The 136,719-nt window shown below is 45.5% G+C and overlaps 1 protein-coding gene across 1 annotated transcript; it reads left to right on the top strand.

The window, feature by feature from the left end:
* Positions 1-29,730: 29,730 nt before the first annotated feature.
* Positions 29,731-128,737, top strand: LOC143788047 (pancreatic alpha-amylase-like). Its single transcript, XM_077277389.1, has 10 exons — positions 29,731-29,898; positions 96,872-97,018; positions 102,837-103,034; positions 124,176-124,406; positions 126,313-126,446; positions 126,532-126,654; positions 126,740-126,839; positions 127,086-127,207; positions 127,323-127,448; positions 128,343-128,737. The coding sequence occupies exons 1-10, from the start codon at positions 29,731-29,733 to the stop codon at positions 128,530-128,532; spliced, it is 1,539 nt and encodes a 512-aa protein (XP_077133504.1). The 3' UTR covers positions 128,533-128,737.
* Positions 128,738-136,719: the final 7,982 nt, after the last annotated feature.

Genomic DNA, 136,719 nt, shown 5'->3' with positions numbered 1-136,719 from the left:
AAGATCTCCGCCCCTATTGCCTAGGTGGACTTTATCAATGCCCCGCACCCTAAATGTATCAGGGTTACAGTCATGAAAAGTTTTGAAATGTCTCGGAATAGTTCGAAGTTCCGAGACATCTTCTGCGTCCCTGGCTGCCAAGATGTCCCTGACATGTTCTCGGACCCTGACGCGAAGTTCACGAGATGTAAGGCCTACATAGATCAAATTGCACCCACAAGTGGCGTAATACACCACATGAGTGGTGCTACAAGATATATAACTTGTGATCCGGTAGTCCCTACCTCCCCCGGCCGCAGAAAAAGAGGTGGCTCTAATAATATTCCTACAGGCCTTACAGGAGCCGCATGGGAAGCACCCATGTCTCTGTGGTCCTGCACCAAAAATTCTAGTGGGTGCAGGGACATAATGACTCCTCACTAGTGTTGAGCGATACCGTCCGATACTTGAAAGTATCGGTATCGGAAAGTATCGGCCGATACCGGCAAAGTATCGGATCCAATCCGATACCGATACCCGATACCAATACAAGTCAATGGGACTCAGGTATCGGACGGTATTCCTGATGGTTCCCAGGGTCTGAAGGAGAGGAAACTCTCCTTCAGGCCCTGGGAACCATATAAATGTGTAAAAGAAAGAATTAAAATAAAAAATATCGCTATACTCACCTGTCCGACGCAGCCGGGACCTCAGCGAGGGAACCGGCAGCGTTGTTTGTTTAAAATTCGCGCTATTACTTGGTTACGTGAATTCCCGGCTTGTGATTGGTCAGGTCGGCCATGTTGCCGGGACGCGGACCAATCACAGCAAGCCGTGACGAAATTACGTCACGGCTTGCTGTGATTGGTCCGCGTCCCGGCAATATGGCCGCCCTGACCAATCACAAGCCGTGACGTCACGGGAGGCTGGACACGCGCTCATTTTAAAATGGGCGCGTGTCCAGCCTCCCGTGACGTCACGGCTTGTGATTGGTTGCGCCGCGGTCAACCAATCACAAGCCGGGAGGCTGGACGCGCTCATTTTAAAATGGGCGCGTGTCCAGCCTCCCGTGACGTCACGGCTTGTGATTGGTTGCGCCGCGGTCAACCAATCACAAGCCGGGAGGCTGGACGCGCTCATTTTAAAATGGGCGCGTGTCCAGCCTCCCGTGATGTCACGGCTTGTGATTGGTTGCGCCGCGGTCAACCAATCACAAGCCGGGAGGCTGGACGCGCTCATTTTAAAATGGGCGCGTGTCCAGCCTCCCGTGACGTCACGGCTTGTGATTGGTTGCGCCGCGGTCAACCAATCACAAGCCGGGAGGCTGGACGCGCTCATTTTAAAATGGGCGCGTGTCCAGCCTCCCGTGACGTCACGGCTTGTGATTGGTCAGGGCGGCCATATTGCCGGGACGCGGACCAATCACAGCAAGCCGTGACGTAATTTCGTCACGGCTTGCTGTGATTGGTCCGCGTCCCGGCAACGTGGCCGACCTGACCAATCACAAGCCGGGAATTCACGTAACCAAGTAATAGCGCGAATTTTAAACAAACAACGCTGCCGGTTCCCTCGCTGAAGTCCCGGCTGCGTCGGACAGGTGAGTATAGCGATATTTTTTATTTTAATTCTCTCTTTTACACATTTTAACATTAATGTTGTTGCGATACCCGATACCACAAGAGTATCGGAATCCCGGTATCGGAATTCCGATACAGCAAGTATCGGCCGATACCCGATACTTGCAGCATCGGAATGCTCAACACTACTCCTCACCAATTGATCTTTAAGACTCATCCCTCTCCTTGCTGTAAGGAGGGGGCGGTCAGGTAAAATGTCATTTAGAGTGGGCTCGGTTTTCAATACAGACCAGTGTCTCCGCAGAACCTCCCGAATATCATCCCATCTGTTATTAAAAGTAGAGATAAATCTCAATGGCTGATCTTTCCTCAAAGGGGTAGATCTCGGAGGTCTGCAGAGTAGCTGGTCTCTAGAGGAGCTCCTAGCACGCAAGTAGCCCTTTTTAATGACCCTCCTGCTGTAGCCCCGGTCCCGGAACCGTTCGGCAAGGTCCCGAGCCTGCCGCTCAAAGATCCCATCCGCAGAACAGACCCTCTTCATTCGAAGAAACTGGCCCACTGGTATGGCTCGTATAGTTGACCTAGTATGAGCTGAGCTAGAGTGTAAAAGGGCATTAACCGATGTTTCCTTGCGGAATACATCAGTTTGTATAACCCCATCTTCACATCTCATTATTTTAATATCCAAAAAATCTATGTTATCGGTGGCTATTCGATGGGTAAGCCGGATATTACGGCTATTTTGATTCAATTCACGGATAAAGTCAAGGAGGGCCGGCTCAGGACCCTGCCAAATCAATAACACATCATCAATAAAACGGTACCAGCACTGCACATGGGAAGCGGCGCAGGCGCCCTCCCCAAAAACCTCCCTCTCCCAGTAACCGAGAAAGAGGTTAGCGTACGAGGGCGCACATGCCGCGCCCATGGCAGTGCCACGGTTTTGTAGAAAATAACGATCTTTAAATAGAAAAAAATTATGTGTTAAAATGAAATGTAAAAGCTCCAGGACCAGGGCCCACATCAGGGGGTCAAGGTTGCTCATGCTCAGAAAAAACTCTACCGCCTGCAATCCATCATCATGTTTGATGCTAGAGTAGAGGGACTCTACGTCAATTGTCGCAAACACCATGTCCGACTCCAAAGTAAGGCCGTCTAATTTTCTCAGGACGTCCGTGGTATCCCTGACATAGGAGGGGAGCGACTCTACTAAGGGATGCAGATAATGTTCAATAAATTTGCACACAGGGTCGCATAGCCCTCCTATGCCAGAGACAATCGGACGCCCCGGGGGTTCCACCGGATCCTTATGGACCTTAGGTAGCAAATAGAAGGTAGGGACCACCGGATGTTCCACAAGGAGGCCCTCAAACACCTTTTTGGATATTATACCACGCGTCAGGGCCCTATCCAAAATCTCAGTTAAGGTGCTCGAAAAGGCAGATAACGGGTTACATGCCAAAGACATGTATGATTCCCGATCCCTCAGCTGCCGAAAGGCCTCCCTCTCATACTTAACTGTCGGCCAAATGACCACGTTCCCCCCCCTTATCTGCGGGTTTTATAACAATGTCCTGCATAGATTTAAGTTCCTTCAAGGCCCTGCATTGTGCAGAGGTTAGATTGTTACCCCTCTTATCACTTGGGATTTTTTTAAAATCCTCCAAGACCAATTTATTGAAAATATCAATTTGAGGACAAAGTGAAAAGGGGGGGAACGTGGTACATCTACGCACGACAGAAGCAGGAAAGGTACCTGTAACTGCAGCCGGTGGATCCGACTCCCCTGCAAGTTCCTCCAGAGCTGCTAGTGCAAAATTAGTTCTTGGTCGATTGACTCTTGGCTAAGTCACGTCTCCGGACGGCATCCCTCAATAGCGACGCCCAGACGGTTTGACGTCACGGGGACATTTCCCCTCTCTGGGCGCCGCTAGGACAGCCGGAAGGAGCGTGATACCGCCGAAGTTGTCTGTCCGCATGCGCCGCTTTCATTAACGATAACCAACAGCAGCTGGCATAACGATATAAAAACACCTTTTGTTGCGCCACATTTATACAGCCTCCCGAAGAAGCGACATATCGCGAAACGTGCGTCGGGGCTCTTTCTGTGGACACCGCACATAGGACACTGCATATATGGGTGAGTTCAATCAGGGACATATAGCTTTATTATGCAGTCATCTCATTTTCGGGCAGTTGCAATAGGGATAGGATTAGATTGTATGGTATTTCCTCTTCATTGAGGACTCTGGTCATTGACCTTAGATCTAGTACCCCCCCTGCTACCTTACATTATATATATTTTTGCCTTTGCACAAATACTGTTCGTTATTTGTATTTTGCACATTATATGGCTCCATGATTGTACCCCTGTACTTCTATATGTGTGCATTCCTTTGTGTGGTGGACGCAGTTGTCACACACCATATCCTCATATTACTGTGTTTTTAACAATTTTTTGTAGTACACTAATAAAATTTAAGTTTATAAATTATTTGATCATGTTGTTTATTTGCTGGTCCTGGGGCACCATGCTCTTTCTAATTTATTAATACATACTTCTTAAAAGGGCCTGGGAATCTTCTTCGGCCCTAATTAAGACTAACATAGCAGCCACTTCGGTTCCCAGATCTATGTACCTATGGATGGGGCAATTGGAAGAGCATCTGTCCAATAAAACCCCGAGGTCTGACATTTTGAGCTCCCTTCCTATTATGAAATCAGCCATGGCATTTCTATCTGATATGGCAGCAGAGTCAGTTAGATTTTCAGCTAGAAGCGGCTCTTTATCTAACGCGGCTAGAAGGGCGGTTTGGCTAAGATCATGGTCAGGAGATAATGCCTCTAAGACCAAGCTCTGCTCAATCCCCTTTTCAGGGTCAAGAGTATTTGGTCCCTCTCTAGATACTATTCTAGAATCTGCCTCTGATAAAAAGAAGGGGTTCCCAGAGGACAAACCTAAAAAGTCTCAGTCCTTTTGGAAAGGATTCTCCTCCAGGAGACAGTATGATTTCAGAGGGGGTAGATCCAATAGAGGATCATATAAAGGTTCCCGTTGCCAGGGCAATAAGAACAGGAACTTCTTCAGCCCATCCTCTAAGTCCAAAACACAATGATGCCACACATATCGGGGGGGGGGCTCCACCACTTTGCAGAGAATTGGGCCCAGATCACTCAGAATCAGTGGGTCCTCCGGACCGTGGCGGAGGGATACAGCATCGAGCTCTACTCCCCTCCTCCAGAAAGATATACCGCTCCTACGGTGGTCACGCAGGGCTCTGCCATGCTGATAGATTTGCGAGATATGCTCTCTTCAGCAGTCATAATTCCGGTGACGCCACTAGAAGTAGGCCAGGGATACTACTCTTCCCTATTTTCCATCACAAAACCGTCTGGCGACTCCCGCACGATAATAAATCTAAAACCTTTGAATGCCTGGGTCAGGTACAAAAGGTTCCGTATGGAATCCATACGATCAGCGATTGACCTCATAGACCAGGGCGCTGTGATGTGCACTCTCGACCTGAAGAGTGCCTATTATCCGGTCCGCGTCCATCCCTCATCTCAGAGGCTTCTGAGGTTTGCTGTAGCTCTGCTGTCCCGGACCTGTCACTACCAGTTTCAATGCCTTCCCTTTGGGCTTGCCTCAGCAGCTCGTATATTCACAAAGCTGGTTTTGGAGATTGTCGTCTTCCTGAGAAACCAGGGGATCATAATAGTTCCATATCTCGACGACTTTCTCCTTGTAGCAAGATCGCCAGAGACACTATCAGCCCACAGAAGCCGGACGATATCAGTAATGGAACAATTAGGATGGGTCATAAATTGGCAGAAGTCCGACCTGATTCCGGAACACAGGAAGACTGTCTTGGGAGTGTGTCTAGACTCCAGAAGAAGGATATCCCTACTGCCCGAGGACAAGCTGGAGGCAATCCAGATCCAGATCGGGCACCTATTAGAACACAGAGTTTCAATAAGGATGGCCATGAGAGTGCTAGGTCTAATGATGGCTTGCAAAAAAGGGGGAAAGCTAGGGAGCACTACCAATGGGCAAGGAGCCAATCACAACCTATAGGGTAAGTATAGTGAGGGGTGCAACTCAATGCATAGCAGCAGGATATATCAGACAAACAAGAAGAGAGACTATACATATAGGGCGCACTCCCAAAATACAATTAAATACCAAAAATACAAAATTTTTATTAGGGAAGACAGAAAACACAAGTAAAAACATATTAAAATACAACCAACACACCACTGGTCCTATAATAAGTCAATATATAGAGACAGCTTAAGGTACAATAGTATATCGTAAATCACGCCACCAACACACTATTGATACTATCATGAAATATATAGAAGGACAACCTAAGGTACAATGATGTATCACAAATAGCACCACACATATGCACGAATAATGGCTTGTGTACACAATAGCTTATGTACACAGAGCAAGGCAGCAGGTAAACTCTGGGCGTCCCCAGAGTACCATATAGTGCGGGAGTGCCCCTATATAAGTAAAGGGGCTAATGCTAGCTAGGGGCCCCAATAAGCCTACTAAATTGCAGCAAAGGAAAAAAGCATAAATCCCTCAAAAAGGAAAAAAAAATGGAGTTTTATACCGGAAACAGCTCCTATGGAAAGGCAAAGCTACCACTTCGGCAGAGAGATAAGCCTGTTGGAGTAGTGTAGGGAGCGTTTAGGGTTCACCTGCCGACATATGCCATCAAAATGGAAGGAAAAAGGGCAGACCTATGTCAGGAAAGTGGGCCAAAAGGCTAAATGTGAAAAAAGAACATCACCATATCGGGCAGTCCAGTGTGTGGCATCAGCCGTCATAGAGTCAGAAAGGGAATGGTCCCGGGACCCAAGTAGTGTGGGGAGAGCCCCACGCGAATCGCTGCAGGATGCAGCTTCGTCGGGGAGTGACAGGGGAGGGAGTCAAGAAGTCTTAAATAGCAGTCAGATTGGTCAAGATTGATGACAGGTGAATGATGTGAGAAAACGGCAATAGCCCGATTACATACCACAGTAATCCGGAACTGGAGGACGCCAATAGGCGCATGCGCAGAAGCCAGGAAGCTGGAGAAAGATAGAGACACCAGCCGCGTTGGTCTACAGGGATAAGTGAAAGCTCGCGCATGCGCAGAGCACAACTCCCGATACCCTGGAGCAGTGCAGGTGTAGAGGATACAGAGCCGCACAAGCCCGCAGGGAGGAATAGAAGTTTTGCGCATGCGCAGAGCGCAGCACCCGGCTCCACAGTACAGCGCAGGTACAGAAAACACAAGAGCAGCCACTTAGTGTTGCGCGTGCGCAGGGCACAACCCCTGGCACCAAAATATAGCGCAGGCGCGAAGAGCACCAGGGCAACCACTCAGTATCGGTGCCAACATGCTATAATAACAGGGAGATATGGAGGAGGCAAGGGCCCCGAATATATGTACTTATCAGAATGGAACAGATAAAAATATGCACCCCAAGCTTAACCCTCCGTCAGGGGCAATATGTTTCATAACTAGTGTTGAGCGATACCGTCCGATACTTGAAAGTATCGGTATCGGAAAGTATCGGCCGATACCGGCAAAGTATCGGATCTAATCCGATACCAATACCCGATACCAATACAAGTCAATGGGACTCAAGTATCGGACGGTATCCCTGATGGTTCCCAGGGTCTGAAGGAGAGGAAACTCTCCTTCAGGCCCTGGGATCCATATTAATGTGTAAAAGAAAGAATTAAAATAAAAAATATTGCTATACTCACCTCTCCGACGCAGCCCGGACCTTACCGAGGGAACCGGCAGCGTTCTTTGCTTAAAATGCGCGCGTTTACTGCCTTCCGTGATGTCACGGCTTGTGATTGGTCGCGTGCCGCCCATGTGGCCGCGATGCGACCAATCACAGCAAGCCGTGACGTAATTTCAGGTCCTGAATGCCTAATTCTGCATTCAGGACCTGAAAATTACGTCACGGCTTGCTGTGATTGGTCGCGTCGCGGTCACATGGGCGGCACGCAACCAATCACAAGCCGTGACGTAATTTTAAAATGCGCGCGTTTCCTGCCTCCCGTGACGTCACGGCTTGTGATTGGTCGCGTCGCCCATGTGACCGCGACGCGACCAATCACAAGCCGGAACGTAATTTTAAAATCCTGAATGCCTAGAATTAGGCATTCAGGACCTGAAAATTACGTCACGGCTTGCTGTGATTGGTCGCGTCGTGGCCACATGGGCGGCACGCGACCAATCACAAGCCGTGACATCACGGAAGGCAGTAAACGCGCGCATTTTAAGCAAAGAACGCTGCCGGTTCCCTCGGTAAGGTCCAGGCTGCGTCGGAGAGGTGAGTATAGCAATATTTTTTATTTTAATTCTTTCTTTTACACATTAATGTTGTTTCGATACCGATACCCGATACCACAAAAGTATCGGATCTCGGTATCGGAATTCCGATACCCGCAAGTATCGGCCGATACCCGATACTTGCGGTATCGGAATGCTCAACACTATTCATAACGAGTTTAGGGGCATTGCGCCTGTCTGGCACAGGCTAGAAAATTGGCTATATTTTTTTTTTTTTTTTAATTTCAATGCTCTAAAAGTGATCAGTTACCTTAATAGAATGTAATAAATGAGAATACACATAATCAGGTGGGAAAAAAAATGTTTACTAATCAGAAAAGTAATATGTTTCTCTGTCTTGAGCATCCTCCTCACTCTCTCCATCTTGATCTGTATCAGACACATCTTGACATTCTTCCACATCATCTTCTGAATCAATGTCACTTTCTTCCCCTAAATCTTCTATCTGTAAGGAGTCTGTCTCATCGTCAAGCAGTATATTTTGCACTTGCTCAACATGAAGGGCATTTGATAACTCAAATATTCTCCTCGCCATTTCAGAAGAAAAGCTGAAGCAAGAGAGAGAATGTGTTAGGGCGCAATGTGCCTGAGAAGCACACTCTTATTTCTAACAAAACCTTCTATGACAAATCCACAAATTTAGCACTAGCTATTCATAAAACAAGCTAAAAAAAAAAAAATTGGGATGAATAAAAACAGCAAATACTAACCGTCAAAGGTGTGACGCCTTCAGGGGCAATGAGCCGGAGAAGCCAAAACACTGATATCTGATCTCCTGCAGCTCTGCATAACAAGAGGCTTCTCAGGTTCCACACAGCCTTTAAAGTAAAGGTACCATCACATTAAGTGACACTGCAGCGATATAGACAACGATGCCGATCGCTGCAGCGTCGCTGTTTCGTCGTTGTGTGGTCGCTGGAGAGCTGTCACACAGACAGCTCTCCAGCGACCAACGACGCCGAAGTCCCCGGGTAACCAGGGTAAACATCGGGTTACTAAGCGCAGGGCCGCGCTTAGTAACCCGATGTTTACCCTGGTTACCAGTGTAAATGTGAAAAAAAACAAACACTACATACTTACATTCCGGTGTCTGTCGCGTCCCAACCGTGCGTTCGCTTCCCTGCACTGTGTAAGCGCACGTCACTGTGTAAGTGACGTCACCGCTGTGCTCTGCTTTACGGCCGGCCGGCGCTGACACAGTGCAGGGAAGCGGACGCCGGGGGACGTGACAGACACCGGAGTGTAAGTATGTACCCTGGTTACCAGTGAAGACATCGCTGAATCAGGGTCACACACGCCGACTCAGCGATGTCAGCGGGTGAGCCAGCGACGAAATAAGGTGCTGGCCTTCTAGCTCCGACCAACAATGTCACAGCAGGATCCTGATCGCTGCTGCGTGTCAAACACAACGATATCGCTATCCAGGACACTGCAACGTCACGGATCGCTATAGTTATCGTTGTTAAGTTGTTCAGTGTGAAGGTACCTTTAGGAAGGTACTGGGAGGAGGGTGTTTCCCAGACAAACCACTGAAAATAGGGAAATGAAACTAAGTGAGCTGCGCCTGTCAGATCAGTTGCCCCTGACGGAGGGTTAAAAAAAAAAAAAAAACAATTCGGGGGTGGGAAGAAAAAGAAAGAGAAAAAGGAACCATGTAGAGTACTACTCAATGGTTTACTTAACATATTGCAAACATATAATAAGAGGATATTCATACATGGACAGTCCCAGCAGGTGTGAACACATATGTGGGGAAGTTCAGCCATGGCCCACACTTAGACACACTGAGGTGTCAGTACAATAGAAAGACAGGCCACGAGTACATACTCAAATACATTGAACGAAAATCGTCCATTAAGGCGAAAAACAAAACTGTAAATATCCAGAAGGACTTGTGTTCCATCTTCTTTCTTCTCCCCTCTACATTATTATTTCTTCCTTTTTTTTCCTTTCTTTCCATCCAATGGAGTGATCCTAGGAAACTTGTTAATAAGAGTTCTTCATTAAGCCCGGAAGGTGAAAGACTCCGCAGATTGAAGATCCACCGAGATTCGATTTGAAGCAACCGCTTCCTGTGGTTTCCACCTCTAGCATTAAGTTGAATTTTCTGTAGGCCAAAAAAGGAAATGTGAGCAGAGGAGCCACCATGATCAGTCAAAAAATGTAAGGCAATTGGGGACCACGTCTTGCCCTTTTTAATGTCAGAAGCTGCCAGATATATCGTGGACAGATGTTTCTGTGCCCTCTTTCTAAGCTCCTGAGAAGTCTGGCCCACATACACCTTATTGCAGGGGCAGATGATGGCATAGATCACATTAACAGTCTTGTAGTTGATGTAGGATGTCAACCGATATGACTTTGAATCAAGAGGATTGGTGAAGAAATCTCTAGTAGCTGGGATATATTGACAAACACTACGTTCCCCACAAGGGAATGACCCCCTTAATCATATCCCACGATTCAGACTGGTGGAGGGACGTGAAAAGTGGCTCCTGGTCAGAATGTCACCCAGGTTGGGAGCCCTCTTGGCCGTTAGGGCAGGACGGGGAGTGACTAAGGGAGAGGTTTGTGTGTCCGTTGTAAGGATATCCCAATGGGATGCTAGAATGTTCCTTACCCGGTTCCATTGGTCCGTGATAAATCAGACGCTTCTGTCCTGATGGCGATCACTGGGGGAAATTAACAGATCCTGGTTCAGTCCCTTAGCCTTTTGAAAAGCATGGGAAATTGTTTTCTTCGGGAAACCCCGCTGCCTGAATCTTGTAGTAAGGGCCCTAGATTGTGATAATAAGTCCTCATCCAGAGTACAATTACGACGAGCCCTTAAAAATTGGCCGGTTGGGATACCCCTTCTGATGTGGAGGGGATGAAAACTATCATATCTGAGTAGGCTATTAGTCGCTGTGGACTTGCTTTATAGATCTGTAACCAGGCCTTTGTCCCGGACAGAAACTTTCAAATCCAGGAATGTCACTGAATCAGGGGAAAAAGAGTGTGTGAGAATGATGATCAAGTTGTTATGGTTCAGCTTGTCAAGAAAATCAAGGCACTCCTGTTCCGTACCTGTCCATAAGAAGAAAACCTCAATAAAGCAATGCCAATGCCGGACATGTCTTTTGAACGAATCAGAACCGTACACGATAGTTTCCTCCCACCAGCCTAAAAAGATATTCGCTTAGGCCGGTGCACATCGCGCCCCCATAGCCACACCAGATACCTGCCGAAAAAAAGCTTGGTCAAACAAGAAGTAATTGTGATGTAAAATGAAATTAAGTAGGTCAGTCAGAAAAGAATCTTGGAAACAGTTGGGATTGTTTTGTTTGTTGAGAAAGAAGCCCGCTGCCTGTAAGCCATCTGGGTGACTAATATTTCAATACAGCGATTCGACATCGCAAGTCACCAAAAGTGTTTGTTCTGGACAAGTTATATCGCGGCACGTACAGATGAAATGAGCCAAGTCCCTAATATAAGATGGTAAAGAGGTGGCCAGCGGTTGCAGAAAAATATCTACATACACATTGGCCTTTTCGCAGAGGCTTCCTATGCTGGACACTTTAGGGCATCCAGGGGATGTGGTTAAGCACTTGTGCACCTTGGGGAGCAAATAAAAAGTGGGAATGACTGGAAATTCAACCTGGAGATACTGTTTTGTGCTTTTGTTGATGATACCATAGTCAAAAGCTTTACAAACCAAGGACTGATATTTGGTGGAGTAAATTTCAGTGGGGTCAGAAGGAAGACTGGTATAAAATTTACTGTTATTCAACTGTCTATGTACTTCCATTGTATAGAGGTGGATAGGCCAGAGGACCACATTGCCACCTTTGGCCGCTTCCTTAATGACAAAGTCATTGTTGTTTTTGAGAGAGACAAGTGCTCTTCTCTCACTAGGGGTAAGATTGCTGGGCACCCCTGAGGATGGAGATAAGTGCATGATGTCCCTCTTGGCAAGTTCATAGAAAATCTTGATGGCCGGGACCAGGGAAAATGATGGGGAAAACATAGATTTGTTTTTGTAAGGGAATATCCTCATACCTGGTCCGCCCTCATTCTCATGTAGAAGGTCCAGGAGATCCTGAAGAGCCTGTCCTTCCTCGATCTCCAGCTTATTTGCCATTTCCGGTTTGTGGTGGATGACCTGCAAGACTAGTTTTCGACAAAATAAAAATAAATCTTTAACCAAGACAAATTTATCTAAAGCCTTAGAGGGTGAAAAAGTAAGACCTTTCTGCAAGACGGAAGTTTCTGCAATAGACAAGATCTCCAGAGACACTATCAGCCCACAGAAGCCGGACGATATCAGTAATGGAACAATTAGGATGGGTCATAAATTGGCAGAAGTCCGACCTGACTCCAGAACACAGGAAGACCTTCTTGGGAGTGTGTCTAGACTCCAGAAGCAGGATATCCCTACTGCCCGAGGACAAGCTGGAGGCAATCCAGATCGGGCACCTATTAGAACACAGAGTTTCAATAAGGATGGCCATGAGAGTGCTAGGTCTAATGACGGCTTGCATACCATGTGTCAGATGGGCACAGTCACATTCAAGACCTCTGCCGAGACTGATTCTCTCCAAATGGGATCATCGCCAGTCTTCACTGGACAGTACTTTGAAGCTAACAAATCCAGTACAAAGGTCTCTCCTCTGGTGGACACAGCCAGAGAACATAAGAGTCGGCGTGCTATGGTCTACTTCCCCCTACGTAGTAGTCAATACAGATGCTAGTGCGTGGGCCTGGGGATCCCATCTAAAGGGCAAGATCCTACAGGGCAGGTGGCCAGCACATGTCATTCACAGCTCCTCCAACTTCAAGGAGCTGTATGCCGTTTGGGAGGCCTTGAGAAGAAATTGACACACTCTTGCAAATCGTCATGTCAGGATACTATCTGACAATGTGACAACGGTCTCATTCCTGAAACATCAAGGGGGTCCAAGACACCATCTGCTCCAGGATCTAGTGGGAAGAATATTTCACTGGGCAGAAAATTCGGTCCTATCCATTTCTGCAATTCACCTGGAGGGCTCTCAGAATGTGATAGCAGACTATCTGAGCAGAAGGCGGGTGTGCCCAACAGAGTGGGAACTCAACCAGGATATCTTCCAGGATTTATGTCTTCGTTGAGGAACTCCCAGTATAGACCTGTTTGCAAACAGAAGAAACTCGAAGGTCTCAAGATTCTTCTCTCTGAACCCACTGGACCTCCCGGAAGGGGTAGACGCTCTGAGCCAAGACTGGGTGGAACCTCTCTCATATGCATTTCCACCTCTGGCGCTGATCCCAGCCGTTCTTCAGAAGATCAAGGAGGATCGAGCTCAGGTTATTTTGATCATTCCATACTGGCCAAGAAGGAGCCGGTTCCCTCTGCTAGGGGACTTGGCTATCGAGAACCCAATAGAGCTTCCTCTCAGGGAGGATGTAATCCACCAAGGTCCAATTTACCACCCGAATCCAGGGAAACTCCATCACTCAGCATGGATCCTGAAGGGGACATCTTGAAGGCTAGAGTGTTGTGAATTTGGATTCTGGGCTCCCCCGGTGGCTACTGGTGGAATTGAACTGGTGTTTTCATCTTCTCTGTTCACCTGTTCCCATCAAGATGTGGGAGTCGCTATATAACCTTGCTGCTCTGTTAGTTGCTTGCCGGTCAACAATGTTATCAGAAGCCTCTCTGTGCTTGTTCCTGCTCCTAGACAACTACTAGATAAGTTGGACTCTTGTCCATGTTTGTTTTTGCATTTTTGTTCCAGTTCACAGCTGTAGTTTCGTTACTGTGTCTGGAAAGCTCTTGTGAACAGGAATTGCCACTCTGGTGTTATGAGTTAATGCCAGAGTTTTAAAGTAATTTCTGGATGGTGTTTTGATAGGGTTTTCAGCTGACCATGAAAGTGCCCTTTCTGTCTTCTGCTATGTAGTAAGTGGACCTCAAATTTGCTAAACCTATTTTCATACTACGTTTGTTATTTCATCTTGATTCACCGCCAATACATGTGGGGGGCCTCTGTCTCCTTTCGGGGTATTTCTCTAGAGGTGAGCTAGGACTAATATTTCCCTCTGCTAGCATTATTTAGTCCTCCGGCTGGTGCTGGGCATCTAGAATCAACGTAGGCATGCTACCCGGCCACTGCTAGTTGTGTGTTAGGTTTAGTTCATGGTCAGCTCAGTTCCCATCTTCCAAGAGCTAGTTTCTATATATGCTTATGCTATGTTCTCTTGCCATTGAGAACATGACAGTTTGACCGGCCCACTAAAGGGTTAAAATCCTTGGCTGAGAAAGGAGAGAAATAAGAAGTCTGCTGAGAATTTTTTTTTTTTTTTTCTCCTTCTAATCTTTGAATGGCTCTGTGTCCACCTGTTTGTAATGGATCTTCAGAGTGTAACTGCAGGTTTGAATAATCTCGCCACGAAGGTACAAAATTTGCAAGACTTGGTTTGTCATGCACCTATATCTGAGCCGAGAATTCCTTTGCCGGAATTTTTCTCGGGGAATAGATCTGGGTTTCAGAATTTTCGAAATAATTGCAAATTATTTTTGTCCCTGAAATTTCGCTCTGCCGGAGACCCTGCACAGCAGGTCAGGATTGTGATTTCCTTGCTCCGGGGCGACCCTCAAGACTGGGCTTTTTCATTGACACCAGGGGATCCTGCGTTGCTCAATGTGGATGCGTTTTTTCTGGCCTTGGGGTTGCTTTATGACGAACCTCATTTGGAGCTTCAGGCAGAAAAAACTTTGATGTCCCTATCTCAGGGGCAAGATGAAGCGGAAATTTACTGTCAAAGATTCCGTAAATGGTCTGTGCTTACTCAGTGGAATGAGTGCGCCCTGGCGGCGACTTTCAGAGAGGGTCTCTCTGATGCCATTAAGGATGTTATGGTGGGGTTCCCTGTGCCTGCGGGTCTGAATGAGTCCATGACAATGGCTATTCAGATCGATAGGCGTTTGCGGGAGCGCAAACCAGTGCACCATCTGGCGGTGTCCACTGAGAAGTCGCCAGAGAGTATGCAGTGTGATAGAATTCTGTCCCGAAGCGAGCGGCAGAATTTTAGACGGAAAAATGGGTTGTGTTTCTATTGTGGTGATTCTACTCATGTTATATCAGCATGCTCTAAGCGCACTAAAAAGCTTGATAAATCTGTTTCCATTTGCACCTTACCGTCTAAGTTTATTCTATCTGTGACCCTGATTTGCTCTTTGTCATCTATTACCACGGACGCATATGTCGACTCTGGCGCCGCTTTGAGTCTTATGGATTGGTCCTTTGCCAAACGTTGTGGGTATGATTTAGAGCCTTTGGAGACTCTTATTCCTCTGAAGGGGATTGACTCCACCCCATTGGCTAATAATAAACCACAATACTGGACACAAGTAACTATGCGTATTAATCCGGATCACCAGGAGATTATTCGCTTTCTGGTGCTGTATAATCTACATGATGATTTGGTGCTAGGATTGCCTTGGCTGCAATCTCACAACCCAGTCCTCGACTGGAGAGCTATGTCTGTGTTGAGCTGGGGATGTAAGGGGGCTCATGGGGATGTACCTGTGGTTTCCATTTCATCATCTATTCCCTCTGAAATTCCTGAGTTCCTGTCTGACTATCGTGACGTCTTTGAAGAATCCAAGCTTGGTTCATTACCTCCGCACCGAGAGTGCGATTGTGCCATAGATTTAATCCCGGGTAGTAAATACCCAAAGGGTCGTTTATTTAATCTGTCTGTGCCTGAACATGCTGCTATGCGAGAATATATAAAGGAGTCCTTGGAAAAGGGACATATTCGTCCATCGTCATCTCCCTTAGGAGCCGGTTTTTTCTTTGTGTCAAAAAAAGACGGCTCTTTGAGACCATGTATCGATTATCGGCTTTTGAATAAAATCACTGTAAAATATCAATACCCATTGCCGTTGCTGACTGATTTGTTTGCTCGCATAAAGGGGGCCAAGTGGTTCTCTAAGATTGACCTTCGTGGGGCGTATAATTTGGTGCGAATCAGGCAGGGGGATGAGTGGAAAACCGCATTTAATACGCCCGAGGGCCACTTTGAGTATTTAGTGATGCCTTTTGGTCTTTCAAATGCTCCGTCAGTTTTCCAGTCCTTTATGCATGATATTTTTCGCGATTATTTGGATAAATTTATGATTGTGTATCTGGATGATATTCTGATTTTTTCGGATGACTGGGACTCTCATGTCCAGCAAGTCAGGAGGGTTTTCCAGGTTTTGCGGTCTAATTCTTTGTGTGTGAAGGGTTCTAAGTGTGTTTTTGGGGTACAGAGGATTTCCTTTTTGGGATATATTTTTTCTCCCTCTTCCATTGAAATGGATCCTGTCAAGGTTCAAGCTATTTGTGATTGGACGCAGCCTTCTTCTCTTAAGAGTCTTCAGAAATTTTTGGGCTTTGCTAACTTTTATCGTCGATTTATTGCTGGTTTTTCGGATATTGCTAAGCCATTGACCGATTTGACTAAGAAGGGTGCTGATGTTGCTGATTGGTCCCCTGACGCTGTGGAGGCCTTTCGGGAGCTTAAGCGCCGTTTTTCCTCTGCCCCTGTGTTGCGTCAGCCTGATGTTGCTCTACCTTTTCAGGTTGAGGTCGACGCTTCTGAGATCGGAGCTGGGGCAGTGTTGTCGCAGAAAAGTTCTGACTGCTCCGTGATGAGGCCTTGTGCCTTCTTTTCCCGTAAATTTTCGCCCGCTGAGCGGAATTATGATGTTGGGAATCGGGAGCTTTTGGCCATGAAGTGGGCTTTTGAGGAGTGGCGCCATTGGCTTGAGGGGGCCAGACATCAGGTGGTGGTATTGACTGACCACAAAAACTTGATTTATCTTGAGACCGCCAGGCGCCTGAATCCTAGACAGGCGCGCTGGTCATTATTTTTCTCTCGGTTTAATTTTGTGGTGTCATACCTACCGGGTTCTAAGAATGTTAAGGCGGATGCCCTTTCTAGGAGTTTTGAGCCTGACTCGCCTGGTAACTCTGAGCCCACAGGTATCCTTAAGGATGGAGTGGTATTGTCAGCCGTTTCTCCAGACCTGCGGCGGGCCTTGCAGGAGTTTCAGGCGGATAGACCGGATCGTTGCCCACCTGATAAACTGTTTGTTCCTGATGATTGGACCAGTAGAGTCATCTCTGAGGTTCATTCTTCTGCGTTGGCAGGTCATCCTGGCATTTTTGGTACCAGGGATTTGGTGGCAAGGTCCTTCTGGTGGCCTTCCCTGTCACGAGATGTGCGAGGCTTTGTGCAGTCTTGTGACGTTTGTGCTCGGGCCAAGCCTTGTTGCTCTCGGGCTAGTGGATTATTGTTGCCCTTGCCTATTCCTAAGAGGCCTTGGACGCACATCTCGATGGATTTTATTTCAGATCTGCCTGTTTCTCAGAAGATGTCTGTCATCTGGGTGGTGTGTGACCGTTTCTCTAAGATGGTCCATTTGGTTCCTCTGCCCAAGTTGCCTTCTTCTTCCGAGTTGGTTCCTCTGTTTTTTCAAAATGTTGTTCGTTTGCATGGTATTCCTGAGAATATCATTTCTGACAGAGGGACCCAATTCGTGTCTAGATTTTGGCGGGCATTCTGTGCTAGGATGGGCATAGATTTGTCTTTTTCGTCCGCTTTCCATCCTCAGACGAATGGCCAGACCGAGCGGACTAATCAGACCCTGGAGACATATCTGAGGTGTTTTGTGTCTGCTGACCAGGATGATTGGGTTGCTTTTTTGCCATTGGCAGAGTTCGCTCTCAATAATCGGGCCAGCTCTGCCACTTTGGTGTCCCCATTTTTCTGTAATTCGGGGTTTCATCCTCGATTTTCCTCTGGTCAGGTGGAATCTTCGGATTGTCCTGGAGTGGATGCTGTGGTGGAGAGATTGCATCAGATCTGGGGGCAGGTGGTGGACAATTTGAGGTTGTCCCAGGAGAAGACTCAGCTTTTTGCCAACCGCCACCGTCGTGTTGGTCCTCGGCTTTGTGTTGGGGATTTGGTGTGGTTGTCTTCTCGTTTTGTCCCTATGAGGGTCTCTTCTCCTAAGTTTAAGCCTCGGTTCATCGGCCCGTATAAGATATTGGAGATTCTTAACCCTGTTTCCTTCCGTTTGGACCTCCCTGCATCCTTTTCTATTCATAACGTTTTTCATCGGTCATTATTGCGCAGGTATGAGGTACCGGTTGTGCCTTCCGTTGAGCCTCCTGCTCCGGTGTTGGTTGAGGGTGAGTTGGAGTACGTTGTGGAGAAAATCTTAGACTCTCGTGTTTCCAGACGGAGACTCCAGTATCTGGTCAAGTGGAAGGGATACGGCCAGGAGGATAATTCTTGGGTGAATGCATCTGATGTTCATGCCTCTGATCTGGTTCGTGCCTTTCATAGGGCCCATCCTGATCGCCCTGGTGGTTCTGGTGAGGGTTCGGTGCCCCCTCCTTGAGGGGGGGGTACTGTTGTGAATTTGGATTCTGGGCTCCCCCGGTGGCTACTGGTGGAATTGAACTGGTGTTTTCATCTTCTCTGTTCACCTGTTCCCATCAAGATGTGGGAGTCGCTATATAACCTTGCTGCTCTGTTAGTTGCTTGCCGGTCAACAATGTTATCAGAAGCCTCTCTGTGCTTGTTCCTGCTCCTAGACAACTACTAGATAAGTTGGACTCTTGTCCATGTTTGTTTTTGCATTTTTGTTCCAGTTCACAGCTGTAGTTTCGTTACTGTGTCTGGAAAGCTCTTGTGAACAGGAATTGCCACTCTGGTGTTATGAGTTAATGCCAGAGTTTTAAAGTAATTTCTGGATGGTGTTTTGATATGGTTTTCAGCTGACCATGAAAGTGCCCTTTCTGTCTTCTGCTATGTAGTAAGTGGACCTCAAATTTGCTAAACCTATTTTTATACTACGTTTGTTATTTCATCTTGATTCACCGCCAATACATGTGGGGGGCCTCTGTCTCCTTTCGGGGTATTTCTCTAGAGGTGAGCTAGGACTAATATTTCCCTCTGCTAGCATTATTTAGTCCTCCGGCTGGTGCTGGGCATCTAGAATCAACGTAGGCATGCTACCCGGCCACTGCTAGTTGTGTGTTAGGTTTAGTTCATGGTCAGCTCAGTTCCCATCTTCCAAGAGCTAGTTTCTATATATGCTTATGCTATGTTCTCTTGCCATTGAGAACATGACACTAGAGGCTTATCAGATCAGGTGATAGCCACTATTAAGGCCAGCAGGAAGCCAGTCACATCAGCAATCTATTTAAAGATCTGGAAGCGTTTCTGTCTGGAGGGTGGCAGGTCTGAGGTTACGGCAGACACTCCTGATATACCTAGAATCTTAAACTTTCTGCAGGCTGGGTTCAACAAGGGTCTTAGACCAAGCACCTTGAAGGTGCAGATCTCGGCACTTAGCTCCTTCTTTGACTATCCCCTAGCATCACACTCGTGGGTGGTCAGATTTATCCGAGCTACTCAGAGGTTGCGCCCCACCATTAGGCAATTGCCGCCTCCCTGGGACCTCAACTTGGTCCTCAGATTCCTGTGTAAAGACGCATACGCCCTGGCTGATAATATGCCCATATCAATCCTCACATGGAAGACAGCATTTTTAGTGGCAGTCACCACGGCGAAGAGGGTGGGGGAAATCCAGGCCCTATGTACTAGGGATCCGTACCAACAGATTAGAGAGGATAGTTTAATCCTTAAACTCGATCCCTCATTTATTCCGAAAGTAGGCTCAGCAAAGAACAGAAATCAGGAAATTGTATTACCAGCATTTTGTAATAACCCTGCCAACGCATAAGAAAAAGCCCTTCATTCCCTTGATGTCAGACAGGCAGTCTTAGATTACCTAGCAGCCACCAGTTCCTGGCGGATAGATCCAAACTTTTTTGGGGAAAGAATAAGGGAAAGAAGGCCTCTATCGCTCGTTGGATCACGTCTGTGATCTCTGAGGCCTACCAGTCTGAAGGGGTCCCACCTCCTGGGGGTCTTCATGCACACTCTACACGAGGGATATCTGCTTCCTGGGCTGAGAGGGCAGGCGCCTCTCTTGAGCAGATTTACAGGGCAGCAACATGGGCTAGTGCCAATACCTTTTGTAAACACTATAAACTTGATGTCTTGTCTGGTCAACACACTGCATTTGGGAGAAAAGTTCTCCAAGCGGTAATCCCACCCTAAGGAGGTGCTTTGGTACTCTCCATGGTGCTGTCAGGAGGGACATCCTGGAAAATAGGCATTAGACCTACCGGTAATTATGTTTCCAGGAGTCCATCCTGACAGCACTGGTTGTTCCCTCCCTGGTTTGATATTTCGATGCATGATGTAATGTGTTTCTGACATATGACGTAATATGTTCTTTTTGTCATTTAAGTACTATTTGCATTTCCATGAGGCGGTTCTTGTTACAACACTGAGGATTTGGGGGTGGGACATGACCTTTTAAACTCTCGTGTGTTTCCTGTCCCAGCAAGGGGGAGGAGGACGTTCTCCATGGTGCTGTCAGGATGGACTTCTGGAAACATAATTACCGGTAGGTCTAATGACTATTTTTTTTTTTGCAAAGTTGGCAGATTATGTGAGTTGGCTCATCCTTTGCAGTGTCAAAAAAGGGCCAGGTTATGCAACCTTTTCTACACCTGCGAGCTGCAGACCAACGGACGCTGCTGTTCACAGCCACAGTTTTGACTGAGGATGCATTGCTCGTTGTGCCTGCAGCACTACGTGTCCGCAACGTACAGCGCAATGTAACTTCATTGGCTTCCTCCTCAGATGACCTACTCAGCTATGTGCCTCTATGTTCATGCCAACAGGGATCTAACACATCATCATCCTCTGTATTATCATATTCCTCACCTTTAAAGTCACCCTCCCCTTCCTGCCCTGACAGCACTGTATACTCTGCATGAGCCTCATATCTGAGTCTTATCAGGATCACCTCTGACCCCCTCAGGGGTTAACGTCTGATGAAGAGGGTCAGGATGCTGTTCGGACCGTACTTCGTCCTTCCCCAAAATCCAAGCTAAAAAAAATTGGGCATCGGTGCAGATTTCCTCCTCTTGACTCTGTGAAGTTTTTGAGTACACTTCTGATGACCGTGGCATAGAATGTGTGAACAGTTCTTCAGACTCGCCCTTCTGTGGTTCTGTACAGTGTACAGTCAATTGTATGGTTGGAGAGTTGGGACGCGTGAGGAAAAAAGGGTAATTTGGGTACCACCTCTGTGGACTGTACTGGGTGTGATGTTGAAGTGGAGGAAGAGGAGGAGAGGCCACTTGAAGCCGCACTTGCCATCCACTCGAACACATGCTCTTTCAGAGCCTCATCAACAAGGCTTACTGCTGTGCATCTGCAAAAGAAACGTAAAGGAGTACCCTGTCCAGTAACAGAGTTAATATAACCTTATGAAGCCTTGTTATAATTAAACAGCAAACTAAGGCAAAACGAAGAGGACCAAAATTAAAATCCAATATTTATTAATAAATATTTAAAAAAAAAATAAAGGACACAAATCATTTGAACACAAAAAAATACCCAAGAAAGGGGACCAAAATAGACCTACTTAATAATCAAAAGATGCCAATACATAAAAAGCTCCAATAAATACTCTAAAAATGGTATAAATATTATGGTAACCTTATGGCAATGCTGTTGTGAAGTAAGCCAATAAGAGAGGGTACTAATTATTAATAAAGTAACATAGTGCCTGTGGCATCTTATAGTAATGATGATAGCTCTACATAATATTTGTAGCCAATTCCATATTAAAGTCCTTTACAATATACAGGTCCTTCTCAAAAAATTAGCATATAGTGTTAAATTTCATTATTTACCATAATGTAATGATTACAATTAAACTTTCATATATTATAGATTCATTATCCACCAACTGAAATTTGTCAGGTCTTTTATTGTTTTAATACTGATGATTTTGGCCTACAACTCCTGATAACCCAAAAAACCTGTCTCAATAAATTAGCATATCAAGAAAAGGTTCTCTAAACGACCTATTACCCTAATCTTCTGAATCAACTAATTAACTCTAAACACATGCAAAAGATACCTGAGGCTTTTAAAAACTCCCTGCCTGGTTCATTACTCAAAACCCCCATCATGGGTAAGACTAGCGACCTGACAGATGTCAAGAAGGCCATCATTGACACCCTCAAGCAAGAGGGTAAGACCCAGAAAGAAATTTCTCAACAAATAGGCTGTTCCCAGAGTGCTGTATCAAGGCACCTCAATGGTAAGTCTGTTGGAAGGAAACAATGTGGCAGAAAACGCTGTACAACGAGAAGAGGTGACCGGACCCTGAGGAAGATTGTGGAGAAGGACCGATTCCAGACCTTGGGGAACCTGAGGAAGCAGTGGACTGAGTCTGGTGTGGAAACATCCAGAGCCACCGTGCACAGGCGTGTGCAGGAAATGGGCTACAGGTGCCGCATTCCCCAGGTAAAGCCACTTTTGAACCAGAAACAGCGGCAGAAGCGCCTGACCTGGGCTACAGAGAAGCAGCACTGGACTGTTGCTAAGTGGTCCCAAGTACTTTTTTCTGATGAAAGCAAATTTTGCATGTCATTCGGAAATCAAGGTGCCAGAGTCTGGAGGAAGACTGGGGAGAAGGAAATGCCAAAATGCCTGAAGTCCAGTGTCAAGTACCCACAGTCAGTGATGGTGTGGGGTGCCATGTCAGCTGCTGGTGTTGGTTCACTGTGTTTCATCAAGGGCAGGGTCAATGCAGCTAGCTTTCAGGAGATTTTGGAGCACTTCATGCTTCCATCGGCTGAAATGCTTTATGGAGATGAAGATTTCATTTTTCAGCACGACCTGGCACCTGCTCACAGTGCCAAAACCACTGGTAAATGGTTTACTGACCATGGTATTACTGTGCTCAATTGGCCTGCCAACTCTCCTGACCTGAACCCCATAGAGAATCTGTGGTATATTGTGAAGAGAAAGTTGAGAGACGCAAGACCCAACACTCTGGATGAGCTTAAGGCCGCTATTGAAGCATCCTGGGCCTCCATAACATCTCAGCAGTGTCACAGGCTGATTGCCTCCATGCCACGCCGCATTGAAGCAGTCATTTCTGCCAAAGGATTCCCGACCAAGTATTGAGTGCATAACTGAACATTATTATTTGATGGTTTTTTTGTTTGTTATTAAAAAACACTTTTATTTGATTGGACGGGTGAAATATGCTAATTTATTGAGACAGGTTTTTTGGGTTATCAGGAGTTGTAGGCCAAAATCATCAGTATTAAAACAATAAAAGACCTGACAAATTTCAGTTGGTGGATAATGAATCTATAATATATGAAAGTTTAATTGTAATCATTACATTATGGTAAATAATGAAATTTAACACTATATGCTAATTTTTTGAGAAGGACCTGTATATGACCAAATGCAGCGTAATCCCTACAGTGAACACAGTGCCAATGGCATCCTATAGTGATAATATCCAAATCTGCATTATAGTCCCGTGCAATACATATGACCAAAAGCAGTAATATCCATAGAATAAATACATATTATCTAATCTGTGGAGCCTTGAATATAAACACATATAGAAGGCAAAGAGTGGCAGTGGTCCATCTGTTCCCCCATCGCCCCAGCGTGCGTTTCGCCCTTCGCTTCTTCTTTGAAACTGAAAAATTATAATTTTTTGAATGTGCCTTAGGTCTGCAGACAGTTTCATATCACCACAGCACTAAATGACAAGGTGGGATACAGCCGGCTGTTTCACATTTAGCTATTGAAAAAATATTATTTTAGAATGCTATACTCGTGCATGGAGCACAATAGAAGTAGTGCACAACACACTTGTAGGACATGTGACCTGCTGGCTTTGTCTGTGGACCTCAGTGAAAAAAAAATGCTGGAAGGTAAATTTAACAGCCACACTGGACACTAGCTAGCTACACTATCTGACTGATATACAACCGCCTAACTAACTAGCTAAAATCTCACTGCTAACAGTGCCAGTGTCAGGAGCAGCCTGTCAGCGCTGTTAGTGTAAAAATGGAGCTAAAACAAGATGTCCGCCCTTTATATGGAGAGGGACATGTGATTTCAGCAGCCAATGACAAGCCGCTGTGTCAGGACATTGTGGGTGTTTCCTGCGCCCTGATTGGCTAGCCGCTATGTGCACTCATAAAGTTAGGAAAAAAATAAATTACTGTTTACAAACAGCCTCTGAGCTCTGCAAACCCCCTCCCCTCATCAAACGTGCCAAACGCTCATGATACACTACTATTATCGTTGCTAGAGTGCTGAAAATACTTATGTAGCAATGCAAATATTTTCCCGCACTTTTTACTGAATGTCACCGTTTTTGTTTTTTTTTCAATTTCATAAAATTTTGCTCGTGTTTCCGATCACGAATTTTGAATGTGCCATATTCGTGCCGAATTTATGTTTGGCGATCGTTTTCCGAACAAATTCGCTCATTACTAGTTATGTTGCCTTACACTGAAGAGGATATGCCCTTGAAATGGGTGGTTTTTTTTTGTTTTTTTTCAATTCTTTTTATTGAAAGATTCCACAAAATAATATAACAGGCATGTGACATTACAGTGTAGAAACAGAGTAATCCGTCAAATCATCATCCACAATATCAATGATAAAATCATACTTTCAATGACAAAGCAAACAAAATAAGTAAAATAGAACATTATGGGTGTTTGAACAAGGCAACGACCCTAAGCATACAAGTTAACGAGCAAAATATTGGTTCCAGTCCAACAAAATTGGTTATGTGGTGGCCAGCCCAATCCCCAGACCTTAATCTAATAGAACATTTGTGGGGTGACATAAAAAATGCTATTTCTGTGGCAAAACCAGCAAATGCCAAAAAATTGTGGGATGAAGTCCAAGCATCCTGGGCTGGAATAACAGTTGTGCCAGAAGTTGGTTGACTCTGTGCAACATAGATGTGAAGCAATTCAAAAACACTGCGTGTGTACATCTAAATATTAGATTAGTGACTCGCAGGAATTCTAAATCATCATAAAAATAGTACAAATTGTGAGTTTGTAAAGACAAATGCAGGCACTGCTATTTTTTAGAACAGCCCAATGTTCATTTTTTATTTTTGTAAAGTAGTTAAACGTTATATACATTTCTCTTCATGTTTTGAATTAGAAAACAGTGTACACTGTTCCCAAATGTTGGGAATAAAAACTAGTATAAAGATTTTGTGATTAACTCATGTTTTTGATCACACTATTATTTTGAACACTACTGTAGATTTGCTATGCAAAGTAGCTTGAGTAAAGCCTAGCCATCAAAGTCTTTTAAGAGCTGCCAGACTTCCACTTAAAGCTAAACGTATAGTATACTTACAGTTACTAACAGCATCATGGTGGAGTAAGGGATGATATTTTTTTTATCAGCAGTGGCATTATCTATGTATTGCGCACATTTCAGCCACATGGGCCTGTAAGTTCAGTGCGTCTTTTTTCCCTATCTACATCGCACTCACCAATTGATGTTAATATACCTACAGATGCTTCTCACAAAATTTGAATATCATCAAAAGTTAGTTTATTTCAGTTCTTCAATACAAAAAGTGAAACTAATAAATAGTCATTGCAAACAGGGTGATCTATTTCAAGTGTTTATTTCTGTTTATGTTGATGATTATGGCTTACAGCCAATGAAAACCCAAAAGTCATTATCTCAGTAAATTAGAATAATTAACAAAAAACACCTGCAAAGGCTTAGTCTGTTTAAGTAGGCTCCACAATCATGGGGAAGACTGCTGACTTGACAGATGTCCAGAAGGCATTCACTGACACACTCCACAAGGAAGGTAACCCACAAAAAGTCATCGCTAAAGAAGCTGGCTGTTCACAGAGTGCTGTATCCAAGTATATTAATGGAAAGTTGAGTAGAAGGAAAAAGTGTGGTAGAAAAATCTGCACAAGCAACCGGTATAACCACAGCCTTGAAAGGATAGTTAAGAAAAGGTCATTCAAAAATTTGGGGGAGATTCACAAGGAGTGGACTGCTGCTGGAGACATTGCTTCAAGAGCCACCACACAGAGACGTATCCAGGACATGGGCTACAAGTGTCCCATTCTTTGTGCCAAGCCACTCATGACCAATAGACAACACCAGAAGCGTCTTACCTGGGCCAAGGAGAAAAAGAAGTGCAATGTTGCTCAGTGGTCCAAGGTGTTGTTTTCAGATGAAAGTAAATTTTGCATTTCATTTGGAAATCAAGGTCCTAGATTCTGGAGGAAGAGTGGAGAGGTCACAATCCAAGCTGCTTGAGGTCTAGTGTGAAGTTTCCACAATCAGTGATGGTTTGGGGAGCCATGTCATCTGCTGGTGTAGGTTCACTGTGTTTTATCAAGACCAAAGTCAGCGCAGCCGTCTACCTAGAAATTTTAGAGCACTTCATGCTTCCCTCTGCCGACAAGCATATTGGAGATGGAAATGTCATTCTTCAGCAGGACTTGTCACCTGACCACACTGCCAAAAGTACCAATACCTGGTTTAAAAACAGCAGTATCACTATGATTGATTGGCAGCAAACTCACCTGACCTGGAATGTTATTTTCAAGAGGAAGATGAGAGACACCAGACACGACAATACATACGAGCTGAAGGCTGCTATCAAAGCAACCTGGGCTTTCATAACACCTCGCGCAGTGCCTCAGGCTGATCACCTCCATGCCACACTGTATTGATGTAGTAAGTGATGCAAAAAGAGCCCCAACCAAGTATTAAGTGCATTTACTGAACATACATTTCAGTAGGCCAACATTTTGCATTTTAAAATAATTTTTCAAGCTGGTGTTACCACGGATCAGATCTCAATCTGCACATGCCCTGATTCCGATGCCATTTCATTGAAGTTTGAAGATGACATTGTCATGTTAAAAAATGGACCGAGACACATTTTGATGAAATGCCTGCACTACTAATTCCAACCCCAAATTACTGTAAAATTTATTTCTAACTCTTTAGTTGTCTCAGGAAATTAGAAAGAAAATTTTAGACAAACACGTTAAAGGTAAAGGCTATATCACATCTCCAAACAGTTTGATGTTTCCGTTGCTACAAGTTGTACATATTATTCAAAAGTTTACAGGAAATCTGTCATTAGTATCAACTCTCCTAAGCCATCTACATGGCCATGCATATCATAGGAAGCTGAATAAAATGATGTATGCAATCCGGTGCCTTATTCAAGAGCAATTCCTGAAAAATCCATGTTTTTCTGATATGCAAATGAGCTTTTAAGATCTATGAGCCTTACACAGATATGCATGAGAATTTTCCTCCAAAGGATTTTATAAATGAAATGAGAGATCACAACTTTTACAGAGCTAACACAGTATAGAAGTAAACGTTTTCACATAAACATTTGCAGTTGAAGTTGTCCCCCCTCATAGTGCTTCTGACTGCTCCTTCAGTATGTCTTTTGCAGGTTTCTCTTCTCCTTTGTGTTGGGGTTCCTCAAGGATCAGTCCTAGGACCCCTCCTTGTCTTATTATATTCTGCGCCTATTGGACAAACCATCAGTTGATTCAGTTTTCAGTACCGTCTCTATGCTGATGACACCCAATTATACACGTCATCTCCTTACATCACCCCTGCATTACTACAAAATACTAGTGATTGTGTTTTTGCTGTGTCTAACATTTATGTCCTCCCTCTATTAAAAACTGAATGTGTCAAAAACTGAATTCCTTATGTTTAGAGATGGGCATACTCGAACAGTAAAGTTCGGGGTCCATACTAAACACCTACTGTTGGGGCACGGACCCCGAGCACTGACTTCACCAGGAAGTCCATGTTACTGTTTGGGTTCAGCACCCAAAACACTGGTGTCTCCAATCGGCAGTAAGATTAATACCACCGGTCAAATCGCTGTTGTTAATCATGCTGTCAGATGACAGCGTGAGCCCACAGATGTGACTGGAGGTAAAATATTTATCTCTTGTCACAGGTGTTGGCTGATGGGACTACTACTCCCATCAGCCTATGCCTGCTGCCGCTAATAACGGCAAGAGCAGGCAGCAGCTGATGGGAGTATTCATTAGCCGGCGCCTATGCTCTAAATAAATAAGTTAAAAAGAAAAAAATGGGTGGGTTCCCCTTTATTTTTGATAACCAGCCAGACAAAACTGACAGCTGCGGGCTGCAACCCTCAGCTGTCAGCATTAGCAAGTCAGGTTATCAAGAATAATGGTGTCCCCACACTATATTTAAATTATTAAAATAAATAATTAAAACAAACGACGTAGGGTCCTCCCCATTTTTGACAACCAGCTAAGCTAAAACACAGCTGAGGGCTGGCATTCTCAAGTTGGGAATGGGCCATAGATCTTGGCCTCTAGCCAGAAATAGCAGCCCACAGCTGCCCAAGAAAAAGCGTATTTATTAGATGCACCAATTCTAGCTCTTTGCCTGGCTCTTTCTACTTACCCTGTGGCGGTGGCAAGTGCGGTTCATATTTGTAGGGTTGTTGTCACCTTTGTATTGTCCAGTGAGCTCAAAGCCTATGGCTTAGTAATGGAGAGGTGTCTATAAGGCTACTTTCACACATCAGGTTTTTTGCATCAGGCACAATCCGGCGAATTTTTAAAAAAACGGATCCGTTTTTTTTCCGCCTAATCTGTTTTTTTTCTCATAGAGTTGTATTAGTGCCGGACTGCACCTGATGTCCCAACATTTCATCCTTTTTTGCCAGATCCGTCAAAAATTAGTTTTTTGGCGAACGGAGAAAACGTCCAGAGCAACGTTTTTTCTGTCCGGCGGAAAACCACAACGACTGATCCGGCCAAAAACATATGAAACGCAGGTATAAATGGTCGAATCTGGCGACCGGATCCAGTTTTTAACAGAAATCATGCATTTTGCATTCAGGAAAATCTGTCTCAAGCAGGAAGTCACTGTAGGTGAAAAACAGATCCGTCGCATCAGTTTTTCACTATTTGCCTAAGACACTTCTCCATTAATAATCCTTTAGTTGTATTGTAAATAAACACACAACTAGAATAAAGTATTTTATTTGAAATGAAAAAACACACTTTCACTTTTTTTATTTAAAAATAACAAACTCACCTAACACCCATTCCACTGAAGCCAATATCTCCGGTAAAATAAATAAATAAATAAATATAAAAACAACACTAACCCTCACCTGTCCGTTCTGTGCCACGCCGTATTCCACGTCTGGGGATAATTAGTTTTCAACCTGGACGGCGCCAAGATGCAACTGTCCAGGCTGAGAACCACTGAGGAGTCAGCTGATCTGAGAGCAGGGTCAGTGACCAGCAGTACTGTCATCGATGCCATCATAAATGTTACTTAAAAAACATATATAGTATTGTTCTAGTTGTCATGATAATAGATCTACCCCAAATCCGTAAATAAATATATATATATATATATATATATATATAGTTATTTTTATAGTCAAACTGCACAGTGCAATATTTAAAATGTAAAATTAATGACTTTATAGCTGTATTTTTTGCATTCCCCATATAAAGAATTTATAAAAACATTAAGTTATGTGTATCACTATATATTAAAAAATACAACCACGTCTCTAAAAAAAAAAAAATGTAATGTGGTAAAAATAGAAAAATTCCTCTATGCTTTAATTCCATAATTTGTTTCTTATGTAAGAGGTTATTAGATACAAAGATAAACCTCCTCAAGGTGACTTGCTTATGATGTTATATGAATTTACCCTTATATAACGGTGAGAATTTTTTTGTGCTGTCACCTGCAGTCTCCAAGTGCTCGTTGACACGTGGCAAACGTTTTCAACTTTACGGTATAAATAGCAAGAATCTTGTTTGTAGCCTGCAGCAGAACTCAAAATGAAGCTTCTTCTTCTACTTTTGGTTTCTGGGCTCTGCTCTGCCCAGTATAACCCAAACTATAAATCAGGCAGAACTTCTATGGTCCATCTGTTTGAATGGCGTTGGGCTGATATTGCTGAAGAATGTGAGAGGTATCTTGGACCCAATGGGTTTGCAGGAGTTCAGGTATGTGCAGCAAAACCCTCATACTTGTATACACTGGCAATGAAGAATTGTTTTTACTGCCCTCAGGACATTGTTGTAAGGAATATTAACAGTTTAGCGCCATTAGATTTTTACAATACAGCTTATTTCTACAATGGAACAAAGTTGGTCATTCTACTCTCACATATCAAACATGGTTGATGCAATGTTGTTGTAACGGGCTGGCTGGTGGAACCATTGTGCCAGAGCCCAAGGAAGACCTGGAGGGGTGTGACTAGGAGCCTCCCCCAATCTTACCATGGATACGTAGCAGCATATGACAGCAAGACCTGAGGAGAGACAAGGGAGATGTTCCAGGTGCTACTCCAGGACTAACCTTGGGTAGATGGAAGCTGACCCCCTAGGAACGGGTAACTGGGGTGGCCCGAGGGAATGTCCAATAGATGCAGGCAGGCGGAGTAAGAAGACCACGGTTGCAGATGGTTGGATGTTTAGGAATACACAACATTGCACAGGCACCTCTCATCTGGTGGAGGTGCTTTAATTAGTGCTCCATAGCCACTTTAGGATGGCGTACACTGTCCCTTTAAGAGGCTGGGACCGCGTGCGCACCCTAAGTACTGTGCCTGGGAATCTGCAGGTAGTACACAGACCTCGGGCAGCCACACGATGATGGGGGCAGGATGCGGGATCACGGAGGTGAGTTACTCGGAATCTCTACTGGGGGAGAGAGGCCGAGGACAGGGCAGGAGAAGGTGTAGAGGGAGATGCCAGGCTGTGGCAGTGAGAATGTCGGCGCCTCTGCCGGGAAAGGGGATGCAGAGGCTCCGACATTACAGTTGTGTTCTACTACAATGGAAGTATAGCTAAAAACATCATTATTTTTACCTACATGCTGAGTAATTACAAATATATAATTTTCCAGTTGTACTTTTATGATATACTAGATGGTAGCCCGATTCTAACGCATCGGGTATTCTAGAATATGTATGTAGTTTATTTATGAAGATTTTAGAATAATACATTGAATACACAGGATTCAGCCGGCCGTGACCAATTAGCGAAGCGTGGTTCAAATCCCACGCCAATTCGCAGCTGGACTGCGCCTGTCGCTGATTGCTCGCAGCTGGCCATGTAGTATATAACAGCCCACATAGTAAATAGCACAGCCACGTAGTATATAGCACAGCCACGTAGTATATAGCACAGCCACGTAGTATATAGCACAGCCCATGGAGTATATAGCACAGCCCACAGAGTATATAGCACAGCCCACAGAGTATATAGCACAGCCACATAGTATATAACACAGCCCACGGAGTATATAGCACAGCCACATAGTATATAACACAGCCCACGGAGTATATAGCACAGCCACGTAGTATACAGCACAGCAACGTAGTATATAGCACAGCCCACAGAGTACATAGCACAGCCATGTACTATATAACACAACCCATGGAGTACATAGCACAGCCACGTAGTATATAGCACAGCCCACGAAGTGTATAACAGCCCACATAGCATATAACACAGCCACGTAGTTTATAACAGCCCACGTAGCATATAACATAGCTCACGTAGTATATAACAGCTCACGCACGCAGTATATAACACAGCCCATGTAGTGTATAACACAGGCCACATAGTGTATAATACAGGCCACGTAGTGTATTGCACAGCCCACGTAGTATATTGCACAGCCCACGTAGTATATAGCACAGCCCATGCAGCATATTGCACAGCCCACGTAGTACATTGCACAGCCCAAGTAGTATATTGCACAGCCCACGTAGTATATAGCACAGCCCACGTAGTATATTGCACAGCCCACGTAGTATATTGCACAGGCCACGTAGTATATTGCACAGCCCACGCAGTACATTGCACAGCCCATGTAGTACATTGCACAGCCCACGTAGTAAATTGCACAGCCCACATATTATATTGCACAGCTCACATAGTATATTGCACAGCCCACACAGTATACAGCAATGTGGGCATCATATCCCTGTTAAAAAAAAGAATTAAAATAAAAAATAGTTATATACTCACCTTCCTTTGGACCCGCATCCAGGCAAAGCGTTTACCGATGCTCCTCGCGCGCTCCGGTACCAAGATTTCATTGCGGTCTCGCGAGATGATGACGTAGTGGTCTCGCGAGACCGCTACGTAATCATCTCGTGAGACTGCAATGCATGGAGCGGTCACCGGAGCGTCGTGAGGAGCGGGAAAGGCCGTTTCTGGATCCGAGGGGCCGACGGACGGTGAGTAGGGTTGAGCGAAACGGGTCGTTCATTTTCAAAAGTCGCCGACTTTTGGCTAAGTCGGCGTCTCATGAAACCCGATCCGACCCCTGTGCTTGTCGGCCATGCGGTACGCGACTTTTGTGCCAAAGTCGCGTTTCAATGACGCGAAAAGCGCCATTTCTCAGCCAATGAAGGTGAACGCAGAGTGTGGGCAGCGTGATGACATAGGTCCTGGTCCCCACCATCTTAGAGAAGGGCATTGCAGTGATTGGCTTGCTGTCTGCGGCGTCACAGGGGCTATAAAGGGGCGTTCCCGCCGACCGCCATCTTACTGCTGCTGATCTGAGCTTAGGGAGAGGTTGCTGCCGCTTCGTCAGAAGCAGGGATAGCGTTAGGCAGGGTCCACTAACCACCAAACCGCTTGTGCTGTAGCGATTTCCACTGTCCAACACCACCTTCGGTGTGCAGGGACACTGGAAGCTACATTTTTTTTTTCCCTCAGCGCTGTAGCTCATTGGGCTGCCCTAGAAGGCTCCGTGATAGCTGTATTGCTGTGTGTACGCCGCTGTGCAAACCAACTGCTTTTTTCAAAGCACATATCCTCTTGTTCCTTCCTTTCTGCACAGCTATCTTTTTTGTTTGTCCACACTTTTTATTTAATTTGTGCATCAGTCCACTCCTATTGCTGCCTGCCATACCTGGCTTACATTACTGCAGGGAGATAGTAATTGTAGGACAGTCCCTGTTTTTTTTTTGTTTTTTTTTGTGGAAGATTAAGATTGGCATTTCTGCTACAGTGCCATCCCTGTGTGTGCCATCTCTCACTGAGTGGGCCATAGAAAGCCTATTTATTTTTTTCCTTGATTTGTGTTCTAAAATCTACCTCAACACAAAAACACTACATCAATCAGTGGGAGAAAAATATTGGCCTCAGTCAGGGTAATATTGCCCTTTCAGCTTGTGTGCCAGTCTTGACTCCTGGGTGTGCCACCTCTCTCTCTCTAATTGTGGGCCATAGAAAGCCTATTTATTTTTTTGCTTTTTTTAATATTATTTGGTTTCTAAAGTCTCCCTGAAAAAAAAAAAATACATAAAAAAACAGTGGGAGAGTAATATTGCCCTTTCAGCTTGTGTGCCAGTCTTGACTCCTGGGTGTGCCACCTCTCTCTCTCTCTAATTGTGGGCCATAGAAAGCCTATTTATTTTTTTGCTTTTTTTAATATTATTTGGTTTCTAAAGTCTCCCTGAAAAAAAAAAAAAAACATAAAAAAACAGTGGGAGAGTAATATTGCCCTTTCAGCTTGTGTGCCAGTCTTGACTCCTGGGTGTGCCACCTCTCTCTCTCTAATTGTGGGCCATAGAAAGCCTATTTATTTTTTTGCTTTGTTTAATATTATTTGGTTTCTAAAGTCTCCCTGAAAAAAAAAATACATAAAAAAACAGTGGGAGAGTAATATTGCCCTTTCAGCTTGTGTGCCAGTCTTGACTCCTGGGTGTGCCACCTCTCTCTCTCTAATTGTGGGCCATAGAAAGCCTATTTATTTTTTTGCTTTGTTTAATATTATTTGGTTTCTAAAGTCTCCCTGAAAAAAAAAAATACATAAAAAAACAGTGGGAGAGTAATATTGCCCTTTCAGCTTGTGTGCCAGTCTTGACTCCTGGGTGTGCCACCTCTCTCTCTCTAATTGTGGGCCATAGAAAGCCTATTTATTTTTTTGCTTTTTTAATATTATTTGGTTTCTAAAGTCTCCCTGAAAAAAAAAAATACATAAAAAAACAGTGGGAGAGTAATATTGCCCTTTCAGCTTGTGTGCCAGTCTTGACTCCTGGGTGTGCCACCTCTCTCTCTCTAATTGTGGGCCATAGAAAGCCTATTTATTTTTTTGCTTTTTTTAATATTATTTGGTTTCTAAAGTCTCCCTGAAAAAAAAAAATACATAAAAAAACAGTGGGAGAGTAATATTGCCCTTTCAGCTTGTGTGCCAGTCTTGACTCCTGGGTGTGCCACCTCTCTCTCTCTAATTGTGGGCCATAGAAAGCCTATTTATTTTTTTGCTTTGTTTAATATTATTTGGTTTCTAAAGTCTCCCTGAAAAAAAAAAATACATAAAAAAACAGTGGGAGAGTAATATTGCCCTTTCAGCTTGTGTGCCAGTCTTGACTCCTGGGTGTGCCACCTCTCTCTCTCTAATTGTGGGCCATAGAAAGGCTATTTTATTTTTTTATTTTTTTTATTAGTATTTGGTTTCTAAATTGTCCCTGAAAAAAACATTTTATCTTATTTGGTTTCTAAAGTCTCCCTGAGAAAAAAAAATAAAAAATTAGGTGGGAGAATAATATTGACATTAGTGCTTGAGTGACAGTCCTGCGTGGGTGTCATCTCTGTGATTTTGTGCCACAGAAAACAGAGTGTGTAACATTGTGCCTGATTTTCCTTGTGGTCTCACCAACCTGTTAAGGGATATAGAAATCATACTGAAGTTATAGCTCACCGTGTAAGTTGTTTGACAGCAACAAATAAAGTTACTTTGGTTAATTTTTTAAAACAATGAGGAAGTCTGGTGCAAGAGGTCGTGGCCGTGGGCGTTCATTGTCAGCTGGTAATGATGGTAGTGGTAGTGGAGCATCAGGTGGTCGTGGGGATAAAAATATTCCACCTAAGTCTGGAGCTGTGGAGCAAGTTTCGTCGTCTGGCTACACAAGGCCTCGAACGCTCTCTTTTCTGGGAGTAGGAAAAACGCTTTTAAAGCCGGAGCAGCAACAGCAAGTTTTGGCTTACATTGCAGACTCAGCCTCTAGCTCTTTTGCCTCCTCTTCTGAAACTGGTAAATGTAAAAGCAGCGCGTCGCTTGTGGATGTTCACGGTCAGGGACAAGTCGCTTCCTTGTCCTCCTCAGCAAAAACTACAACAAGAGAGAAGGATGCAGCAGGCAACACAACGGGTCACTCCATGGAGCTCTTTACACATACCGTCCCTGGCTTAGAAAGTGAAACACTTAACAGGCCATGCCCATTACAAGTAGATTCTGACATGGAGTGCACTGATGCACAGCCACAGCCAGAGTACTATGCTGCTCCTTTGACTCAGACCACCACATTGCCCTCTCAGGGTACAGATCCACAATCAGACCCTGATGAGACTATGTTGCCCCGCCACGAACGCTATACCACAGACCGACACAGTGACACAGACGAAGTTGCACACGAGCTCGAAGAGGAGGTAATAGATGACCCGGTTGTTGACCCCGATTGGCAGCCATTGGGGGAACAGGGTGCAGGCAGCAGTAGTTCAGAAGCGGAGGTGGAGGAGGGGCCGCAGCAGGCATCAACATCGCAACAGGTTCCATCTGCCGGGCCCCTATCTGGCCCAAAACGCGTGTCAAAGCCAAAACCTGTTGAAGCACAGCGTTGCCATCCGGTTAAAGCTCAGTCTGCAATCCCTTAAAAGGGATCCGATGCTAGGAAGAGTGCAGTCTGGCATTTTTTTAAACAACATCCAATTGATCAGCGCAAAGTCATCTGTCAAAAATGTTCTACTAGCTTAAGCAGAGGTCAGAATCTGAAAAGTCTCAATACTAGTTGCATGCATAGACACTTAACCACCATGCATTTTCAAGCCTGGACTAACTACCAAACGTCCCTTAAGGTTGTAGCACCCTCGGCCAATGAAGCTAGTCATCAACGCAACATCCCTTCCGTCACTGTAAGGCCACCATTTTCCGCACCACCGGCAGTATCTGTGCAGGTTTCTTTGCCAGTCAAAAGCAGTCAGGGTCAGGGAATCACCAGTTTTGTAGGCGGAAATATTGCATCTAGGGCACCGGCGGAAACAATACCGTCTCCAACCGTCTCTCAGTCTGCCATGTCCACCGGCACACCCGCAAGTTCCACGATCTCCATCTCTCCAGTTCAGCTCACACTACATGAGACTCTGGTTAGAAAAAGGAAGTACTTATCCTCGCATCCGCCTACACAGGGTTTTAACGCCCACATAGCTAGACTAATCTCGTTAGAGATGATGCCCTACCGGTTAGTTGAAAGCGAAGCTTTCAAAGCCCTGATGGAGTACGCTGAACCACGATACGAGCTACCCAGTCGACACTTTTTTTCCAGAAAAGCCATCCCAGCCCTGCACCAGCATGTTAAACAGCGCATCGTCCATGCACTCAGGCAATCTGTGAGTACAAAGGTGCACCTGACTACAGATGCATGGACCAGTAGGCATGGCCAGGGACATTATGTGTCCATCACGGCACACTGGGTGAATGTGGTGGATGCAGGGTCCACAGGGGACATCAATTTCGGGACAGTTGTGCCTAGCCCACGGTCTAGGAAACAGTTGGCTGTAGGCGTTCGCACCCCCTCCTCCTCCTCCTCCTCGTCCTCCTGCAGAAGCTACAGCTCTTCCACAGACCGCAGTCGGCCAACCACTCCATCGGCAGATGACACTGTTGCACACCAGTTGTCCCATTATGGGCCAGCTACTGGCAAGCGTCAGCAGGCTGTATTGGCTATGAAGTGTTTGGGCGACAACAGACACACCGCGGAAGTTCTGTCCGAGTTCTTGCAACTGCAAGAAACGCAGTCGTGGCTGGGCACAGTAGATCTTGAGGCAGGCAAGGTAGTTAGTGATAACGGAAGGAATTTCATGGCTGCCATCTCCCTTTCCCAACTGAAACACATTCCTTGCCTGGCTCACACCTTAAACCTGGTGGTGCAGTGCTTATTGAAAACTTATCCTGGGTTCTCCGACCTGCTCCTCAAAGTGCGTGCACTTTGCTCACATATCCGACGTTCGCCTGTACACGCCAGCCGTATGCAGACCTATCAGCGGTCTTTGAACCTTCCCCAGCATCGCCTCATCATAGACGTTGCAACAAGGTGGAACTCAACACTGCACATGCTTCAGAGACTGTGCCAACAGAGGCGTGCTGTTATTTATTTGTGGGAGGATACACGGGCAGGCAGTAGGATGGCAGACATGGAGTTGTCAGGTGTGCAGTGGTCTAAGATACAAGACATGTGTCAAGTCCTTCAGTGTTTTGAGGAATGCACACGGCTGGTTAGTGCAGACAACGCCGTAATAAGCATGAGCATCCCCCTAATGCGTCTGCTGATGCAAAGTTTGACGCACATAAAGGAGCAGGCGTCTGCACCAGAGGAAGAGGAAAGCCTTGATGACAGTCAGCCATTGTCTGGTCAGGGCAGTGTACAGGACGAGGTAGCGGGCGAAGAGGAGGTGGAAGACGAGGAGGATGATGGGGATGAGTATATTTTTAATGCGGAACCTGTTGTGAATTTGCTTTTTGCTCCCTCTAGTGGTTACTAGTTTTTTGACTCTGGTTTTTCTGTCATTCCTTTTATCCGCACCTGGGTCGTTAGTTAGGGGTGTTGCTATATAAGCTCCCTGGACCTTCAGTTCAATGCCTGGCAACGTAGTTATCAGAGCTAGTCTGCTGTGCTCTTGTCTACTGATCCTGGTTCCAGTTATATCAGCTAAGTCTGCCTTTTGCTTTTTGCTATTTGTTTTGGTTTTGTATTTTTGTCCAGCTTGTTCCAAATCTATATCCTGACCTTTGCTGGAAGCTCTAGGGGGCTGGTGTTCTCCCCCCGGACCGTTAGACGGTTCGGGGGTTCTTGAATTTCCAGTGTGGATTTTGATAGGGTTTTTGTTGACCATATAAGTTACCTTTCTTTATTCTGCTATCAGTAAGCGGGCCTCTCTGTGCTAAACCTGGTTCATTTCTGTGTTTGTCATTTCCTCTTACCTCACCGTCATTATTTGTGGGGGGCTTCTATCCAGCTTTGGGGTTCCCTTCTCTGGAGGCAAGAAAGGTCTTTGTTTTCCTCTACTAGGGGTAGCTAGATTCTCCGGCTGGCGCGTGTCATCTAGAATCAACGTAGGAATGATCCCCGGCTACTTCTAGTGTTGGCGTTAGGAGTAGATATATGGTCAACCCAGTTACCACTGCCCTATGAGCTGGATTTTTGTATTCTGCAGACTTCCACGTTCCTCTGAGACCCTCGCCATTGGGGTAACAACAGTTTGCCAGGCCAGTATTAAATGTTTAATGCATTGCAGAAGAGGGATTATAAGAAAGAAGATTCTGAGTTTTTTTTTTTTTTTTTTCTTTTTCCCCTTTACCTCAGAGTGGCTATGCTTGCTGCAGACATGAATAGGGTTGAGCGACTTTCATTTTTTTAAGATCGAGTAGGGTTTTGGGAAACCCGATTTTGTCCAGAGTCGAGTCGAGTGCAGTCGGCCGATTATCGCTAAAAGTCGGGGATCGACCGAAACACGAAACCCAATGCAAGTCAATGGGGAAGCATAGTCGGCAGTGAGTGGAGGCCAGGAAAACACCTACAGTGCCCATTTTAATGCCAAAAACATCCATTCTTGTTTCTGAAGCTTGCCAATCTTAATTAACTGTATAATAATAGTTGGGCATAGGGAATTGGGGGAAAGTTGTGGGGGGAGTAGGGCTGGCTCAAGTTTTTCGTGGGCCCAGGAAATGCGGACTACGTCACGGCGGTGTTGCAGGGAAAGGTAAGTATTTAAAAGTTGCAAGTGCTGTGATCCTGAGCAAGCAGGGGGGGGCCCACTCGTTCGCATTGCCACTGGCACAGGGCCCCTCAAAGTACGGCGGTGTGTTTGCATGGCGGGGGCGCCTCCCACCAGCAGCGACACTTTTGCGTACTCTGAGGGGCCCTGTGCCAGTGACGTCGCCAACGAGTATGCCCCCCCACCTGATGAAGGAACCTGCACTTTCATCTGCACCTTCCTCTTTGTCCCTGTGTAAGGTGGTATAACATGCGGGAAGGGGAACCTTACTTTCAGCAGGGACAGATTCTGGCTGTGTAGAGTACAAGGGGAATGTAGTGGTCTAGGTCAATGTACCAGCAGACTCATTTAGCAGTGGCTGGGCAATGGGCAGGATGAGGAGGAAACAGATATAGGGCCAAAGAATAAAGTAGGCTACATGCAGTTCAAAATTGGTAACAGGACTAAACAGGCGGCATTGCTTTGTTCAGTGGAGTAGCAAACCCAAGAGCAGCAGACACTGTTTCAAGGGCCTAACCACACTAGTAGGCCAAATGCAGTTTAATATCTGATAGTATAGGGCGAAAGCCAGAATGTGGAAGCTCAGCTTTGTTCAGTTGAGGACAACACCAGGGAGGGGCAGACACCTTTAGTAGGCCGGAAAAGCCTATTGCATTTTTTAAAATGGTAATTTGGAGCAGAAGGTTGAAGCTCAGCTTTATTTAGTTGAGGGCAACACCAGGGAGGGGCAGAAGCCGTTAGTAGGCCCTAACCACCATTTTTTTTTTTAAAACCACTTAATGAGAGCCGGAAGGTTGAAGCTCAGCTTTATTTAGTTGAGGACAACACCAGGCAGGGGCACACAGACAGACACCTTTAGTAGGCCGGAAAAGCCTATTGCATTTTTCAAAATGGTAATTTGGAGCAGAAGGTTGAAGCTCAGCTTTATTTAGTTGAGGGCAACACCAGGCAGGGGCACACAGACAGACACCTTTAGTAGGCCGGAAAAGCCTATTGCATTTTTTAAAATGGTAATTTGGAGCAGAAGGTTGAAGCTCAGCTTTATTTAGTTGAGGGCAACACCAGGCAGGGGCACACAGACAGACACCTTTAGTAGGCCGGAAAAGCCTATTGCATTTTTCAAAATGGTAATTTGGAGCAGAAGGTTGAAGCTCAGCTTTATTTAGTTGAGGGCAACACCAGGGAGGGGCAGAAGCCGTTAGTAGGCCCTAACCACCATTTTTTTTTTTTAAAACCACTTAATGAGAGCCGGAAGGTTGAAGCTCAGCTTTATTTAGTTGAGGACAACACCAGGGAGGGGCAGAAGCCGTTAGTAGGCCCTAACCACCATTTTTTTTTTTAAAACCACTTAATGAGAGCCGGAAGGTTGAAGCTCAGCTTTATTTAGTTGAGGACAACACCAGGGAGGGGCAGAAGCCGTTAGTAGGCCCTAACCACCATTTTTTTTTTTAAAACCACTTAATGAGAGCCGGAAGGTTGAAGCTCAGCTTTATTTAGTTGAGGACAACACCAGGGAGGGGCAGAAGCCGTTAGTAGGCCCTAACCACCATTTTTTTTTTTAAAACCACTTAATGAGAGCCGGAAGGTTGAAGCTCAGCTTTATTTAGTTGAGGACAACACCAGGGAGGGGCAGAAGCCGTTAGTAGGCCCTAACCACCATTTTTTTTTTTAAAACCACTTAATGAGAGCCGGAAGGTTGAAGCTCAGCTTTATTTAGTTGAGGACAACACCAGGGAGGGGCAGAAGCCGTTAGTAGGCCCTAACCACCATTTTTTTTTTTAAAACCACTTAATGAGAGCCGGAAGGTTGAAGCTCAGCTTTATTTAGTTGAGGACAACACCAGGGAGGGGCAGAAGCCGTTAGTAGGCCCTAACCACCATTTTTTTTTTTAAAACCACTTAATGAGAGCCGGAAGGTTGAAGCTCAGCTTTATTTAGTTGAGGACAACACCAGGGAGGGGCAGAAGCCGTTAGTAGGCCCTAACCACCATTTTTTTTTTAAAAACCACTTAATGAGAGCCGGAAGGTTGAAGCTCAGCTTTATTTAGTTGAGGACAACACCAGGGAGGGGCAGAAGCCGTTAGTAGGCCCTAACCACCATTTTTTTTTTTAAAACCACTTAATGAGAGCCGGAAGGTTGAAGCTCAGCTTTATTTAGTTGAGGACAACACCAGGGAGGGGCAGAAGCCATTAGTAGGCCCTAACCACCATTTTTTTTTTTTAAAACCACTTAATGAGAGCCGGAAGGTTGAAGCTCAGCTTTATTTAGTTGAGGACAACACCAGGCAGGGGCACACAGACAGACACCTTTAGTAGGCCGGAAAAGCCTATTGCATTTTTCAAAATGGTAATTTGGAGCAGAAGGTTGAAGCTCAGCTTTATTTAGTTGAGGGCAACACCAGGCAGTGGCACACAGACAGACACCTTTAGTAGGCCGGAAAAGCCTATTGCATTTTTTAAAATGGTAATTTGGAGCAGAAGGTTGAAGCTCAGCTTTATTTAGTTGAGGACAACACCAGGCAGGGGCACACAGACAGACACCTTTAGTAGGCCGGAAAAGCCTATTGCATTTTTTAAAATGGTAATTTGGAGCAGAAGGTTGAAGCTCAGCTTTATTTAGTTGAGGACAACACCAGGCAGGGGCACACAGACAGACACCTTTAGTAGGCCGGAAAAGCCTATTGCATTTTTTAAAATGGTAATTTGGAGCAGAAGGTTGAAGCTCAGCTTTATTTAGTTGAGGACAACACCAGGCAGGGGCACACAGACAGACACCTTTAGTAGGCCGGAAAAGCCTATTGCATTTTTCAAAATGGTAATTTGGAGCAGAAGGTTGAAGCTCAGCTTTATTTAGTTGAGGGCAACACCAGGCAGTGGCACACAGACAGACACCTTTAGTAGGCCGGAAAAGCCTATTGCATTTTTTAAAATGGTAATTTGGAGCAGAAGGTTGAAGCTCAGCTTTATTTAGTTGAGGACAACACCAGGCAGGGGCACACAGACAGACACCTTTAGTAGGCCGGAAAAGCCTATTGCATTTTTTAAAATGGTAATTTGGAGCAGAAGGTTGAAGCTCAGCTTTATTTAGTTGAGGACAACACCAGGCAGGGGCACACAGACAGACACCTTTAGTAGGCCGGAAAAGCCTATTGCATTTTTTAAAATGGTAATTTGGAGCAGAAGGTTGAAGCTCAGCTTTATTTAGTTGAGGACAACACCAGGCAGGGGCACACAGACAGACACCTTTAGTAGGCCGGAAAAGCCTATTGCATTTTTCAAAATGGTAATTTGGAGCAGAAGGTTGAAGCTCAGCTTTATTTAGTTGAGGGCAACACCAGGGAGGGGCAGAAGCCGTTAGTAGGCCCTAACCACCATTTTTTTTTTTTAAAACCACTTAATGAGAGCCGGAAGGTTGAAGCTCAGCTTTATTTAGTTGAGGACAACACCAGGGAGGGGCAGAAGCCGTTAGTAGGCCCTAACCACCATTTTTTTTTTTAAAACCACTTAATGAGAGCCGGAAGGTTGAAGCTCAGCTTTATTTAGTTGAGGACAACACCAGGGAGGGGCAGAAGCCGTTAGTAGGCCCTAACCACCATTTTTTTTTTAAAAACCACTTAATGAGAGCCGGAAGGTTGAAGCTCAGCTTTATTTAGTTGAGGACAACACCAGGGAGGGGCAGAAGCCGTTAGTAGGCCCTAACCACCATTTTTTTTTTTTTAAACCACTTAATGAGAGCCGGAAGGTTGAAGCTCAGCTTTATTTAGTTGAGGACAACACCAGGCAGGGGCACACAGACAGACACCTTTAGTAGGCCGGAAAAGCCTATTGCATTTTTCAAAATGGTAATTTGGAGCAGAAGGTTGAAGCTCAGCTTTATTTAGTTGAGGGCAACACCAGGCAGTGGCACACAGACAGACACCTTTAGTAGGCCGGAAAAGCCTATTGCATTTTTTAAAATGGTAATTTGGAGCAGAAGGTTGAAGCTCAGCTTTATTTAGTTGAGGACAACACCAGGCAGGGGCACACAGACAGACACCTTTAGTAGGCCGGAAAAGCCTATTGCATTTTTTAAAATGGTAATTTGGAGCAGAAGGTTGAAGCTCAGCTTTATTTAGTTGAGGACAACACCAGGCAGGGGCACACAGACAGACACCTTTAGTAGGCCGGAAAAGCCTATTGCATTTTTTAAAATGGTAATTTGGAGCAGAAGGTTGAAGCTCAGCTTTATTTAGTTGAGGACAACACCAGGCAGGGGCACACAGACAGACACCTTTAGTAGGCCGGAAAAGCCTATTGCATTTTTCAAAATGGTAATTTGGAGCAGAAGGTTGAAGCTCAGCTTTATTTAGTTGAGGGCAACACCAGGCAGTGGCACACAGACAGACACCTTTAGTAGGCCGGAAAAGCCTATTGCATTTTTTAAAATGGTAATTTGGAGCAGAAGGTTGAAGCTCAGCTTTATTTAGTTGAGGACAACACCAGGCAGGGGCACACAGACAGACACCTTTAGTAGGCCGGAAAAGCCTATTGCATTTTTTAAAATGGTAATTTGGAGCAGAAGGTTGAAGCTCAGCTTTATTTAGTTGAGGACAACACCAGGCAGGGGCACACAGACAGACACCTTTAGTAGGCCGGAAAAGCCTATTGCATTTTTTAAAATGGTAATTTGGAGCAGAAGGTTGAAGCTCAGCTTTATTTAGTTGAGGACAACACCAGGCAGGGGCACACAGACAGACACCTTTAGTAGGCCGGAAAAGCCTATTGCATTTTTCAAAATGGTAATTTGGAGCAGAAGGTTGAAGCTCAGCTTTATTTAGTTGAGGGCAACACCAGGGAGGGGCAGAAGCCGTTAGTAGGCCCTAACCACTTTTTTTTTTTTTTTAAAACCACTTAATGAGAGCCGGAAGGTTGAAGCTCAGCTTTATTTAGTTGAGGACAACACCAGGGAGAGGCAGAAGCCGTTAGTAGGCCCTAACCACCATTTTTTTTTTTAAAACCACTTAATGAGAGCCGGAAGGTTGAAGCTCAGCTTTATTTAGTTGAGGACAACACCAGGGAGGGGCAGAAGCCGTTAGTAGGCCCTAACCACCATGTTTTTTTTTAAAAACCACTTAATGAGAGCCGGAAGGTTGAAGCTCAGCTTTATTTAGTTGAGGACAACACCAGGGAGGGGCAGAAGCCGTTAGTAGGCCCTAACCACCATTTTTTTTTTTTTAAACCACTTAATGAGAGCCGGAAGGTTGAAGCTCAGCTTTATTTAGTTGAGGACAACACCAGGCAGGGGCACACAGACAGACACCTTTAGTAGGCCGGAAAAGCCTATTGCATTTTTCAAAATGGTAATTTGGAGCAGAAGGTTGAAGCTCAGCTTTATTTAGTTGAGGGCAACACCAGGCAGTGGCACACAGACAGACACCTTTAGTAGGCCGGAAAAGCCTATTGCATTTTTCAAAATGGTAATTTGGAGCAGAAGGTTGAAGCTCAGCTTTATTTAGTTGAGGGCAACACCAGGGAGGGGCAGAAGCCGTTAGTAGGCCCTAACCACCATTTTTTTTTTTTAAAACCACTTAATGAGAGCCGGAAGGTTGAAGCTCAGCTTTATTTAGTTGAGGACAACACCAGGGAGGGGCAGAAGCCGTTAGTAGGCCCTAACCACCATTTTTTTTTTTTAAAACCACTTAATGAGAGCCGGAAGGTTGAAGCTCAGCTTTATTTAGTTGAGGACAACACCAGGCAGGGGCACACAGACAGACACCTTTAGTAGGCCGGAAAAGCCTATTGCATTTTTCAAAATGGTAATTTGGAGCAGAAGGTTGAAGCTCAGCTTTATTTAGTTGAGGGCAACACCAGGGAGGGGCAGAAGCCGTTAGTAGGCCCTAACCAAAGTTGAAGGCCAAATGCAGTTTAATTTCTGATACTATAGGCCGAAAGCCAGAAGGTGGAAGCTCCGATTTAGACAGTGGAGGACAATTTGAATTAGGGACTGCAGACAGACTTAGTAGGCTGTCCCCTGTGGACCATGCATCCACCACATTAACCCATTGCGCCGTAATGGACACGTAATCTTCCGTGGCCATGCCTACAGGTCCATGCGTCTGTTGTCAGGTGCACCTTTGTACTCACAGATTGCCAGAGTGCATGGACAATGCGGTCTTCTACATGCTGGTGGAGGGTTGGGATGGCTTTTCTCGCAAAAGAAGTGTCGACTGGTTAGCTTGTAGCGTGGTACAGCGTAGTCCATCATGGCCTTATTAATAGTAAATAAAATATATAACTAGGCTCTATGAACTTTTAAATAGGTTCCAGGGGTACACGGGCAGCATTGGTGTGGTCAGTGGAGGAGTATTGCAAGTAGGGGCTGCAGACAGGCTATCAAAGGCCTAAAATAACAAACAGTAGGCAGTCATGGCAGTTTTACATCGGTTACATGGATACACAGGCAGGCACTCCAGGCAGCATTGTGGTCAGTGGAGGAGTATTGCAAGTAGGGGCCGCAGACAGGCTATCAAAGGCCTAAAATAACAAACAATAGGCTCATTGCAGTTTTACAGCGGTTACATGGATACACAGGCAGCTTGGTGGTGAGTGGAGGAGTATTTAAAGTAGGGACCGCAGACAGGCTATCAAAGGCCTAACATAACAAACAATAGGCTCATGGCAGTTTTACAGCGGTTACATGGATACACGGGCAGGCAACTTGGTGGTGGTGAGTGGAGGAGTATTTAAAGTAGGGACCGCAGACAGGCTATCAAAGGCCTAACATAACAAACAATAGGCTCATGGCAGTTTTACAGCGGTTACATGGATACACGGGCAGGCAACTTGGTGGTGGTGAGTGGAGGAGTATTTAAAGTAGGGACCGCAGACAGGCTATCAAAGGCCTAACATAACAAACAATAGGCTCATGGCAGTTTTACAGCGGTTACATGGATACACGGGCAGGCAACTTGGTGGTGGTGAGTGGAGGAGTATTTAAAGTAGGGACCGCAGACAGGCTATCAAAGGCCTAACATAACAAACAATAGGCTCATGGCAGTTTTACAGCGGTTACATGGATACACGGGCAGGCAGCTTGGTGGTCAGTGGAGGAGTATTTAAAGTAGGGACCGCAGACAGGCTATCAAAGGCCTAACATAACAAACAATAGGCTCATGGCAGTTTTACAGCGGTTACATGGATACACGGGCAGGCAGCTTGGTGGTCAGTGGAGGAGTATTTAAAGTAGGGACCGCAGACAGGCTTCAAAGGCCTAACATAAGAAAATGGGCTGGCTGTAGGCACTTTATAATTGGTTCCAGGGGTACACGGGCAGCAGTGGTCTGGTCAGTGGAGGACTAGTGGAAGGAGGGACCGCAGACAGGCTTCAAAGGCCTAAAATAACAAACAATAGGCTCATGGCAGCTTTACAGCGGTTACATGGATACACAGGCAGCTTGGTGGTGAGTGGAGGAGTATTTAAAGTAGGGACCGCAGACAGGCTATCAAAGGCCTAACATAACAAACAATAGGCTCATGGCAGTTTTACAGCGGTTACATGGATACACGGGCAGGCAACTTGGTGGTGGTGAGTGGAGGAGTATTTAAAGTAGGGACCGCAGACAGGCTATCAAAGGCCTAACATAACAAACAATAGGCTCATGGCAGTTTTACAGCGGTTACATGGATACACGGGCAGGCAACTTGGTGGTGGTGAGTGGAGGAGTATTTAAAGTAGGGACCGCAGACAGGCTATCAAAGGCCTAACATAACAAACAATAGGCTCATGGCAGTTTTACAGCGGTTACATGGATACACGGGCAGGCAACTTGGTGGTGGTGAGTGGAGGAGTATTTAAAGTAGGGACCGCAGACAGGCTATCAAAGGCCTAACATAACAAACAATAGGCTCATGGCAGTTTTACAGCGGTTACATGGATACACGGGCAGGCAGCTTGATGGTCAGTGGAGGAGTATTTAAAGTAGGGACCGCAGACAGGCTATCAAAGGCCTAACATAACAAACAATAGGCTCATGGCAGTTTTACAGCGGTTACATGGATACACGGGCAGGCAGCTTGGTGGTCAGTGGAGGAGTATTTAAAGTAGGGACCGCAGACAGGCTTCAAAGGCCTAACATAAGAAAATGGGCTGGCTGTAGGCACTTTATAATTGGTTCCAGGGGTACACGGGCAGCAGTGGTCTGGTCAGTGGAGGACTAGTGGAAGGAGGGACCGCAGACAGGCTTCAAAGGCCTAAAATAACAAACAATAGGCTCATGGCAGCTTTACAGCGGTTACATGGATACACAGGCAGCTTGGTGGTGAGTGGAGGAGTATTTAAAGTAGGGACCGCAGACAGGCTATCAAAGGCCTAACATAACAAACAATAGGCTCATGGCAGTTTTACAGCGGTTACATGGATACACGGGCAGGCAACTTGGTGGTGGTGAGTGGAGGAGTATTTAAAGTAGGGACCGCAGACAGGCTATCAAAGGCCTAACATAACAAACAATAGGCTCATGGCAGTTTTACAGCGGTTACATGGATACACGGGCAGGCAACTTGGTGGTGGTGAGTGGAGGAGTATTTAAAGTAGGGACCGCAGACAGGCTATCAAAGGCCTAACATAACAAACAATAGGCTCATGGCAGTTTTACAGCGGTTACATGGATACACGGGCAGGCAGCTTGGTGGTCAGTGGAGGAGTATTTAAAGTAGGGACCGCAGACAGGCTATCAAAGGCCTAACATAACAAACAATAGGCTCATGGCAGTTTTACAGCGGTTACATGGATAGACGGGCAGGCAGCTTGGTGGTGAGTGGAGGAGTATTTAAAGTAGGGACCGCAGACAGGCTTCAAAGGCCTAACATAAGAAAATGGGCTGGCTGTAGGCACTTTATAATTGGTTCCAGGGGTACACGGGCAGCAGTGGTCTGGTCAGTGGAGGAGTATTTAAAGTAGGGACCGCAGACAGGCTATCAAAGGCCTAACATAACAAACAATAGGCTCATGGCAGTTTTACAGCGGTTACATGGATACACGGGCAGGCAACTTGGTGGTGGTGAGTGGAGGAGTATTTAAAGTAGGGACCGCAGACAGGCTATCAAAGGCCTAACATAACAAACAATAGGCTCATGGCAGTTTTACAGCGGTTACATGGATACACGGGCAGGCAACTTGGTGGTGGTGAGTGGAGGAGTATTTAAAGTAGGGACCGCAGACAGGCTATCAAAGGCCTAACATAACAAACAATAGGCTCATGGCAGTTTTACAGCGGTTACATGGATACACGGGCAGGCAGCTTGGTGGTCAGTGGAGGAGTATTTAAAGTAGGGACCGCAGACAGGCTATCAAAGGCCTAACATAACAAACAATAGGCTCATGGCAGTTTTACAGCGGTTACATGGATAGACGGGCAGGCAGCTTGGTGGTGGTGAGTGGAGGAGTATTTAAAGTAGGGACCGCAGACAGGCTTCAAAGGCCTAACATAAGAAAATGGGCTGGCTGTAGGCACTTTATAATTGGTTCCAGGGGTACACGGGCAGCAGTGGTCTGGTCAGTGGAGGAGTATTTAAAGTAGGGACCGCAGACAGGCTATCAAAGGCCTAACATAACAAACAATAGGCTCATGGCAGTTTTACAGCGGTTACATGGATACACGGGCAGGCAGCTTGGTGGTCAGTGGAGGAGTATTTAAAGTAGGGACCGCAGACAGGCTTCAAAGGCCTAACATAAGAAAATGGGCTGGCTGTAGGCACTTTATAATTGGTTCCAGGGGTACACGGGCAGCAGTGGTCTGGTCAGTGGAGGACTAGTGGAAGGAGGGACCGCAGACAGGCTTCAAAGGCCTAAAATAACAAACAATAGGCTCATGGCAGCTTTACAGCGGTTACATGGATACACAGGCAGCTTGGTGGTGAGTGGAGGAGTAGTGCAAGGAGTGTCTGTCCCAGTACTCCCAAAATATAAATAGATGTTAATGTCTCGCAAAACAACCACAACAAAAAAAAAGGTGGCATACTTAGGTACAGGGGTGGGCTCATCTACTGAGTTTCTGACATAGTAATTTGGCAGTAACTATTTAATGGTGCCAATATAGGACACAGACACAGACTACTTTAAGTTGCATCATAGATGTCTACAAATTTGTATTGTCAGTGCCAGACATTGAATGATGTCAGCGAATAGACTAAAGATTGGTGGAGCTGTGCGACATAATTTTGGACGTGGTAGAGCACATTTTGAGCTGGGGTAGGGGGGAACTCTCTTGAGGCCGGCGGGACCGCCCCAGGGCCCCTCATGTTACAACGGTGTGTCTGACGTTGGGTGCGCACCACCACCGCCAGAGACACTACATTGTACTATGAGGGACCCAGTAGCAATGCCGTCAACCAAAAGCGAGCACACCCACCTCTTCAGACAAACAGCAGTCTCACGGGTGCTTGCGCCAAGTCGCGATACCACGGCCCCGTGTGGGGAGTTTTGCCATTTAGGGAGGTGTAAACATGTCGTATGCTGTACAATCAGCTGCAGCAAATTAGACATTAGAAAAGTAATTCACAGGCAAGAGCTTTTCATAGGAAAGCTAGGTGTCGGCCGGGCAAGGTGGGGCAAAAGATTTCGAAATCCAGTTGTGGTTCATTTTAATGAATGTTAGATCGTCAACATTTTGGGTAGCCAGACGAGTCCTTTTTTCGGTTAATATTGAACCTGCAGCACTGAATACTCTTTCTGATAGGACACTTGCTGCCGGGCAAGCAAGCTCCTGCAATGCATATTCTGCCAATTCTGGCCAGGTGTCTAATTTGGAGGCCCAGTAATCAAATGGGAATGACGGTTGAGGGAGAACATCGATAAGGGATGAAAAATAGTTAGTAACCATACTGGACAAATGTTGTCTCCTGTCACTTTCAATTGATGCAGCAGTACCTGTCCTGTCTGCGGTCATAGCAAAATCACTCCACAACCTGGTCAGAAAACCCCTCTGTCCAACGCCACTTCTGATGTGTGCACCCCTAACACTCCTAGTCTGCTGCCCCCTGGAGCTCGTGTGAGAACGATCACGTGCGCTGTGTGCTGGGAATGCCTGAAGCAAACGGTCAACAAGAGTTGATTGTTTGGTTGCTAATAGTAGTTCCAAGTTCTCATGTGGCATAATATTTTGCAATTTGCCTTTATAGCGTGGATCAAGGAGGCAGGCCAACCAGTAATCGTCATCGTTCATCATTTTCGTAATGCGTGTGTCCCTTTTTAGGATACGTAAGGCATAATCCGCCATGTGGGCCAAAGTTCCAGTTGTCAAATCTCCGGTTGTGATTGGTTGAGGGGCAGTTGCAGGCAAATCTACGTCACTTGTGTCCCTCAAAAAACCAGAACCCGGCCGTGACACGCAACCAATTTCCTGTGCCCCCGGGAAAGGTTCGGCATTAAAAATATACTCATCCCCATCATCCTCCTCGTCCTCCACCTCCTCTTCGCCCGCTACCTCGTCCTGTACACTGCCCTGACCAGACAATGGCTGACTGTCATCAAGGCTTTCCTCTTCCTCTGGTGCAGACGCCTGCTCCTTTATGTGCGTCAAACTTTGCATCAGCAGACGCATTAGGGGGATGCTCATGCTTATTACGGCGTTGTCTGCACTAACCAGCCGTGTGCATTCCTCAAAACACTGAAGGACTTGACACATGTCTTGTATCTTAGACCACTGCACACCTGACAACTCCATGTCTGCCATCCTACTGCCTGCCCGTGTATCCTCCCACAAATAAATAACAGCACGCCTCTGTTCGCACAGTCTCTGAAGCATGTGCAGTGTTGAGTTCCACCTTGTTGCAACGTCTATGATGAGGCGATGCTGGGGAAGGTTCAAAGACCGCTGATAGGTCTGCACACGGCTGGCGTGTACAGGCGAACGTCGGATATGTGAGCAAAGTGCACGCACTTTGAGGAGCAGGTCGGAGAACCCAGGATAAGTTTTCAATAAGCACTGCACCACCAGGTTTAAGGTGTGAGCCAGGCAAGGAATGTGTTTCAGTTGGGAAAGGGAGATGGCAGCCATGAAATTCCTTCCGTTATCACTCACTACCTTGCCTGCCTCAAGATCTACTGTGCCCAGCCACGACTGCGTTTCTTGTTGCAAGAACTCGGACAGAACTTCCGCGGTGTGTCTGTTGTCGCCCAAACACTTCATAGCCAATACAGCCTGCTGACGCTTGGCAGTAGCTGGCCCATAATGGGACAACTGGTGTGCAACAGTGTCATCTGCCGATGGAGTGGTTGGCAGACTGCGTTCTGTGGAAGAGCTGTAGCTTCTGCAGGAGGACGAGGAGGAGGAGGAGGAGGGGGTGCGAACGCCTACAGCCAACTGTTTCCTAGACCGTGGGCTAGGCACAACTGTCCCTAAATTGATGTCGCCTGTGGACCCTGCATCCACCACATTCACCCAGTGTGCCGTGATGGACACATAACGTCCCTGGCCATGCCTACTGGTCCATGCATCTGTAGTCAGGTGCACCTTTGTACTCACAGATTGCCTGAGTGCATGGACGATGCGCTGTTTAACATGCTGGTGCAGGGCTGGGATGGCTTTTCTGGAAAAAAAGTGTCGACTGGGTAGCTCGTATCGTGGTTCAGCGTACTCCATCAGGGCTTTGAAAGCTTCGCTTTCAACTAACCGGTAGGGCATCATCTCTAACGAGATTAGTCTAGCTATGTGGGCGTTAAAACCCTGTGTACGCGGATGCGAGGATAAGTACTTCCTTTTTCTAACCAGAGTCTCATGTAGGGTGAGCTGGACTGGAGAGCTGGAGATCGTGGAACTTTCGGGTGTGCCGGTGTACATGGCAGACTGAGAGACGGTTGGAGACGGTATTGTTTCCGCCGGTGCCCTAGATGCAATATTTCCTCCTACAAAACTGGTGATTCCCTGACCCTGACTGCTTTTGGCTGGCAAAGAAACCTGCACAGATACTGCCGGTGGTGCGGAAAATGGTGGCCTTACAGTGACGGAAGGGATGTTGCGTTGCTGACTAGCTTCATTGGCCGAGGGTGCTACAACCTTGAGGGACGTTTGGTAGTTAGTCCAGGCTTGAAAATGCATGGTGGTTAAGTGTCTATGCATGCAACTAGTATTTAGACTTTTCAGATTCTGACCTCTGCTTAAGCTAGTTGAACATTTTTGACAGATGACTTTGCGCTGATCAGTTGGATGTTGTTTAAAAAAATGCCAGACTGCACTCTTCCTAGACTCGGATCCCTTTTCAGGGATTGCAGACTGAGCTTTAACCGGATGGCAACGCTGTGCTCCAACAGGTTTTGGCTTTGACACGCGTTTTGGGCCAGATACGGGCCCGGCAGATGGAACCTGTTGCGATGTTGATGCCTGCTGCGGCCCCTCCTCCACCTCCGCTTCTGAACTACTGCCGCCTGCACCCTGTTCCCCCAATGGCTGCCAATCGGGGTCAATAACTGGGTCATCTATTACCTCCTCTTCGAGCTCGTGTGCAACTTCGTCTGTGTCACTGTGTCGGTCGGTGGTATAGCGTTCGTGGCGGGGCAACATAGTCTCATCAGGGTCTGATTGTGGATCTGTACCCTGAGAGGGCAATGTGGTGGTCTGAGTCAAAGGAGCAGCATAGTACTCTGGCTGTGGCTGTGCATCAGTGCACTCCATGTCAGAATATACTTGTAATGGGCATGGCCTGTTAAATGTTTCACTTTCTAAGCCAGGGACGGTATGTGTAAAGAGCTCCATGGAGTGACCCGTTGTGTCGCCTGCTGCATCCTTCTCTCTTGTTGTAGTTTTTGCTGAGGAGGACAAGGAAGCGACTTGTCCCTGACCGTGAACATCCACAAGCGACGCGCTGCTTTTACATTTACCAGTTTCGGAAGAGGAGGCAAAAGAGCTAGAGGCTGAGTCTGCAATGTAAGCCAAAACTTGCTGTTGCTGCTCCGCCTTTAAAAGCGGTTTTCCTACTCCCAGAAAAGAGAGCGTTCGAGGCCTTGTGTAGCCTGACGACGAAACTGGCTCCACAGCTCCAGACTTAGGTGGAATATTTTTATCCCCACGACCACCTGATGCTCCACTACCACTACCATCATTACCAGCTGACAATGAACGCCCACGACGACCTCTTGCACCAGACTTCCTCATTGTTTTAAAATCTTAACCAAAGTAACTTTATTTGTTGCTGTCAAACAACTTACACGGTGAGCTATAACTTCAGTATGATTTCAATATCCCTTAACAGGTTGGTGAGACCACAAGGAAAATCAGGCACAATGTTACACACTCTGTTTTCTGTGGCACAAAATCACAGAGATGACACACACGCAGGACTGTCACTCAAGCACTAATGTCAATATTAATCTCCCACCTAATTTATGTTTTTTTTTTTTTCAGGGAGACTTTAGAAACCAAATAATATTAAAAAAAAAAAAAAAAAAAAAAGGCTTTCTATGGCCCACAATTAGAGAGAGAGAGGTGGCACACCCAGGAGTCAAGACTGGCACACAAGCTGAAAGGGCAATATTACTCTCCCACTGTTTTTTTTTTTTTTTTTTTTTTCAGGGAGACTTTAGAAACCAAATAATATTTAAAAAAAAAAATAAATAGGCTTTCTATGGCCCACTGAATGAAAGGGAGAGAGGTGGCACACCCAGGAGTCAAGACTGGCACACAAGCTGAAAGGGCAATATTACTCTCCCACTGTTTTTTGTATGTTTTTTTTTTTTTTTCAGGGAGACTTTAGAAACCCAATAATATTTAAAAAAAAAAATAAATAGCCTTTCTATGGCCCACTGAATGAAAGGGAGAGAGGTGGCACACCCAGGAGTCAAGACTGGCACACAAGCTGAAAGGGCAATATTACTCTCCCACTGTTTTTTGTATGTTTTTTTTTTTTTTTCAGGGAGACTTTAGAAACCAAATAATATTAAAAAAACCAAAAAAAAAATAGCCTTTCTATGGCCCACTGAATGAGAGAGAGAGGTGGCACACCCAGGAGTCAAGACTGGCACACAAGCTGAAAGGGCAATATTACTCTCCCACTGTTTTTTGTATGTTTTTTTTTTTTTTTTCAGGGAGACTTTAGAAACCAAATAATATTAAAAAAACAAAAAAAAAAATAGCCTTTCTATGGCCCACTGAATGAGAGAGAGAGGTGGCACACCCAGGAGTCAAGACTGGCACACAAGCTGAAAGGGCAATATTACTCTCCCACTGTTTTTTTATGTATTTTTTGTTTTTTAAGGGAGACTTTAGAAACCCAATAATATTTAAAAAAAAAAATAAATAGGCTTTCTATGGCCCACTGAATGAGAGGGAGAGAGGTGGCACACCCAGGAGTCAAGACTGGCACACAAGCTGAAAGGGCAATATTACTCTCCCACTGTTTTTTTAGGTTTTGTTTTTTTTTTCAGGGAGACTTTAGAAACCAAATAATATATAAAAAAAAAAAAAAAAAAATAGGCTTGCTATAGCCCACTGAATGAGAGATAGCACACACAGCAGTGGCACACAAGCCCTGACTGAGGCCAATATTTTTCTCCCACTGATTGATGTCGTGTTTTTGTGTTGAGGTAGAATTTAGAACACAAATCACGGAAAAAATAAATAGGCTTTCTATGGCCCACTGAATGAAAGGGAGAGAGGTGGCACACCCAGGAGTCAAGACTGGCACACAAGCTGAAAGGGCAATATTACTCTCCCACTGTTTTTTGTATGTTTTTTTTTTTTTTTTTCAGGGAGACTTTAGAAACCCAATAATATTTAAAAAAAAAAATAAATAGGCTTTCTATGGCCCACTGAATGAGAGGGAGAGAGGTGGCACACCCAGGAGTCAAGACTGGCACACAAGCTGAAAGGGCAATATTACTCTCCCACTGTTTTTTTAGGTTTTTTTTTTTTTTTTCAGGGAGACTTTAGAAACCAAATAATATTAAAAAAATAAAAATAAAAATAGGCTTGCTATAGCCCACTGAATGAGAGATAGCACACACAGCAGTGGCACACAAGCCCTGACTGAGGCCAATATTTTTCTCCCACTGATTGATGTAGTGTTTTTGTGTTGAGGTAGAATTTAGAACACAAATCACGGAAAAAATAAATAGGCTTTCTATGGCCCACTGAATGAAAGGGAGAGAGGTGGCACACCCAGGAGTCAAGACTGGCACACAAGCTGAAAGGGCAATATTACTCTCCCACTGTTTTTTTATGTATTTTTTGTTTTTTAAGGGAGACTTTAGAAACCCAATAATATTAAAAAAAAAAAAAAAATAGGCTTGCTATAGCCCACTGAATGAGAGATAGCACACACAGCAGTGGCACACAAGCCCTGACTGAGGCCAATATTTTTCTCCCACTGATTGATGTAGTGTTTTTGTGTTGAGGTAGATTTTAGAACACAAATCACGGAAAAAATAAATAGGCTTTCTATGGCCCACTCAGTGAGAGATGGCACACACAGGGATGGCACTGTAGCAGAAATGCCAATCTTAATCTCCCACAAAAAAAAACAAAACAAAAAAAAAAACTGTCCTACAATTACTATCTCCCTGCAGTAATGTAAGCCAGGTATGGCAGGCAGCAATAGGAGTGGACTGATGCACAAATTAAATAAAAAGTGTGGACAAACAAAAAAGATAGCTGTGCAGAAAGGAAGGAACAAGAGGATATGTGCTTTGAAAAAAGCAGTTGGTTTCCACAGTGGCGTACACACAGCAATACAGCTATCACGGAGCCTTCTAGGGCAGCCCAATGAGCTACAGCGCTGAGGGGAAAAAAAAAAAAAATAGCTTCCACAGTCCCTGCACACCGAAGGTGGTGTTGGACAGTGGAAATCGCTGCAGCACAAGCGGTTTGGTGGTTAGTGGACCCTGCCTAACGCTCTCCCTGCTTCTGACGAAGCGGCAGCAACCTGTCCCTAAGCTCAGATCAGCAGCAGTAAGATGGCGGTCGGCGGGAACGCCCCTTTATAGCCCCTGTGACGCCGCAGACAGCAAGCCAATCACTGCAATGCCCTTCTCTAAGATGGTGGGGACCAGGATCTATGTCATCACGCTGCCCACACTCTGCGTTCACCTTCATTGGCTGAGAAATGGCGCTTTTCGCGTCATTGAAACGCGACTTTGGCGCGAAAGTCGCGTACCGCATGGCCGACAAGCACAGGGGTCGGATCGGGTTTCATGAGACGCCGACTTAGCCAAAAGTCGGCGACTTTTGAAAATGATCGACCCGTTTCGCTCAACCCTAGACATGAATGTCCAGACCTTGATTACTAGTGTGGACCAGCTGGCTACTCGTGTGCAGGGCATACAAGACTATGTTATCAGAAATCCTAGGTCAGAACCTAAAATACCGATTCCTGAACTGTTTTCCGGAGACAGGTTTAAGTTTAGGAATTTCGTGAATAATTGTAAATTGTTTTTGTCCCTGAGACCCTGTTCATCTGGAGATTCTGCTCAGCAAGTAAAAATTGTTATTTCGTCCTTACGGGGCGACCCTCAGGATTGGGCTTTTTCGCTGGCGCCAGGAGATCCGGCATTGGCTGATCTTGATGCGTTTTTTCTGGCGCTCGGTTTACTTTATGAGGAACCCAATCTTGAGATTCAGGCAGAAAAGGCCTTGCTGGCTATGTCTCAGGGGCAGGACGAGGCTGAAGTGTATTGCCAAAAATTTCGGAAATGGTCCGTGCTGACACATTGGAACGAGTGTGCACTGGCCGCTAATTTTAGAAATGGCCTTTCTGAAGCCATTAAGAATGTTATGGTGGGTTTTCCCATTCCCACAGGTCTGAATGATACTATGGCATTGGCTATTCAAATTGACCGGCGGTTGCGGGAGCGCAAAACCGCAAATTCCCTCATGGTGTTGTCTGAACAGACACCTGATTTAATGCAATGTGATAGAATCCTGACTAGAAATGAGCGGAAAATTCATAGACGCCAGAATGGCTTGTGCTACTACTGTGGTGATTCTACACATGTTATCTCAGCATGCTCTAAACGTATAGCTAAGGTTGTTAGTCCTGTCACCGTTGGTAATTTGCAACCTAAATTTATTCTGTCTGTAACTTTGATTTGCTCACTGTCATCTTATCCTGTCATGGCGTTTGTAGATTCAGGTGCTGCCCTGAGTCTCATGGATCTCTCATTTGCTAAGCGCTGTGGTTTTACTCTTGAACCATTAGAAAATCCTATTCCTCTTAGGGGTATTGATGCTACACCATTGGCAGCAAATAAACCGCAGTATTGGACACAGGTTACCATGTGCATGACTCCTGAACACCGCGAGGTGATACGTTTCCTGGTTTTGCATAAGATGCATGATTTGGTTGTTTTGGGGCTGCCATGGTTACAGACCCATAATCCAGTCCTGGACTGGAAGGCTATGTCAGTCTCAAGTTGGGGCTGTCGTGGTATTCATGGGGATTCCCTGCCTGTGTCTATTGCTTCTTCTACGCCTTCGGAAGTTCCGGAGTATTTGTCTGATTATCAGGATGTCTTCAGTGAGTCTGAGTCCAGTGCACTGCCTCCTCATAGGGACTGTGACTGTGCTATAGATTTGATCCCGGGCAGTAAATTTCCTAAGGGAAGACTGTTTAATCTGTCGGTACCTGAACATACCGCTATGCGTTCATATATCAAGGAGTCTCTGGAGAAAGGACATATTCGTCCGTCTTCTTCCCCTCTTGGTGCGGGATTCTTTTTTGTGGCAAAAAAGGACGGATCTTTGAGACCTTGTATTGATTATCGGCTTTTGAATAAGATCACTGTCAAATTTCAGTATCCTTTACCGCTGTTGTCTGACTTGTTTGCCCGGATTAAGGGTGCCAAGTGGTTCACCAAGATAGACCTTCGTGGTGCGTACAACCTTGTGCGCATTAAGCAAGGTGATGAATGGAAAACCGCATTCAATACGCCCGAAGGTCATTTTGAGTACTTAGTGATGCCTTTTGGGCTCTCCAATGCGCCTTCAGTTTTTCAGTCCTTTATGCATGACATTTTCCGGAAGTATCTGGATAAATTTTTGATTGTTTATCTGGATGATATTTTGGTTTTTTCTGATAATTGGGATTCGCATGTGGAGCAGGTCAGGTTGGTCTTTAAAATTTTGCGTGAAAATTCTTTGTTTGTCAAGGGCTCAAAGTGTCTCTTTGGTGTACAGAAGGTTCCCTTTTTGGGGTTCATTTTTTCCCCTTCTGCTGTGGAGATGGACCCAGTCAAGGTCCGAGCTATTCTTGATTGGACTCAGCCCTCGTCAGTTAAGAGTCTTCAGAAGTTCTTGGGCTTCGCTAACTTCTACCGTCGTTTTATCGCTAATTTTTCTAGCATTGTGAAACCTTTGACGGATATGACCAAGAAGGGCTCCGATGTAGCTAACTTGGCTCCTGCTGCCGTGGAGGCTTTCCAGGAGTTGAAACTCCGGTTTACTTCGGCGCCTGTTTTGTGCCAGCCTGACGTCTCACTTCCCTTTCAGGTTGAGGTGGATGCTTCGGAGATTGGGGCAGGGGCCGTTTTGTCGCAGAGAGGCCCTGGTTGCTCTGTTATGAAACCTTGTGCCTTTTTCTCTAGGAAGTTTTCGCCTGCCGAGCGAAATTATGATGTGGGCAATCGGGAGTTGTTGGCCATGAAATGGGCATTTGAGGAGTGGCGTCATTGGCTCGAGGGTGCTAAGCATCGTGTGGTGGTCTTGACTGATCACAAAAATCTGATGTATCTCGAGTCTGCTAAACGCCTTAATCCGAGACAGGCCCGCTGGTCATTGTTTTTCTCCCGCTTTGATTTTGTTGTCTCGTATTTACCAGGTTCAAAGAATGTGAAGGCCGATGCTCTTTCTAGGAGCTTTGTGCCTGATGCTCCTGGAGTCACTGATCCTGTTGGTATTCTTAAAGATGGAGTTATCTTGTCAGCTATTTCTCCGGATCTGCGACGTGTGTTGCAGAGATTTCAGGCTGATAGGCCTGAGTCTTGTCCACCTGACAGACTGTTTGTCCCGGATAAGTGGACCAGCAGAGTCATTTCCGAGGTTCATTCCTCGGTGTTGGCAGTTCACCCGGGAATTTTTGGCACCAGAGATCTGGTGGCCAGGTCCTTTTGGTGGCCTTCCTTGTCAAGGGATGTGCGGTCATTTGTGCAGTCCTGTGGGACTTGTGCTCGAGCTAAGCCTTGCTGTTCTCGTGCCAGCGGTTTGCTCTTGCCCTTGCCTGTCCCGAAGAGACCTTGGACACATATCTCCATGGATTTCATTTCTGATCTTCCGCTATCTCAGGGCATGTCCGTTATCTGGGTGATATGTGATCGCTTCTCCAAGATGGTCCATTTGGTTCCTTTGCCTAAGCTGCCTTCCTCTTCCGATCTGGTTCCTGTGTTTTTCCAGAACGTGGTTCGTTTGCACGGCATCCCTGAGAATATTGTGTCAGACAGAGGATCCCAGTTCGTTTCCAGGTTCTGGCGATCCTTTTGTAGTAGGATGGGCATTGATTTGTCGTTTTCGTCTGCTTTCCATCCTCAGACTAATGGACAGACGGAGCGAACCAATCAGACTTTGGAGGCTTATTTGAGGTGTTTTGTCTCTGCGGATCAGGACGATTGGGTGACATTCTTGCCGTTGGCTGAGTTTGCCCTTAATAATCGGGCTAGTTCCGCCACCTTGGTTTCGCCTTTTTTCTGCAACTCTGGTTTCCATCCTCGCTTTTCTTCGGGTCATGTGGAGCCTTCTGACTGTCCTGGGGTGGATTCTGTGGTGGATAGGTTGCAGCAGATCTGGAATCATGTGGTGGACAACTTGAAGTTGTCACAGGAGAAGGCTCAGCGCTTTGCCAACCGCCGTCGCGGTGTGGGTCCCCGACTACGCGTTGGGGATTTGGTATGGCTTTCTTCCCGCTTTGTTCCTATGAAGGTCTCCTCTCCCAAATTTAAACCTCGTTTTATTGGGCCTTACAAGATATTGGAAATCCTTAATCCTGTATCTTTTCGTCTGGATCTTCCTGTGTCGTTTGCTATTCACAATGTATTTCATAGGTCCTTGTTGCGGCGGTACATTGTGCCTGTAGTTCCTTCTGCTGAGCCTCCTGCTCCGGTGTTGGTTGAGGGCGAGTTGGAGTACGTGGTGGAGAAGATCTTGGATTCTCGCCTCTCCAGGCGGAGGCTTCAGTACCTGGTCAAGTGGAAGGGCTATGGTCAGGAGGATAATTCCTGGGTGGTCGCCTCTGATGTTCATGCGGCCGATTTAGTTCGTGCCTTTCATGCCGCTCATCCTGATCGCCCTGGTGGTCGTGGTGAGGGTTCGGTGACCCCTCACTAAGGGGGGGGTACTGTTGTGAATTTGCTTTTTGCTCCCTCTAGTGGTTACTAGTTTTTTGACTCTGGTTTTTCTGTCATTCCTTTTATCCGCACCTGGGTCGTTAGTTAGGGGTGTTGCTATATAAGCTCCCTGGACCTTCAGTTCAATGCCTGGCAACGTAGTTATCAGAGCTAGTCTGCTGTGCTCTTGTCTACTGATCCTGGTTCCAGTTATATCAGCTAAGTCTGCCTTTTGCTTTTTGCTATTTGTTTTGGTTTTGTATTTTTGTCCAGCTTGTTCCAAATCTATATCCTGACCTTTGCTGGAAGCTCTAGGGGGCTGGTGTTCTCCCCCCGGACCGTTAGACGGTTCGGGGGTTCTTGAATTTCCAGTGTGGATTTTGATAGGGTTTTTGTTGACCATATAAGTTACCTTTCTTTATTCTGCTATCAGTAAGCGGGCCTCTCTGTGCTAAACCTGGTTCATTTCTGTGTTTGTCATTTCCTCTTACCTCACCGTCATTATTTGTGGGGGGCTTCTATCCAGCTTTGGGGTTCCCTTCTCTGGAGGCAAGAAAGGTCTTTGTTTTCCTCTACTAGGGGTAGCTAGATTCTCCGGCTGGCGCGTGTCATCTAGAATCAACGTAGGAATGATCCCCGGCTACTTCTAGTGTTGGCGTTAGGAGTAGATATATGGTCAACCCAGTTACCACTGCCCTATGAGCTGGATTTTTGTATTCTGCAGACTTCCACGTTCCTCTGAGACCCTCGCCATTGGGGTCATAACAGGAACCTTTCCCGGGGGCACTGGAAATTGGTTGCGTGTCAAGGCCGGGTTCTGGTTTTTTGAGGGACACAAGTGACGTAGATTTGCCTGCAACTGCCCCTCACCCAATCACAACCGGAGATTTGACAACTGGAACTTTGGCCCACATGGCGGATTATGCCTTACGTATCCTAAAAAGGGACACACGCATAACGAAAATGATGAACGATGACGATTACTGGTTGGCCTGCCTCCTTGATCCACGCTATAAAGGCAAATTGCAAAATATTATGCCACATGAGAACTTGGAACTAATATTAGCAACCAAACAATCAACTCTTGTTGACCGTTTGCTTCAGGCATTCCCAGCACACAGTGCACGTGATCGTTCTCACACGAGCTCAAGGGGGCAACAGACTAGGAGTGTTAGGGGTGCACACATCAGAAGTGGCGTTGGACAGAGGGGTTTTCTGACCAGGTTGTGGAGTGATTTTGCTATGACCGCAGACAGGACAGGTACTGCTGCATCAATTGAAAGTGACAGGAGACAACATTTGTCCAGTATGGTTACTAACTATTTTTCATCCCTTATCGATGTTCTCCCTCAACCGTCATTCCCATTTGATTACTGGGCCTCCAAATTAGACACCTGGCCAGAATTGGCAGAATATGCATTGCAGGAGCTTGCTTGCCCGGCAGCAAGTGTCCTATTAGAAAGAGTATTCAGTGCTGCAGGTTCAATATTAACCGAAAAAAGGACTCGTCTGGCTACCCAAAATGTTGACGATCTAACATTCATTAAAATGAACCACAACTGGATTTCGAAATCTTTTGCCCCACCTTGCCCGGCCGACACCTAGCTTTCCTATGAAAAGCTCTTGCCTGTGGACTACTGTGAATTACTTTTCTAATGTCTAATTTGCTGCAGCTGATTGTCCAGCATACGACATGTTTACACCTCCCTAAATGGCCAAACTCCCCACACGGGGCCGTGGTATCGCGACTTGGCGCAAGCACCCGTGAGACTGCTGTTTGTCTGAAGAGGTGGGTGTACTCGCTTTTGGTCGACGGCATTGCTACTGGGTTCCTCATAGTACAATAAAGTGTCTCTGGCGGTGGTGGTGCGCACCCAACGTCAGACACACTGTTGTAACATGAGGGGCCTTGGGCCTGTAACGCCGGCCACAAGAGAGTTCACCCACCCCCAGGTCAAACATTGCTCTACCACTTCCACAGTTATCTCTCACACTTCCACCAATGTTAAGTCTATGCGCTGACATCCTTCCATACCTGCCACTGACAATACCATTGTGTTGACATGTATGATGGTACTTAACATAGTCAGGGGCAGTGTCCTCTATTTACCACAGTAAATACTTTGCGCAAAATTAGTAGGTCTGAAACAACGCAGAGGATCCCACCCCTGAACCTAATGATTGCACCCTTTAGTGTTTTTGTTTTGTTTTAATGCGAGACATTTACATTTAGTTGTTGTTTTGGACTACTAACTGGCAGACACTCATTACAATCGGCCTCCGTTGACCAGACCACTGCTGCCCGTGTACCCCTGGAACCAATTATAAAGTGCCTACAGCCAGCCCAATTTAATTATGTTAGGCCTTCGAAGCCTGTCTGCGGTCCCTCCTTCCACTAGGCCTCCACTGACCAGACCACTGCTGCCCGTGTACCCCTGGAACCAATTATAAAGTGCCTACAGCCAGCCCAATTTAATTATGTTAGGCCTTCGAAGCCTGTCTGCGTTCCCTCCTTCCACTAGGCCTCCACTGACCAGACCACTGCTGCCCGTGTACCCCTGTAACTAATAATAAAGTGCCTACAGCCAGCCCAATTTAATTATGTTAGGCCTTCGAAGCCTGTCTGCGGTCCCTCCTTCCACTAGGCCTCCACTGACCAGACCACTGCTGCCCGTGTACCCCTGCAACTAATAATAAAGTGCCTACAGCCAGCCCAATTTAATTATGTTAGGCCTTCGAAGCCTGTCTGCGGTCCCTCCTTCCACTAGGCCTCCACTGACCAGACCACTGCTGCCCGTGTACCCCTGTAACTAATAATAAAGTGCCTACAGCCAGCCCAATTTAATTATGTTAGGCCTTCGAAGCCTGTCTGCGGTCCCTCCTTCCACTAGGCCTCCACTGACCAGACCACTGCTGCCCGTGTACCCCTGTAACTAATAATAAAGTGCCTACAGCCAGCCCAATTTAATTATGTTAGGCCTTCGAAGCCTGTCTGCGGTCCCTCCTTCCACTAGGCCTCCACTGACCAGACCACTGCTGCCCGTGTACCCCTGGAACCAATTATAAAGTGCCTACAGCCAGCCCAATTTAATTATGTTAGGCCTTCGAAGCCTGTCTGCGGTCCCTCCTTCCACTAGGCCTCCACTGACCAGACCACTGCTGCCCGTGTACCCCTGGAACCAATTATAAAGTGCCTACAGCCAGCCCAATTTAATTATGTTAGGCCTTCGAAGCCTGTCTGCGGTCCCTCCTTCCACTAGGCCTCCACTGACCAGACCACTGCTGCCCGTGTACCCCTGGAACCAATTATAAAGTGCCTACAGCCAGCCCAATTTAATTATGTTAGGCCTTCGAAGCCTGTCTGCGGTCCCTCCTTCCACTAGGCCTCCACTGACCAGACCACTGCTGCCCGTGTACCCCTTTAACTAATAATAAAGTGCCTACAGCCAGCCCAATTTAATTATGTTAGGCCTTCGAAGCCTGTCTGCGGTCCCTCCTTCCACTAGGCCTCCACTGACCAGACCACTGCTGCCCGTGTACCCCTGTAACTAATAATAAAGTGCCTACAGCCAGCCCAATTTAATTATGTTAGGCCTTCGAAGCCTGTCTGCGGTCCCTCCTTCCACTAGGCCTCCACTGACCAGACCACTGCTGCCCGTGTACCCCTGTAACTAATAATAAAGTGCCTACAGCCAGCCCAATTTAATTATGTTAGGCCTTCGAAGCCTGTCTGCGGTCCCTCCTTCCACTAGGCCTCCACTGACCAGACCACTGCTGCCCGTGTACCCCTGTAACTAATAATAAAGTGCCTACAGCCAGCCCAATTTAATTATGTTAGGCCTTCGAAGCCTGTCTGCGGTCCCTCCTTCCACTAGGCCTCCACTGACCAGACCACTGCTGCCCGTGTACCCCTGTAACTAATAATAAAGTGCCTACAGCCAGCCCAATTTAATTATGTTAGGCCTTCGAAGCCTGTCTGCGGTCCCTCCTTCCACTAGGCCTCCACTGACCAGACCACTGCTGCCCGTGTACCCCTGGAACCAATTATAAAGTGCATAGAGCCTATTTTTAAATTTAATTTAATATTAATAAAGCCAGGATGAACTACGATATACCACGCTATGAGCTACCCAGTTGACAATTCTTTTGCTAGAAAAGCCATCCCACCCCTCCACCTGCATGTTAAAGACCGCATTGTCCTTGCATTCTGTCAATTTGTCAGTCCAAAGGTATACCTGACAACAGACACATGGACCTGTAGGCCTGGCCACGGAAGGTTACGTGTCCTTTGTGGCTCAATGGGTTAATGTATTGGATGCATGGTCCACACAGGGGACAGCCTGCAAAGTCTGTCTACAGTCCCTAATTCAAGTTGGCCTCAACTGAATAAAGCTGAGCTTCTACCTTCTGGCTCAGATTAACTGCTGTTTTTAAAAAAAATTGGCTTTTCCGTCCTTCTAAAGGTGTCTGCCCCTGCCTGGTGTTGTCCTCAACTGAATAAAGCTGAGCTTCAACCTTCAGTTCCAAACATACAACCAAAAACTGGTACAATACAAAAAGTGGCCTCCAGCTACAAAAACTTTCTCCTACAAGTAGTTAAATGACAGTTTTTTTTCCAGTGAAAACACAGATATGGCATCCAACGAGTGTTGTCCTGTCTCGTCTTCTTTATATTATTGCCAAGAAGCTGCAACTGAATAAAGCTGTGCTTCAACCTTCAGTTCCAAATTACCATTTTTAAAAATGCAATTGGCTGTTCCGGCCTACTAAAGGTGTCTGTCTGCCCCTGCCTGGTGTTGTCCTCAACTGAATAAAGCTGAGCTTCAACCTTCAGTTCCAAATTACCATTTTTAAAAATGCAATTGGCTGTTCCGGCCTACTAAAGGTGTCTGTCTGCCCCTGCCTGGTGTTGTCCTCAACTGAATAAAGCTGAGCTTCAACCTTCAGTTCCAAATTACCATTTTTAAAAATGCAATTGGCTGTTCCGGCCTACTAAAGGTGTCTGTCTGCCCCTGCCTGGTGTTGTCCTCAACTGAATAAAGCTGAGCTTCTACCTTCTGCCTCTTACTAACTGCTGTTTTTTAAAAAAAATTGGCTGTTCCGGCCTACTAAAGGTGTCTGTCTGCCCCTGCCTGGTGTTGTCCTCAACTGAACAAAGCTGTGCTTCAACCTTCTGTTCCAAATTACCATTTTTAAAAATGCAATTGGCTGTTCCGGCCTACTAAAGGTGTCTGTCTGCCCCTGCCTGGTGTTGTCCTCAACTGAATAAAGCTGAGCTTCAACCTTCAGTTCCAAATTACCATTTTTAAAAATGCAATTGGCTGTTCCGGCCTACTAAAGGTGTCTGTCTGCCCCTGCCTGGTGTTGTCCTCAACTGAATAAAGCTGAGCTTCAACCTTCAGTTCCAAACATACAACCAAAAACTGGTACAATACAAAAAGTGGCCTCCAGCTACAAAAACTTTCTCCTACAAGTAGTTAAATGACAGTTTTTTTTCCAGTGAAAACACAGATATGGCATCCAACGAGTGTTGTCCTGTCTCGTCTTCTTTATATTATTGCCAAGAAGCTGCAACTGAATAAAGCTGAGCTTCAACCTTCAGTTCCAAATTACCATTTTTAAAAATGCAATTGGCTGTTCCGGCCTACTAAAGGTGTCTGTCTGCCCCTGCCTGGTGTTGTCCTCAACTGAATAAAGCTGAGCTTCAACCTTCAGTTCCAAATTACCATTTTTAAAAATGCAATTGGCTGTTCCGGCCTACTAAAGGTGAATGTCTGCCCCTGCCTGGTGTTGTCCTCAACTGAATAAAGCTGAGCTTCTACCTTCTGCCTCTTACTAACTGCTGTTTTTTAAAAAAAATTGGCTGTTCCGGCCTACTAAAGGTGTCTGTCTGCCCCTGCCTGGTGTTGTCCTCAACTGAACAAAGCTGTGCTTCAACCTTCTGTTCCAAATTACCATTTTTAAAAATGCCATTGGCTGTTCTGGCCTACTAAAGGTGTCTGTCTGCCCCTGCCTGGTGTTGTCCTCAACTGAATAAAGCTGAGCTTCAACCTTCAGTTCCAAAATACCATTTTTAAAAATGCAATTGGCTGTTCCGGCCTACTAAAGGTGTCTGTCTGCCCCTGCCTGGTGTTGTCCTCAACTGAATAAAGCTGAGCTTCAACCTTCAGTTCCAAATTACCATTTTTAAAAATGCAATTGGCTGTTCCGGCCTACTAAAGGGGTCTGCCCCTGCCTGGTGTTGTCCTCAACTGAATAAAGCTGAGCTTCTACCTTCTGCCTCTTACTAACTGCTGTTTTTTAAAAAAATTGGCTGTTCCGGCCTACTAAAGGTGTCTGTCTGCCCCTGCCTGGTGTTGTCCTCAACTGAACAAAGCTGAGCTTCCACATTCTGGCTTTCGCCCTATACTATCAGATATTAAACTGCATTTGGCCTACTAGTGTGGTTAGGCCCTTGAAACAGTGTCTGCTGCTCTTGGGTTTGCTACTCCACTGAACAAAGCAATGCCGCCTGTTTAGTCCTGTTACCAATTTTGAACTGCATTTAGCCTACTTTATTCTTTGGCCCTATATCTGTTTCCTCCTCATCCTGCCCATTGCCCAGCCACTGCTAGATGAGTCTGCTGGTACATTGACCTAGACCACTACATTCCCCTTATACTCTACACAGCCAGAATCTGACCCTGCTGAAAGTAAGGTTCCCCTTCCCGCATGTTATACCACCTTACACAGGGACAGAGAGGAAGGTGCAGATGAAAGTGCAGGATTCTTCATCAGGTGGGGGGGCATACTCGTTGGCGACGTCACTGGCACAGGGCCCCTCAGAGTACGCAAAAGTGTCGCTGCTGGTGGGAGGTGCCCCCGCCATGCAAACACACCGCTGTACTTTGAGGGGCCCTGTGCCAGTGCCAATGCGAACGAGTGGGCCCCCCCTGCTTGCTCAGGATCACAGCACTTGCAACGTTGAAATACTTACCTTTCCCTGCAACACCGCCGTGACGTAGTCCGCATTTCCTGGGCCCACGAAAAACTTGAGCCAGCCCTACTCCCCCCACAACTTTTGCCAAATGACCCCCAATTCCCTATGCCCAACTATTATTATAAAGTTAATTAAGATTGACAAGCTTCAGAAACAAGAATGGATGTTTTTGGCATTAAAATGGGCACTGTAGGTGTTTTCCTGGCCTCCACTCACTGCCGACTATGCTTCCCCATTGACTTGCATTGGGTTTCGTGTTTCGGTCGATCCCCGACTTTTAGCGATAATCGGCCGACTGCACTCGACTCGACTCTGGACAAAATCGGGTTTCACAAAACCCGACTCGATCTTAAAAAAATGAAAGTCGCTCAACTCTAACGGTGAGTATATAACTATTTTTTATTTTTTTATTATTTTTAACATTAGATCTTTTAACTATTGATGCCACATAGGCAGCATCAATAGTAAAAAGTTGGTCACACAATTAATAGCAGCGGTAACGGAGTGGGTTTCCCGTGGCATAACGCGGTCCGTTACCGCTGCCATTAACCCTGTGTGAGCGCTGACTGCAGGGAGTAAGGAGCGGCCATTTTGCCGCCGGACTGTGCCCGTCGCTGATTGGTCGTGGCCGTTTTGCCGCGACCAATCAGCAACTTGGATTTCCATGACAGACAGAGGCCGCGAACAATGAATATCCGTGACAGACAGACAGAAGGACAGACAGATGGAAGTGACCCTTAGACAATTATATAGTAGATCTGTGAGATATAAGATCATGAATAACAACCCTTGGAACTAGGGTTGAGCGACTTTTACTTTTTCAGGATCGAGTCGGGTTTCGCGAAACCCGACTTTGTCAAAAGTCGGGTCGGGTGAAATCGGCCGATTATTGCGAAAAGTCGGGGGTCCGACCGAAACACGAAACCCAATGCAAGTCAATGGAGAATCAAAGTCGGCAGTGAGTGGAGGACAGGAAAACACCAATAGAGCCCGTTTTAATGCCAAAAACATCAATTCTTGTTACTTAAGCTTGTCAATCTTAATTTACCTTATAATAATAGTTAGCCATTGAAAATTTGGGGGTCATTTGGCAACAGTTGTGGGGGGAGTAGGGCTGGCTCAAGTTTTTTGTGGGCCCAGGAAACGCGGACTATGTCACGGCGGTGGAGCAGGGAGAGGTAAGTATTTCAACTTTGCAAGTGCTGTGATCCTGAGCAAGCAGGGGGGGGCACACTCATTCGCATTGCCACTGGCACAGGGCCCCTCAAAGTACAGTGTTGTGATTGACAGCGGGGGCACCTCCCACCGGCAGAGACACTTTTGCGTACTATGAGGGGCCCTGTGCCAGTGACATCGCCAACGAGTATGCCCCCCCCACCTGTTTAAGGAGCCTGCACTTTCATCTGCACCTTCCTCTTTGTCCCCGTGTAAGGTGGTATAGTATGCGGGAAGGGGAACCAGACTTTCTGCAGGGTCAGATACTGGCTATGTAGAGTGCAAGGGGAATGTAGTGGTCTGGGTCAATGTACCGGCAGACTCATCTAGCAGTGGCTGGGCAATGGGCAGGATGAGGAGAAAACACAGATATAGGCCCAAAGAATAAAGTAGGCTAAATGCAGTTCAAAATTGGTAACAGGAGTAAACAGGCAGCACTGCTTTGTTCAGTGGAGGAGAACAGCAAGGAGCGGCAGACACCGTTAGTAAGCCCAACCAAACCAGTAGGCCAAATGCAGTTTTAAAATTCCTATAGGCCGAAAGCCTGAAGATTGAAGCTCAGGAGAAAAACACAGTAGAATACCAAGGAGCGGCAGACACTGTTAGTAGGCCCAACCAAACTAGTAGGTCAAATGCACTTTAATATGTGATATCGGTTGCAAATTGAGGATCTGCTTTGTGCAGTGAAGGACAGCTGTATTGAGTGGCGCAGACAGACACATGTAGTAGGCCTAAATTTAAAAAGTTGGCTCAATGCAGTTTAAAATTGGTTACAGGGGTACACAGGCGGCAGAGTGTTGTTAAGCGGAGGACGATTGTCAGGACTGGAGTGGCCCAGACAGACTTAGTAGGCCTAAAATAAATAAGTTGGCTCAATGCAGTTTAAAATGGGTAACAGGGGTACACAGGCAGCACTGGTTTGGTCAGCGGAGGACGATTGCTAGGAGTGGCGCAGACAGACTTACTAGGCCAAAAATAAAAAAAGTAGGCTCAATGCAGTTCAAAATTGGTAACGGGTACACAGGCAGCATTGTTTTGGTCAGTGGAGGACGATTAGTAGGAGTGGCGCAGACAGACTTACTAGGCCTAAAATAAAAAAGTAGGCTCAATGCAGTTCAAAATGGGTAACGGGAACACAGGCAGCATTGTTTTGGTCAGCGAAGGACGATTAGTAGGAGTGGCGCAGACAGACTTACTAGGCCTAAAATAAAAAAGTTGGTCAATGCAGTTCAAAATTGGTAACGGGTACACAGGCAGCATTGTTTTGGTCAGCGGAGGACGATTAGTAGGAGTGGCGCAGACAGACTTACTAGGCCTAAAATAAAAAAGTTGGCTCAATGCAGTTTAAAATGGGTAACAGGGGTACACAGGCAGCACTGGTTTGGTCAGCGGAGGACGATTGCTAGGAGTGGCGCAGACAGACTTACTAGGCCTAAAATAAAAAAGTAGGCTCAATGCAGTTCAAAATGGGTAACGGGTACACAGGCAGCATTGTTTTGGTCAGCGGAGGACGATTAGTAGGAGTGGTGCAGACAGACTTACTAGGCCTAAAATAAAAAAGTTGGCTCAATGCAGTTCAAAATGGGTAACGGGTACACAGGCAGCATTGTTTTGGTCAGCGGAGGACGATTAGTAGAAGTGGCGCAGACAGACTTACTAGGCCTAAAATAAAAAAGTTGGCTCAATGCAGTTCTAAACTGGTAACAGGAGTAAACTGGTGGCACTGCTTTGTTCGGTGGAGGACAACTGGAATAAGTGGCTGACACAGTACGTTGGCCTAAATAGTAAAGCGGGCTAAATGTTTGCAAAAAAAATGTTCATAAATAAACAGGTGGCAAAGCAACGTACAGGGGTGGGTTCCTCTGCTGAGTACCAGATAGTGGTAGTTCGCGCACAGTATTCACCGGTCAAAATCGAGGGCATGGTCCCTGTATATATTTACTATCATCTCTCAATTTGTATTGGCAGTGCCATTGAAGGATTTAACAGCACCGACTAAACAGCGGTGGAGCACTGTTTGAGCTGGGGGGGGGGAACACTCTCTCGTGGGCGGCGGTACTGGCCCAGGGCCCCTCATATTACGATGGTGTGTCTGACGTTGGGTGTGCACCCCCATCGCCAGAGACACTTAATTGTACGATGAGGGACCCTGTGCCAGTGCCGTCGGCCAAAAGTGGGCACACCCACCTGTCCAGGCAAACGGCACTCGCACGGGTGCTTGCGCCAAGTGGTGACCACGGGCCCGTGGGGGGAGTCAGCCCATTTAGGGAGGTGTTAAAAATGGCCTATGGTGGATATTCAGCAGCAGCAAATGGAGGAATTGGAGCAGTCAAGAAGAGGAGTCCAAAAGCAAGACCTTTTTAAAGGAAAACTACGTGACAGCAGGGGAAGGTGGGGCAAAAGAATGTGAAATCCATGATTGGTTCATTTAAATGAAGGTTAGATCATCAACATTTTGGGTAGCCAGACGTGTCCTTTTTTCGGTCAGTATTGAACAAGCAGCACTGAAGACTCTTTCTGATAGCACACTAGCTGCTGGGCAAGCAAGCTCCTGTAATGCATGTTCTGCCAATTCAGGCCAGGTGTCTAGTTTAGATGCCCAGTAATCAAAGGGGAATGACCTGTGAGGGAGAACATCGATAAGGGAGGAAAAGCAGTTTGTAACCATACAGGACAAATGCTGTCTCCTATCACTTTGAATCGATGCAGCTGTCCCTGTCGTGTCAGCGGTCATTGAAAAATCACTCCACAACCTTGTCATAAAACCCCTCTGTCCAATGCCACTTTGGATTTCTGCACCGCTAGCACCTCTGCCATGTTACCCCCTACGGCTCGTGTGAGAACCATCACCGCCGCTGTGTGCTGGGAATGCCAGAACGGTCTACAAGAGTTGCTTGTTTGGTAGCCAATATTTGCTCTAGGTTCTCATGTGGCATGATATTTTGCAATTTCCCTTTGTAGCGTGGATCCAGTAGGCAGGCCAACCAGTAATCGTCATCGGTCATCATTTTGACAATGCGGGGGTCCCTTTTTAGGATACGCAAGGCATACTCAGCCATGTGGGCCAATGTTCCAGGTGTCAATTCACTGCTTCTGCTGGGTTGAGGAGCACTTTCTTGCAAACCTACATCACAAGTGTCTCGCAAGAAACCTGTACCAGACCTTGCAACGGCACCAGTTTCTATTGCCCCCTGAGAAGCTCCCTCCTCCCATACATATTCAGCCCCATCATCCTCCTCCTCATCCTCTTCATCCGCCACCTCATCCTGGACAGTTCCCTGACCAGACAATGGCTGACTGTCATCAAGGCTTCCCTCCTCCTCGGCTGCAGACGCTTGCTCTTTAATGTGCGTCAAACTTTGCATCAGCAGACGCATAAGTTGGATGCTCATGCTTATGATGGCATCGTCTGCACTTACTAGCCATGTGCATTCCTCAAAACACTGAAGGACTTGACAGAGGTCTTGTAGCTTCGACCACTGCACACCAGACAACTCCATGTCTGCCATCCAACTGCCTGCCCGTGTATGCGTATCCTCCCACAAATAAATGACAGCACGCCTCTGTTCACAAAGCCTCTAAACCATGTGCAGTGTGGAGTTCCACCTTGTTGCAACATCTATAATTAGTAGTGTTGAGCGATACCGTCCGATACTTGAAAGTATCGGTATCGGAAAGTATCGGCCGATACCGTCACAGTATCGGAATCCAATCCGATACCGATACCCGATACCAATACAAGTCAATGGGACTCATGTATCGGACGGTATCCCTGATGGTTCCCAGGGTCTGAAGGAGAGGAAACTCTCCTTCAGGCCCTGGGAACCATATAAATGTGTAAAAGAAAGAATTAAAATAAAAAATATCGCTATACTCACCTGTCCGACGCAGCCGGGACTTCAGCGAGGGAACCGGCAGCGTTGTTTGTTTAAAAATCGCGCTATTACTTGGTTACGTGAATTCCCGGCTTGTGATTGGTCAGGTCGGCCATGTTGCCGGGACGCGGACCAATCACAGCAAGCCGTGACGAAATTACGTCACGGCTTGCTGTGATTGGTCCGCGTCCCGGCAATATGGCCGCCCTGACCAATCACAAGCCGGGACGTCACGGGAGGCTGGACACGCGCTCATTTTAAAATGGGCGCGTGTCCAGCCTCCCGTGACGTCACGGCTTGTGATTGGTTGCGCCGCGATCAACCAATCACAAGCCGGGAGGCTGGACGCGCTCATTTTGAAATGGGCGCGTGTCCAGCCTCCCGTGACGTCACGGCTTGTGATTGGTTGCGCCGCGATCAACCAATCACAAGCCGGGAGGCTGGACGCGCTCATTTTGAAATGGGCGCGTGTCCAGCCTCCCGGCTTGTGATTGGTTGACCGCGACGCAACCAATCACAAGCCGTGACGTCACGGGAGGCTGGACACGCGCCCTTTTTAAAATGAGCGCGTTTCCAGCCTCCCGTGACGTCACGGCTTGTGATTGGTTAATGGCGGCCATGTTGCCGGGACGCGGACCAATCACAGCAAGCCGTGACGTATTTTCGTCACGGCTTGCTGTGATTGGTCCGCGGCCCGGCAACATGGCCGCCCTGACCAATCACAAGCCGGGACTTCGCGTAACCATGTAAAAGCGGGAATTTTAAACAAACAACGCTGCCGGTTCCTGCGCTGAGGTCCCGGCTGCGTCGGACAGGTGAGTATAGCGATATTTTTTATTTTAATTCTCTATTTTACACATTTTAACATTAATGTTGTTCCGATACCCGATACCCGATACCACAAGAGTATCGGAATCCCGGTATCGGAATTCCGATACAGCAAGTATCGGCCGATACCCGATACTTGCAGCATCGGAATGCTCAACACTAATAATTAGGCGTTGATGTGGAAGATTTAGCGATCGCTGATGGTTCAGCATACGGCTGGATTGTACGGGCGACCGGCGGATGTGCGAACAAAGTTTTCGCACCTTCAGGAGCAGGGCTGGTAACTCTGGATAATTTTTCAGGAAGCACTGCACCACCAGGTTCAAAGTGTGAGCCAAGCAAGGTATGTGTTTAAGTTGTGAAAGGGCTATGGCAGCCATAAAATTCCTTCCGTTATCACTACCTTGCCTGCCTCAAGATGTACACTGCCCAGCCATGACTCACTTTCTTGCTGCAAGAACTCGGCCAGTACTTCCGCGGTTTGTCTGTTGTCGTCCAAACACTTCATTTCCAACACAGCCTGCTGACGCTTACCACTAGCTGTTCCATAATGAGACACCTCGTGTGCAACACTGGCAGCTGCGGATGGAGTTGCCAGGCGACTGTGCTCTGTGGACGAGCTGTCACTTCTGGAGGAGGAGGAGGAGGAGGGGGAGGGGTGTCGAACGCCTACTGCCAACTGTTTCCTAGACCGTGGGCTAGGCAGAACTGTCCCACTATGGCTGTCCCCTGTGGACCCTGCATCCACCACATTAACCCAGTGTGCCGTGATGGACACGTAACGTCCCTGGCCATGCCTACTGGTCCATGCATCTGTGGTGAGGTGCACCTTTCCACTGACAGACTGCCTCAGTGCATGGACAATGCGGTCTTTGACATGCTGGTGGAGGGCTGGGATGGCTTTTCTCGCAAAGAAGTGTCGACTGGGTAGGTCATAGCGTGGTACTGCGTAGGCCATCAGGTCTTTGAAAGCTTTGGTTTCAACCAACCGGTTGGGCATCATCTCTAACGAGATTAATCTGGCTATGTGGGCGTTCAAACCCTGTGTAGGCGAATGAGAGGATGAGTACTTTCTTTTCCTCATGAGAGTCTCTTCTAGGGTGAGCTGGACAGGAGACCTGCAGATGGTGGAACTAGCGGTGGCGGTGGTGGACATGGCGGATTGAGAGACAGTTGGTGATGTTGGCCTACATACAGTGCTTTCTACCAATAACCTTCTGATTCCCTGCCTGCTTTGGCCTTGCGACGATCCCTCCACATTTGCTGCTGGTGGTGTCCGAACCGGTGGGCTTACAGTGAGGGAAGCAATGTAGTGTTGCTTACTACCTTCATTCTGACCAGGTGCACCAACAGTACAGGACGTTTGGTAATTAGTCCAGGCTTGCAAGTGCATGCTGGTTAAATGTCTACGCATGCACGTTGTATTTAAATTTTGAAGAATCTTCCCTCTGCTAAAGGTCTTTGAGCATTTCTTACAGATCACTTTAGACTGATCATTGGGATCTTGGTCAAAAAAATGCCACACTGCACTCTTCCTACTATGGAATTCCTTTTCAGGCATTGCACGCTGTGCAACTTTCAGCGGTTGGCCACGCTGTCCTAAAACTGTTTTTGTCACACGTTTTGGGCCTGATACGGGACTGGCTGATGACAGCTGTTGCGATGTAGATTGATGTTGCTGCGGATAACCCTCCTCTGCTTGTGAGCTAGTGCCAGCGACACCCTCTTCCCCCAATGGCTGCCAATCTGGGTCAAGAACTGGGTCATCTATCACCTCCTCCTCCACAATGTCATGTGCACCTTCCTCAGTGTCACCGTGTAAGACGGTGCTATAGCGTTTGGGACAGGGCACCATAGTCTCATCAGGGTCAGATTCTGGCTCAGGAAACTGCGAGGTCAATGTAGTGATCTGAGTCAATGGAACAGCATCATAATCTAGCTGTGGCTGTACATCAGTGCACTCCATGTTCGATTCTTCTTGTAATGGGCAGTGTACAATTTCCCTTTCTAACCCTGGCACGGTATGGGTAAAGAGCTCCATGGAATAACCTGTAGTGTCGCCTGATGCATCCTTCACTTTTGGTTTGGGAGAAGGACACAAGGAAACGTCTTTTTCCGGACCGGAAGCATCCACTGACGACTGGCTTCTCTTAGATTTTGAACTTTGGGAAGAGGAGGCGAAAGAGCTAGAGGCTGAGTCAGCAAGGAAAGACAAAACTTTTTCCTGCTGCTCCGGCTTTAAAAGCTGTTTTCCTACTCCCAGGTAAGGGAGCCTTTGAGGCCTTGTGTAGCCAGACGATGACGCAGGCTCAACACCTCGAGCCTTAGGTGCTACTGTGCTTTTGCCACTACCACCAGATGCAGCACCACCACCACCATCAGTACTAGCTGGCAACCCCCGCCCACGGCCTCTTCCACCAGACTTCCTCATTTTTGGGGGGGAGACACTGAACCACAACTCTGGCCCAGTGGTATAACACAACACTATGAACGTGGCAGAAAGTGGCTGCGTGATATACGACACACTAGCAGTACAGCAGAATATAAACTGTGTGAGAATTACTATCTCACTTTTGGGGGGAGACACTGAACCACAACTCTGTCCCAGTGGTATAACACAACACTATGAACGTGGCAGAAAGTGGCTGCCTGATATACTACACACTAGCAGTACAGCAGAATATAAACTGTGGGAGAATTACTATCTCACTTTTGGGGGGAGAAACTGAACCACAACTCTGGCCCAGTGGTATAACACAACACTATGAACGTGGCAGAAAGTGGCTGCCTGATATATGACACACTAGCAGTACTGCAGAATATAAACTGTGTGAGAAATACTATCTCACTTTTGGGGGGAGACACTGAACCACAACTCTGGCCCAGTGGTATAACACAACACTATGAACGTAAAAAGAAAAAAACACAAGGTGCCCCCAATGTGTCACACTGTATATAGATAAATACAGACTTGGTAGGGAATATGCTCACCTATTGCAGTTGTGAAAATGGGTCACAACTCCCATGCGGGTGTAACCGTAGCAGCAGGTCTCCACAGAAATCCAGGAGGATGTTGGGAGTAGTAGTCTTAGGCAAATTGAAGACCGCGCTCACGGAATATATTTAAAATGGTTTATTTTAGCCTACGCGTTTCAAGAGCGTTCCTGCTCTCTTCCTCAGGGCATGTAATACATAACACAATATGGAGTATATTTATAGAAAAGAAAGGAAGGGGAGGGGCGACAATGCCCCTATATTATAGTACTTGAACTAGTTAAAAACATATATATATGGTAATACAAAGGCAATACACATTAATATCAATAACCTAAAACGAAAATTTATTAAAAAGACAAACAGAAACATGAAAAGATGAAAAAAATTATTAAAATAAATAAAAAATAAACTGGGAGCTGAGTATAAAAGGCAGAGATCTCAGGTAGCACAACAAGTATTCGAACCGGGGACCCTTGTATGGTAATTCTATTATTTAAGCTCCTCAAGTCATTGTGCCACCGGTTCCTGATAGGTTAGAGGATGTCTGCTATTACATTTAGCCCTTCAGGTTCAAGGGAATTCAAGGTGTATATCCAATAAATTTCTTTCCTATTAAGTGACTGTGTACGATTAGAAACATGTGCAGGAACGTGATCAATGGGGTGAACACGAAATAATAAAGGATTACAATTATGTGCGATATTGAAATGTCTAGAAAGACCATGTTTTAGATAACCTGTTTTAATATTGTGTCGGTGTGAGTTCATACGGAGGTGGAGTGGTTGTGTAGTCCTACCAACATATATCTTGTTGCAAGGACAAGTGATAATTAGTGTTGAGCGATACCGTCCAATACTTGAAAGTATCGGTATCGGAAAGTATCGGCCGATACCGGCAAAGTATCGGATCCAATCCGATACCGATACCCGATACCAATACAAGTCAATGGGACTCATGTATCGGACGGTATTCCTGATGGTTCCCAGGGTCTGAAGGAGAGGAAACTCTCCTTCAGGCCCTGGGAACCATATTAATGTGTAAAAGAAAGAATTAAAATAAAAAATATTGCTATACTCACCTCTCCGACGCAGCCTGCACCTTACCGAGGGAAGCGGCAGCGTTCTTTGTTTAAAATTCGCGCTTTTCTTTCCTTTACAAGAAGTCCAGGCTTGTGATTGGTTGCGTGCCGCCCATGTGGCCGGGACGCAACCAATCACAGCAAGCCGTGACGTAATTTCAGGTCCTTCAGGATTTTAAAATTACGTTCCGGCGTTGTGATTGGTTGCGTCGCAGTCACATGGGCGACGCAACCAATCACAGCAAGCCGTGACGTAATTTCAGGTCCTTAAGGATTTTAAAATTACGTCCCGGCTTTGTGATTGGTTGCGTCGCAGTCACATGGGAGACGCAACCAATCACAAGCCGTGACGTCACGGGAGGCTGGACACGCGCGCATTTTAAAATGGGCGCGTGTCCAGCCTCCCGTGACGTCCCGGCTTGTGATTGGTTGCGTCGCGATCAACCAATCACAAGCCGGGAGGCTAGACACGCGCGCATTTTAAAATTTTAAAATGCGCGCGTGTCCAGCCTCCCGGCTTGTGATTGGTTGATCGCGACGCAACCAATCACAAGCCGGGACGTCACGGGAGGCTGGACACGCGCCCATTTTAAAATGCGCGCGTGTCCAGCCTCCCGTGACAACACGGCTTGTGATTGGTTGCGTCTCCCATGTGACTGCGACGCAACCAATCACAAAGCCGGGACGTAATTTTAAAATCCTTAAGGACCTGAAATTACGTCACGGCTTGCTGTGATTGGTTGCGTCGCCCATGTGACTGCGACGCAACCAATCACAACGCCGGAACGTAATTTTAAAATCCTGAAGGACCTGAAATTACGTCACGGCTTGCTGTGATTGGTTGCGTCCCGGCCACATGGGCGGCACGCAACCAATCACAAGCCTGGACTTCTTGTAAAGGAAAGAAAAGCACGAATTTTAAACAAAGAACGCTGCCGCTTCCCTCGGTAAGGTGCAGGCTGCGTCGGAGAGGTGAGTATAGCAATATTTTTTATTTTAATTTTTTCTTTTGCACATTTTTACATTAATGTTGTTTCGATACCGATACCCGATACTACAAAAATATCGGATCTCGGTATCGGAATTCCGATACAGCAAGTATCGGCCGATACCCGATACTTGCAGTATCGGAATGCTCAACACTAGTGATAATGTAAATAACAAAGGAAGTGGTGCAGGTGAAGACATGACTGATTGGAAAAGAATAAGGAAAGGAAGGATGTTTGAATCCTGTACTGGTATGGGCTATAATACCACAACATAGACATTTTTTGTGAAAACATTTAAAAATCCCTGGTTTTTGTGCAACAAATGATTTTTTTCTTTCATCAAGAAGTCTGCTGGGAGCCAATTTGTTTTTCAGGCTTGGTGCTCTCCTAAAAATAATTTTAGGATGTTGTGGCACCAGTTTACCAAGTATTTTATCCTCTCTTATTATATGCCATAATTCATTAATAGATTTTTTAATAAATTTGTGGTCAGTACTGAATGTGGTTAAAAAACTACAGGTGTATTCATCTAAATTAGCTGCAGTGTCACCTTTTTCTTTTTTTAATAACATTTCTTGATTAAAATTCTTAAAAACGTGTTCGATTGCTCTGTTTACCAACTCCCTGGGGTATTTTTGTGCTAAAAACTTATTTTTTAAAACCTCCGATTGATCCTTAAAATCACTATCAGAAGAACAATTTCTCCTAATACGCATGAACTGGCTTTTTGGAATATTACAAAGCCATTTATCAAGATGGTTGCTATTATAATGAACATAGCTATTACTATCTACTTTTTAAAAAAAGTTCTTTGTATGAATTTCGCCATCCACAATAAAGAATATCACATCTAGATAATTGATAGCAGTTTTATTAAAAACGGAAGTAAAATCGAGACCCCAGGGGTTGTTTTTCAGCTCTGATATTAAAAATTCAGGAGGTTTAAAAGTTGTATCCCAAATAAAAACAAGGTCATCAATATAACGTCCATAAAAAACCATACAATCAGTAAAAGCACTATTATAAATAAAGGAATTCTCAAAATGACCCATAAATAAATTAGCATATGTAGGTGCTACCCGAGATCCCATTGCTGCACCACGTGTCTGGTGGTACAGTTCACCCGAGAAAGTAAAATAATTATTTTTTAAAATAAAACTCATTCCCGACATTAAAAATTGTTTTTGTTTGTCCGATAATCTCGGATCTGTATCCATAAATAATTTCATACTTTCAAGTCCAATTTCGTGTTTGATATTTGTATATAATGAGCAAACATCAACTGTAACAAATACATAACTATCTTTCCATTTAATATTTCTGATACATCTGATCACATGTGCAGAATCCTTAATGTAGCTTCTCAATTGGGTAACATGTACCTGCATAATACTGTCTATATAGCTAGATAGGTTTGAAGTCAGGGAACCAATACTAGAAATAATGGGACGACCCGGGGGATTTTTTAGACTCTTGTGAATTTTAGGAATATGGTACATGAAAGGTACGCTTGGGTTTGTTATGGAAAGAAACTTGCTCTCGTTCTCATTTAAGACACCACTATCAAAAGCTTCCTTGATCATGAATTTATAGGCTTTTTGCATTTCTGAAAAAGGATCATTGGTTATTTTAGAATAAAAATCATGGTCAGACAATATATTATGGGCTTCTTTTATATAGTCACCACGGTCTTGCACCACTATACCACCTCCCTTATCCGCAGCTCTGATGACTATCTCTTTATTATTTTTAAGTTTTAAAAGAGACGCTTTCTCATCGGGTGTTAAATTCCCACCTTTTTTAGATTTTAACTTGAAATTTTTTTCAATATTATTAAATTTTTTAAGTAGTAAATTGGAAAATGTTTCCAAATGAGGACCCTTACTTTCTATCGGATAAAATTTGCTTTTTCGTTTGACATCCAAATGTAACCCTGTGAGTTCGGGTGTATTAGATGGTTCTACATTATCATTAATATTAGGCACACATTTTTTGATTTCATGGTGTCTCTTTAAAGTCAGTTTTCTAACAAACCTATGAACATCAAGAAATATATCAAGATTCTTACTGCCTGAATTGGGGCAATAAGATAGACCTCTAGATAAAAGGGTTAAATCTGTTACAGTCAATGCCAAGGAGGAAAGGTTGAAGACTTTATCGGGTGTTATTGAGGATCGTTTTTGCCTTTTTTCTTTTCCTTTTCCTCTCTAGACCCTCTATGTTTCCTTTTCTTTTTACTTGAGCCTTGCAGAAAAAATGAGGGATAGTTTTAGTGTTAGTGGTGTCTAGTATATCAAGAGAGGATTTACTGGTGGACGGAATAGAGCTATCCACCCTTGGAAGAAAAGGGACAGCTGCTGAAAGTCCTGCTGCGGAATTGTCAATAATGACAGATGTAGAATTAGTGGGAGCAGTAGCAGCTGAGGTGGTGTCAGTATTTTTGTGTGTTGGGTTTATACTTATATTATTAATCTTATTGTGAGAGTTAATCGTTATATCATCTAAATAAATCAGAGGTTCATCTGATTGTGAAACTTCATGGATGGAAAGATTTAATAAATCTTCATCAATATCATTTTTATAAACATCATTAGCATCAGTAATACTTATTTTTGGATCAAAAAGTGGTAATGTGAAGGAAGCTGATTCCCTTCTGTTCTTTAATACTAATTCAGCAGATTCAGATAAGGGTTTAGACATTTTTCCTTCAGCAGATTTCTCAAATTTTTCAATATTATTATCAATCAATTTGGTTAGATCTACAGTATGATAGTTCATGCTGCCCACATTTTTATTGTTTTGGCAAGGATTTTTTACATCCCCTGGGTTACTTCTCTTAAGTGCATGTTTGTGACTATTGACAAAAGTACGTGTGTAATTGTTAACTAGTGAAGGGGTTAATGTGGCAGGAATGCCCTCCTTTTTCTCACCCTCAATATGGGTGAATTCACTAGAATTAGAACCAAAATCGGTTCGGTCTCTAGTCAATTTTTTAGACCTCCTGATAATGGTATCGTGTTCAATTTTAGTTACGTTCGTAGATATACTGGAATTTATATTTCTATATAAGGGATGGTTTTTAAACCTAAATAATTCATTGCTGATTTTTTGCACCCTTAAGGCTGCTTGTTCAGCAAGGGTGGTTCTTTTCTTATATAGGCAGCTTAAGATTCTACGCATACAATCTGATAATATAGTGCTCCATTCATTATTTAAATCTTTGTCCGTTGGAAACGGACATCTGAGGTCTATACGTAATCCCCGTGGGCATATATGTTCATCAATATAAATATCAAGAAACCTTGCATCCAGGCTTTGATGAATTTCTTCCTTAACCCCTTCCCGACATTTGACGTACTATCCCGTCGAGGTGGGGTGGGCCCGTATGACCGCCGACGGGATAGTACGTCATAGCCGATCGGCCGCGCTCACGGGGGGAGCGCGGCCGATCGCGGCCGGGTGTCGGCTGCATATCGCAGCTGACATCCGGCACTATGTGCCAGGAGCGGTCACGGACCGCCCCCGGCACATTAACCCCCGGCACACCGCGATCAAACATGATCGCGATGTGCCGGCGATGCAGGGAAGCATCGCGCAGGGAGAGGGCTCCCTGCGGGCTTCCCTGAGCCCCCCGCAGCAACGCGATGTGATCGCGTTGCTGCGAGGGTCTTACCTCCCTCCCTGCCTGCTCCAGACCCGGATCCAAGATGGCCGCGGATCCGGGTCCTGCAGGGAGGGAGGTGGCTTCACAGAAGCCTGCTCAGAGCAGGCACTGTGAAGCAGCCTGCACTTCTCGCAGATCGGTGATCTGTCAGAGTGCTATGAAAACTGGCAGATCACCGATCTGTATTGTCCCCCCCTGGGGCAAAGTAAAAAAGTAAAAAAAAAAATTTCCAAATGTGTAAAAAAAAATAAAAAAAAATATTCCAAAATAATGAAAAAAAAAAAAAAAATATTATTCCCATAAATACATTTCTTTATCTAAATTAAAAAAAAAAACAATAAAAGTACACATATTTAGTATCGCCACGTCCGTAACGACCCAACCTATAAAACTGCCACACTAGTTAACCCCTTCAGTAAACACCGTAAGAAAAAAAAAAAAAAACGAGGCAAAAAACAACGCTTTATTACCATACCGCCGAACAAAAAGTGGAATAACACGCGATCAAAAAGACTGATATAAATATCCATGGTACCGCTGAAAACGTCATCTTGTCCCGCAAAAAACAAGCCGCCATACAGCATCATCAGCAAAAAAATAAAAAAGTTATAGTCCTGAGAATAAAGCGATACCAAAATAATTATTTTTTCTATAAAATAGTTTTTATCGTATAAAAGCGCCAAAACATAAAAAAATGATATAAATGAGATATCGCTGTACTCATACTGACCCGACGAATAAAACTGCTTTATCAATTTTACCAAACCCGGAACGGTATAAACGCCTCTCCCAAAAGAAATTCATGAATAGCTGGTTTTTGGTCATTCTGCCTCACAAAAATCGGAATAAAAAGCGATCAAAAACGGTCACGTGTCCGAAAATGTTACCAATAAAAACGTCAACTCGTCCCGCAAAAAACAAGACCTCACATGACTCTGTGGAGCAAATGTGGAAAAATTATAGGTCTCAAAATGTGGAGACGCAAAAACTTTTTTGCTATAAAAAGCGTCGCTGGTTTCACACTTGCGTTTTTGTCTGCAGCGTTTTTTGCACAAAAAAACGCATGCGTTTTTTCCCTATATTTAACATTGAAAACGCATGCGGTTTTTTTGTACGCGTTTGGTCGCGTTTTCAAACGCATGCGGGTTTTTTCTGCATGCGTTCATTTTCAGAAATACAACCTGCAGTATTTTCTTGCGTTTTTAAGCACATGCGTTTGTTTGCGTTAAAAACGCATGCATTTTTATCGAAAAAAACAGAAAACACACTGAAAAGCCACCCACCACCATCAAGGTGATAAAGGGATCCAAACCCTAACCCTAACTCTACCCCTAACCTCACCCCTAACCGTTTAATGAACATTTTCTGACAGTCATAGTGCCACGTATTTCAGTGCCACGTATTTCAGTGCCACGTATTTCAGTGCCACGTATTTCAGTGCCATGTATTTCAGTGCCACGTATTTCAGTGCCACGTATCACGTATTTCAGTGCCACGTGTTTCAGTGCCACGTATTTCAGTGCCACGTATCACGTATTTCAGTGCCACATATTTTAGTACCACGTATTTCAGTTGCACGTATTTCAGTGCCACGTATTTCAGTGCCACGTATTTCAGTGCCACGTATCACGTATTTCAGTGCCACGTGTTTCAGTGCCACGTATTTAAGTGCCACGTATCACATATTTCAGTGCCACGTATTTCAGTGCCACGTATTTCAGTGCCACGTATTTCAGTGCCACGTATTTCAGTGCCACGTATTTAAGTGCCACATATCACATATTTCAGTGCCACTTATTTAAGTGCCACGTATTTCAGTGCCACATATTTCAGTGCCACGTATTTCAGTGCCACGTATTTCAGTGCCACGTGTTTCAGTGCCACGTATTTAAGTGCCACGTATCACGTATTTCAGTGCCACGTATTTCAGTGCCACGTATTTCAGTGCCACGTATTTCAGTGCCACGTATTTCAGTGCCACGTATTTCAGTCACGTTTAGGGTTAGGGGTAGGGTTAGGGTTAGGGCTAGGGTTGGAGGTAAAGTTAGGGTTGGGGCTAAAGTTAGGGTTGGGGCTAAAGTTAGGGTTAGGGTTTGGATTACATTTACGTTTGGATTAGGGTTGGGATTAGAATTATGGGTGTGTCAGGGCTAGGGGTGTGGTTAGGGTTACCGTTGGGATTAGGGTTAGGGGTGTGTTTGGGTTAGGGTTTCAGGTAGAATTGGGGGGTTTCCACTGTCCAGGCACATCAGGGGCTCTCCAAGCGCGACATGGCGTCCAATCTCAATTCCAGCCAATTCTGCGTTGAAAAAGTAAAACAGTGCTCCTTCCCTTCCGAGCTCTCCCGTGCGCCCAAAAAGGGGTTTACCCCAACATATGTGTTATCAGCGTACTCGGGACAAATTGATCAACAACTTCTGGGGTCCAAGTTCTCTTGTTATCCTTAGGAAAATAAAAATTTGGGGGGCTAAAAATCATTTTTGTGGGAAAAAAAAGATGTTTTATTTTCACGGCTCTGCATTATAAACTGTAGTGAAACACTTGGGGGTTCAAAGTTCTCACAACACATCTAGATAAGTTCCTTGGGAGGTCTAGTTTCCAATATGGGGTCACTTGTGGGGGGTTTGTACTGTTTGGGTACATCAGGGGCTCTGCAAATGCAACGTGACGCCTGCAGACCAATCCATTTAAGGCTGCATTCCAAATGGCGCTCCTTCCCTTCCGAGCTCTGTCATGCGCCCAAACAGTGGTTCCCCCCGACATATGGGGTATCAGCGTACTCAGGACAAATTGGACAACAACTTTTGGGGTCTAATTTATCCTGTTACCCTTGTGAAAATACAAAACTGGGGGCTAAAAAATCATTTTTGTGAAAAAAAAAAAGAATTTTTATTTTCACGGCTTTGCGCTATAAACTTTAGTGAAACACTTGGGGGTTCAAAGTTCTCAAAACACATCTAGATAAGTTCCTTGGGAGGTCTAGTTTCCAATATGGGGTCACTTGTGGGGGGTTTGTGCTGTTTGGGTACATCAGGGGCTCTGCAAATGCAACGTGACGGCTGCTGACCAATCCATTTAAGTCTGTATTCCAAATGGCGCTCCTTCCCTTCCGAGCTCTGTCATGCACCCAAACAGTGGTTCCCCCCCACATATGGGGTATCAGCATACTCAGGACAAATTGGAAAACAAATTTTGGGGTCCAATTTATTCTGTTACCCTTGTAAAAATACAAAGCTGGGGGCTAAAAAATCATTTGTGAGAAAAAAAAAAAAATTATTTTCACGGCTCTGCGTTATAATCTGTAGTGAAACACTTGGGGGTTCAAAGCTCTCAAAACACATCTAGATAAGTTCCTTAGGGGGTCTACTTTCCAAAATGGTGTCACTTGTAGGGAGTTTCAATGTTTAGGCACATCAGGGGCTCTCCAAACGCAACATGGCGTCCCATCTCAATTCCAGTCAATTTTGCATTGAAAAGTCAAATGGCGCTCCTTCCCTTCCAAGCTCTGCCATGCGCCCAAACAATGGTTTACACCCACATATGGGGTATCAGCGTACTCAGGACAAATTGCACAACATTTTTTGGGGTCCAATTTCTTCTCTTACCCTTGGGAAAATAAAAAATTGGGGGCAAAAAGATCATTTTTGTGAATAAATATGATTTTTTATTTTTACGGCTCTGCATTATAAACTTCTGTGAAGCACTTGGTGGGTCAAAGTGCTCACCACACATCTAGATAAGTTCCTTAGGGGGTCTACTTTCCAAAATGGTGTCACTTGTAGGGAGTTTCAATGTTTAGGCACATCAGGGGCTCTCCAAACGCAACATGGCGTCCCATCTCAATTCCAGTCAATTTTGCATTGAAAAGTCAAATGGCGCTCCTTCCCTTCCAAGCTCTGCCATGCGCCCAAACAATGGTTTACACCCACATATGGGGTATCAGCGTACTCAGGACAAATTGCACAACATTTTTTGGGGTCCAATTTCTTCTCTTACCCTTGGGAAAATAAAAAATTGGGGGCAAAAAGATCATTTTTGTGAAAAAATATGATTTTTTATTTTTACGGCTCTGCATTATAAACTTCTGTGAAGCACTTGGTGGGTCAAAGTGCTCACCACACATCTAGATAAGTTCCTTAGGGGGTCTACTTTCCAAAATGGTGTCACTTGTAGGGAGTTTCAATGTTTAGGCACATCAGGGGCTCTCCAAACGCAACATGGCGTCCCATCTCAATTCCAGTCAATTTTGCATTGAAAAGTCAAATGGCGCTCCTTCCCTTCCAAGCTCTGCCATGCGCCTAAACAATGGTTTACACCCACATATGGGGTATCATCGTACTCAGGACAAATTGTACAACAACTTTGGGGGTCCATTTTCTCCTGTTACCCTTGGTAAAATAAAACAAATTGGAGCTGAAATAAATTTTGTGTGAAAAAAAGTTAAATGTTCATTTTTATTTAAACATTCCAAAAATTCCTGTGAAACACCTGAAGGGTTAATAAACTTCTTGAATGTGGTTTTGAGCACCTTGAGGGGTGCAGTTTTTAGAATGGTGTCACACTTGAGTATTTTCTATCATATAGACCCCTCAAAATGACTTCAAATGAGATGTGGTCCCTAAAAAAAAATGGTGTTGTAAAAATGAGAAATTGCTGGTCAACTTTTAACCCTTATAACTCCGTCACAAAAAAAAATTTTGGTTCCAAAATTGTACTGATGTAAAGTAGACATGTGGGAAATGTTACTTATTAAGTATTTTGCATGACATATGTCTGTGATTTAAGGGCACAAAAATTCAAAGTTGGAAAATTGCAAAATTTTCAAAATTTTCGCCAAATTTCCATTTTTTTCACAAATAAACGCAAGTTATATCGAATAAATTTTACCTTTAACATGAAGTACAATATGTCACGAGAAAACAAGGTCAGAATCGCCAAGATCCGTCAAAGCGTTCCAGAGTTATATCCTCATAAAGGGACAGTGGTCAGAATTGTAAAAATTGGCCCGGTCATTAACGTGCAAACCACCCTTGGGGGTGAAGGGGTTAAAGGGAACCTGTCACCACGTTTTTGGAAGATGGGATAAAAATAGCGTTAAATAGGTGCAGAGGTGGGCGTAACATTAGTGTGTTTGTTATGCGTTTATTACCCACCTAAGTTGCCGAAATACCTTTGCAAAGTCTCCGTTTTCGCCTGTCAATCAGGCTGGTCTGGTCAGATGGGTGTGGTGTCTTCACCCAGATTTGGCGTAGTTTTCCGTTGGTGGCGTAGTGGTGTGCGCATGCCCAAGGTCCCGAATCCTCTGCCAGGGGATTTCAAAGAGCGCGGTGTCCGTTATTGCATTGGTGATCGGTGGGCGCGGCCATCTTCCTTTGGCCGCGCGTGCGCAGAAGCGGCGCCCTGCTGGCCGCGGCTTCAGGAAAATGGCCGCGGGATGCCGCGCGTGCGCAGATGGATATCGCGGCGGCCATTTTCCTGAAGCCGCGGCCAGCAGAGCGCCGCTTCTGCGCACGCGCGGCCAAAGGAAGATGGCCGCGCCCACCGATCACCAATGTATAACGGACACCGCGCTCTTTGAAATCCCCTGGCAGAGGATTCGGGACCTTGGGCATGCGCACACCACTACGCCACCAACGGAAAACTACGCCAAATCTGGGTGAAGACACCACACCCATCTGACCAGACCAGCCTGATTGACAGGCGAAAACGGAGACTTTGCAAAGGTATTTCGGCAACTTAGGTGGGTAATAAACGCATAACAAACACACTAATGTAACGCCCACCTCTGCCCCTATTTAACGCTATTTTTATCCCATCTTCCAAAAACGTGGTGACAGGTTCCCTTTAATGTTCTCCTCTAAATTATGAAACAGTTTCTTCATAAGAATAGTATCTTCCTCTGAGAAATCCTGGGTGGTGGTAGTATCTGGCGGTATGGTGGTTTTGGACCCAACTGTTTGCAGGATCAGACGTTCTCTAGACAGGAGACGGTGCTGAAAGTATTCCATTGGTAGGAGTGGATCACAGCAAGAGGCAGCACTTGTGGGCGGTGAAATCACCTTATGCAGGAGGCCCGGCCAGGAGTCTCCAGCTATAACAGAAATAAAAAGAAAAAAAAAAAAAACACAAGGCGCCCCCAATGTGTCACACTGTATATAGATAAATACAGACTTGGTAGGGAATATGCTCACCTATTGCAGTTGTGAAAATGGGTCACAACTCCCATGTGGGTGTAACCGTAGCAGCAGGTCTCCACAGAAATCCAGGAGGATGTTGGGAGTAGTAGTCTTAGGCAAATTGAAGACCACGCTCACGGAATATATTTAAAATGGTTTATTTTAGCCTACGCGTTTCAAGAGCGTTCCTGCTCTCTTCCTCAGGGCATGTAATACATAACACAATATGGAGTATATTTATAGAAAATTCATTTATATTAATGAATTATGGCATATAATAAGAGAGGATAAAATACTTGGTAAACTGGTGCCACAACATCCTAAAATTATTTTTAGGAGAGCACCAAGCCTGAAAAACAAATTGGCTCCCAGCAGACTTCTTGATGAAAGAAAAAAATCATTTGTTGCACAAAAACCAGGGATTTTTAAATGTTTTCACAAAAAATGTCTATGTTGTGGTATTATAGCCCATACCAGTACAGGATTCAAACATCCTTCCTTTCCTTATTCTTTTCCAATCAGTCATGTCTTCACCTGCACCACTTCCTTTGTTATTTACATTATCACTTGTCCTTGCAACAAGATATATGTTGGTAGGACTACACAACCACTCCACCTCCGTATGAACTCACACCGACACAATATTAAAACAGGTTATCTAAAACATGGTCTTTCTAGACATTTCAATATCGCACATAATTGTAATCCTTTATTATTTCGTGTTCACCCCATTGATCACGTTCCTGCACATGTTTCTAATCGTACACAGTCACTTAATAGGAAAGAAATTTATTGGATATACACCTTGAATTCCCTTGAACCTGAAGGGCTAAATGTAATAGCAGACATCCTCTAACCTATCAGGAACCGGTGGCACAATGACTTGAGGAGCTTAAATAATAGAATTACCATACAAGGGTCCCCGGTTCGAATACTTGTTGTGCTACCTGAGATCCCTGCCTTTTATACTCAGCTCCCAGTTTATGTTTTATTTATTTTAATAATTTTTTTCATCTTTTCATGTTTTTGTTTGTCTTTTTAATAAATTTTCGTTTTAGGTTATTGATATTAATGTGTATTGCCTTTGTATTACCATATATATATGTTTTTAACTAGTTCAAGTACTATAATATAGGGGCATTGTCGCCCCTCCCCTTCCTTTCTTTTCTATAAATATACTCCATATTGTGTTATGTATTACATGCCCTGAGGAAGAGAGCAGGAACGCTCTTGAAACGCGTAGGCTAAAATAAACCATTTTAAATATATTCCGTGAGCGCGGTCTTCAATTTGCCTAAGACTAACACTATGAACGTGGCAGAAAGTGGCTGCCTGATATATGACACACTAGCAGTACTGCAGAATATAAACTGTGTGAGAAATACTATCTCACTTTTGGGGAAGACACTGAACCACAACTCTGTCCCAGTGGTATAACACAACACTATGAACGTGGCAGAAAGTGGCTGCCTGATATACTACACACTAACAGTACAGCAGAATATAAACTGTGGGAGAATTACTATCTCACTTTTGGGGGGAGAAACTGAACCACAACTCTGGCCCAGTGGTATAACACAACACTATGAACGTGGCAGAAAGTGGCTGCCTGATATACGACACACTAGCAGTACTGCAGAATATAAACTGTGTGAGAAATACTATCTCATTTTTGGGGGGAGACACTGAACCACAACTCTGTCCCAGTGGTATAACACAACACTATGAACGTGGCAGAAAGTGGCTGCCTGATATATGACACACTAGCAGTACTGCAGAATATAAACTGTGTGAGAAATACTATCTCACTTTTGGGGGGAGAAACTGAACCACAACTCTGGCCCAGTGGTATAACACAACACTATGAACGTGGCAGAAAGTGGCTGCCTGATATAGGACACACTAGCAGTACAGCAGAATATAAACTGTGTGAGAAATACTATCTCACTTTTGGGGGGAGATATTGAACCACAACTCTGGCCCAGTGGTATAACACAACACTATGAACGTGGCAGAAAGTGGCTGCCTGATATATGACACACTAGCAGTACTGCAGAATATAAACTGTGTGAGAAATACTATCTCACTTTTGGGGGGAGACACTGAACCACAACTCTGGCCCAGTGGTATAACACAACACTATGAACGTGGCAGAAAGTGGCTGCCTGATATATGACACACTAGCAGTACTGCAGAATATAAACTGTGTGAGAAATACTATCTCACTTTTGGGGGGAGACACTGAACCACAACTCTGTCCCAGTGGTATAACACAACACTATGAACGTGGCAGAAAGTGGCTGCCTGATATACGACACACTAGCAGTACAGCTGAATATACACTGTGTGAGAATTACTATCTCACTTTTGGGGGGAGAAACTGAACCACAACTCTGTCCCAGTGGTATAACACAACACTATGAATGTGGCAGAAAGTGGCTGTAATTATTATAAAAAAAAATAAAAAATTACTGCAATAACAAGCTTCCTACAATGATCTCAGGACAAGTATGGCAGCAATAAAAAGGACTGCTGAACAAAAAAATTGGTAGACAAATAAACAAGACAGGTAACTGTGCAGAAAGGAGCAACAGGATTTTTGCTTTGAAAAAAGCAGTTGGTTTGCACAGCACCATGCACACAGCTATGCAGCTGCTGCACTAAAATACGACCTACACTGTCCCTGCTCAAAAAGGTGGTGTGGGACAGTGAAAATCGCTCCAGCACAAGCGGTTTGGGGGTTTATATTTCCTCCCTAACTCTGTCCCTGCTTCTGACTAACTGCAGCAAACTCTCCCTATGCTCAGATCGGCAGAAGTAAGATGGCGGTCGGCGTGCACGCCCCTTTATAGCCCCTGTGATGCTGCAGACAGCAAGCCAATCACTGCCATGCCCTTGTCTAAGATGGTGGGGACAGAGACCTATGTCATCACGCTGCCCACACTCTGCGTCCTCCTTCATTGGATGAAAAACGGCGGTAACAGTGTCATACAAAACGCGACTTTGGCGCTCTGATCGTGTACCGCATGGCCGATCCCACACTAGGATCGGTTCGGGTTTCATGAAACCCGACTTTGCCTAAAAATCGGCGATTTCTGAAAATGACCGATCCGTTTCGCTCAACCCTACTTGGGACAGTTTATTTTATGAAATAAATGAATATTTGTTTTCTATCCATAAACTGTACATCATGCATCATAATATACTAGAATCCTAGCAAGTATGTCTTTCACTGTCCCAGGATGGACACAACACCATTGTCATTTGGAAGGGATGTGTGAATTCAGCCTTACTATAGTGCTACACTTGCCTTGTCATTTAAAGGATAGCTTCACTAAAGGTCTCTGGCTGTGATTACATTCCTACTTGTTTAGGGCATGCAAGGGGTTGTCAATATCATTGGTGGCCTAAAGCAGTGGTTTATTGTGTAATTCCTACCTTGGGTAAAGCCTTGGTCATTTTGGTCTAAGAGAGTGAAGAGCATACTCATTAAACTTCTTATGATGCCGGGGTACTGTAATGCTATTACCCATGCCCCTGCAAGGTTGTCCTTCCCCATCCATGCAGGGACGCCAGCAAACTCACTACGTCAGTCATGAGGCTGGGTCCCCAGCGTGCTTCCTGCTTCTTGTTTAGTTCTCAGTACTGGCAGCGCGCCTAGTGAGCATGCTGTCATGTACTTAAAGGGCGAGTGGATGTACCTGAAAGATGGCTCCCAGTCAATAGCTGTGAGGCATCCTGTTTATCAGGCACACTCCCCAATAGGGAGGTGCTGAAGCAACATTAAATTATTAGATAGTGTGGCAGTCTACTAGTGAGTTGTGAGGTCCCCTGGTCCTGGTGTGGTCAGTGCCTGAAACTTGTCCCCCCAGTTCATGTGTTACTAGTCCCTGAATCAGTATCCGTGACCTGCGTATCTGAACATGTGCATATCCGAGTATTCTGTGTATCTGGACTGTCCTATCAGCCTCTGAATTAGCCCCGTCTAAGACTCTGTGTCAGTAACCATTCCATCCGTGGATCCTGAACCTAGTAGTCTGAACGAAGTCAGTAACCATTCTGCAGAGGCTCCAGCACCTAATAGTCTGAATTGAGCCTGATTCCTATCCTTGTCTGGGTACCTGACCCCTGGGGGTCAGCAGCTGCAGTCCTGTGGACTGCCTAGGAGTTGTGCCTGGCACCTATCTGCAGCTCAAGCCTGACTCCACCATCAGGAGCTCCAGAGAACAACAGGTAGCCGCTTAAGCTTCTTTCACACTTCCGTTTTTACAATCTGCCCAGGATCCGTCAAAATGTTGAAATGACGGATCCTGTGCAGATTGTAAAAAACGGGTGCACTGGGCCCATTTTTCTGACGGACCCGTCGAGGCTATGTGCACCTGTTGTGTATGCGTCTACGCATACACAACAAAACCCAGGTTAAAAATAATTTAAAAAATTAAAAATCGCAATATTCTCACCTTGTAGTGTTACCAATGCTCCTGGCAGCTGGCGTTCCCAGTAATGCCTTGCGTGCAATGACCTCTGAAGACGTGCGGTCTCACGAGACCAAGACGTCATCGGGTCATTTCGCAATGCATCCATGGGAACACTAGCTGCTGGGAGCATCGTGAGCATCGGTAACGCTGCGCGGGACGCCGGAAGGAGAGAATATTGCGATTTTTTATTTTTAACATTATATCTTGTTACTGTTGATTCTGCATAGGCAGTAACAATAGCTAAAAGAGAGAGAGCAAGCGAGAGAGAATTTCCCTGACTGGAAATTCTTCCACGCATGCTCAGTTTCAAAAGACGGAACCCGTAAAATGGATTCCTGCTTTTGACAGTGACTGATCCTGCGTCTATAGGCTTCCATTATAGCCAACGACGGGCAGCACAGGACCCGTCACTGAGCGATTTTCCGATGTGCAGAGAAAACGTTCCTCTGTACGTTTTCTCCGCCCAACGGACAGCGATTTTCCGATGGATCCAGTGCACGACGGATGAAACGGATGGCCATCTGTCACAATCCGTCGCTAATACAAGTCTATGGGAAAAAACAGGATCCAGCAGAAAAATTTGCTGGATCCTGTTTTTTCAAAAATCGACTGATTTCGGCTGGAGCTAAAAGACGGAAGTGTGAAAGAGGCCTTAGCTATACCCCTCCTAGGTAAGCCTGGACCTGTGGAACACTGGGTCCACGAACCACTTGCTTGCGTAACAGGTACATACCTTGTGCTTTGCGGGTATTCACCTCTCCATGCACCAAGGGTGCCCTTTTGTATCAGAAAGCTCAAAAAGAACATCATAAAAGATCAGTGAAGAGAATGAAACAAGTAGGACTGTGCAACCCTAGAGGAGCTGTACAGTTCTTTCCATGATAAAAGCAAAGAATTCTTAGTCTGCCTGAATACTAGAATTGACAGTGTAGCAGAATAGCCGGCTCCACATTCAGATTACTTCTGTGTGCCCTATTCTTGGAGCCCCCAATGGAGTTGCTATGTTTGCCTCTTTCTAAGTATAAGTCTGATTTAAAATTTAAAAGAAACTGCAGATATGTAAGCCATGTTACCACCAGACTGTCCTAATATCAATATTACCAGCAATATATGAGACAAAAAATACCGCCTGACCATAAACACACATTGTCAGTATTCAGTAAGGATAATAGCACTTTACTGATTGTTAAAGGGAACCTGTCACCATGAAAATGCAGTCCATTCGGCAAGCATCAGACTATAGAGCAGGGGGAGCGGAGCAGACTGATATATAGTTTTGTGAGAAAAGATTCAGTATAACCTGAGCTTTCATTACTTAATCCTCTGCTCTTTCTCTGATTTTCGGTCCAGCGGGCGGTCTGAAGATGATTGACATTTATCTCTGTATGTACACTTAGGCTGCCGTCACACTAGCAGTATTTGGTCAGTATTTACATCAGTATTTGTAAGCCAAAACCAGGAGTGGGTGATAAATACAGAAGTGATGCATATGTTTCTATTATACTTTTCCTCTAATTGTTCCACTCCTGGTTTTGGCTTACAAATGCTGATGTAAAATCCTGACCAAATACTGATAGTGTGACGACAGCCTTAGGGTATGTGTCCACGTTCAAAAACCAGGAGTGGAACAATTAGATGAAAAGTATAACAGAAACATATGCACCACTTCTGCATTTATCACCCACTCCTGGTTTTGGCTTACAAATACTGATGAAAAATCCTGACCAAATCCTGATGCAATCCTGAACGTGGACACATACCCTAAGGCTGTCACCTTAGTACACCCCCAGGAAGAAGCGACAGCGAAACGTGCGTAGGGGTCCGGAGGTCTGGTCAAACACGTGGGACTATATTCTTAGGTAATATGAGGATAGTGTGACTCTGTGTTTTTACTTCTGTTGTTTTGAAAGGAAAAGGGTGTATGCTGGATGCGAGATAATTCTATCTCAACATCCAGGTGCAATTTGGTGACCGAATTTTTTGGTTTCTTTTTGCTTCCTTTCCCCATATACAAAACTGTGATTCACCTAGAGTCTGACTCTCAATACCTATGTCCCCGCAATTTCAATGATCGTGTATGAAATCAAAAATTATATTGCATTTTACTCACCAACCTCCTGGTATTTTGGTTTGAGGCACCAATTTTATTATATGTTTGTTACATGTTAAATTATTGCATATTCTAAATAAAGAAATTGTTTTATTGAATGTGAATTGTTTTTTGGCACTTCTTGATCCTGTCAAAGGATTGGTATGTTACATAGAATTCTGTCAGTCACTGATAGGACCGCCCGCTGGACCAAAAATCCCAGAAAGAACAGAGGATTAAATGCTGAAAACTCAGCTTCACCTGCTCTATAACATTTTGCCTGAAGATTTGATTGCATTTTCATAGTGACAGGTTCTCTATAATCAAAACAACGGATGTTACCACCGTAAAGTGGCCATGTAATGGTTGATATCAGTTCTATACCAGTGTACTGCAGACCATATATATATGTGTATAGTGTAAAGAATCATTCAGTGACTCACATGTGATGTTGTCGCTGATTGTAGTCATTCACTTTGCCTTTTCTCTTTCCTTCGGCACTGACCGCCACAACTACTTATATTCACAACTCATCTCTGCATAATATAACACACATACATTTTTGGTTTATCACTTTTTGGCTCACCTCTAAACAAACTGCATGCCAACACCCTAAACAGTAATACTATCCCTTCTCTATGCCTTGCACAGTAATAGTACCCTTTTTTGTGCTCCAAAAAGAACCATTGTTTCTTCTGTGCCCCTACGCAGTGATAATGCTCCATCTGTGCTTCCAAATAGTTGTAGTTGCTGACTCTGTGCCTCCTTATAGTTACACAGCCTCCTATAATAACTCCCTCTTTATTGACATTATTCCTCCATTGTAGATTTAATAATGCCCCCATGATGCTTTATAATATTGCCCCCATTGTGCTTTCTTATAATACCCACACTGAATGTTTTTTCTATTGTGTCTCCTTATCTTGATGTTCCTAATTTTACACTCTTATAATAATGCGCCCCGTGCCTCTTTATTGGAACCCCTTTCCGACATCGGGCGTAATAGTACGCCGATGTCGGACTCCCTCCCTTTGATGTAGGCTCCGGCGGTGAGCCCACATCTTTCCCTGGACATGCTAGCTATTTTGAACAGCTGACGTGCCCGGAACAGCCGCGGGTGGAATCTCGATCCACCCGTGGTTATTAACCCGGTAAATGCTGCTGTCAATCGCTGACAGCGGCATTTAACAAGCACTTCCGGCAATAGCACAGGAAATCCACCCACCGGTGACCTCCTGGTCATGTGATCGCGGGTCACCAGTGGGTTGGCAGGACAACCTGAGGACTCCTGGAGACCTCTATGGTTGTCACTGCTGACTTGCTGTGAGCTCTGCTCAGTGGTCAAAGCTCATAGCAAGTAAGTAATTCAGCTGCATATGGGCAAACTGATCATCGCCTATATGTAGCTGAGCCGATCGGGTTGTGGCAGCTTCTAGTTTCCCATGGAGACTATTGAAGCATACCAAAAGTAAATAAAAAAATGTTTTAAAAAAATAAAAAATAAATAAAAGTTCAAATCACCCCCCTTATCACCCCGTTCAAAGTAAAACAATACAAAAAATCAAACCTACACATATTTGGTATTGCCGAGTTCAGAAATTCCCGATCTATCAATAAAAAAAGGATTAAAATGCAATAACAGGCGATCAAAAGAACGTATCTGCACCAAAATGGTATAATTAAAAACATGAGGTCGGCACGCCAAAAATAAGCCCTCACCCAACCCCAGATCACAAAAAATGGAGACGCTACGGGTATCGGAATATGGCACAATTTTTATTTTTTTTTAACAAAGTTTGGAATTTTTTTTCACCCCTTAGATAAAAAAGAATCTAGCCATGTTTGATGTCTATGAACTCGTAATGACCTGGAGAATCATAATGACAGGTCAATTTTAGCATTTAGTGAGCATAGTAAAAAAGCCAAACAAAAAACAAGAACTGAGGTGACTTCGGTGAGATTCCTGCTAGCACCATTTTTCTCAGGGTGCAGGACTGGTAAAAAGGTGAAAATGCTGGAGGGTGGCTATAAGACCTGGGACATGGACCATAGGTTTAAAGCACCACTCAAGCGCTGTAAAAACAAACTATGGAGTGCTACTTTAAATACAACATAAGAATATAAAGGAGAGGAAACATCAAGGTTACGGGACAGCTTACATCTCCTACATAACATAATTCATTTTGAATGTAACATTTAAACCATAAGGCCTAAGAGTGTTTAGTGCATGAATCCACATTAAATCTCTTTTCTTTAATATTATAACTCTGTAACCTCCCCTTCTGAGCGGAGGAATGTGGTCAATTTTATGAAAGCTCAGCTGTCTTTCAGTATGTCCATATTAAAAAAATGTTTAGAGAGTAATATCACTTGATACAGTTTCCAATTTTTTAATTCACTTAGTCCTTCCTATAATTTGCTTCTGTTTATAAATCTCATTATTTTTGATTATTCAGAAATTTCAGAATTATGTAAATGCTTTCTTCAGCTTTGTTTACGTATGCTTAAAATTCTTGTTTCATCATTTTTATTCCAGGTCTCCCCTCCCAATGAGAACCTGATTATTAAAAGCCCCAACAGACCATGGTGGGAGAGATACCAACCGATCAGCTACAAGATCTGTACTCGCTCTGGTAATGAGCAGCAATTCAGGGACATGGTGACCAGATGTAACAATGTTGGGGTATGAGCATTTGAACACCTTCTCAGTTTATTATTTAGACAATAAATAATAAAGGGAAATTATTAACATTGAAATTTTAAGCCAGCAATAATTTTACAAAATCTTTAACATCAAGTAACCCAAGATGCATTCAATATTACACCTTCCCAACATCAGATATAAATTTACAGCGGAAGTTGGAAGGAGCGGCGTAGAGAGGGCTTAAGACATTGCTATAAAACACAATCGGGCTCATGCTTTAACAGCCAGGATCAGAGGTGACTCCAATCCTGGATGCTTAGAGCCTTAGATGCTGCAGGCAATAGCAGCTGTGGAATACATAGTGCTCAGCATAATTGAGTAAACCTCTTTGAAAAGTAAGATTTTAATTAATATTTCATTGAATACTTAACCACTTTCATTCTGATCTTCATGAATGCAACAGATGTGTGTTTTGGATCATGGTCTTTTTGGAAAATTGAATGTCTACCAAAGGGCTTGGCGTGATGGTAGCATATTTTTTTTCAATACAGAGTAGGACATTTATGAATCCATGATGCCACGAATGAAATGTAGCTTCCTGATAACAGGAGCCCTTATGTATCCCCACATAAGGACACTGTCACCACCATTTGTCACTCTAGGCACAATGCCGTTGCAAAGAATAATTTATAAAAAATAATTTTTGCATCAACTAATTTGAGCAAGACTGAATATTTTGTAATGAGTCTTATATTATTCATCCTACTTTCATGTTATGGGTTAAAAAATGGAGTATGATACACAATCTCATCAAAAGTTTTGAAATCGCTCGTGTTTAGTGAGATATTGATTAAAGTCTGCCTTACAAAGGGCGTGTACTCATTTATGCTGAGCACTGTAAATGGTTCGAAAGAGTGAGGAGCCACTATTTGTCAACCTACCTATCACCTTCCCTCTTTCATTCGTGAATAGTCATTTCCAAAGGGTTGTCATGGCAGCCAGGGACCTAATGAAATCCTAAAATCTGCCATTTTTCAACTCCTATTATAAAGTAGAGCCAGGGCCTAATAGGACAATGCTGACGTAACAATAAATTGCAAAATACAAGATCACATTTTCAAGTCCCCAGTGGGAGCCTGCATTTTTCCCTGCACTTGATGGCTGACTTAGTCAGCTATCAAATGCCTTTAACAGCTGCGAGTGGCTAGCACATTGTCCTTGTATGTTGTATGTGGTAATTCCTGAAGAAGGGGCCATAAGAGCCCTGAAACGCGTTGAATAAACCACTGTTTTAAGTCTACTACCAACTGAAACCTCATCATCATTGCGGCAGCGTGGATTTAATCCACACTTCCTATATTATACTGCTTCATATGGTCGGTGACCGGCTTGTGGATCTGCGGCAGCCGAAATCTTTACATGCCTGCTCTTAGCTTCACCAGGTGAGCGATTTTCTTGGTGATTCCTCCTTTCTTTTGTGAGATAAGACGCTATTTGCGCTTTGTGTCTCCCTTTTTCCTTTCAAATAGTAATGGATAAGTATAACATTTGTGTATAGTACTGAAAAAAGGAAAACAATTTTATTTTTTTTATTTTTTTTAGGTTGGGGTTAGAGAAGAGTTCACGCACTACAGTTTGTTTCTCAAGTTTATGAATGCATTCAGGGCCAGATTAAAGCAAAATGGGGTCCTGGACAAAAGTTTGAAGCGGGGCCCTAAATGCTAAAAAATTACACCATCACATGCAAACATTTAGGTTGCATTTATGTGCACTGAGTTAAGAGCGCGATCAACAATATTGATAATATAAGTTTGGTGCTTGTTTACCAGCCGCTTTACACAGGTTGACAGGTTAATTCAATGTCAGCACAAAGCAGCAGATGTAGTGTGACATGGACTGTTTTACACAAGCTTGCAACAACTTCAGTCTTGTTATCAGTATTAGAGAGTCTGAAGTTATTTACCAACCTGCCTCAGGAAAACCACACCAGGAGCAACACATTACGGTAACCTCAAAGCAGTCGACAACTTCACGGATGAAACTTTCACCGATGAAACGTGTGGCCAACAGGCGCAATCTGGCGCTAATACAACTCTATGAGAAAAAAACGGATCCTGCAAATGTGCTCGCAGGATGCGTTTTTTACCCATAGACTTCTATTAGCTACAGATTGTGACGGATGGCCACACGTCCATCGTGCAATGGATCCGTCATGTTTTGGCGGACCGTCGGCACGAAAAAACGTTCAAGTTAACTTTTTTGTCCGTCGCGTCCACCATTTTCTACTGCGTATGCGCGGCCGAAACTCAGCGCCCTCCTCCCTGGACTTCAGAATGGGCAGCGGATGCGTTGAAAAACTGCATCCGCTGCCCACGTCGTGCACAAATTTCACAATGTGCGTCGGTAATTCGGTCCGACGCATAGCGACGGACCCGGACCGACGCAAGTGTGAAAGAAGCCTTAATGAGCGTTTAATTAAAAAAATAAACGTAAAAAAACGGCGTGGGCTCCCGCGCAATTTTCTGTGCCAGAGGGGGAAAGCCGACAGCCAGGGGCCAATATTTGTAGCCTGCTATGAATATCAGCCCCCAGCTGTCTGCGTAGCCTTTACTGGCTATTAAAATAGGGGGACCCCCAAAAAAATGACGTGGGGTCCCTCTATATTTTATAGCCAGAAAGACTACGCAGACAGCTGCGGGCTGATATTCATAGCGTAGAGAGGGGCCATGGATATTGCCCCCCCCCCCCGGCTACGAATATCAGTCCGCAGCCACCCCAAAAATGGCACATCTGTTAGCCACTCTCTTCCCACTCCCGTGTAGCGGTGGGATATGGGGTAATAAGGGGTTAATGTCACCTTGCTATTGTAAGGTGACATTAAGCCGGGTTAATAATGGAGAGGCGTCAATAAGGCGCCTAACCATTATTAATCCAATACTAGCAAATGGTTAATAAAATACACACACATTAGGAAAAAAGTATTTTAATATTCTTCATTTAACCATACTTAGCATACTTCAGCACCTGCAAAAAACGTAAAATAATAAACCGTATACTACCTGTCCGCCGTAGTCCAATTAATAACGAGTGTCCCATGATGATCTCCCCTATAAAACAGTGACATTGGGTGATGTCACTGCTCTATAGGACCCTCAGTGACACACTGACAGGAGACAATGGCTCCTGCAGTGCATCACTGAGAGGTTACTAGAGTTCAAAGTATCACTTTATGGCAATTGCTGCTTGGGAAATTTCTCACACAGCAATGCCAAAAGTGAGACTAGGGACTATTTTTTTTACAGCGGCGGAGGAATACAGTGCAGAAGGATACCTTCCTCCCGTCATTGGATTCCTGGAGCCCCTAGAGAGTGGTCGCATCAGCTGATGCTGCCGTTCTCCATGAAAGATCGTCGTGGGACACTCGTGGACTTCTGCGGATCAGGGAGTATATTGGTTGTTTGTTATTTTAATTTTTTTACAGATGACACTGGCTTCGGGGAACAAAGTGACAAGTGATGGTGAGTATGTAATCTATGTTATCTGTACTGTATTTTGGAATATTGGAAGGTAATAATAATAATTTTTATATATATAGCGCCAACATATTCCGCAGCACTTTACAATTAAGCGGGGACATGTACAAACAATAAATTCGGTACGAGTTAAGACAATTTAAACACTGACATTAGGAGTGAAGTCCCTGCTCGCAAGCTTACAATCTACAAGGAGGTATCACTTAACACTAGTCTTCACTAATATATACCTACCAGGAGCCCATACCTTCTGATGTCTTCACTAATATATATGACCAGGAGCCTAAGCATTGTGATGTTTTCACTAATATGTACCACCAGGAGCTTATACAGTACATTGTGATGTTTTCACCAATATATACCACCAGGAGCTCTGACATTCTGATATCTGCACTAATATACACAACCAGGAGCCTATACATTCTGATGTCATCACTAATATATACCACTAGATGCCCATACAGTATTATATCATCAGTAATATATACCTAGCAGGAGCCCATACATTCTGATGTCTTCACTTAGATATACCACCAGGAGCCTAAACATTCTGATGTCTTAACTAATATATACTAATATATACCTAGCAGGAACCCATACATTCTAATGTCTTCACTAATATTTACATAACAGAAGCCTATACGTTCTGATGTCTTTACTGATATATACCTAACAGAAGCCCATACATTCTGATATGTTCTCTAATATCTACCGTAAAGAGCCCATACATTCTAGGCTTAATCACACATGCAATAAGACACATACACGCAAAAAGGCACACACCACCCACACTGAGACACATTCACAAAAACACAGACACACATACACAGTCACACACACACACACACAGAAAACGCACACACAGAGGCATACACATGTACACACAAGGACACATACACACAGAGAAACACACACTCAGACACACAAACATGAACAAACACACAGAGACACACAGACCCACATACACAGAGAGACACACACAGACAATAGATGACTTACTTCAAGTCTTATCTTCAGTTCTTCTGACTCCTGCAAAGCGCAGGATCTGTGGTGACATCCTGGTCACATGACCAATCACATGATCGTGAGGTCACCAAATGTCCTGAAGTCCCACAGAGTTGAAGACCTGTTGTGACATCATGCTCACGTGACTTGTCACATGATCATGATGTCACCAAAGGTGCAAAAGCTGTCTCCACATTTAAAGTTACACTGATAACTGTCATTATCAGTGTAGCTCCTACTGCAGATGCTGGGCGCCCCCAAGACAGTAGGTGCCCTGGATAATTGCCCATAGGCCCTAAGGGTGGCCCTCAATGCCTGTTATCTGATCACAAAATGGTTAATCATTTCTCGCAAGCTAAAATTAAATGTTCATTTCCATCTTCACAAATGATTATTGTAGGATATGCAAATTGCCTCTTCAGAGAAAAAGAGGACTTGAACTCTATAGCGCCACCTAAGTAATAAGACTTAGAATAAAATGCCAAATCAGTATCTCAATTTGCCGACACGGTATTTCGGGCTGTTGGCCCTCATCAGTGCAAAGCATGAGAACACTTTTGTTTTTAGCACCATACCTCGAAGACCAACCACTGCACTTCCATAATAGATAACAGCAGTATCCGGTCTCTTAGGCAAAAATATGAAAATAATAGAAGTGTTAACATCTCAAGAAAAGCTGTGGTCTGTCGCCTGGTATTCGCATAACGAGGTCTGTGCTGTAATATCAGTCACAACCCATGGACAAGAGAAGCTCTGATTTTGGATGAAAAACAGATTCTCTTTTCCTGATGCTAAATAAATATTTCTATATATGTTAATGAAAAATAGTTTTTTGGTTTTTTTTAGAAAAATACTGATTTTGCTGACTCTTTTTGATTTCACTTTTTTTGTACTATTAAAAGGGTTATCTGGCCTTAGTGTCACTTTATGTGACTGAAGATTTGTGAATCCTCACATTGTGCGCTGTGCGAATCCTCCGCAATAATGCGATTTTTATACTTCTGGCGAATTTCCGACTAGACGTGCCCAGTCTCACTCAAAACACTATATTCAATAAACTGTATGCAAATCACATGCCTGCAGTCACACACCCACTGCCAGCACCACTAAATCCTCACAGTGTTCCGTGTGAGCGATGTGAGGATTCACAAGTCTGCAGTCACATAAATGACTGCAGACTTGTACAATAATGCCGGACAGCCTCTTTAATCTCCTTATTGTTAAATAATTTATATTTAAATATTGTACATGTAAGGGATTTTTACATTAAAAAAATTAACAATGTTATAGGCTCTTTAACCTGATTTGACACTTTTTAGGTGTTCATCTATGTGGATGCTATCATCAACCATATGTGTGGAGCTGGTGGAGGCTCCGGCACCGGTTCTACATGTGGAAGCTCCTACAATGCTGGAAGCAGAGATTTCCCAGCTGTACCATATTCTAACCTCGATTTTAATGATGGCAAGTGTAGGTCTTCAAGTGGTGACATTGAGAACTATGGAGATGCTTACCAGGTAATATGATCATTTTTATTTAATAGGACAACAAATAATAAATGTACAGATTAAAGCAGAATTTTGCCACCTAATCTGACAGCATCAAGATACAGTACAGACCAAAAGTTTGGACACACCTTCTCATTTAAAAATTTTTCTGTATTTTCATGACTATGAAAATTGTACATTCACACTGAAGGCATCAAAACTATGAATTAACACATGTAGAATTATATACTTAACAAAAAAGTGTGAAACAATTGAAATTATATATTATATTCTAGGTTCTTCAAAGTAGCCACCTTTTGCTTTGATGACTGCTTTGCACACTCTTGGCCTTCTCTTGATGAGCTTCAAGAGGTAGTCACCGGGAATGGTCTTCCAACAATCTTGAAGGAGTTCCCAGAGATGCTTAGCACTTGTTGGCTATTTTGCCTTCACTCTGCGGTCCAGCTCACCCCAAACCATCTCGATTGGGTTCAGGTCTGGTGACTATGGAGGCCAGGTCATCTGGCGTAGCACCCCATTACTCTCCTTCTTGGTCAAATAGCCCTTATGTAGGGGACAGGGACCTGGTGAGCTGTGCAGACGGGTGGAACCATTGTTGCCGGGAGTCGGGGTTCCGGGGGACGGATTTGAGGGGCGCATGGTAAGCCAGGCTCATGTGACAGGAGGCAGAGTGACGCAGGGAGAGGAGAGGATAAAAAGCAAAACGCGCGAAAGCAGGGACAGAGAAGCGCGGGAAATCTCTGAGGAGAGGAAACTGCAGCGCAGTTGTTGTGTGTGTGCAGGCCGCAGTGAGACTTGCTGGAAGCAGGGGGAGAACGTGCAACAGACACTGCGGGCAATTACCAGAGCCCTCAAAAAGAGGCGCACTCGTCGTCAGCGACCCCCCAGGCAGAGGGGTAGCGCTGATCAGCTCAGGGACAATATTACCGTGCTCCCCGGGAGCATCTTGCCACAGGGTGCTCCGGGCCCTCCTGGGTTTTTCTTAGCTGTGACTGATACCGATTATTCTGCTAATTCTTCTCAAAAAGACCCCTCTCTGGACGTGGAAACTGTTACCCCGGATCAACGTCCGCCTGTGGGAGGTAACGCAGCACCGCAAAAGACATTCTGGACTCGAATCTACACCTGGGCCCGTCAACGGAGGACACCTCCTTCCCCCGCCATCAGGACTACGTCGCTGACGGAGCTTCACCATCAGGACTACGCCGCTGACGGAGCTTCACCATCAGGACTGCATCGTTGAAACAACGCTGATAAGTGAACTTGGTTGACTTGTTCTTGTTAGTGGGTCACTAGTGAGGCGCTGTCGTGTTTCGCGGGTGTAGTTCAGGGCGCCTATATAGTAGATAGGATTTACTGTGAAATTGTGATCGTGTACCTAAGTTCCCTGCGTGGAAAACTGTTGTTATTTCTTTGTTGGGTTGGAAGTTAAAGGAAAGTTAAAAAAACGTTATTTGCTTTCTGACTCCTCTTTGTCCCTGCATCCTTCTTTATCTGCGGTCTCTACATTTGGCGTAGTCGGCAGGATGCAGGATCCAAAGAGGGAGCCAGAAGATACGGAGGATGGGGCTGGCCCGAGAGCGTCTCTCTCATTGGGGGCCATGTTGAATAACCTGCCCAAGTTTAATGGGAGCAACATGTTGTTGTGGAGTTGGACTGAAAGGATGCGGGGGCTGCTGAGGATGCATCCTATGACCCCGGCCCTGGAAGCAGAGGTGGCCATTATGGCCTTAGACGGAAAGGCCCGAGATTCAGTGATGTTGAGACCCCCCACAGAGCGGAATACTTTTACCGGGGTGTTAAATGTGTTAGAGGGGACGCACGGGGATCCCACCGACGTGGGAGAGCTGCGGGCCCGGTTGTTTGGACGGCGACAAAAAGAAGGCGAGACTGTCACTCAGTACATGAATGCTCTGCAAGAGCTAAACATTGCAATCGTGCGGAAAGATGGTATGGGGATGGGACATGTTGACGTGACCCTGCGCGACCAACTGGTGACGGGACTGCGAGATGAGTTGACCAAACAGGCTCTACGTGAACGAGTGCGGGTCGACCCGCTCCTGACTTTCTCCGACATAGGCAATGAGGCCCGCACCCGGGAGCAAGAGAGGGGGGTGACGGTCCTGACAGGAGAGACTCGGGTTCTCCAGACCGCTGCACCAGGAGGGGGTGAGCCGTCGTGGGTTCAGGAGATGCGGCAGGAGCTCAAACAAATCAGGGACGAACTGGCTGAAGTTAAAAAGAATGCGCGAAGCCCAAGGGAGCTACCCCGGGGGCAAGGGTCTGGGAGTCCAGCTCGTGGCGCTCGTCCAGGATATTATCCGGTCCCCGGTGCTTGCTATGGTTGCGGGGAGGCAGGACATTTCGCACGGGAGTGCCCCCGGAGAGGGAGGGCCTCGTCCCGTCAGGCGTTAAACTAGAGGGCTCCGAGCTAAGGGGACGACGCTCGGAGCCAGAGTCCCCGCGGATGGGTGGTGAAAGTCCCGGAAATTTGGTTGCCAGCTGCCCCCTAGTTTGGGCAGAGTTTGAAGGGCGGGCTGTCCGTTGTCTGGTGGACACCGGGTCCCAAGTCACGCCCGAGGCTTATTTTAGAAAACACTTTCCTTTGACAGTCAGACCCCAATGGGGTCCCGTAATTCGGTTACAGGCCGCCAATCAGCTGCCCATCCCAGTGGAAGGGGTCACCTGGATGCAAATATCTTTATGTGGGAAGGACCTGGGCCGCCGGGGGGTTGTGTTAACACGGGGAGATCCCGGCCCACAACATACTGTGACCTTGGGGATGAACGTATTGAAAGATTTTGGCAGTTTTCTGTTAGGGGAGACTACGCAAGAGACACTCAATCAGTGGGGGACCAGTACACCTCAGGGCTCCGTGTTCAGACAGTTAGTGAGGGAAGTCCGAGTACAAGAGACCTGTCAGGAGGGAGACATACTAGGGAGAGTAATTACTTCCCCGACAGCAAAGGTGACGTTCCCCCCAGGACAGACTGTTATATCCCTGCCCATATGAGCTCGCATCCCTCTAGAAGGAGTACAAGTACAGATTGAGCCCACCTTTACATCCCCTTTGCCCACAGGACTGCTGGTGGCCCGATCCCTGGCTACTGTTAAAAATGGGGCCGTACCAGTGCGATGTGTGAATGTGGACGAACACGATGTCGTGCTACGGGTCCGAAGTGAGATGGCCAAAGTGTTACGACCTTTAGAAGTGATGCCCCCTCCAGATACTTTGCAGTTAACGGTGGATTCCCCTGATCCCTGGATGGTCAGTGTCCGGTCTACGCAGGATCCTGAGCCAATAGCGTTTCGAAAGGGTCAAACTATTCTGGAGCACATGCGGACGGAATTGTCGGGTCTGGATCCATCACAGATCTCACAAGTGCAGCGACTCCTTGGACATTATGCTAAAGTGTTCGCACAACATGAAGATGATTTTGGCTGTACCACGGCCATCGAACATGGAATTCCGACCGGAGATACAGTGCCCATCAGGGAGCGGTACAGACAGATTCCCCCGCAGATGTACCAGGAAGTAAAGACGTTGTTAGGCCAGATGCTACAAAAGGGAGTGATCCGCGAGAGTCAGAGCCCGTGGGCTGCCCCGATCGTGCTGGTGCGGAAAAAGGACGGCACGCTCCGGTTCTGTGTGGACTATCGTAAGCTAAATGCATGCACCGTCCGAGACTCTTATCCACTTCCCCGTATCGAGGAGTCTCTCTCCGTGCTGGGTCGGGCCAAATATTTTTCCACCTTAGACCTAGCCAGCGGATACTGGCAGGTCCCGATGACAGAAGCAGATCGTCCTAAGACAGCGTTTATCCTTCCCATGGGACTATTCGAGTTCAATCGAATGCCGTTTGGGCTGGCCAACGCTCCAGGCACCTTCCAACGATTAATGGAGCGGTGTCTGGGGGATTTGAACTTCGAGGCCACTCTCATTTATCTGGATGACATCATCATCTATGCTCCAACATTCGAGGAACATCTGTGCCGACTGGAGCAGGTACTAGACCGGTTGCTGAAATACGGGCTTAAGGTGAAGCCCCAGAAGTGTCACTTGTTCCGGGAACAGATCGAGTACCTGGGGCAAGTGGTGTCCGCCGAAGGAGTCCGGCCATCGCAGGAGAAGATTGCCGCAATCCAGGAGTGGCCCACACCGGAGACCGCCAAGGATGTACGGGCGTTCTTGGGCCTCGCTGGGTACTACCGGCGCTTCGTGAAGAACTTTGCTCGCCGTTCTCACAATCTACAAGTCCTGCTGAAAGGAAGCTCCCCCAAGGAACGGGGAAAGAAGATACAATGGCAGGAGCCACAAGAAGCAGCGTTCCGGGACTTGAAGACAGCTCTCATGGAGCCGCCGGTGTTGGCTTATGCGGACTTTTCGCAACCGTTCATCCTACACACCGACGGCAGCTCTCAGGGATTGGGGGCTGTGTTGTCTCAGGTTCAGGATGGGCGGGAGAGAGTGATCGCCTATGCGAGTCGGTCTCTTCATGACTCTGAGTTGAACCCGGACAATTATAGTTCTTTCAAGGTGGAGCTGCTGGCCGTGGTGTGGGCTATGACGGAGCGGTTCGCTGAGTACCTGGCCGGTTCCGAGGTGCTGATACGCACGGATAGCAACCCATTGGCACATCTGGAAAATGCGAAATTGGGTGCCCTGGAACAGCGCTGGGTAGCCCGGATGGCCAAGTACAGATACCGTATCCTCTACAAGCGAGGAGCGGAGAATGTTCATGCTGACGCGTTATCTTGTCTGCGGAAGAACCCCCCAAGAACTAACCGAGATGAGGAGCTGGAGGGAGAAGAAATCCCCTACGCCATCGGGGGCGCTGCTCGGACGGCTGTGAGCCGGGAACAGACCGGGAACGGAACGGCTACAGGACTGTTGGTTCAGAGTCGGGACGAATGGATACGGCTGCAACAGGAAGACCAGGAACTAGCTCCATTGCGACAGTGGATAACGAATGGTCTATTGCCCGTGAGAACCCCTGGACAAACTCTCCCGTCAGACCTGAACCTTCTTCTGCGGCAATGGGAGCGCCTAACTCTTCAGGACGGGCTCTTATGCCACTTAACCATGGCTCAGGCAGATTCCGAGCCGACCTGGCAGATGGTCTTACCAGGGCCCGTGGTGGCCGCAGTTGCTAAAGAAGCTCATGAGTCCGGGGCACACTTCGGAGTGAAGAGGACGTTTAAGTGGCTGCAAACTCGGTTCTATCATCCTCGGCTGCTTGCGGAAGTACAAACTGCCTGTAGACAATGTCGACAATGTGAGCTAACCAAGTCACCGGAGGAAAGGGCGCCTGTGCAGAGCATCACGACGTCTGCCCCTTTTGAAGTATTAATGATAGACTACATTACCATTGGAGCAGCGCATCAAGGCTACGAACACTGCCTCGTTATGGTAGATCATTTTTCAAAATTCGCGGTAGTCACCCCTACCCGTGATCAGACAGCTGAGTCGGCGGCGAGCGCTATCTGTAAGAACTTTATTCAAGTTTACGGCTGTCCGAGGCGAATACATTCGGATCAAGGCGCCTGTTTCTTGGGCAAAGTCATGGAAGAGCTGCATCGCCTCTACGGCATTGATAAGTCACGCACCACACCGTATCACCCCCAGGGAAATGGGGCTTGTGAGCGGTTTAACCGGACTTTGCTTCAAATGCTGCGTGCGCTAGAACAAGATCAGAAGGCCCGCTGGCCGGAGTATGTGTCTGACCTAGTGTGGGTCTACAACAATAGAGTTCATCAAGTCACAGGACGCACCCCATATGAAGTGGTCTTTGGGCGCCCAGGAAAAGGCATGACAGATCTGGAACTGTCTTCGGAGGAGGAAGGCCCCCGAACAGGGATGGCTTCGTGGGTGCGTGATCATCGGCATCGGCTGCAGACCTTACACCGACTGGTACACACTCGAATTCGGGAAGTGGAGCATCGGAGCACCCCTACAGCAAAACCCCCAGAGTTCCGGCCAGGTGATCGAGTACTCGTTCGAGAGCAAAGACCACAAAACAAGTTAGACCATCGTTGGGAAAAAACACCCTATCGGGTGCTTCGCCGTATAGACCCGCATGGACCTGTATATGAAGTGCAGTCTGAGGCCCCCGGAAGTACAGGTACTCGCATTCTTCATCGCAACATGCTCCGGTTGTGTCGCTCTGTTGACTCAGACACCCCGGAATCCGCAATCAGGGAAGAGCCACCTACGACTGAGTCCCCCAACAACCATTGGTGGGATGAAGAAGATGATGAAGAAGAAGAACGGCGTCAAAATACTCCCCCTATCTCGACTACTACACTACCCCTGACCAAAATACAGATACCACTGATGCATATCAAAATAGAACCTCATACAGGGATATACCCTATATATGGACATAGGTCACTATGTCTACCCCTGACCAGTCAACCTTCCGCTGACGACATTCCCCCAACACCCCCTACACAAGGACCCGAGCCACGACGTTCTGAACGTTCTACTGCCGGTAGACCCCCAACTCGCTACAGTCCTGACTTACACACTAGACAGACCCAAGTGTGGAACAACCTATCAGATGGGCGACCTGTCAGTGCGAAGGCCTCGCCCGGGGACTGGCGAGCATACAGGGTGGGGGAATGTAGGGTGTTGTGAATTTGGATTCTGGGCTCCCCCGGTGGCTACTGGTGGAATTGAACTGGTGTCTTCATCTTCTCTGTTCACCTGTTCCCATCAAGATGTGGGAGTCGCTATATAACCTTGCTGCTTTGTTAGTTGCTTGCCGGTCAACAATGTTATCAGAAGCCTCTCTGTGCTTGTTCCTGCTCCTAGACAACTACTAGATAAGTTGGACTCTTGTCCATGTTTGTTTTTGCATTTTTGTTCCAGTTCACAGCTGTAGTTTCGTTACTGTGTCTGGAAAGCTCTTGTGAACAGGAATTGCCACTCTGGTGTTATGAGTTAATGCCAGAGTTTTAAAGTAATTTCTGGATGGTGTTTTGATAGGGTTTTTAGCTGACCATGAAAGTGTTCTTTCTGTCTTCTGCTATGTAGTAAGTGGACCTCAAATTTGCTAAACCTATTTTCATACTACGTTTTGTTATTTCATCTTTATTCACCGCCAATACATGTGGGGGGCCTCTGTCTTCTTTCGGGGTATTTCTCTAGAGGTGAGCTAGGACTAATATTTTCCTCTGCTAGCATTATTTAGTCCTCCGGCTGGTGCTGGGCATCTAGAATCAACGTAGGCATGCTACCCGGCCACTGCTAGTTGTGTGTTAGGTTTAGTTCATGGTCAGCTCAGTTCCCATCTTCCAAGAGCTAGTTCCTATATATGCTGATGCTATGTTCTCTTGCCATTGAGATCATGACAGTTTGACCGGCCCACAAAGTGTTAATTGTTTGGGCTGAAGCAGGAGATAGAGAAGTGTTTAAGGGAAATTTTTTTTTTTTTTTCCCTTCAGAGTTTTGCTGCCTAGCCCTTAATTGCTGTCTAGCTGCTTCTTACCTCCTCTTAACCCTTGAATGGCTCTGTGTCCACCTGTTTGTAATGGATCTTCAGAGTGTAACTGCAGGTTTGAATAATCTCGCCACGAAGGTACAAAATTTGCAAGATTTTGTTTGTCATGCTCCTGTATCTGAGCCGAGAATTCCTTTGCCGGAATTTTTCTCGGGGAATAGATCTGGGTTTCAGAATTTTCGAAATAATTGCAAATTATTTTTGTCCCTGAAATCTCGCTCTGCCGGAGACCCTGCACAGCAGGTCAGGATTGTGATTTCCTTGCTCCGGGGCGACCCTCAAGACTGGGCTTTTTCATTGACACCAGGGGATCCTGCGTTGCTCAATGTGGATGCGTTTTTTCTGGCCTTGGGGTTGCTTTATGACGAACCTCATTTGGAGCTTCAGGCAGAAAAAACTTTGATGTCCCTATCTCAGGGGCAAGATGAAGCGGAAGTTTACTGCCAAAGATTCCGTAAATGGTCTGTGCTTACTCAGTGGAATGAGTGCGCCCTGGCGGCGACTTTCAGAGAGGGTCTCTCTGATGCCATTAAGGATGTTATGGTGGGGTTCCCTGTGCCTGCGGGTCTGAATGAGTCCATGACAATGGCTATTCAGATCGATAGGCGTTTGCGGGAGCGCAAACCAGTGCACCATCTGGCGGTGTCCACTGAGAAGTCGCCAGAGAGTATGCAGTGTGATAGAATTCTGTCCCGAAGCGAGCGGCAGAATTTTAGACGGAAAAATGGGTTGTGTTTCTATTGTGGTGATTCTACTCATGTTATATCAGCATGCTCTAAACGCACTAAAAAGCTTGGTAAATCTGTTTCCATTTGCACCTCACCGTCTAAGTTTATTCTATCTGTGACCCTGATTTGCTCTTTGTCATCTATTACCACGGACGCCTATGTCGACTCTGGCGCCGCTTTGAGTCTTATGGATTGGTCCTTTGCCAAACGCTGTGGGTATGATTTAGAGCCTTTGGAGACTCCTATTTCTCTGAAGGGGATTGACTCCACCCCATTGGCTAATAATAAACCACAATACTGGACACAAGTAACTATGCGTATTAATCCGGATCACCAGGAGATTATTCGCTTTCTGGTGCTGTATAATCTACATGATGATTTGGTGCTAGGATTGCCTTGGCTGCAATCTCACAACCCAGTCCTCGACTGGAGAGCTATGTCTGTGTTGAGCTGGGGATGTAAGGGGGCTCATGGGGATGTACCTGTGGTTTCCATTTCATCATCTATTCCCTCTGAAATTCCTGAGTTCCTGTCTGACTATCGTGACGTCTTTGAAGAATCCAAGCTTGGTTCGTTACCTCCGCACCGAGAGTGCGATTGTGCCATAGATTTAATCCCGGGTAGTAAATACCCAAAGGGTCGTTTATTTAATCTGTCTGTGCCTGAACATGCTGCTATGCGAGAATATATAAAGGAGTCCTTGGAAAAGGGACATATTCGTCCATCGTCATCTCCCTTAGGAGCCGGTTTTTTCTTTGTGTCAAAAAAAGACGGCTCTTTGAGACCATGTATTGATTATCGGCTTTTGAATAAAATCACTGTTAAATATCAATACCCATTGCCGTTGCTGACTGATTTGTTTGCTCGCATAAAGGGGGCCAAGTGGTTCTCTAAGATTGACCTTCGTGGGGCGTATAATTTGGTGCGAATCAGGCAGGGGGATGAGTGGAAAACCGCATTTAATACGCCCGAGGGCCACTTTGAGTATTTAGTGATGCCTTTTGGTCTTTCAAATGCTCCGTCAGTTTTCCAGTCCTTTATGCATGATATTTTTCGCGATTATTTGGATAAATTTATGATTGTGTATCTGGATGATATTCTGATTTTTTCGGATGACTGGGACTCTCATGTCCAGCAAGTCAGGAGGGTTTTTCAGGTTTTGCGGTCTAATTCTTTGTGTGTGAAGGGTTCTAAGTGTGTTTTTGGGGTACAGAGGATTTCCTTTTTGGGATATATTTTTTCCCCCTCTTCCATTGAAATGGATCCTGTCAAGGTTCAAGCTATTTGTGATTGGACGCAGCCCTCTTCTCTTAAGAGTCTTCAGAAATTTTTGGGCTTTGCTAACTTTTATCGTCGATTTATTGCTGGTTTTTCGGATATTGCTAAGCCATTGACTGATTTGACTAAGAAGGGTGCTGATGTTGCTGATTGGTCCCCTGATGCTGTGGAGGCTTTTCGGGAGCTTAAGCGCCGTTTTTCCTCTGCCCCTGTGTTGCGTCAGCCTGATGTTGCTCTACCTTTTCAGGTTGAGGTCGACGCTTCTGAGATCGGAGCTGGGGCAGTGTTGTCGCAGAAAAGTTCTGACTGCTCCGTGATGAGGCCTTGTGCCTTCTTTTCCCGTAAATTTTCGCCCGCTGAGCGGAATTATGATGTTGGGTGTTGTGAATTTGGATTCTGGGCTCCCCCGGTGGCTACTGGTGGAATTGAACTTGTGACATCATCTTCCCTGTTCACCTGTTCTGATTAGATCTGGGTGTCGCTATATAACCTGGCTTCTCTGTTAGATGCTTGCCGGTCAACAATGTTATCAGAAGCCTCTCTGTGCTTGTTCCTGCTCCCAGACATCTACTAGATAAGTTGGACATTCGTCCATGTTTTGTTTTTGTATTTTGGTTCCAGTTCACAGCTGCAGTTTCGTTACTGTGTCTGGAAAGCTCTTGTTGATCAGGAATTGCCACTCTGGTATTATGAGTTAATGCCAGAGTCCTAAAGTAATTTCTGGATGTGTTTTGTTAGGGTTTTCTACTGACCATGAAAGTATGCTTTCTGTCTTCTGCTATCTAGAAAGCGGACCTCAAATTTGCTAAAACTATTTTCCTGCTGCGTTTGTTGTTTCATCTCATATCACCGCCAATATATGTGGGGGGCTTCTGTCTCCTTTTTGGGCATTTCTCTAGAGGTGAGTCAGGTCTTATATTTCCCTCTGCTAGCATTATTTAGTTCTCCGGCCGGCGCTGGGCATATAGGGATAAAAAGTAGGACATGCTACCTGGCTACTTCTAGATGATGCGGTAGGTTTAGTTCATGGTCAGTACAGTTACATCTTCCAAGAGCTTGTTCCTATTGAGGCTTATGCTAGTTCTCTGGCCATGGAGATCATGACAGTTTGACCGGCCCACTAAAGGGTTAAAATCCTTGGCTGAGAAAGGAGAGAAATAAGAAGTCTGCTGAAAATTTTTTTTTATTTTTTTTTCTCTAGTAGTTAGTGTGCTCTTAATTGGATCACTTGCCAGTCTGTCTATGCTGCAGTCTTTCTTTTTTTTCTCTCTCCTTCTAATCTTTGAATGGCTCTATGTTCACCTGTCTATAATGGATCTACAGAGTGTAACTGCAGGTTTGAATAATCTCGCCACGAAAGTACAAAGTTTGCAAGATTTTGTTGTTCATGCTCCGGTATCAGAGCCGAGAATTCCTTTGCCGGAATTCTTCTCAGGGAATAGATCTAGCTTTCAGAATTTTAGAAATAATTGTAAGTTATTTTTGTCCCTGAAATCTCGTTCTGCTGGAGACCCTGCACAGCAGGTTGGGATTGTGATTTCCTTGCTCCGCGGCGACCCTCAAGATTGGGCTTTTGCATTGGCACCAGGGGATCCTGCGTTGCGCAATGTGGATGCGTTTTTTCTGGCCTTGGGCTTGCTGTATGAGGAACCTCATTTGGAACTTCAGGCAGAAAAAACTTTGATGTCCCTATCGCAGGGGCAAGATGAAGCTGAAATTTACTGCCAAAAATTCCGTAAATGGTCTGTGCTTACTCAGTGGAATGAGTGTGCCTTGGCGGCTACTTTCAGAGAGGGTCTCTCTGATGCCATTAAGGATGTTATGGTGGGGTTCCCTGTGCCTGCAAGTCTGAATGAGTCCATGACAATGGCCATTCAGATCGATAGGCGTTTGCGGGAGCGCAAACCAGTGCACCATCTGGCGGTGTCCACTGAGAAGACGCCAGAAAACATGCAGTGTGATAGAATTCTGTCCAGAAGCGAGCGGCAGAATTTTAGACGGAAAAATGGGTTGTGTTTCTATTGTGGGGATTCTACTCATGTTATATCAGCATGCTTTAAGCGTACTAAAAAGCTTGATAAATCCGTTCCCATTGGCACTTTACAGTCTAAATTTATTTTGTCTGTGACCCTGATTTGCTCTTTGTCATCTATTACTACGGACGCCTATATCGACTCTGGCGCCGCTTTGAGTCTTATGGATTGGTCCTTTGCCAATCGTTGTGGGTATGATTTAGAGCCTTTGGAGACTCTTATTCCTCTGAAGGGGATTGACTCCACCCCATTGGCTAATAATAAACCACAATACTGGACACAAGTGACTATGTGTATTAATCCGGATCACCAGGAGACTATTCGTTTTCTGGTGCTGTATAATCTACATGATGATTTGGTGCTGGGATTGCCATGGCTGCAGTCTCACAACCCAGTCCTTGACTGGAGAGCTATGTCTGTGTTGAGCTGGGGATGTAAGGGGACTCATGGGGACGTACCTTTGGTGTCCATTTCATCATCTATTCCCTCTGAAATCCCTGAGTTCCTGTCTGATTATCGTGACGTCTTTGAAGAACCCAAGCTGGGTTCACTACCTCCGCACCGTGAGTGCGATTGTGCTATAGATTTAATTCCGGGTAGTAAATACCCAAAGGGTCGTTTATTTAATCTGTCTGTGCCTGAACATACTGCTATGCGAGAATATATAAAGGAGTCCTTGGAAAAGGGACATATTCGTCCATCGTCATCTCCCTTAGGAGCCGGTTTTTTCTTTGTGTCAAAAAAAGACGGCTCTTTGAGACCATGTATTGATTATCGGCTTTTGAATAAAATCACGGTTAAATATCAATACCCATTGCCGTTGCTGACTGATTTGTTTGCTCGCATAAAGGGGGCCAAGTGGTTCTCTAAGATTGATCTCCGTGGGGCGTATAATTTGGTGCGGATCAGGCAGGGGGATGAGTGGAAAACCGCATTTAATACGCCCGAGGGCCACTTTGAGTATTTGGTGATGCCTTTTGGTCTTTCTAATGCCCCTTCAGTCTTCCAGTCCTTTATGCATGATATTTTCCGCGATTTTTTGGATAAATTTATGATAGTGTATCTGGATGATATTCTGATTTTTTCGGATGATTGGGACTCTCATGTCCGGCAAGTTAAGAGGGTTTTTCAGGTTTTGCGGTCTAATTCTCTGTGTGTCAAGGGTTCTAAGTGCGTTTTTGGGGTTCAGAGAATTTCCTTTTTGGGATATATTTTTTCTCCCTCTTCCATTGAGATGGATCCTGTCAAGGTTCAAGCTATTTGTGATTGGACGCAGCCCTCTTCTCTTAAAAGTCTTCAGAAATTTTTGGGCTTTGCCAACTTTTATCGTCGATTTATTTCTGGTTTTTCGGATGTCGTTAAGCCATTGACCGATTTGACTAGACAGGGTGCTGATGTTGCTAATTGGTCCCCTGATGCTGTGGAGGCCTTTCAGGAGCTTAAGCGCCGTTTTTCTTCTGCCCCTGTGTTGCGTCAGCCTGATGTGACTCTTCCTTTTCAGGTTGAGGTCGACGCTTCTGAGATCGGGGCTGGGGCAGTGTTGTCGCAGAAAAGTTCTGACTGCGCCGTGATGAGGCCTTGTGCCTTCTTTTCCCGTAAATTTTCGCCCGCTGAGCGGAATTATGATGTTGGGAATCGGGAGCTTTTGGCCATGAAGTGGGCGTTTGAGGAGTGGCGCCATTGGCTCGAGGGGGCCAGACATCAGGTGGTGGTATTGACTGACCACAAAAATTTGATCTATCTTGAGACCGCCAGGCGCCTGAATCCTAGACAGGCGCGCTGGTCATTATTTTTCTCTCGGTTTAATTTTGTGGTATCGTACCTACCGGGTTCTAAGAATGTTAAGGCGGATGCCCTTTCTAGGAGTTTTGAGCCTGATTCACCCGGCAACTCTGACCCCACAGGTATTCTTAAGGAGGGAGTTATCTTGTCAGCCGTTTCTCCAGACCTGCGGCGGGCCTTGCAGGAGTTTCAGGCGGATAGACCGGATCGTTGTCCGCCTGATAGGTTGTTTGTTCCTGATGATTGGACCAGTAGAGTCATCTCTGAGGTACATTCTTCTGCATTGGCAGGTCATCCTGGAATTTTTGGTACCAGGGATTTGGTGGCAAGATCCTTCTGGTGGCCTTCCCTGTCACGAGATGTGCGAGGCTTTGTGCAGTCTTGTGACGTTTGTGCTCGGGCCAAGCCTTGTTGTTCTCGGGCTAGTGGATTATTGTTGCCCTTGCCTATTCCTAAGAGGCCTTGGACACACATCTCGATGGATTTTATTTCAGATCTGCCTGTTTCTCAGAAGATGTCTGTCATCTGGGTGGTGTGTGACCGTTTTTCTAAGATGGTCCATTTGGTTCCCCTGCCCAAATTGCCTTCTTCTTCCGAGTTGGTGCCCCTGTTTTTTCAAAATGTTGTTCGTTTGCATGGTATTCCTGAGAATATCGTTTCTGACAGAGGAACCCAATTTGTGTCTAGATTTTGGCGGGCATTCTGTGCTAGGATGGGCATAGATTTGTCTTTTTCGTCTGCTTTTCACCCTCAGACTAATGGCCAGACCGAGCGGACTAATCAGACCCTGGAGACATATCTGAGGTGTTTTGTGTCTGCTGACCAGGATGATTGGGTTGCTTTTTTGCCATTGGCGGAGTTCGCCCTCAATAATCGGGCCAGCTCTGCCACTTTGGTGTCCCCGTTTTTCTGTAATTCGGGGTTCCACCCTCGATTTTCCTCCGGTCAGATGGAATCCTCGGATTGTCCTGGAGTGGATGCGGTGGTGGAGAGATTGCATCATATCTGGGGGCAGGTGATGGACAATTTAAAGTTGTCCCAGGAGAAGACTCAGCTTTTTGCCAACCGTCACCGTCGTGTTGGTCCTCGGCTTTGTGTTGGAGATTTGGTGTGGTTGTCTTCTCGTTTTGTCCCTATGAGGGTCTCATCTCCTAAGTTTAAGCCTCGGTTCATCGGTCCGTATAAAATATTGGAGATTCTTAACCCTGTTTCCTTCCGTTTGGACCTCCCTGCATCCTTTTCTATTCATAACGTTTTTCATCGGTCGTTATTGCGCAGGTATGAGGCACCGGTTGTGCCTTCCGTTGAGCCTCCTGCTCCGGTGTTGGTTGAGGGTGAGTTGGAGTACGTTGTGGAAAAAATCCTAGACTCCCGTGTTTCCAGACGGAGACTCCAGTATCTGGTCAAGTGGAAGGGATACGGCCAGGAGGATAATTCTTGGGTCACTGCATCTGATGTTCATGCCTCTGATCTGGTTCGTGCCTTTCATAGGGCCCATCCTGATCGCCCTGGTGGTTCTGGTGAGGGTTCGGTGCCCCCTCCTTGAGGGGGGGGTACTGTTGTGAATTTGGATTCTGGGCTCCCCCGGTGGCTACTGGTGGAATTGAACTTGTGACATCATCTTCCCTGTTCACCTGTTCTGATTAGATCTGGGTGTCGCTATATAACCTGGCTTCTCTGTTAGATGCTTGCCGGTCAACAATGTTATCAGAAGCCTCTCTGTGCTTGTTCCTGCTCCCAGACATCTACTAGATAAGTTGGACATTCGTCCATGTTTTGTTTTTGTATTTTGGTTCCAGTTCACAGCTGCAGTTTCGTTACTGTGTCTGGAAAGCTCTTGTTGATCAGGAATTGCCACTCTGGTATTATGAGTTAATGCCAGAGTCCTAAAGTAATTTCTGGATGTGTTTTGTTAGGGTTTTCTACTGACCATGAAAGTATGCTTTCTGTCTTCTGCTATCTAGAAAGCGGACCTCAAATTTGCTAAAACTATTTTCCTGCTGCGTTTGTTGTTTCATCTCATATCACCGCCAATATATGTGGGGGGCTTCTGTCTCCTTTTTGGGCATTTCTCTAGAGGTGAGTCAGGTCTTATATTTCCCTCTGCTAGCATTATTTAGTTCTCCGGCCGGCGCTGGGCATATAGGGATAAAAAGTAGGACATGCTACCTGGCTACTTCTAGATGATGCGGTAGGTTTAGTTCATGGTCAGTACAGTTACATCTTCCAAGAGCTTGTTCCTATTGAGGCTTATGCTAGTTCTCTGGCCATGGAGATCATGACAGTTGGGAATCGGGAGCTTTTGGCCATGAAGTGGGCTTTTGAGGAGTGGCGCCATTGGCTTGAGGGGGCCAGACATCAGGTGGTGGTATTGACGGACCACAAAAATTTGATTTATCTTGAGACCGCCAGGCGCCTGAATCCTAGACAGGCGCGCTGGTCATTATTTTTCTCTCGGTTTAATTTTGTGGTGTCATACCTACCGGGTTCTAAGAATGTTAAGGCGGATGCCCTTTCTAGGAGTTTTGAGCCTGACTCGCCTGGTAACTCTGAGCCCACAGGTATCCTTAAGGATGGAGTGGTATTGTCAGCCGTTTCTCCAGACCTGCGGCGGGCCTTGCAGGAGTTTCAGGCGGATAGACCTGATCGTTGCCCACCTGATAAACTGTTTGTTCCTGATGATTGGACCAGTAGAGTAATCTCTGAGGTTCATTCTTCTGCGTTGGCAGGTCATCCTGGCATTTTTGGTACCAGGGATTTGGTGGCAAGGTCCTTCTGGTGGCCTTCCCTGTCACGAGATGTGCGAGGCTTTGTGCAGTCTTGTGACGTTTGTGCTCGGGCCAAGCCTTGTTGTTCTCGGGCTAGTGGATTATTGTTGCCCTTGCCTATTCCTAAGAGGCCTTGGACGCACATCTCGATGGATTTTATTTCAGATCTGCCTGTTTCTCAGAAGATGTCTGTCATCTGGGTGGTGTGTGACCGTTTCTCTAAGATGGTCCATTTGGTTCCTCTGCCCAAGTTGCCTTCTTCTTCCGAGTTGGTTCCTCTGTTTTTTCAAAATGTTGTTCGTTTGCATGGTATTCCTGAGAATATCGTTTCTGACAGAGGGACTCAATTCGTGTCTAGATTTTGGCGGGCATTCTGTGCTAGGATGGGCATAGATTTATCTTTTTCATCCGCTTTCCATCCTCAGACGAATGGCCAGACCGAGCGGATTAATCAGACCCTGGAGACATATCTGAGGTGTTTTGTGTCTGCTGACCAGGATGATTGGGTTGCTTTTTTGCCATTGGCGGAGTTCGCTCTCAATAATCGGGCCAGCTCTGCCACTTTGGTGTCCCCGTTTTTCTGTAATTCGGGGTTTCATCCTCGATTTTCCTCTGGTCAGGTGGAATCTTCGGATTGTCCTGGATTGGATGCTGTGGTGGAGAGATTGCATCAGATCTGGGGGCAGGTGGTGGACAATTTGAGGTTGTCCCAGGAGAAGACTCAGCTTTTTGCCAACCGCCACCGTCGTGTTGGTCCTCGGCTTTGTGTTGGGGATTTGGTGTGGTTGTCTTCTCGTTTTGTCCCTATGAGGGTCTCTTCTCCTAAGTTTAAGCCTCGGTTCATCGGCCCGTATAAGATATTGGAGATTCTTAACCCTGTTTCCTTCCGTTTGGACCTCCCTGCATCCTTTTCTATTCATAACGTTTTTCATCGGTCATTGTTGCGCAGGTATGAGGTACCGGTTGTGCCTTCCGTTGGGCCTCCTGCTCCGGTGTTGGTTGAGGGTGAGTTGGAGTACGTTGTGGAGAAAATCTTAGACTCTCGTGTTTCCAGACGGAGACTCCAGTATCTGGTCAAGTGGAAGGGATACGGCCAGGAGGATAATTCTTGGGTGAATGCATCTGATGTTCATGCCTCTGATCTGGTTCGTGCCTTTCATAGGGCCCATCCTGATCGCCCTGGTGGTTCTGGTGAGGGTTCGGTGCCCCCTCCTTGAGGGGGGGGTACTGTTGTGAATTTGGATTCTGGGCTCCCCCGGTGGCTACTGGTGGAATTGAACTGGTGTCTTCATCTTCTCTGTTCACCTGTTCCCATCAAGATGTGGGAGTCGCTATATAACCTTGCTGCTTTGTTAGTTGCTTGCCGGTCAACAATGTTATCAGAAGCCTCTCTGTGCTTGTTCCTGCTCCTAGACAACTACTAGATAAGTTGGACTCTTGTCCATGTTTGTTTTTGCATTTTTGTTCCAGTTCACAGCTGTAGTTTCGTTACTGTGTCTGGAAAGCTCTTGTGAACAGGAATTGCCACTCTGGTGTTATGAGTTAATGCCAGAGTTTTAAAGTAATTTCTGGATGGTGTTTTGATAGGGTTTTTAGCTGACCATGAAAGTGTTCTTTCTGTCTTCTGCTATGTAGTAAGTGGACCTCAAATTTGCTAAACCTATTTTCATACTACGTTTTGTTATTTCATCTTTATTCACCGCCAATACATGTGGGGGGCCTCTGTCTTCTTTCGGGGTATTTCTCTAGAGGTGAGCTAGGACTAATATTTTCCTCTGCTAGCATTATTTAGTCCTCCGGCTGGTGCTGGGCATCTAGAATCAACGTAGGCATGCTACCCGGCCACTGCTAGTTGTGTGTTAGGTTTAGTTCATGGTCAGCTCAGTTCCCATCTTCCAAGAGCTAGTTCCTATATATGCTGATGCTATGTTCTCTTGCCATTGAGATCATGACAGTAGGGGACAGGGACCTGGTGAGCTGTGCAGACGGGTGGAACCATTGTTGCCGGGAGTCGGGGTTCCGGGGGACGGATTTGAGGGGCGCATGGTAAGCCAGGCTCATGTGACAGGAGGCAGAGTGACGCAGGGAGAGGAGAGGATAAAAAGCAAAACGCGCGAAAGCAGGGACAGAGAAGCGCGGGAAATCTCTGAGGAGAGGAAACTGCAGCGCAGTTGTTGTGTGTGTGCAGGCCGCAGTGAGACTTGCTGGAAGCAGGGGGAGAACGTGCAACAGACACTGCGGGCAATTACCAGAGCCCTCAAAAAGAGGCGCACTCGTCGTCAGCGACCCCCCAGGCAGAGGGGTAGCGCTGATCAGCTCAGGGACAATATTACCGTGCTCCCCGGGAGCATCTTGCCACAGGGTGCTCCGGGCCCTCCTGGGTTTTTCTTAGCTGTGACTGATACCGATTATTCTGCTAATTCTTCTCAAAAAGACCCCTCTCTGGACGTGGAAACTGTTACCCCGGATCAACGTCCGCCTGTGGGAGGTAACGCAGCACCGCAAAAGACATTCTGGACTCGAATCTACACCTGGGCCCGTCAACGGAGGACACCTCCTTCCCCCGCCATCAGGACTACGTCGCTGACGGAGCTTTACCATCAGGACTACGCCGCTGACGGAGCTTCACCATCAGGACTGCATCGTTGAAACAACGCTGATAAGTGAACTTGGTTGACTTGTTCTTGTTAGTGGGTCACTAGTGAGGCGCTGTCGTGTTTCGCGGGTGTAGTTCAGGGCGCCTATATAGTAGATAGGATTTACTGTGAAATTGTGATCGTGTACCTAAGTTCCCTGCGTGGAAAACTGTTGTTATTTCTTTGTTGGGTTGGAAGTTAAAGGAAAGTTAAAAAAACGTTATTTGCTTTCTGACTCCTCTTTGTCCCTGCATCCTTCTTTATCTGCGGTCTCTACACTTACACAGCCTGGAGGTGTGTTTGGGGTCATTGTCCTGTTGAAAAATAAATGATGGTCCAACTAAACGCAAACCAGATGGAATAGCATGCCGCTGCAAGATGCTGTGGTAGCCATGCTGGTTCAGTATGCCTTCAATTTTGAATAAATCCCCAACAGTGTCACCAGCAAAGCACCCCCACACCATCACACCTCCTCCTCCATGCTTCACGGTGGGAACCAGGCATGTAGAGTCCATCCGTTCACCTTTTCTGCATCGCACAAAGACACGGTGGTTGGAACCAAAGATCTCAAATTTGGACTCATCAAACCAAAGCACAGATTTCCATTGGTCTAATGTCCTGAAGGCCTACTGCACAAAGTCTCCTCTTAACAGTTGTTGTAGAGATGTGTCTGCTGCTAGAACTCTGTGTGGCGTTGACCTGGTCTCTAATCTGAGCTGCTTTTAACCTGCGATTTCTGAGGCTGGTGAGTCGCATAAACTTATCCTCAGAAGCAGAGGTGACTCTTTGTCTTCCTTCCCTGGGGCGGTCCTCATATGAGCCAGTTTCATTGTAGCGCTTGATGGTTTTTGACACTGCACTTGGGGACACTTTCAAAGTTTGCCCAATTTTTCTGACTGACTGACCTTCATTTCTTAAAGTAATGATGGCCACTCGTTTTTCTTTACTTAGCTGCTTTTTTCTTGACATAATACAAATTCTAACAGACTATTCAGTAGGGCTATCAGCTGTGTATCCACCAGACTTCTGCACAACACAACTGATGGTCCCAACACCATTTATAAGGCAAGAAATCCCACTTATTAAACCTGACAGGGCACACCTGTGAAGTGAAAACCATTCCCGGTGACTACCTCTTGAAGCTCATCAAGAGAATAACAAGAGTGTGCAAAGCAGTCATCAAAGCAAAAGGTGACTAGTTTGAAGAACCTGGAATATAAGACATAATTTCAGTTGTTTCACTCTTTTTTGTTAAGTATATAATTCCACATGTGTTAATTCATAGTTTTGATGCGTTCAGTGAGAATGTACAATTTTCATAGTCATGAAAATACAGAAAAATCTTTATATGAGAAGATGTGTCTAAACGTTTGGCCTGTACTGTATATGGGGTATAGACCAATTCCAGCAATATGTCATTTGTGATTTACTGGGCTGCTTGCTGTAGTTTTCATACAACCACTGTTTTATTGACAGGAGATTATCACTATAGGACTAGTAAACCTGTACTCCATATTCATGAGCTCTGTATAACCCTGTAACCACCATTGATTGGCAGCTTTCTGCCTATGCACAGTGTACACAGAAGGCTGCCAATCAGTTCTCAGCATTCAGAGAACTGGTAGATCTGAAGCAGATGAAATAGGACTTTGATAAAAAATGCAGTAAGTAGCCTAGTAAGTAATACATCACTGGAATTGGAGTCTCTGGCCTCTCCATCATGATGCTTTCAAAGTGGTTAGCAAAAACCTGTTTACAGATTCTCTGTAAGTTTTATTGTGCCTAGATACATTCAGTTTGTCCAGACTTGCAGATTTTGGCATGACCAGCTGACTTTCTGGTGTACGCGGTGAGCTCCTTGTCACTTGTTGTCAGCACAGATAAAGATCCAGCCATTTATACTCCAGTTCCATATTTTTCTCGATGTAGTTAAGTCCCTGCCAGATGCGTCTGCCATTGACTTTCTTGAAAGCATGTGAACGCTCAGTTGATCTGAAAATTCTTACACATGGTGATTAGAGAAATACCTGAAGAAATAATTTACTTTTTTTTAATCAATCTGTAACCAGATTTTAAACTATAAGGTTATGCATATAGATCTCTTAGACTTGATGGTGCACTTAGTTTATAATTTATGTTGGAACGGCTGTATAAATCTCAAATTACAATGAGCTTTTTACCTAGTCTCGCTTCTTTTAATACTTGGCTAGGACAATTTTACAGAGAGTTATACTGTCATTCTGATATGGGTTTTCAAAGTAAGTACTACAACGTCATCAGGTCAAAAATTATTTAATAATGTATGCAATTTGTATTGTAAAATATGGTGACAGATCTGTCTTAATGTCAGTGAAATTGATCTTTTACACTATGTTGATGACATATATTTAATGAAAACACATTACAAATGTGCTCATTTGCAGGTGAGAGATTGCCGTCTTGTGAGCCTTTTGGATTTGGCACTGGAGAAGGAATATGTGCGTACAAAGATTGCTGACTATCTTAACAACCTTATCAGCATTGGTGTGGCAGGCTTCAGACTCGATGCGTCTAAACACATGTGGCCAGGGGATATCAAAGCCATTACCAACAAACTCAATAACCTCAACACTCAGTGGTTCGCCAGTGGATCTCGCCCTTTCATCTTCCAAGAGGTAAGAGGTGATGAATGCAAGAGTAATAAGTCTAAAACAGCAATTTAAAAAAATTAGGATTTTTTGTTAGCAAAGAGAGTTCACATTTGCATCTAGACAGTGACAGTATCAGAGTCCAAAGGCAAATTCAAGGTAAGCTACTTAAGAATGAAAGAGAGACAGAAAGAATAATATGGCAAACGTAGGATCAAACATTTCAAGGTAAAAAACAGAGCAGAAGTAAAAAGCTTAATCCAGCAGAGTACAAGTATTGCAATAGCTGGATCAAAATCCAATAATAGTATCAAAATCCAGAATAGTGCACCAGTAATACAATAAAATATCCAAAGATTGAAGACCAAAATATTCATATGGTATACTTCCAAAATTACATGAACCAAAGAGAAAGGGAAGTGCAAAAACCAAAAAGTAAAATTTAAGATATTTTATTCACAATGAATTAAAAATAGAAATAATCATAATTGTACAAAAAAGAGAATTTAAACAAGGCAGAGTGAGCTCAAAGCAATCCATAGCATGATTATAAAAATCAAATACAAGTCTCAATAATAGGCAAAATCAGATAATACAATAAATATTGCACAATTTGCATCAGCAGGCTCAGGATTGTAGGAGGAAAAGTTTCACAAAATATGCACAGGGCTGCCTACAAAGTGAAGGTATGTAAACCACTAAAGTGAACATATATGAACCCCAAAGTATGAGTATGTAGAGTATATAGATAGGAATTCTATACAGTATACTAGCGTATACTATCTATACAGAAAGGATCTACCAAAGATCCAAAAATGAATCTAAGTAAAGTGCAAGTGCATTAAGATAGAATAAATATAGATATAGGGAAACTATAAATATATTGGGGATGCCAAATATGAAAATATTAGGAAGGCAGCAACACCATGTTGTATTACCTGCACACCTATGGATTGCTGTGAGGAGGAAAACCCCGACTCGCTTTTCGCAACGTAGCTTCTTCCTGGGGGTCGTGATCATCTTGTCATCTTGTGTTGCTTTATTTATTGTATTGTTACCATTGTTACTTATGACTGTTGTGTTTGAAGCTGTTAAACTGTAAAGCGCTGCGGAATATGTTGGCGCTATATAAATAAAGATTATCATTATTATTAATACAATAACTAGCACAGGGCAGAAGAGATATGGTAAACCTAAAGTGGATCCATCACTAGATTTCACAATACAAACTTCGTACATTATTAAGTAAATCTCTTAGAGCTGATGAGGCTGCTGTACCTAATGTGAAAATTCATGTCAAAATAGCCGTAGAGTCCTGATATTAAGATGTTTTACTATTAGGCATTAAAACTGTCTGAACATACTTCCCCTGGATGTTTAGCCTTTAGATAGCTTAATCTAGCTCTCCAGTTTTTCCTAATCACTTGTGTTTTGCGGCAGTAAGCTGGTATGTTATTAGCTGGGCGTCATGGGCAGGGCTCCCTTCTATATCAACCCCAACTGACAATTTCTAGCTGCCAGTTATTAGTTAGTTTTCAGCTAGACCTGGTCTGACACCTTGCTCCTGTGTGAATTTGTATATCCTTTTGTCTGATCTTAGCTTGTATTTTGACTATCCACATGCCTCTTGATTTTTTTTGACTTCTCGATATTGACCAAGCATGATGACCCCTCTTGCCTTTTGTAGGCAATAATATCATTTGCATGAAGCATAATTCCTTAAGGTTTGCCTTTTTAAGTATCACTGATACACGATACATCACATAGAGAAATAAAATAAAGGAAAAACTAAAAAACGTTTCCCTATACCTTCACATTTCAATAATGGTCTAAAGTCAGTATGGGTAGACCGCCCATTACTTTCTGTACCTTGAGAACTACACATTGGGAGATGTAAGACTTTCCAATAAATCAATATCATTGTGACTGACAGGTGATTGATTTAGGTGGAGAAGCTATTTCAGCAAGTGAATATTATGGAAATGGACGAGTGACAGAATTCAAGTATGGAGCCAAACTCGGAAATGTTATTCGTCAGTGGAATGGAGAAAAGATGTCCTACCTAAGGTAAATCCAGACCTAATATTCATGCACAACAGTACTCTTAATAGAAATAGAGATTTTACTTTCCTCTGACAAATCTTTTATCTAGGAACTGGGGTGAAGGATGGGGTTTTATGCCCAATGATAGAGCCTTGGTATTTGTAGACAACCACGATAACCAGAGAGGACATGGAGCCGGTGGAGCCTCCATCCTCACCTTCTTTGACGCTCGGTAAGAGTTTACTAAAGACAAACCTAAAATTCCTCTGTATCCTTTCTTGTGATTGTAAAATTGTTCCCATTTGTAATGTACACAGCCTTTACAAGATGGGAGTTGGCTTCATGTTGGCTCATCCCTATGGGCTCGCCCGTGTGATGTCCAGTTATCGCTGGACAAGAAACTTTGTTAATGGACAGGTAAGTGCAATGTTAATTTAGAGAATAATTTCTTCCTTCTGTCACTTAACCTTTGTTACACGTAGCAACATTAGATCTTCTTTCTGGATCCTTCAATACATTATGGCTCCTCAAACTTTATGTTGTGAAAATAAGTGATAAAAAACCTACTTAGCTCTATTGGCCATGAATCCACTTTACAATGCACATTTAATGTAACATTTACTCTTTATTGCATCCTTGTATATCCCAAATATCGTTTTATAGGATGCCAACGATTGGATCGGACCACCAATGAATTCTGATGGATCAACCAAGACTGTCACCATTAACGCAGACTCCACATGTGGCAATGATTGGGTGTGTGAGCACAGATGGCGCCAGATCAAGTAAGTAGTGAAATTTAGATGCCTAAATAAAGCAATTTTCTCCTCCACTACTTCCTGTGCTAGATGTTTGTATCTTACATGGTTCTCAGACATAAATGTGATGTTTTGTTTAAAGGAACATGGTCATTTTCCGTAATACAGTTGATGGCCAAAGTCTGACCAACTGGTGGGAAAATGGAGGAAACCAAATTGCTTTTGGCCGTGGAAACAAAGGGTTCATTATCTTCAATAACGAGAGCTTGTAAGTTATGTTTGTTTTTAACAATAGATAAAGCTAGCCAAGGATGGTGAGCATTTTCTTTTATAGTTCTTAAATAGACATTTGTCAGGAAACAGGCAAACACACACAGATAATTTTCATGAATTTTATGAAAAACCTATTTGCGATAAAGCTGCAAGTCCAAGATTTTTACATAGTTACTTTAACAATAAAAGATGAACTATTGACAGCTTAGTTACATGAAGCTTTTCATTATTTGTTATTGCAATTAAATCCTTACAAAGGTTGGTAGGGCATAGGCATTTGATGACCTATCTATAGGTGATTAATACAGATTGGTAGGGTTCTGACACCTTATGCCCTCATAGAATAGCTGACTTTTGCTCCAGCAACAGCCAGATGTAAACCCTTTGAATGGATCAGATAAGCCCCTCTCCATTGGGAGTGTAGCCGCCACTGCTGACAGTGGCCAACAACTGCAGTGTAGATCCTGCTCTTTTGAATGGATGCTGTCCTGCTTTAGCGGGCAATGACTGGCAGCAGCTGCTACACTTCGAATGGAGTGGCGCTCACTATCTCTGCTCAAAGGTGTTTACAACCAGCTGCCGCCGAAGCAAATATTGGCTGATTGATGGGGCACTCACATAGGTCATCAAAAGTAGATCTATCTGTAAGACAAGCCATTACGGTTTTTTTCCTGATGAAGGAGTTTGTTCAACTCTGAAACACCTAAATTAATAAAATTATTCCTTATTTAATACCATCATCTCCATCTGATATCTTCTTGACCAGCAGCGCAGCAGAATTACATGTATATCCCTCTGTACTATTGTATTGAAAGGTTTTTAGACACAATGCTAATAGTTTTCATGTTTTTACCACTATACAGAGTAAAATGTTTATATATTCTTTCAGTAACATGGATGTCACCTTAAACACGGGACTTCCTGCTGGCACTTACTGTGATGTCATCTCTGGGCAGAAGGACGGCACTCGTTGTACCGGCACCCAGATCACCGTGAGCAGCACTGGCTCAGCCCGCTTCACTATCAGCAGTTCAGCGGAGGACCCATTTATCGCCATTCATGTCAATGCCAAACTGTAATGACTGAAAACTCATAATGCAATAACTAATCTAACTTGTGTGTCATTCTTTGTCCATGTTGATAGTTATAACAATATAAAGCGTTATTTCCCCAAGGCTCAAATATTGATTATTCTAACCTTTATATTCTTGATGTTACATTTCCTGAGTGAGCAACGAAGATCCGCAAATTGTTAAAATGAAAGGATCATACATATGGCAAAAAAGGCTTAGAGTGAGCCAAAGTGCCTCACTGTATGATGCTTTTGTATGAATAAAATATGAATGATCTGCTGGTCATAATTGCTTTCCACGAAGAGGGATGCCATCTTTATGTGCTTGTGGAGCGCTCCCAGACGCAGGGCCGCGGGGTACTCGGTACCGGGCCTCTCTGTCTCAGTTCTGGGGTTCTGGGGATGAGATAATGGTGCGTGGTGTAGGTCGCGGTGAATAACGAGGACACAGGGTTGCAGTCTCTTTACCTCTTTACTGAAGGCTTCAGGATCGTCAATCCAGAGTACTGTTAACAGGGCTGGTTGAGACCAGCCGGTCCGAAGGCACCTCCAGAGTTCCCTTTGCAGGTGGAAATCTGTGCCTACCTTCTAGCGCCTGTGTGTTGTAGTACTTCCCTGCTGAGCACCACGGGATAGTCCTCACAACTGTTGTGTCTGTTTCTGATGTTCTTTCTCACAACTTATATCTGTTCTGATGTTCTTCTCCGTCCCCCAGATGATATGGCTAGGACGCACCCGTATGACGGGTAGGCCTGGAGTTCTTCCGGGACCCTAGTGACGCCCCTCTCCCACAGTTGCCCCTATGTCTGCTTAGGTGATTTAGGTGAGACAGCCAACCTATAATTAACTGTCCTGCCGTTGGTTTGAAGTAATGCTTGGAGCCCAATACTTCCTCGGCGTTCCGGCCACCGGCTACGCGCCTCAGTAGGATGTTGCCTCGATCTTATGGCACGACTCCTACTGATGTTATCTCCTCTTTGCTGTGATCTCGTTTCTCACTCTCCACAATAAACCTCGCTTCTTGTCCTTTCTTGAGATACCGCCGCAATGTCGTGCAGGCGCGGTTCCTTAACGCTCTGTCTTGTTTGCTAGGCCTCTGTCAGGATCCCACCCTTGACAGGGACCCCCCTGAATCTTTCCCCTGCAACACCCCCTGCCACAGGATGTTGCCTGGTTCCAACCCAGTCAGCGTCTGTCTAACTTCCTATCCAACCCCCAGTTTTGCCAGATTGTGAGGAGTGGCCTAATACATAGTACCCTTTGCTCCCCCTGGATGCCAGACTGTGAAGTGTATTGGTGTCTGTGATACCTGGTCAGGTGAACTCCTTAAGTGCCATCAGACGTACCATCACTCCCCTTAGCGGCAGAGCATCAGTACTGCAACGACCAGGACTCTGGGGCGCTGCACTACCACCCGGTTAAATCCAGTACTCCCGGACTGGGAAGAAAACAACAATACATGTCAGCAAAAGACATACAAATTTTGAAATGCAATAAACAAGTAATAAGTAATAATAACAGTGCTTCCCTTTATGGGAGGTGAGGACTCTTGAACGTTACAAACAAAGCATGGTTAAATATTTTAAGTAACATACTATAAATAACTTCTATTACCCAGCCGGGTATTCTACTAAGTTCAAATTCTGAACAATAATTTAACTTTGCCTTTAAGGGCGTATAAGCTGAACCCACTAAAGGCTTATTATAAAACTCTAAAATATAAATTAACTTTTTCTTTATTTTTCTCTTGTAAGTGCAACATCTTCTTTTTCACTCTCTGATTTTTCATATGCAGGACCGCCTGTCTATCTGCCCAGGCCTACTGCCTCTTCTCTTAGTACAGGATCACTGAGCCATCTCTCTATGGCTCCTAGGAGGACTCACCCACTAACCCCTACGGGTTTACTTCCTGTCCTCAATCTTTAACAACATTATCGAACATTTTCTATAACTGTCTAGCTAACTACATAATACTCCTATGTAAAACATTATTACTATTCACTTTCTTTTAGGGCAACATTATACATTAAGTGCAACTGGTGAACCTTCCCTTTAAGAGGGAACCAAGTCTCTTTGAGGTAGCGCAACTTCTCAAGTCGCAAGTCCGTGTACGGCAGGAACTCCTGTACTGTTTCCAGGAACAGTTTCTTCGAAAAGACTCCCTTTTTCTTGTAAAACCAGTAGGGGGCACCCTTAATAAGGTGCAAACTATTTACAATGCAGTTTGTGAACCATTTACCATCCATGATTCAGTAGTCTTTGCAACATGGGTGAACAAAAAGCAAAAAGGAAAACAAAAGCAAAAATAAAAGCAATAGGGATCCCGAGTAAACAAAGGGATCCCTTTAAGAACAACCCTGGTCGGGTATTAGCAGCAAAAAAGCAGGGAAACAAACAGTTAACTATTTACATACTCGTGGTTCTGAGGTTTATCCTCACAGAAGGTTACACTGCATCAATTGGTGACGGACACTCGCCGGCCGGGAAGGCTGCGGTCCTCTGTCCTCGGCGGATGCAGAATCAGTATCATTGGTTGGTCTTCCAGACGCGGTCGGGTCACCCGGTGTCTGGATTCGATTGGCAGCTGTGGTTGCAAGTTCAGTAGCGGCGATAATACACACCGTGGCAACAGTAGTGGCGTTGGTCAAATCCGGGTTAGTCGTAGTCAGGACAACAGGTGGCGCTACTGCCGGCTCGCATCGTTGGACGTCCCGAGCGCACCACCCCTGCGCACTCCGGTGGCTAGTGTAGGTCACCTGGTCCCCTTTACATGGTAGCTGGTTGTCATATCTGTTGCGGGACGGGGTTTTCACATTGTAGCTGGTAAAGAAGATTTCAGTTGGCAGTCCCGGTTCTTGTGTAGAGCCCCAACCCCGCTTCGGGTGAAAGGCTAGTACAGTCCCCTGCCTGACCGAGTTCCTCTTATTGTGTTCAGTCTTTGGTCTTTGTACTTTCGGTGGGTCATTTGGTTCTGTCTCTTTTTGGTTTTGCCATTGCAGAATTAAGCATTGCTTATACTGTTTCCAGGTGAGCGCAGCAATGCTGAGGCCCTCCTGCCTGGCCCCATCCGGCCCGATCCGTGGGGTGTCCCACTGGAAGATCACCCCCTCTGAGCTCACATCTAGCGGTTTCCCCATCGTTGTTGGTAACGGAGGCACCAGCTTCTCCATGGTGCCTGGGGTTAGCACTACCAGCTCAGCAGTGAAAACTCGGTTATTGTCGGGCTGGGGAGCGGTCACGGGAGTAGGGTCGGTCGGGAGAGCAGGATCGGTCGGGGGAGCAGGGACGCTTTCCATACCTGCGTCTGATGTGATTCCACCGATGTCGATCTGTTCCGTTGACAAGGACACTGGAATCAGCTGCAGCCCGGACCGCGGTTCCTCCAGGGCGGCCTCCTGACACAGCTCCGACTTCCATTGCTTCGCATCGGCTGGCTCCATATTCGGGATAGGCTGGCTCGGCTCCTCCGCATGTAGCTCCGAGAGGTCCGGATCCTCCAGCTGTGGTGGGTTAGGGTCCGTCTCCGGTGGTCGAGGACAGGCCAGGATCACTTCGCCGTCGCTCTGGGACTCGCTGGTCGCCATCCCTGCTCCGGGATCTTCAGTGGCACATGCATGTTGCCCCTCCATTTTCTGAGGACGTAGCTTCTTCTTCCTCTCGTTCCCACCGTTGCAAATCAGGGGGCGGTTCTCCTCTGCTTCTTGGCAGGTCGTCATCTCGCAGCAGTAGTCGGAGGGGACGGTCGCCACTTTTGGCGCCGCTTTGATAGTCTCCTCCCATGGCACACCCTTCTTCTTCTTCTGCGCTCCCCGTGGCGCTGCAATGGCGGCAGTTTTGGCGGGAACTTTCGGCGGCAAGTGGCAATTCACAGTCTTTGCAATAAATCACAGTTCAAGCACAATTCAGACACAGTTCCAAGGCACACATGACCTGATTCTTCAGGCTTAAGTAGATCCTGTTCGTGACGCCAAGTTTGGAGCGCCCCCAGACGCAGGGCCACGGGGTACTCGGTACCGGGCCTCTCTGTCTCAGTTCTGGGGTCATCACGGTGGCTAGACCCGGTCCGTGACCCTGCTAAGGGACGTCCAATGAAAGATGAGATAATGGTGCGTGGTGTAGGTCGCGGTGAATAACGAGGACACAGGGTTGCAGTCTCTTTACCTCTTTACTGAAGGCTTCAGGATCGTCAATCCAGAGTACTGTTAACAGGGCTGGTTGAGACCGGCCGGTCCGAAGGCACCTCCAAAGTTCCCTTTGCAGGTGGAAATCTGTGCCTACCTTCTAGCGGCTGTGTGTTGTAGTACTTCCCTGCTGAGCACCACGGGATAGTCCTCACAACTGTTGTGTCTGTTTCTGATGTTCTTTCTCACAACTTATATCTGTTCTGATGTTCTTCTCCGTCCCCCAGATGATATGGCTAGGACGCACCCGTATGATGGGTAGGCCTGGAGTTCTTCCGGGACCCTAGTGATGCCCCTCTCCCACAGTTGCCCCCTATGTCTGCTTTGGTGATTTAGGTGAGACAGCCAATCTATAATTAACTGTCCTGCCTTTGGTTTGAAGTAATGCTTGGAGCCCAATACTTCCTCGGTGTTCCGGACACCGGCTACGCGCCTCAGTAGGATGTTGCCTCGATCTTATGGCACGACTCCCACTGGTGTTATCTCCTTTTTGCTGTGATCTCGTTTCTCACTCTCCACAATAAACCTCGCTTCTTGTCCTTTCTTGAGATACCGCCGCAATGTCGTGCAGGCGCGGTTCCTTAACGCTCTGTCTTGTTCGCTAGGCCTCTGTCAGGAACCCACCCCTGACAGGGACCCCCCTGAATCTTTCCCCTGCAACACCCCCTGCCACAGGATGTTGCCTGGTTCCAACCCAGTCAGCTTCTGTCTAACTTCCTATCCAACCCCCAGTTTTGCCAGATTGTGAGGAGTGGCCTAATACATAGTACCCTTTGCTCCCCCTGGAGGCCAGACTGTGAAGTGTATTGGTGTCTGTGATACCTGGTCAGGTGAACTCCTTAAGTGCCATCAGACGTACCATCAGTCCCCTTAGCGGCGGAGCGTCAGTACTGCAACGACCAGGACTCTGGGGCGCTGCACTTGCACCACAAATTTTTTGTGTGCCCACTTTATTCATTTATTACCGCAATGTAGTGAGTTGGACTAGTTGTGTATGATCAGGTCATTGCTTCCTAATAAGAGCTTCTGTGGTTCATGATGGGACTAGCCATTATCGTGCAGAGTTCCAGCAGTGATCGCTTTGCCCCACAACGACTGTCTGAACTACATACTTTGATGGTCTGATCCATACTTTGAATTCATGGATTTGTCATAGCCAGGACCTTTAAGCAGTCCACTGTGATTCAAATGTATCCAACTTGTTTTCACAGATTTATCTATCTATCTATCTATCTATCTATCTATCTATCTATCTATCTATCTATCTATCTATCTATCTATCTATCTATCTATCTATCCTCAGCAATATCAATGAAAAGGGTTGAGGTTTCCAGCAGTTGGGGCCCGTTCTTTGGAGAACGGTAACAGTCATTTGAGGAGAACTTACAGCAGAATGCCTGTGTTTGCCTTTAGTTCCTCCCTTCTCTTCCTCCTCCCCTCGCCATAGAATTTTAAATGTACCCACTGCCATCTTCTATTTCAGTAATGTCAAAATCTGTCTTCACTGAATACAGATTTTACCCAGCAATTAAGTGTGAAAGATCACTCCAGAAAGAAGCATTTCAGTTTAATTACAGCTCCTACTAGGCACTGGGAAATGTTTGAGCCTTTAATTACTGAAGATCAATATGAACCCTAAAAAGCAAAAGAGTTTGTACTGGTATTCATATGAACAAAAAAGCTCTCATTATTTTGCAAATTACAATAGTAGCTAAAATGTACCAATTTAAAGCCTTAGTTAACAAGGAGTTTACTGCACAAAATTTCCAGTTTCACGCTTTGTATTTTGTACAGATTTTTGGTACACATTGTAATGAAATTTAACATAACTTTAAAACAGTTGAGCATGATTTCTAGTTTATTTCCATAATTGTCCCATTGGAAAACTTACTTTATGTATCTAAGCAAAGACCACAACCAAATGTCACTATTTTAGAAATTGCAGTTGAGACAAATCCAAATGAAAATATGAGTGGAAACCTCTAATCAAAACTTAGAAACATATCTATCATATGGCAGAATGTACAAAACATCTGTTTTTCTTGTTTAATTTAACATAAGGTTCCAAGGCAAAGATTAGTAGTTACATGTACGGTAGTTGTTAGATCTTTGGAAAGTTGTTCTTTTGGATAATTATTAACAGAATATTCCCTTGTTTACTCAGCTAGCTACAGAAATGGATGGTTTTGGTATTCTAAGGTAAAACAGAGATCACAAACATCCTTCGGTATCTGCGCAGAACAACATGTGTCCTGCACACAGGCTTGATGTTTCTCCATTTGAAATGTCTTGGCCTGTTCTGGAAATCAAGAGCATGTAGTAGTCAACTGTTCTAAGCAGTGTAGGATCTTTCCTGATGGGAGACAGTGCGTAGTGAATAGTGATGCTGATATGCTACACCATCATGCTGTGACGTGAGGGCCAGGCAGTGGAGACCCCTTCTCAGGAGGACGTCTGGTCTCCATGTAAAGAGATTATGGACTTACCACGTGAGGTGCTAGAACAGAGTTCTGAAGGTCTGTGTGCTAGTTAGTTTGAGACATTGGTCACCTTGCCGGAGTAAGTTTGTCCCTATATGTGACGTGAGGGCCAGTCAGTGGAGACCTCTTCTCAGGAGGGCATCTGGTCTCCATGTAAGGAGTCCACGTAAGGAGATTATGGACTTACCATGTGAGGTGCTTTAAACAGAGTTCTGAAGGTCTGTGTGCTGGTTAGTTTGAGACATTGGTCACATTGCCGGAGTAAGTTTGTCCGTATATGTTAAGGCAGGCTTGACTGAAAGGTTGGCTTGTGCCAGTGCAGCGCCCCAGAGTCCTGGTCGTTGCAGTACTGATGCTCCGCCACTAAGGGGAGTGATGGTACGTCTGATGGCACTGAAGGAGTTCACCTGACCAGGTATCACAGACACCAATACACTTCATAGTCTGGCCTCCAGGGGGAGCTAAGGGCGCTATGTATTAGGCCACTGCTCACAATTTGGTAGAACTGGGGGTTGGATAGAAAGTTAGTGAGAAGCTGACTGGGTTGGAACCAGGCAACATCCTCTGGCAGAGGGTGTTGCAGGGGAAGATTCAGGGGGGTTCCTGTCAGGGGTGGGATCCTGACAGAGGCCTAGCGAACAGAAAAGAACGTTAAGGAACCGCGCCTGCGCTACATCGCGGCGGTATCTCAAGAAAGGACAAGAAGCGAGGTTTATTGTGGAGAGTGAGAAACGAGATCAAAGCAAAAAGGAGATAACACCAGTAGGAGTCGTGCTGTAAGATCGAGGCAACATCCTACTGAGGCGCGTAGCCGGTGGCCGGAATGCCGAGGAAGTATTAAGCTCCAAGCATTACTTCAAACCAATGGCAGGACAGTTAATTATAGGTTGGCTGTCTCACCTAAATCACCTAAGCAGACATAGGGGGCAACTGTGGGAGAGGGGTGTCACTAGGGTCCCAGAAGAACTCCAGGCCTACCCATCATACGGGTGCGTCCTATCCATATCATCTGGGGGACGGAGAAGAACATCAGACTAGACATAAGTTGTGGGAAAGAACATCAGAAACAGACACAACAGTTGTGAGGACTATCCCATGGTGCTCAGCAGGGAAGGACTACAACTCACAGGCTCTAGAAGGTAGGCACAGATGTCCACCTGCAAAGGGAAATCTGGAGGTGCCATCGGACCGGCCGGTCTCAGACAGCCCTGTTAACCGTACTCTGGATTGAGGACCCTGAAGCCTTCAGTAAAGAGGTAAAGAGACTGCAACCGTGTCCTCATTATTCATCGCGACCTGCACCACGCACCACCATCATCACATCTTTCATTGGACGCCCCTTAGCAGGGTCACGGACCGGGTCTAGCCACCGTGACAACCCCAGAACTGAGACCGAGAGGCCCGGTACCGAGTACCCCGCGGCCCTGCATCTGGGGGCGCTCCACCAATGCATTAAATATACTCCAATTAGGGACTGGAGTACATTTCTGTCATAAATTACACCACTTTTTTGCATAAATTATGATGAGTTTC

The sequence above is a fragment of the Ranitomeya variabilis genome, chromosome 8 (assembly GCF_051348905.1).
Source record: "Ranitomeya variabilis isolate aRanVar5 chromosome 8, aRanVar5.hap1, whole genome shotgun sequence".
Classification (NCBI taxonomy): Eukaryota; Metazoa; Chordata; class Amphibia; order Anura; family Dendrobatidae; genus Ranitomeya; species Ranitomeya variabilis.
This window is presented reverse-complemented; position numbering and strand designations above follow the sequence as displayed.

What these genes read in the sequence shown, in the direction of transcription:
- LOC143788047 (XM_077277389.1), top strand. Translation starts at nt 29,731, where the DNA reads ATGAAGCTTCTTCTTCTACTTTTGGTTTCTGGGCTCTGCTCTGCCCAG. An exon ending in CTCACCTTCTTTGACGCTCG is followed by an intron (nt 126,655 to 126,739) that starts GTAAGAGTTTAC and finishes TAATGTACACAG; the next exon opens with CCTTTACAAGATGGGAGTTG. An exon ending in GAAACTTTGTTAATGGACAG is followed by an intron (nt 126,840 to 127,085) that starts GTAAGTGCAATG and finishes ATCGTTTTATAG; the next exon opens with GATGCCAACGATTGGATCGG.